Source organism: Sitophilus oryzae, unplaced genomic scaffold, assembly GCF_002938485.1.
Source record: "Sitophilus oryzae breed Bouriz unplaced genomic scaffold, Soryzae_2.0 scaffold_165_pilon_pilon, whole genome shotgun sequence".
In the NCBI taxonomy this organism is placed as follows: Eukaryota; Metazoa; Arthropoda; class Insecta; order Coleoptera; family Curculionidae; genus Sitophilus; species Sitophilus oryzae.
The window spans coordinates 2,681,169-2,825,347 of record NW_022146347.1 but is presented as its reverse complement, the minus strand read 5'-3'; the positions used below and the strand labels follow the sequence as shown (position 1 = coordinate 2,825,347).

The 144,179-nt window shown below is 32.3% G+C and overlaps 5 protein-coding genes across 9 annotated transcripts; 2 read left to right on the top strand and 3 right to left on the bottom strand.

Annotated features, from left to right (window-relative positions):
• Nucleotides 1–9,238: 9,238 nt before the first annotated feature.
• Nucleotides 9,239–9,715, bottom strand: LOC115880820 (transcription factor HES-2-like). The gene has a single exon (XM_030898114.1). It carries the CDS (start codon nt 9,713–9,715, stop codon nt 9,239–9,241), a length of 477 nt encoding a protein of 158 aa, XP_030753974.1.
• A 14,161-nt stretch (nt 9,716–23,876) lies between these two features.
• On the top strand, nt 23,877–59,760 carry LOC115880850. 4 transcript variants are annotated; one of them, XM_030898160.1, is made up of 23 exons: nt 23,877–24,121; nt 24,176–24,419; nt 27,177–27,270; nt 27,328–27,442; nt 27,844–28,039; nt 28,991–29,271; nt 34,768–34,992; nt 35,058–35,167; nt 39,450–39,635; nt 39,690–39,792; nt 42,722–42,807; nt 42,869–43,491; nt 46,654–46,919; nt 46,982–47,219; nt 47,275–47,403; nt 49,788–50,046; nt 50,353–50,587; nt 51,872–52,017; nt 52,076–52,358; nt 56,959–57,177; nt 57,609–57,732; nt 59,324–59,459; nt 59,625–59,760. In XM_030898160.1, exons 1-23 carry the CDS (start codon nt 23,939–23,941, stop codon nt 59,740–59,742), a joined length of 4,599 nt encoding a protein of 1,532 aa, XP_030754020.1. In that variant the 5' UTR covers nt 23,877–23,938; the 3' UTR covers nt 59,743–59,760. The 4 variants fall into 4 exon arrangements, with proteins under 4 accessions (XP_030754020.1, XP_030754021.1, XP_030754022.1 ...); XM_030898161.1 differs by lacking the exons at nt 57,609–57,732; nt 59,324–59,459; nt 59,625–59,760 and adding an exon at nt 57,241–57,276; XM_030898162.1 differs by lacking the exons at nt 23,877–24,121; nt 27,177–27,270 and having other exon boundaries at nt 24,326–24,419.
• Nucleotides 59,761–64,895: 5,135 nt separating this feature from the next.
• Nucleotides 64,896–68,031, bottom strand: LOC115880808 (putative methyltransferase NSUN6). Its single transcript, XM_030898102.1, has 6 exons — nt 67,820–68,031; nt 67,633–67,761; nt 67,366–67,558; nt 67,037–67,196; nt 65,295–65,805; nt 64,896–65,184 (listed from the first exon to the last, which is right to left on the bottom strand). The coding sequence occupies exons 1-6, from the start codon at nt 67,901–67,903 to the stop codon at nt 64,909–64,911; spliced, it is 1,353 nt and encodes a 450-aa protein (XP_030753962.1). The 5' UTR covers nt 67,904–68,031; the 3' UTR covers nt 64,896–64,908.
• Nucleotides 68,032–68,045: 14 nt separating this feature from the next.
• LOC115880809 (ADP-ribosylation factor 1) lies at nt 68,046–74,524 on the top strand. Of its 2 annotated transcripts, none has more exons than XM_030898103.1 (4): nt 68,046–68,185; nt 68,607–68,775; nt 69,072–69,181; nt 73,610–74,524. In XM_030898103.1, exons 2-4 carry the CDS (start codon nt 68,628–68,630, stop codon nt 73,898–73,900), a joined length of 549 nt encoding a protein of 182 aa, XP_030753963.1. In that variant the 5' UTR covers nt 68,046–68,185; nt 68,607–68,627; the 3' UTR covers nt 73,901–74,524. The 2 variants fall into 2 exon arrangements, with proteins under 2 accessions (XP_030753963.1, XP_030753964.1); XM_030898104.1 differs by having other exon boundaries at nt 68,057–68,185; nt 68,598–68,775.
• Nucleotides 74,525–80,434: 5,910 nt separating this feature from the next.
• On the bottom strand, nt 80,435–80,836 carry LOC115880819. Its single transcript, XM_030898113.1, has one exon. It carries the CDS (start codon nt 80,834–80,836, stop codon nt 80,435–80,437), a length of 402 nt encoding a protein of 133 aa, XP_030753973.1.
• Nucleotides 80,837–144,179: the final 63,343 nt, after the last annotated feature.

Sequence of the window (144,179 nt, the reverse complement as noted above, 5' to 3'; positions counted from 1 at the left end):
TTTTTAAATTCATTGTTGCCAACCATGGACGCATATTCGGCGCCGGGCTGACTAACTGGAATTTAAATTTCCCGCTGGAGATTCAGGTAGTAGCTCTGCTGTAAAAAATGTTAAGTTGCCACATTTATTTATTTATTTCTTGACATTATCATTCGTTTTAACACTTTAGTTTTGTATTGCAGGTTCTTGGTTTAAATGAATTGTGTTGTGATACTTTAAGCTTAAAATTTTTTACTAGCAGTCGGACATTATTCTTTTTAGCACCTTTTATAGTGCGAAATGTACAAAATAGCTTAATAACCGTTGCAAAAAAATCATCGCAACCTTATTAGAATATTTTGAATATAAAAGCGGTAGTAATGGCCCTTTATGTCCCTTAAGTGCTGTTGTAATGAGGTGAGTTTTGTTGATGTAGATATAAAACCTGTTTATATATTTATAATTAATTTATTTTTGTTTCCTAAAATATTTTGATTAAAAGAAAATAAGTAAAAGTGAGCAACGCTGTGCCGGTCAAGCTTAATCACGTGACTAATCATTTATTTAGTATGATCTATATTTCTATGTTGGAATGTTCAACTGCTGAAATGAATTAAACTTTAGTTAAAATATTTCAACGATTTACAATTAGTAATGATAAATTGAAAAAAAAACAAAAAAAAACAGATAAAATTGATCTTTTAGAGCTTTTTGAAAGATGGGCGCTACACTAAAAGAAAGAAGTGTTATAACAGTGAACACTGATGCATTGATGAATTTACTGAAATGTCTTGATTGTCTTGTTAGTTATCTGTATACAAAAGTAGTAAAAAATTCAAAAATTAGGATTGGTTGACGTATTCAATTCTTTTCCGTCGCTTCCTGTTTCACCGGAAATCACTACAACTTTTGATTTTTAAATGGCACTCTTGGTATTTTTTACTTTATTCGATAGAAAATGACACTCCCAATAGAATGATATATCATATGTTAACTTTTGACATATTCAATTAAACGAAATAGAATTTTAAATTTGAATTTAGAGTGCCATGGTCATAAAAGTAACGACAATTTGACTGGAAATATCAAATGTGTGGTACCAAATTATTCGTAAAAAAATGCTTTTATCCAAATATACAAATATGCTAATGAACCACCCTCTTTCCATCTGAAAAAAATTAGACATGAATTAAAATATGATTTGGGCATGTTTTAACCGGTTAGGACAAGACACGCAAGATATTAGACGATCAAATCTATTTTCCCAAGGCTCTTTGATTAAAAACTAGCGTTCTTAATACAGCTTCTCTAGATTGAAATTTAAAATACGATTTTTTTAAGCGAGTATGTCAAATGTTGACATAATATGATATGTCATTCAGAGTGTCATTTTCTATCGAATAAAGCTTTGAATAAAAAGACTAAGGAAGGAGCATAATGCTATCCATGTATTCATGCATGGTGGGCGGAAAAAGCACCATAAAAGCACTCTAGGGTGGGGATCCTTGACAGTTCTGTTTGACGATTCATTTGACACATTTGAATTTGATTTGAAATTTTGTGGATTTGTCAGTCTTTACCATGGCTGGGAAACTTAAATGGAAATGACGTTTCATTAAAAATAGTTTTTCCTCTAAGATGCAGAGGCGCAAAATATTAAAACTGTCAATATTAACAATGTAAATGTCAATATCTGACAATAATAAAATTTGATTTTTAACTGTCACTCAGAGACGCTTTTGTTGTGATTTTACGTTTGATTTTACGGTTTGATTTCGTTTTGATTTGTCGAATTATTGTAAAATTAAATTCCTTCAGAGTTTTTGCCAGTATTCTGTTTTAGACAATGTTTTTTAAAAATGGTGGGACAATTTGTGTTTTGTATAGACTCTTAATTATTTTTTATCATGGAGTTTAATTGTACACCTGGTTTCCGAAGGATACAATGGTAAGTAAATTAAATATATCTACTTACAGTTATAGATTTTTAAAATTAGTACTGCTAATAAATGCTAATTGCTGAGCAGTTATTTAATTGATTTACGGGTGCATGGGCGAATTAAGGATGCGCGTTGCGTTATATTAGCATGATCAGCAGATGATTAAATCTAATTTAATTTGTTTTTATTATTTCAGGTGTCAAACGGAAACAAACTGGGAATCTTGCCTACACCAAAATTATATAGCCGTTTCCAATTCACTTCAAAGGAAGGAAAATTATGTAAAACTGCCTGCTATTTGCTGAAAACCGCCAAAGATTAAATTATAACTGTAACAACTTAATATATACTATTTCTAGTCTTTTAATATATTTTTAATTAATATCCGACATATAAGAACATTTTGTATGCTTTTAATTAAGTTGATTTATCGTTTATAATATGTTCGGACTTAATTAAAAGCAGACAAAGTGTTCTTACATGTCTAAATTTCTATCGAATAAAGCTTTTTGAATAAAGAAGACTAAGGAAGGAGCATAATGCTATCCATGTATTCATGCATGGTGGGCGGAAAAAAAGCACCATAAAAGCACTCTAGGGTGGGGATCTGACAGTTCTGTTTGAAATGTATTATAAGTTGCCTATCTATTTAATAGTATAAGTTTTTTATCTATGGTCTTTACGGAGCTTATTTTATGTTATTTATTATTTATTCTACTACTGATAGTTGTATAAAGGTAGTAAATTTAGATGGAAATTGTGGCAGAACTTAAATTAACAGTGACACTATCGCGATTTATCGAAAAAGATTCTAAAATAGTTGCTTGTGTAGCGTGCGGTAGATCTCGGCAAAAATTGAGTGAAATAATGGAACAACTTTTCGCTAGTAAGTGACTATATAATATACATACGTGTAGTAAACCGATCATTTATGAAATTCACTTAAATTAACTAAATTATATATTTTTCTTGCATTTTAGCTTTTATTTATTACTTGTCAAAGATTAGATGTCAAAGAATTTAGATTATCGGATGTTTGTGTTAATAAATACTTATTATAACTTATCTATTTTTATTAGAATTATATATTTTTATAACAATTTTAATAACTACCAACATTTATTCACAACGTAAAATAAAACAACAAATTATTGAGTCTACCCCCATGTCTACCATACATCATAGTTTTACATTTTTTTGAATAAAATTAGAACGACACTGATAAACCGGAATTTAAGTCGGCCATATTTGAGGCCCATCGCGGTGTACCTAAGATTTTTGATATGCTCCTTCCTTAGTCTTCTTATTCAAAGGAATAAAGTAAAAAAATACCGAGGGTGTCGTTTAAAAATCATAAATTGTACGCATCCCCTGTGAAACAAGAAGTGACCGAATACGACAATCAATCCTAGTTTATGTCATATACTGACACACCAAATCTCGTTTTTTATCTGAAAATATACACTTTTGAGACGCACCCTGTATTCCCGAATTTCTATTCTATAAAGTCTAGTATTTTAATTTTTAACTCTATGGTCGAGTTTGTTGTTGATTTGCTGTCGACATCAATTATGACAAATAAGCCATAAGCATTATACAGGATGAGTCTTAAATAAGTGCAAATATTTTCAGGCAAATATTTTACAAGAAACATATTTTCTCTTTACCAAGATCTTACCTTCGATCCAAAATAACCCAGTTGTTTTACTTTAAAAACTAAAAACATATTTTTTGCTTAAATTCTCAGAACCACTGATTTTTTTCTAGGTTTTAGTTCTTCTAAATTTTATTGATAACCTATTCTGCCATATTATCAATTATCGAGATACCTATTATGTTTTTTAACTAAAAATTAAACACAATTCCAAAAGTGCTCTCAAAAAATTCAAATTTTTTTCGCAAAAAAATCATAGACGTGTTTCTGGGGTCGAAATATGAAATTTAATTTATTTAAAAAGTAATCTTCTGTACAATTTTTTTCTGCAAGTTGTTCCAATATTTTAATAATTATTCTGCTATTCGAGGGGGAAACAAATCGAACAAATCAGAGATCATTAAATTCGGTCCAGCCGTTCTTGATTTATAAATGGTGTAACTAACCCGACTTTGTTTTATTTATTTACATTTATTATTTTATTTATAGTACCTATATAACAAAGAGATACGTATAGTAGTACCTATATTAAACAGATACGTATTTTTATATTTTTTTTTCTGGTACATTAGCAATGAAAAGCGAACAATTCGGTATGCTACAAATTTTACAAAAGCCGTTAATCAAATTATCCGTTTAAAATCACTCAACAAAGATATGTTTTCGGTTTTTCGAACCAAAATATTGGCAACGGCACCGTTCAGTTTGGCACCAAACGGAGTAAATATTGAACCAAAAACCATTATTCTTTTAGTTTATTGCGGTTCCGCATTCCCAGAACTAAAAAAACTAGGAAAAAAAGCATCCAGTAGGGGTAACCGCCGATTAGCTTGAGAACCGTGTCGATCATAATGGAAACAGAGCACATTGAAACTTTCCAAGAAGGTGGCTTCCGAATTTGGCATGGTTGTTGTGGTAATGTTCTTACAGTTTAATTAGAAATATTGCTATACACATTTTTGACAGATATAGGTATAGTTACATGTACGTAAAAGAAAATATCTAATTTTTGATCGTTTTGATATTTAGTATTATGGAAGTATTAGAAATTTAGTATACAGGGTGGTCCGAACTAACTAAAAATATTCTAACTAAAAAAGTTTGTATAAACATATGTCTAAAAATTCATTTTTATTTCGATTTTTTGCAAATCATTTCTGAAGTAAATTAATAATTCCGTTAATATTTGGATGCAGATTGGTGTGTGGGAGTTTTTTTGACATATCATTGTGACTCCTATTTATAGGGGGCACCACCTAGATGTGTTTTAACTGTTTTTTTTTTATACAACCAAACCACTGAGTGAAAAAATATACATTTCCGTGATTTTTTACGTAAAAAATGTCTCTTGGTAAAAATCGCAACGAGCAATCGTTCTGAAGATATTTAGAATGGAAATAGTCAATAAATGTCATTATTAACATGTTTAATTTATGTCAATGATGACAGGTATCGATAATTTCGATTCCAAATATCTCGAGAACCATTACTCGTAGCGTTTTTTACCAAGAGTCATTTTTTACGTAAAAAGTATCGGAAATGAATATTTTTTCATTCAGTAGTTTTAGATATGCAGGTACGAACGAAAAGTTATTACTCTTCAAACCTGTTAAAAAATATGCCGGCCTCTACAATTAGGTGTCATATTAACATTGAAATGAAATTTCTCATGTCAAAAAACTCCCAGACACCATTTTCATTCAAATATTGACGTTACCTCATAAATAATTTTGAAAAAATCGAAATAAAAATGAAACTTCTACACCCCGTATCTCCAAAACAAAGCATTTTAGAACATACAATTATACGAACTTTTTTACTTATTTTTATCTGCAGAATATGCTGCCGAAGTTTCCGGAATAAAGTTCGGACGACCCTGTATAATACATGCACCATATGAATCCTAAAAATATAAACAGAAGAATTACAGAAGTCTACCAGCTTGTATAATCAAGAATAATTTTAAAAATTTAATTTTTGTAAAGGTTTATAATATTTGACATGTAATGGTTTCAATCATTTATACAGTATGTCCCCGGATTGTCTTTACAAGAGGAAAAACTTTTTTATTATTGGCATTATGAGAAAAATGAATTATTCATAAAAATTTTTGCTTGTTCTAAAATGGTTAATCCCGTTTATATTTTTTCAAATTTTCATACCGTTTTTGAGAAAATTATCGCGTAAAAATCAAAACGCGTTTCTGTGGTAATATAATTTCCTTTGATTGATTGTTATTGATAGAATTATATTAGTTTCTCTCTGAATTATAATTAACGTCATATTTTTGCCGTTTTATGCCCACTTGCACCGTTTGTATAAACTCTGTTTAAAGGCTAAACAGTAATTAACTCTAATATTTTATTTGCACTATTACATAAACGTTGTCCAGACTTATTTAATCAATGTTTAAATTAAACGGTCATATTTGGGCGTTTAAATTTTATGCTATGGAAAGGGTGATAACCGGTGATAATAGTTAAAGGAAAATATAATACTTTAACAACAACAAAACATATGACGTTAATCAAAATTAATTATAACCATCTATCAAATAATGAAATGGTGATTTTGATTTTTGGACTTCTAGAACTTCAGCCATCTTTTTATATTTTTTTTAATTTTCTCTAAAACGGTATGAAAATTTGAAAAAATATAACCGGGATTAACCATTTTAGAACAAGCAAATTTTTTATGAAGAATGCATTTTTGCCAAAATGTCAATAATAAATAAGTTTTTCCTCTTGCAAAGACAAATCCGGGAACATACTGGAGAATTATACGAATTTAGTTTTACGTGGAATTTGTTTTTTCTTAAAATTTCGTGGTATTTTGTTTAAAAATATATTAACCGGATATGTATATCATTTTACCTAGCACGAGCACAGGAGGTACTGATATACAGGAAATGGACGTTTTAAGCCATGAGAATACCAGTAAACTTGCAATTGTAGTACATGACCATTAAGTATGTTGAATGTAGTGTCCTGTGGTCAGTAAAAGAAATATCAAATTTCATTTTAACAATCCGGGATTTCTATAGAACTTTTTTTCTTTAAAAATGTTTAATTGGATATTTTAATATGCATTAAATGGTAATGGATGCAATCACTAATGTTTTAATTAATGTATCTGCTGAGCAGTCTGTTGCAGGTTATTTATATATTTAATGCATGGATTTTTATCGATTAAATTTAAAACTTGGGGTTCAAAACAGAGGGAGAATCTTAAATAAGTGCAAATATTTTCAGGGCTGGTAGATCTCCCTAAAAGAAACACATTTTCTATTTAACGTTTTTCAAATAAGCCAAAATGATTTTAATTTAATTATTTTACTTTGAAAATGAAAAAAAAAATTTTTGGCGTAAATTTTGAGAACCACTGGATCTTTTCTGGGTTTTCTTTCTTGTAAATTTAATCTACTACCTATGTTGCTATATTACCAAGATATTAGATTTATTAATTAACAATTAAAAAAATCCATTTTTTAAATGAATTCTCGCATAGAATCGCGAATGAGACTCATAGACGTGTTTCTGGGATTGAAATATACTACTCCTAAAATGTTTACACTTATTTAAGACTCACCCTATATAAACTACTCAAAACAATTATCGCATACTTTCTAAAGAAAAAATAATAACTTGAAAAACAAGACACTTTGAATTCCTTGACTTACAGCACAGAATATCTAGCTACGCGTAGCTGTAATGATTTGTTTTCACTTTTGATTGATTTGTTTTCACTTTTGCAACTAAATAGTCGGCCGACTAAAAATTACATGTCAGTGCGTACGCTAATTATCCTAAAAAACTCAGAAGAGAAAGGCAGAAAAATGCATGCTTTATTTAGAAATATGTAATAATTACTGTTATTCAAATATTTATGCGATAATTATTGTTTTGAGTAGTGTAGTTTATAAAATTTCCCCATTGAAAACAACTGAACATCACTTCCAGTTTAACAGAAAGTTATAAAATTCCTGGTAATAATTGAATGAATTTGCTTGTATGCATTGCAAATATTTTAAATTATTTATATTGTGGGGATAAAAATAAAATTTTATGGCCTATGTGTTATGTTAATTTGTCGAAATGAAATGAAATTGTGTAATATATGACATCGTTTATTCACTTGCGATGTGTAGTGTTAAAAAAGCGAAAAAAAAAGAAAAAAATAATAGAGGATACTACAGTTGATTAAAAAAAAAAGTTGAGGGTATTCATAATCAAGGGTGAAAATCACGGAAAGTTGAATTATTTTTTAAAGAACATAATATGAAAATTAGAAAACATATTAAATATTATAATTTTTAATTTTAATTATTATTTTATTTATAATATGAGAGCATTATTTGAACTTGTGACAACAAAAAATAAATAATACACCAAAACACATCAGCAGATGATAAATATAATCCATTCTTATTTTCTAAGCAATTATTATATTTAAATATAAGTAATATGAATATGTAGTTTTCAGGGGTGGGGGGGTTATTCTCCTCTCCCTAGGTTCTAGGGATGAAATCTGTTGACAGGAAAGAGCCACTAAGATTTGGATTCGCTTGGACTCTAACGCAGTGACGTTTAACAAAGTGCTTTTTTGATATTAGTTATTATTTCAGTGGCAAAAAAATCAGACATTTCCTAGATAACTTTGTGGTGAAACTAATTTTCTAATTTAAATTATTTTAACAACTTTTCAACAACAATTACTAACTGATTTTTTAAAAATGAGATGAAGAAAATAATTAAATGTTAAAAAAAACATATAAGTCGTAAATTTTAATTTATATTGTCGCCTTAATTTATATAGACACTAAATTACTCAGATATAATTAATCGTTTTATGAAATATAATACATTTTATTCTATTAATGTTTCAAAACAAAATTCATATCTATACGTGCTAAATAAACTAAATTCCAATCGAATATTAATCATTTTTTATATGATTTTTAGTTATACAGGGCGAGTCTTAAATATTATAACTACCAGCCCTAATATTTTTAGGGCTGGTAGATCTCGATAAAAGAAACATATTTTCTTTTTACTGTTTTTCAAATAAGTCCAAAATAACCGAGTTATTTTACTTTGAAAATTTCCAAAAATAAACGATTTTTTGCCTAAATTTTGAGAATCTTTTGTGGGTTTTCTTTTTTGTAAATTTAATCTACTACCTATGTTGTCTTATTATCAAGAAATTATTTTTTTTAAATTAAAACTAAAAACATTTCCAAATCTTTTTCAAAAAATTCCTAATTTTCAAATTTTTTTTTCGCGAAAAAACCTCATAATCGCGTTTCTAGGGTCGAAATATACCACCCCTTAAAATATTTGCACTTTTTTAAGACTCACCCAGTATAGACAATAAAAATGCAAATTTATATTTTCAATACAATATATTTATTAGAAACGTACCTAAATATCACAGAAATGTTAAAGCCAGTCTTACAATTATTATGACATTATTTACATATTTACATATATTCACATTTGTGTGAAGAAATGCTATTTATTATATTACTAAAAATACAAAACTACTTATTGTTTCTATCACCAAGGCCTCCACATAAATAAATTTGTCACTTTTGAAGTCGTTAACTTATACAACTGTTACAATAATGTATCAACAATATTTACAAAATAATACCAATAAACTACAATTACCAAGGCCTCCACACAGGTAAACTTTCCATGTTTTTATCGTTAATGTTTTTAATGGTTCGCGTTAAATTTGATGGAACCACAAAAAGTATCTCTCCATTACCCAAAGTTGTAGGAAATAAAGTTACTCCTACTTTAACACTGTCACTTGAACTGTCAGCTGGACGTATCTTGATCTGATCCCGTGATTGAGGAGGTGGTAAAATGTTTTCTTTCGTCCGCTCTAATTGGCGGAGCTTGTTATGGAGATTCTGCAAGTACTTGACGGTCATCTCCAAAATGTCCGCTTTTTCTAACTTAGCTGTCCGTTGTCCATTTTTTGGTTCCTTAATCGACGTTTTCGATTCTAGGAGAATCTGTTTCAAAGATTCCAAACTGTCGTTAATTCGCGCTCTTCTTTTTTTCTCCATCAAAGGTTTACGAATTTTTCTGCTTTCCGACACAAACTTGCTGGACTTCAGTGCTTCGGTCTTCATTTTTTAATATTAAGAAATACGGTACAATTTTTTTTCTGATATAGGCTAGTAGGTACTTTCTACTTTGAGAGTTCGGCAAAATATGTCAAGATCAAGGGATGGGGCTCTGTATTTGAAGAAGTGCGTCGACGACCGTCCCCACCCTTACAGTACCTGTTGAATGGTTTGCCCTTTAGTGAATGGATCTGTCGGGTGCCAAATCGGGCGTAAACGTAAAAGGGCCGGGGCTGTTTTTAAGACTATTTTTTAAACAGTGGCGTGTGCACTATTTCTGTTAAGTTTAATCAAGTATACATAAAGTTATATAGTACGTCAAAAGTATACACCTATGACCTGTAGCGATCCCCAGAAACTTTGCAACAATTAGTTTTTTTTATTATTATTACTAAATTATCGATAAACAGAGTATGTAAAATCTATTCAGAAATATTCATATAAACAATACCGTATGATTGAGTAAGGTTGCTGTCATTTTATATGTAAAATTATAATGGTGAATTTCATCGATCGTCATTTTCAAGTCAACTGGACGCCGTTTTTTTCGATCATATTATGGTATTTTACCTCATGTGTCAGTGCAATGGTGGCAATTACTTGGAATTACATAGTATTTGGTTTTCCTTGCTCTAAAATACACAAAAAAAATATATTTTTAATTTTTTAACTAATAGAAAAAATTTTAAATAATTCTTTTCTTCTTTTCTTTCAATTGAAGTGAAATTATATTTGAATTTTTATATCATAAAATTGTTATGGAAGTTATCGAACAAACTTAAAAACTATAAGATCTTATAAAATTATAATTTTTAAGTAATATTTTAAATATTGAGCTTTTATATTTATTTTAATTTGATTGTAAATAGGTCCAATTTGAATTTTCAATTATTTTTGTTAATAAAATAAATTATTACATTTGTAATTAATATTTAAATTACTAGAATAGAGATTAATATTCCAGATTTTCTTTAATCTGTGCTAATATGTTACTAAAAATTTGTAGGCATACCTACTATTTTATTCCGTTCTTCCAAACAAGAGGCACGCCACTGGAGTTTCGAAGCTCTAGTTCAAAAATTGTGGAACTGTATGACACATTACCTATTACCTTATACTTCTTACCTTATTATCTTATACTTATTTGAACTCAATCAGTGAATCGTTCTCCTACTAATATTGTACTAAATAGTTCTTTTTAGTAATTTTCTTCTATATGTCAAACATTAATAGTTTCACAAAATATTTTTTTGTTTTTTTATTGATAAATAATTGAAAGGTCGTATATATCTAGATTTTTGTAGTGAATGCATTTTCTGGAAATCTGGGTACTTAGAAATTCAACGGAAAATAGTAGAAAAATAATATAATCAAATCTAGAATGATATTGAAATATATATATAGAAAATAGCTGAATCAAAATGTAAAAAAATATAGAGAAAAAATGACAACAACCGTTAAATCGATTGGTCTCAATCATTCCAGATCAATCGGTCAATTAGTCATTCCTATAACAACATTGACAAAATTAAACTCTCACTTAGGTGGTACGACGAAGTTAGTTGGGTCAGCTAGTTATTTTCTAAAATGATATCAGGCTTAGAATTAAGCAGATACGCTTATTTCTTAAATTTACCTAGTAAAAACTACCATACGATAAAAAAAAACGGCGTCAAAGACGGCTGGCGTGAATGACAATTAATATCCAAAACCGACATATTTTGCCGATGTCAAGCGTTACTGCCAGTTGGCCTTAAGAAGGTTGTAATTTATTTTTATATTAACTAAAAATGATTTTTAAATAGTGTAGTTTAAAATTCGAGAAAACATTAATTTTTTATTTAATCATTCAAATCTATTTCCAAAAAAAATTTTTTCGAAATAGATTTATGAGTCGGGAAAAGTTCCATCCTTTTTTAATCTATATAATTAGTGTTCATTTTGACAAGTTTTGTGTTAATTTTTAGTAAACGACGCGACGCCTAAAGATTGGCCGCGCTAAAATTATCATCGATTGTCATTTCCCGGCCGTCTTTGATGCTGTTTTTTAGATCATACGGTATTTAAATATCGAAATTACGCTATAACGAGAATATTTTGCCTTTTTTCCTAATGATATATATTTTTTTGTTTATTTTTATTAATAAATTACAGATTAATGCCAGATATATTAAGGGAACACTTACAACACATACACCATTAAAAAGAGCATGTTCGTATTATAAATAACACAACATTACGCCAAATACTTTTTAAAGAGCCCTTCGAGACGAAACGAACCCATCTTCAAAATACACTCGAAACTGTTCTTTTCGAGAAAAAAAACGTCGACCGGCATCAAAGCATTCCCATTTTTCGATAAGGACTTTGAAGTATTCCAAACTAGTCAATAATAAGCCACTTCCTGTCTATACATCGAACAAATACGGCCATCGAAAAGTAGCTAACAAAGAGGTCCCATACTCTCTATTTAAAAGTGCGTTTCATTGAGAGAAGCTGTCCTGGGCCCACCTTCGCAAAAACGTGAATAGGTCATAAAGGGCTCGATTTACTACAATTCCTATACTACATGAGCTCTTCGGATAAAGTCAGTTATTGTGATGGTCAGGTGGTCTTGCACGCTACGCTTTTATCGATTTTTACGATGTTTTGTGTTTATGAAAAGGATATATATATAAAGTACAATTTGAATCAATTTGTATTTGTCCAAATTAATTATCTTGATCATCTTGTCTTCTCAATCTAATAGCAACTATGCTTGATATTATTAGAGAGACAATTTTATGTACAGGTGTTTATGAGGCACAAATATGCAATTTTAACAATGCTACTTTTTGATGAAGCTAAAGATGCTACACACCACATATTTGCCCTAGCCTTTTTAGTTCCTTAAATACAGGACGAATTTGAAATTGTTGCAGTTTTTGATTCCTCTCGTATCTCGGTTATCTTATAACTAATTAAAAAGGTAAAAACTGAGATTCATAGAGCTTTTCACGTATAGTCCACTGGCATAACTAGTTTTTTGTTGCGAATTGTCATTTTCCAAATATGACTCAAAATTATGTTGTTTTTTTTTAAATGGGACACTATTATTATGATTATATTTATTATTTTATTTGGCTTGCTATGATCTTTCTATAAATATAATATATAATAGATAATTTTGCTTTCCATCGTATTATCTTAATAAACTGCACTGAAAATGAACTTGCAGCTTTGAGCTAATACGCTCTGTCAATCAGAGTTATTGATATTTTTGATGCATTTGTGCAGGAATTTTACACACATAAACTAGCGTGGAAACCAAACCAAAATTTGATGTCGAATAAATTATTTGATCGTTTTGATTATCTAATTTAAACCGGCCGCCTATGAAAAAGAAATAAAATTATTTAATAAAAAGCTAAATAATGCATTTTTTACCTTGTCTATGAAAGTCAGTATCGAGTATATTATATTTTTAGAAAGCTCACAACAAGACAATAAAAGTTACAAAAAATAATATTCAGGGCATTACATTTAAAAAGTCATAAGTTTGGGCCATATCTCAAGAATGACAGCTCGCAACGAAAATCTAGTTACACTATTCTGGATTCTACGTGAAAAACTCTACGGAAACCAGTTTTCACATTTTCGATAAGTTATAGAATACGGAGATACGAGAGGTGTTGAAAAAATCAACAATTTCAAATTCGCCCTGTAATTCAGGAAATAAGAGGTTTAGGACAAATCTGTGAGTGACACCTTTAGTTTTAGAAAAAAATAGCGTAATAATATGAAAACCACATCATTTTACGAGAAACACCATAAAACACAAAAATAGACACTCTGTACATCTTTTTCCCAATAATGGTTCCTTTATTTGATAAAACGATTTTAAAAATAAAACATAAAGAGAATGCTTCGTTAGTTTTTTTATTGAAAACATATTCTCAAAAATATAAAAATATAGAGATTGATGATTCAAATATATTTTTATTTTAAAGTTGTAATTTAAAATTTCCTTCTCAAAATTACCTATTAGCGGTTTTACAAATTATTATAACCAGTTTTAAACAAAATTGTCTGTTCATTTAAAATGTTCTTCCAGAATTGTGCAATTACGAACTTTTTTAAGTAATTAGACTAAAATTCGTTATATTGTGCATGCTGTATACATGGCAATTCAAAACAAGACATTATATTTTTCTCTATCCATTACGTCAAACTACGATTTTTCCAATGGAGAATTTTTAACACCCTATATAGGTACGTATAGTACCGTATTATATCGAAAAAAAAACAGCGTCCAGATGGCTTGGAAATGATGATCGATGACATTTCCCATATAATTTTACATGTAAAATGACATCGATCTTCATTTCATAGCCATCGCTGACGCCGTTTTTTTTCATCATATCGTAGTTTCATCCAACTTACATTTTAATAAATAATTTTTACATAATACCTAGTTTTACTAATTTTCTCTTTTACAATTTTGATAACTGCATAATAATATCAGATCAGAATAATAATATAATTTAATTGATTCCTCAAGATAAAATGAATTAAAATGGCCTCAAGCAATGCCCACTTTTTGTTGGTGATATATTTAACATTAGATAAAATTGGATAAAATTTGTATTGATTTTTGATATAAATTGACAGGTTAAAATTTAATTTTAGCAGGTTTTTAGTGAAAGCGCTTGTGACATAAAAGAAAAAGCTATAGGTACCCTACCACCATCTGAACACAAGTGGCATCAAGTTTCAACCTACATTTTCGATAGATGTTCAATAGATGGCAAAAGTTCTTGATCTGATAACCCCATCAAAAACGAAATTGGGACCTGCATTTGTGCATCGGGTTACAATCGAAATCCTTTATGTAAAAGGAGGTTAAATACACCCTTTTTAAAACCTTTTCTTTTAGATTTATTTATGGCCGATTTCAGTTTTCAAGTTTCCTCTTACAAATAATTCTTTAAAACTTAAAAAAATGTGTATAACAAATCACTGCAGTTTTTTCGAATGTTGGATTATTTTGTATGGTAACAATGGATTTAATACATTGGACCTAGGCTGCGGACAAAAGTACCATACCATCGAAAAAAAAAACGGTGTCAAAGACGGCTGGGGAAAGACAATCCATGATAATTTTGGCGAGATCAAGCCCTAGACGTCATTACGTGGCCGTGTGCTGATATCAGCTAATATAAGTAGGAAGAATGTTTGAATAGTTGAAAACGGCATCAGAAAGAGCTGAGAAATGTAGATCACTCTCATTCTCTATGTAAAACTCTATGGGGAATATAATCGATCGTCAATTGAAAGCCAAATGCACGCCGTTTTTTTCGATTATACAGTACCATAAATGGATAACCGAAATACAGGGTCAGTCTTAAATGAGTGCAAACAGAAACACACGTTTATATGAGGTTTTTTTCGCCAAAAAAAATTTTTTGGATTTTTTTTTATTTTTAGTTAAAAACATAATATCTTCATAATATGGCGGTAATTCTATAAGTAGTAGATTACATTTATAAGAAGAAAAACTCAGAAAAGATCCAGAGGTTCTTAAAATTTAAGCAGAAAATCAATTTTTTTGAAATTTTCAAAGTAAAATCTCGGTTATTTTGGACATATTTGAAAGAAAATATGCTTCTTTTATCGAGATCTACCAGCTCTCAAAATATTTGCACGTATTTAAGACTCACCCTGTATTTACTCTTAAGAAAGTTCCTAATTTTTCAGAAAATTAATTCATATTCAAGAATCAGAAGTACCTAGTCATTAGTTATTATATATAGTTACATATCTCTTATTGTGATTGCAAAGAAATATGATCTCTTAAACAAATTTTTTGATGTAATTAACAGATAGATCAATCTAATCATAGAATCTAATCAATTTTATAAGTCATTCGTTCAATATTTTGCATTTTCTCCGCAAATTTTTTTAATTATATCTCTGCCTCGAAATTTCTTGACAGTTGTTGGAAATTACAAATTATTGAATTTGTTTATCTGATCCATATTGAAAATTTTAGGTTTCCTATTGTTATTAATTACAGTCGGGGTAAGAAACACACCCTGACTCGCTGAGGGCGATCTACGATTGACTTCTTCAATAAAACTACTAAACCAAAGATAGAATATTACGACTACTAGGCCCCAGGCCCTAGTATGGCTTAGGTCATGAAACTAAAATACTACTACCATAATTAATGACCATAGATACATTGGCGTAACTACAGTGGTGCCCGGGGGTGCCGGGCCACCCCAGGTATTGCTGGGCACCCCCCAGACAAATCTTGAATTATGACTCTTGGCTACGTATTAATTTTTATTTACTTGTAATGTAGTAAAAATAACGTTTTCTAGTTTTTTTTAGTTAAAATTATTTTGTTGTGTTCAAAAATTGTGTTAATTTTTAATTTTTTAGAAAATTTGTGGGTATTTAAGTAATCTACAGGAATACGGTTTGATGTGGTTATCTATGAAATTTATTGATAGAGAAATTCATGTTAAAGTTTTATTCAAAAAATGTGTTTTTTTATTATTCTTCATTTTTTAAAGTACAAAAGACCTAGGCCCCCCCTGAGCTCAACCCCAGGCCCCCCCAGGATGAATTGCTAGTTACGCTAATGCATAGATATATAACTTATAAGGTTGCTGTCATTTTATATGTAAAATTATAATGGTGAATTTCATCGATCGTCATTTTCAAGTCAACTGGACGCCGTTTTTTTCGATCATATTATGGTATTTTACCTCATGTGTCAGTGCAATGGTGGCAATTACTTGGAATTACATAGTATTTGGTTTTCCTTGCTCTAAAATACACAAAAAAAAAATATTTTTAATTTTTTAACTAATAAAAAAAATTCTAAATAATTTTCTTCTTCTTTTCTTTCAATTTAAGTAAAATTATATTTGAATTTTTATATCATAAAATTGTTATGGAAGTTATCGAACAAACTTAAAAACTATAAGATCTTATAAAATTATAATTTTTAAGTAATATTTTAAACATTGAGCTTTTATATCTATTTTAATTTGATTGTAAATAGGTCCAATTTGAATTTTCAATTATTTTTGTTAATAAAATAAATTATTACATTTGTAATTAATATTAAAATTACTAGAATAGAGATTAATATTCCAGATTTTCTTTAATGTGTGCTAATATGTTACTAAAAACTTGTAGGCATACCTACTATTTTATTCCGTTCTTCCAAACAAGAGGCACGCCACTGGAGTTTCGAAGCTCTAGTTCAAAAATTGTGGAACTGTATGACACATTACCTATTACCTTGTACTTCTTACCTTATTACCTTATACTTATTTGAACTCAATCAGTGAATCGTTTTGAACTTATTTTAAGATTAAATATTTCTATTTTTAATTTGAACAAGTTCCAGATGGACTATTTTATTAAATAGTTCTACTACTAATATTGTACTAAATAGTTCTTTTTAGTAATTTTTTTGTATATGTCAAGCATTAATAGTTTCACAAAATATTTTTTTTGTTTGGGTACTTAGAAATTCTCTGTCTGGGTACTTACTGGGTAATTCTAAGTCTGGGTACTTAGAAATTCAACGGAAAATAGTAGAAAAATAATATAATCAAATCTAGAATGATATTGAAATATGTATATAGAAAATAGCTGAATCAAAATGTAAAAAAATATAGAGAAAAAATGACAACAACCGTTAAATCGATTGGTCTCAATCATTCCAGATCAATCGGTCAAGTAGTCATTCCTATAACAACATTGACAAAATTAAACTCTCACTTAGGTGGTACGACGAAGTTGGGTCAGCTAGTTATTTTCTAAAATGATATATCAGGTTTAGAATTAAACAGATACGCTTATTTCTTAAATTTACCTAGTAAAAACTACCATACGATAAAAAAAAAACGGCGTCAAAGACGGCTGGCCTGAATGACAATTAATATCCAAAACCGACATATTTTGCCGATGTCAAGCGTTACTGCCAGTTGGCCTTAAGAAGGTTGTAATTTATTTTTATATTAACTAAAAATGATTTTTAAATGGTGTAGTTTAAAATTCGAGAAAACATTAATTTTTTATTTAATCATTCAAATCTATTTCCAAAAAAAATTTTTTCGAAATAGATTTATGAGTCGGGAAAAGTTCCATCCTTTTTTAATCTATATAATTAGTGTTCATTTTGACAAGTTTTGTGTTCATTTTTAGTAAACGACGCGACGCGAGGCCTAGAGATTGGCCTCGCTAAAATTATCATCGATTGTCATTTCCCGGCCATCTTTGACGCTGTTTTTTAGATCATACTGTATTTAATTATCGAAATTACGCTATAACGAGAATATTTTGCCTTTTTTCCTAATGATATATATTTTTTTGTTTATTTTTATTAATAAATTACAGATTAATGCCAGATATATTAAAGGAACACTTACAACACATACACCATTAAAAAGAGCATGTTCGTATTATAAATAACACAACATTACGCCAAATACTTTTTAAAGAGCCCTTCGAGACGAAACGAACCCATCTTCAAAATACACTCGAAACTGTTCATTTCGAGAAAAAAAAACGTCGACCGGCATCAAAGCATTCCCATTTTTCGATAAGGACTTTGAAGTATTCCAAACTAGTCAATAATAAGCCACTTCCTGTCTATACATCGAACAAATACGGCCATCGAAAAGTAGCTAACAAAGAGGTCCCATACTCTCTATTTAAAAGTGCGTTTCATTGAGAGAAGCTGTCCTGGGCCCACCTTCGCAAAAACGTGAATAGGTCACAAAGGGCTCGATTTACTACAATTCCTATACTACATGAGCTCTTCGGATAAAGTCAGTTATTGTGATGGTCAGGTGGTCTTGCACGCTATGCTTTTGTCGATTTTTACGATGTTATGTGTTTATGAAAAGTATATATAAAGTACAATTTGAATAAATTTGTATTTGTCCAAATTAATTATCTTGATCATCTTGTCTTCTCAATCTAATATCTCATCTTGTCTTCTCAATCTAATATAATATATGCTTGATATTATTAGAGAGACAATTTTATGTACAGGTGTTTATGAGGCACAAATATGCAATTTTAACAATGCTACTTTTTGATGAAGCTAAAGATGCTACAGACATATTTGCCCTAGCCTTTTTAATTCCTTAAATACAGGGCGAATTTGAAATTGTTGCAGTTTTTGATTCCTCTCGTATCTCGGTTATCTTATAACTTATTAAAAAGGTAAAAACTGAGATCCATAGAGCTTTTCACGTAGAGTCCACTGGCATAACTAGTTTTTTGTTGCGAATTGTCATTTTCCAAATATGACTCAAAATTATGTTGTTTTTTTTTAAAATGGGACACTATTATTATGATTATATTTATTAATTTGTTATTTTATTTGGCTTGTTATGATCTTTCTATAAATCTATACTAATATATAAAATCCTTAAGTGACTGACTCCCTGATTAATCACGATCGTCATCAAACCACTCAACGTAAGTAGCTCGATTTTGGCACACAGGTTGATTCTAGGGTGTAGAGGTTCGATAAGAAGGGATTTCTCGAAATTCCAGTTCCAAGGGGGTGAAACCACCCCTCAAATATTACGATATTTTTTATTTAAAAAACGGTCAAGTTTCCGAAAAAACGCTTAAACACGTATATTTTATTTTGTTTATTTACATATTTAAAGATTTTTTAAAAATGTATACAGGGTGTTTCGAAAAATCTGGTCATGGATTAATCACGATCCTGCTTAAAGCGCTTGACGTAAAAAGCTGATTTTTGGAAAACGGATTGACTTTAGGGTGTAGAGGTTCGATAAGAACGGATTTTTCGAAACTCGAATTGTAAGGGGGTGAAACCACCCATCAAATATTAGAATATTTTTTATTTAAAAACCGGTGAGTTTTTCGGAAAAACTCTTAAACACGTATATTTTATTTTGTTGTTTTACATATTTTAAGATTTTTAAAAAATTTATACAGGGTATTTCATAAAATATGACCATTGAGTAATCACGATTCTGCTTAAATTGCTTGACGTTTAAAGCTGATTTTTGGCAAACGGATTGACTTGTGGGATGTAGAGGTTCGATAAGGAGGGTTTTGGCGAATCTTAAATTCCAAGAGGGTGAAAACGCCCCTCAAATATTACAATATTTGTTATTTAAAAAACGGTTAGCCTTTCAGGAAAACGCTTAGACACGCATAATTTATTTTGTTTTTTTACGTATTTTGAAATTTTTAAAAAAATCATACAGGGTGTTCCAAAAAGTTGGATAATTGATTAACAACGATTCTGCTTAAACTGCTTGACGTAAAAAGCTTATTTTTGGCAAACGGATTTTTCGAAAGTCAAATTCCAACGAGATGAACCTACCCCTCAAATATTACCAAGTTATATAATAATATCGCCATATTGTTTTTTATCGTGCTGATATAAAGTGAGAAAATTTTATCGAGTTTGTATGTTAATGGAAATTCTTGCTTTGCTTTATCATCACCATTACAAATGATTAATTCGACGCGAACGAAGTCGCGGGTACATGCTAGTATAATATATAATAGATAATTTTGCATTTAAATCCATCGTATTATCTTAATAAACTGCACTGAAAATGAACTTGCAGCTTTGAACTAACACGCTCTGTCAATCAGAGTTATTGATATTTTTGATGCACTTGTTTAGTAATTTTACACACATAAACTAGCGTGGAATAGGCAATAACCAAAATTTGATGTCGAATAAATTATTTGTTCCTTTTGATTATCTAATTTAAACCGGCCGCCCATGAAAAAGAAATAAAATTTAATAAAAGCTTAATAATGCATTTTTTATCTTGTCTATGAAAGTAAGTATCGAGTATATAATATTTTTAGAAAGCTCACAACAAGACAATAAAAATTACAAAAAATAATATTCAGGGCATTACATTTAAAAACTTTGGGTCATATCTCAAAAATGACAGTTCGCAGCGAAAATCTAGTTACACTACTCTGGATTCTACATGAAAAACTCTACGGAAATCAGTTTTCACATTTTCGGTAAGTTATAGAATACGGAGATACGAGAGATGTCGAAAAAATCAACAATTTCAAATTCGCCCTGTATTTCAGGAAATTAGAGGTTTAGGACAAATCTGTGAGTGACACCTTTAGTTTTTAAAAAAAATAGCGTAATAATGTGAAAACCACATCATTGTACGAGAAACACCATAAAACACAAAAATAGACACTCTGTACATCTTTTTCCCAATAATGGTTCCTTTATTTGATAAAAATAAAGAGAATGCTTCGTTAGTTTTTTTATTGAAAACATATTCTCAAAAATATAAAAATATAGAGATTGATGATTCAAATATATTTTTATTTTAAAGTTGTAATTTAAAATTTCCTTCTCAAAATTACCTATTAGCGGTTTTACAAATTATTATAACCAGTTTGAAACAAAATTGTCTGTTCATTTAAAATGTTCTTCCAGAATTGTGCAATTACGAATTCTTTTAAGTAATTAGACTAAAATTCGTTATATTGTGCATGCTGTATACATGGCAATTCAAAACAAGACATTATATTTTTCTCTATCCATTACGTCAAACTACGATTTTTCCAATTGAGAATTTTTAACACCCTATATAGGTACGTATAGTACCGTATTATCGAAAAAAAACAGCGTCCAGATGGCTTGGAAATGATGATCGATGACATTTCCCATATAATTTTACATGTAAAATGACATCGATCTTCATTTCATAGCCATCGCTGACGCCGTTTTTTTTTCAATCATATCGTAGTTTCATCCAACTTACATTTTAATAAATAATTTTTACATTATACCTAGTTTTACTAATTTTCTCTTTTACAATTTTGATAACTGCATAATAATATCAGATCAGAATAATAATATAATTTAATTGATTCCTCAAGATAAAATGAATTAAAATGGCCTCAAGCAATGCCCACTTTTTGTTGGTGATATATTTAACATTAGATAAAATTGGATAAAATTTGTATTGATTTTTGATATAAATTGACAGGTTAAAATTTAATTTTAGCAGGTTTTTAGTGAAAGCGCTTGTGACATAAAAGAAAAAGCTATAGGTACCCTACCACCATCTGAACACAAGTGGCATCAAGTTTCAACCTACATTTTCGATAGATGTTCAATAGATGGCAAAAGTTCTTGATCTGATAACCCCATCAAAAACGAAATTGGGACCTGCATTTGTGCATCGGGTTACAATCGAAATCCTTTATGTAAAAGGAGGTTAAATACACCCTTTTTAAAACCTTTTCTTTTAGATTTATTTATGGTCGATTTCAGTTTTCAAGTTTCCTCTTACAAATAATTCTTTAAAACTTAAAAAAATGTATATAACAAATCACTGCAGTTTTTTCGAATGTTGGATTATTTTGTATGGTAACAATGGATTTAATACATCGGACTTGGGCTGCGGACAAAAGTACCATACGATCGAAAAAAAAAAACGGTGTCAAAGACGGCTGGGGAAAGACAATCGATGATAATTTTGGCGAGATCAAGCCCCAGACGTCATTACTTGGCCGTGTGCTGATATCAGCTAATATAAGTAGGAAGAATGGTAGAGCTATTGGAGTGAAATGTTTGCATAGTTGAAAACGGCATCAGAAAGAGCTGAGAAATGTAGATCACTCTCATTCCCTATGTAAAACTATATGGGGAATATCATCGATCGTCAGTTGAAAGCCAAATGCACGCCGTTTTTTTCGATAATACAGTACCATAAATGGATGACCGAAATACAGGGTCAGTCTTAAATGAGTGCAAACATTGTTAGAGCTAGTATATTTCGACCCCAGAAACACGTTTATAAGGTTTTTTTCGCCAAAAAAAATGTTTTGGATTTTTTTTTAGTTAAAAACATAATATATTTATAATATGGTGGTAATTCTATAGCTAGTAGGTTAAATATACAAGAAAGAAAACTCAGAAAAGATCCAGAGGTTCCTAAAATTTAAGCGGAAAATCAATTTTTTTGAAATTTTCAAAGTAAAATCTCGGTTATTTTGGACATATTTGAGAGAAAATATGCTTCTTTTATCGAGATCTACCAGCCCTGAAAATATTTGCACTTATTTAAGACTCACCCTGTATTTACTCGTAAGAAATTTCCCAATTTTTCAGAAAAGTAATTCATATTCAAGAATCAGAAGTACCTAGTCATTACTTATTAGATATTGTTACATATCTCTTATTGTGATTGCAAAGAAATATGATCTCTTAAACATATTTTTTGATGTAATTAACAGATAGATCAATCTAATCATAGAATCTAATCAATTTTATAAGTCATTCGTTTAATATTTTGCATATTTTCCGCAAATTTTTTTAATTATACCTCTGCCATGCATGTATATCTTAGTTTAAATATTACGTTGTCGAAATTTCTTGACAGTTGTCGTTGGAAATTATAAATTATTGAATTTGTTCATCTGATCCATATTGAAAATTTTAGGTTTCCTATTGTTATTAATTACAGTCGGGGTAAGAAACACACCCAGACTCGCTGAGGGCGATCTACGATTGACTTCTTCAATAAAACCACTAAACCAAATATAGAATATTACAACTACCAGGCCCCAGGCCCTAGTAGCTTGGGTCATGAAACTAAAATACTACTACCATAATTAATGACCATAGATACATTGGCGTAACTACAGTGGTGCCCGGGGGTGCCGGGACCCCCCAGGTACTGCTGGGCACCCCCCAGAGAAATCTTGAATTACGACTCTTGGCTACGTATTAAATTTTATTTGCTTGTGATGTAGTAAAAATAACGTTTTCTAGTTTTTTTTAGTTAAAATTATTTTATTGTGTTCAAAAATTGTGTTAATTTTAATTTTTTTAGAAAATTCGTAGGTATTTAAGTAATCTACAGGAACACGGTTTGAAAACCAAGTCTATGAAATTTATTAATAGAGAAATTCATGTAAAAGTTTTATTCAAAAAAATGTGTTTTTTAATATTATTCTTCCTTTTTTAAAGAACAAAAGTCCTAGGCCCCCCTGAGCTCAACCCCAGGCCCCCCCATGAATTGCTAGTTACGTTAATGCATAGATAAATGCAAAGGATAAATGACTTACAATAATGATTGCTACTGATTGCTACTTAAACAACGTCAACTCATTAGACGTTGACATTATTTTGTAATTAAAAATTTACAAAAAAAATATTAAGACGCTAGTTAAATCATGGACTCTATTCCGTTATTGTTGGAAAATGAAAATGGCGATAAAATATCCACATTCCTAAACAATGCTTTTCAAGAAGAATTACAGAAGGAGCAATTTCCTTTACATATAGCACCGAATATTAGAAAGTATAACGTTGATGACGATTTAAGTTACGAAGATCCTTCTAAAAATGCCATACAAGTTCTGGTTTAAAATAAATTAACATTATTTTATGTATTGATCTACATTTTTTAGATACATGAAGACTATTTGAACGAATCGGATATCCTTACTACAATAGAGAAGACTATTATAAAAGACCATGCTGAATTTTTAGTTGCTAAACACAATACGGAACAAGATGAATTTATAAAAGAAATGTGTAAACTAAAATCGTGTGACATATTTAATTTGGATCAATTAGACAGGACAGATGTTATGAGATATGGCCTAATAGATAAAAGCGACTTATATCCACATTTGACAAGACAATTTTTAGGTCAGTTAAGTAAGGGGGCGTTCATAATTACGTGAAGCCTTTTTGAATATTTTTTTGACTCCCCTTCCCCACTGCACAGTGGTTCCCAGATAGGTCATTACTTAGAAATATTAATTTCAAAATGTTTGCATGAAACTGTTGCTAATACTTTTCTTATATTCATCTATAAACGATACATAATAAATAACAAAATCAAGCAAGCCTAGTGTAGCGCTTTTGTTTATTAGAAATGTTCCATTTTTGCTACTGGTATCAAGCTGACATAAACAGTTTTCAGATAACGCCAATTAATTACTTATTTTATTAAAATTGATAAAAGCTGTGGCCTTTTCTGTAATGGACGTTCGAAAAGAAGGTTAAAACAACTGTTTTTTTATTTTTGCACTTAATTAAACCTAAGTAATATTAGTTTTTTTACATTTTTGCTTGTCACTCTTTAAGACTTTTAGCTACTTACCCTTTCAAATCCTCTTTAACGGCATGATAATACTTGTTGCTTAAAGAATATTGCTTATAAATTAATTGCCACTGGCTGCCGCGAATTGCCGCCGGATCTTATACCGGGTGGTTAAAGATTGACTTTTTGTCTTAAAATAAAAGTAACTTATTTTTTCCTCTTCGTGTCAACTTATTTCGTGGACAAACAAAATTGTATTTATAAAATGAAACAACTGTCTCTTTTATTTTTTCAATATTTAAAATAAATTTGACCTTTTCAATATGAAAAGACATGTACATATGTGCAAACATAATCTGTATACCTTTCCGAATAGTTAGAACTTAAAATGCAAATCACACGAACTGGGCCCAATTTTTTTAATACATATTACATTAAGTTTTTTATATACATTTATTTAGCATTTGTTATCAATTTCTATTAAAAAAGGTGCAGTCAAGCTATATCTAGATATCTAACAGTTATGACCGCGCAGCTAATTAAGGGGAACCACTGTGCACTGGCGAGATGTGGTGAAATTTGCCTTAACCCCCCCTCCCCTCCTACCTTTAATCTCACGTTAGATCTTTAAAAATTGGTATTTTCAGTATAAATGCGTTTTATATGCTTTATTATTTTTGTTAATACCTACTTGTAAATATTAGCATTTCAGATATTTTAGATCTTAATCTAAAATCACAGTGATAACTTTAAATATTTTGCAATACTTAAATGGCAACTACTGACCCACGTGGTAATTCGATCTGGACCCATCCTGTCTACATGGTCTCTTCAACAGCGACGCCTTGCTCTTACCCATCTGACAACGTCCTGTACTCCCAACTCTCTTTTTAGCGTGTTTGTGTTGCGTATTCTGTCGAGCAGTGTAGTCCGTTTTATTTCGTTTTATTGTTCGTAATATTTTCATCTCCGTTGTTCTCATTTTCCTTTTTGTTTTTGATGTTTCTGCTCTTGCTTCTGGAAATTATTTTCAAGTTTGTAAAACGGCCGCTAGAGGGCGCAACAGCTATGGAAAATAAGAAAATGGAATTTTTACAGAATTTTGCCTAGATAATGGGTACTATAAATAAAAGCTTTATAATCTTTAGTAAATTTTGGATTTTTTTGTTAGAACCATTTTTCTCTATCTGCTAAAATAAAGTGGTGGGGGAAGGTTATACTGTCTTTATTTAAATGTTAATAACTCCTGACTCTGGATGATCGGAATTCAGCAAACGAGGGCTCGTTTAAAAGAGCGTTTCTTACTCTATATTATACCATAAAAATAATAATAATAAGCTTTTGAACGCATACGCTAGGGGGCGCTGTCTTACAATTTAACAAACAATGCGCGTTTTTTCAAAAAAATTAAATACGATAGGATATGTAATTTTAGCTGATAGTAAAGAGTTATAAAAGCTTAAAAAGTCAGCGAAAACCGCTCCTTGATATCTTCTTTCAAACCGAAGATATTAGCAAAATTATAATAAATACCAAAAAATAAGCCCTTAATTGCATATTAGTTGGCTTGGAAATGACGCCATTCTAATAAAAAAATAAGATAGAAACAGTTAGTATATTTTAAAATCGACGATATACCAGAATACCATAATACCCAGTGGCGCATCCAGAGATTGAGTCTGGGAGGGGTAGTGGCAATATTTAAATAAAGTAATAGATTTAAATTATATTTTCGCACAAAGGTATTATGACTATATGGAAAAAATTAAGCTTAGATGGTTCTGGATTTCTATTTTAATTGACATTATTAATTTATTTTGTGACAATTTTGTTTTATGCCAGATTTTCTTATTTATAATTTTTTTCTGGGAGGGGTAATTACCCCCATTACCCCTCCCGTATATGCGCCCCTGATAATACCAGATGTATTAATATCTAATAATTAAGATATTAATAACAGTGAACAAGAAACGATGCCTCAGTGAAGTCATGGTAGGCTTTGGAGAAAAGTTGCTTTTGTCGTAATAGTATCAACATCAAATTGTGTGTTATTATACTTATTATATCAACATTTTCATTATTATATTTTATATATTTTCAATATATCAATACTACCAAATAACTACTAATACTAAATAAGTTTACATCTATTCATGGAGTTTAGTCTATAAATATGTTTTGCTTCTGATTTTCTCATTTTTTACACTGTTTTTGGCCCGAAAAAAAATTTGCTGACACCCCCTCTCTCCCCTACGTGAAGTTTAGATTTGACTCTCTCCCCCACTAGATTCCCTCACGTATTAATGGTCGCTCCCTAACTTATGTTTTGTTTTAATATAATTATTTAAATAAAATTTTAGATTTTCGATTTAATACGACATTACACAGATGTAAAAACTGCTTTTACAGACCAGTTCTAACAAAATCTAAAAAACCCAAATTCATACAGAAAAAGTGTGTATCTGGTAAGTAAACTTATAATTTATAAATTAAATATGGTTTTCTTTTCAGTGATTTACCTAACAACATAGAAAATACTTTGACAGAAATTGATAGGTCTAAACAGTTTAAAATAACACCTGAGGTTGTAGTATTCCACAATTATAAAGTCAATAAAACATATGAGGTAGCTATACAGAGCGTGTCTTTGGGACTGCCAGTTTGCTGATTTTTGAAATTAAATTAATTAATTAGTTTTGTAGTTTATCTGTCTTTAGTAGACCTTTAGAGATTCATCTCGTTAAAATTACTATCGATTGTCATTCCCCAGCCGTCCTTGACGCCGGTTTTTTTTAAATAAAATAAGTCGGCTATTTTAAACTTAAAATTATATTATAATAGAAATAACTGACATGAAAATAACATAATAACATTTATCTAATCAAGAACAGACATAAAAAAAAACAATAAAATCTGCAAACGACAAAAGATGACAGATAATAATCTACTTTTTAATTAAAAAATAACAATAAATTAATTTAATATTCGCTCGCTGCGCAGCTTATATTTATATTCTTTTCTTTTTAGCAATATTTCAAGATTACCAATACTAGTAATCATTTGCAATCGATCAGTGTTAAGACACTTCCAAAATTAAAAATATTTACTATTATGTGTGATAGTGCTAGAATTGCACCTGGAATGTCATTAAAAGCTATAATTAAATTCAGAACTGACGTATATCTACTCGAACGGGATGAAATTATTTTCAAAAACGACAAAGGTATATTTAAAACATTTTTTGTAATATTAATAGTTAAATCTTATATAGGGTGATCCAGTGCCTGAGAACTGAGAATGCTTTATATCAGGTTTTCTATTTAACAGTCTATTATAGCCGGAGAGCTGGCGACATAATTAGAGAACATATTTTAGGCAAGTTAGAATAACAAAAAAAATAAAGTTTAATAACTTGTGAACTCGAATCCTAAGTCTGGCTGGGGGGTTGGGGGTATTTCGCCACTGCGCCATTTCGCCGTTGGCAGCCGATGCGGCTGACGTAACAGTATTTTGGAGTGCTTCAAATTTTCATAAAAACAATTTTTTTTCGGTTTAATTTCAATTATTTCCAGGCTTTTAATTCAGAGATTATTTTGTTGGAATTAAGTTACCATGTACAAATATGTATTTATAAATTTAATATTGACGTGCATAGTGTAAATAGTTTAGAATAATTACTGCAAATAAATATTTTAGTAACTACTAATTTTGCTACTAACTACTAAATCACAATATATAAACATTTAAGTTGTGTTGCAAATAAAAAGAGGATAAAGAACATTTAAGTTGTGTAGTTTGTAAAAAAGTTACTAGTGACAAAGTTATTGTTTTTGATGAAGGCAGACTACAAAAATGCAAAGAATTTTTAAAAGTGCGCCAACAACATGGTTTAAAATTTAAAGAAGTGGTTTTACCAAAAAACGTAGTCCCAACAAAAGGGTACCATGTACAGTGCTTAAATATGTGTCACAAGAGTGACACATATTTAAGCAGCATAGAAGCTTTAATTATTAAGCAGGATAAAAGATTATTTAATCTTTCGAGGATTGTAACTTCTTCGGGTGGCATTTTAGGGCATATCTTCAAAGGAACTTTTTGTTTTATTTTTATCTCGAGAATCACTGACCAAAGTTAGATACACTATTTCTTTGACACCATGTATATTATTTTATAGGTCTAATCCTGAAGTTACCTTTAATATGCAAAATGGACCCTCCCAAATTATACTGCGTGATCAACAGATCCACCGATTATTCTATTGGGCTTCTTGAAAAGAACGCATTGCAAAATAAATCGTTTTCGGTGAAGAGAAAGAACGCACTCAATGAAACTATCGATTGTGGACCTTGCTTTGTTACTGATTATGTCTTAGTCAATATATTCCTGTACAACGGTGGATATAAGGCCAAGTTTTTCTTGATTACAGAAGAAAACTGGTTTTCTAGGAAAATCGATGTCAGTAACAAATCACTATAATATATCCCATTAGCGATTATAATACATCCCATTAGCTATTAAACAATGAATGCATTTAACATTATAATGAGTACTAATGATATACAAGGTGTCCCAGGCTGAGCGTGCATTAGAAGTTTCTAGAGAACCACAATATTTAGATCGGTGATTTTTTGCATATCATTGTTTTACAACGAGATCTATGGATTAAAAATACTTTCAATATGGCGGCACTTCCGGAAATACCGGAAGATGGCAACAACTTTCTTATTTTAAATGGGTACCCCCATTTTTGATTACATACTTAAATTATCTGTAAAATTCTATGAATGTTGATGTTAAACACTCTATACCTAAATATTAACCGTTTTTTAGAAAACAATATTTAAAATTTTTGGTTGAAAAAAACTACCTGTCAAAAAAATTTGTATAGCCTAAGAGTCAAATTTAGTGATTACCACAGCCACTGTGACATAAAGAGAAGACATGTGGCTATGTATTTTAAAAATTAAATTGTTCAAATGTCATATAATAACGGCGGTAGCTGTCATGGAATTGAGCGATTAAAAAATTATCATAAATCATTTTTTTAAACGGAAACCCACTTTTTTATTTCACTAATAAAAAGGTTTTTCAATTCGTTACTTTTTAACTAAACATGTTTCTATACCTAAAATAAATCGTTTTTAAGTTATTTAAGATTTAATTTGAACACATATATTTTTCTTGATTTTATCTAGCTTCCTTTGACATTAAGTGTCAAACGGTCAGACAATTTATTTCCATCTGTCAGAAAACGAATTATTTGAATTTCCTATATTCTAAATACTGCCTGCTTAAGAGTTTAAAAAGTATATTTATAAAAATATCTCACTCAAAAAAATGCATAATTTGTCACGGTATGATTGACCTTAATTCCTGCCCTAAATATTTTTAGAACAAAAACAAATAACATAAAAAATAACAAAATACATCATGACCTAAGCAGGAAACACGAGGAATATTCAACTAAATAAAAAATAACTCAACTGAACAAACCTAAACCATAATTAGCTTTCCAACACTTTTTTCCAAGTGACCCCTATAATATACTCTGTTTTTTTTCTCAGGTAAGATTTCGACAGACGATGACAGAAGAAAAGCAGATGACGTCCCATACCAATCTATTTATTTTACTAAAAAAAGTTTCTAATAATTTTTAAGTTATCTATGGATGGGTTTAAATATAAATCCGTCATGCGTCGTGTCTTGTTGTTTTTAACCAGTTTTATTGGTTTATTTAAAAAATGACAGATCGTATTTCAATTTTATTGGTTTGAGGGAACGATGAACGACAAACAGACGCCGATGCGTATGAACTCGCCTTTAGATTTTTGTCATTTTTGACGCTTGTCAAAGTCTTGCCAAATTATAGGTTAGAATTTTGTGTCAACTTTTGTTAAATACCCTGCGTTTTGGAAGACGATGCATTTTGATTCGTATTATTACGTGTGTTTTGTGTATTTTGAAGTCAAGTGCAGGAAAAATCGAGTGAAAATTAACTGTAGACCCAGAGCACAGTTTATGGTTTATACTCGCTGCCCAGGCAGAAAGTTTTATACACCAATGAAGTTGCCATCGATAAAGTTTGTATACCATTTCGTCGTAGATAAGTGCATCTCGTATATGGTAGAAGGATCAAACTAAACACATACTAAAAACTGGAGTAGCTGTAAAATATCGACATCACACGATAGGTAAATAATGGATTTTAGTACTGCAGAAAAATAATGTCAAAAGGTACTGGTTTAAAAAAATTAAGTTTAAAGTTAATTAATCAACCTTTAAGGTATAAAATTTGGTAGGTGTTATTATTAATAAAATAGTTTGTTTCATTTACCTATGTTGTTTTATTTATTCCTGTGGAATATTACAAATTTGTATTTGTACATAAGTTATATTGATAAATATAATCATAAATTCGGGTAGTTTCATAAAGCTTGAAAGTAAATAATAGTTCTTTTTCATATTTTTTGGTATGTAGTGTCTTGTTCTTGTTTGTTTTGTATTAACACATACCGTTTTTATTAAATAACATAACTCGATTACATTTTTTCAGTTTTATACAGTTTTTTTCACAATATTTTGAAGTAATCACTTGTCATCTTGTCAATCAAATTTTAAATATATCCTGCTATGCGTTCCAGTTGTACCAACTTATTTCTTTGTAAAATAAAATAAACTACTTTGAAATTAAAATGACAGACACATCTATCACTGTCAAGGATCTTCTCGTTGGACAGACTATAGATCTTATTTGACTGGCCTATACAGGGTGGCACACCTCATTCGCCTCGGTTGATTATACGAAAACGGAAATATGTAGAAACAAAATATTTTATGGGTATATGTGGGGAGTCAATGTACATAATTTAAAATTATTTTGAAATGTACAGGGTGTGTCAGAACTAAGATCTATATCAAAGTTATATTTTTTCTTATGGAACACCCGGTATTTTATTTCATTTTTGGATTCTCGGGTCCAAAAAAAGACATTTATTATAAGGGTTAAATATGTTTAAAATCATTGGTTTTTGAGATATTTAAAGATATTTAAATATGCATGCTACAAGAGAATTGATTATCATTACTCTGTACATTACTTTTCAGAATTAATTCTTGTACTAAGTTTAAAGGCAAAGAATAAACTTTACTGAAAAATGTTATGGCTTCTTTAAATTTATACAGAGGTGCCAAAAATTAGTGATCTATTTTAAGGATTTATTTTACATAAAAACCTTGTTATTTCAAATGCAACACCTTGTATTTTTGCAAATAAATCGAAGCAGATTCAAATGCTCTTTCAAACTATATTAGCGTTCCCTATACCTATCTAGCTCAGATTTTGAATAAAAAGCGATTTTTAAATAAAATGGTAATTAAGATTGCTGGTATTAAAGGTAATTAAGATGGCTGGTATCGCCATGGCATTTTCTAGTGACAGTTAGTAACTATTTTCAAAATCGACATTAGTTTATAGACTTTATTTAAATCTATACAAGTTTACTTTTATTTAATTGACGTACTGACGTTTAATAAATAATATTTATTATGTATTCCTTATTCTATCAAGGAAAAAGAAGAAGTAGTTCTTTGTTTTATTTTACGATAACTTGTAGATATATGATAGATATTTTTTATAAAAGAGCCAATTACGGCAAATTCAATTTCTTCACTTCCAGCGACAGGTTTCTGCCTAATAGGTTTTTATAAACGACACTACCAATTCTGCGAAATAGGAAATAGGACAAGTAGTTTTTTAAAGGAATGTTTGGATATCTTTGAGCATTAGGTCTTGAGGCCAAGAAATCATTTTGCCCACAAAATAAAATCACTAGTAACATATCCATTCGTTCCACCAGCAGATATGGCTTTATTTTTCTTCATAAAATAAACAATACTTACTTATTACATTATTGTGGGCAAATTTTAGTAAACCGTTTATATATAATAATGTCCATACACTAATATCCATTTTGAAAATTTATCATTAACTGTCACTAGAAAATTGCCATGGCGATACCAGCCATCTTGATTGCCATTTTATTTAAAAATCGCTTTTTATTCAAAATCTGAGATAGATAGGTACCTATAGGAAACCCTAATATAGTTTGAAAGAGCATTTGAATCTGCTTCGATTTATTTAAAAAAATACAGGGTATTGCATTTGAAAAAACAAAGTTTTTATGTAGAATAAGTCCTTAAAATAGATCACTAGTTTATGGTGCCCCTGTATAAATTTAAAAAAACAATAACATTTTTCAGTAAAGTTTATTTCTTTACCTTAAACTCAATACAACAATTAATTCTGAAAAGTAATCTACAGGGTGTTGATAATCAATTCTTTTGTAGCATGCATATTTAAATATCTTTAAATATCTCAAAAACCAATGATTTTAAACATATTTAACCTTTATAATAAATGCCTTCTTTTGGACTCAAGAATCCAAAAATGAAATAAAATACCGGGTGTTCCATAAGAAAAAATATAACTTTGGTATGGATTTTAGTTCTGAGACATCCTGTATATTTCAAAATAATTTTAAATTGTGCACATTGCCTCCCCACATATACCCACAAAATATTTTGTTTCTACAACTTTTCGTTTTCGTATAATCAACCGCGGCGAATGAGGTGCGCCACCCTGTATATGCACCCATAAAATAATTCAGTTGCTACGTGCTACAATATCTATATTAAGTTCTGTATTTGGTCCTTTAATTTGAACTCTTGTGAAAAAAATCGGAGTTTTAATAAATGGCTGATGATAATACATGGTTAGCGAAATGAACGTTCAGAACTTAAAATAAAATATTTCGATATTTCTTCATAATAAACTAAAATAAAGAAGGCATATACCTGAAACAGTTCTTCTAAGAGCCCATTTAAACAAAATCTGGCACCATATTTCAGGTAGCAATAACAAAACATAATTTTTTAAATAGGAGAATACCTAAAGGCTATATCAGGCTATAACAGTTTCTGAATATACAGGGTGTTTCAAAAAACATGTGCCATCTCTCATGGAGACATTCCTCACATAAAAATAAGTTTTATTTTTCATATGAACATGGGTGCGATTCTGCTTAGTTTCGTAGATACAGGAGGTTAAAGTCTTTATTTTTTTTTCGATGTTTTTTTATTACTAAATTTTATAACACTGACTAAATTTTATAACATGCTACCGACAGTAAATTCCCTAAAAAGGAATGGTATTTAAGATAATTACAAAAGGCCTATTTTTAAGTTTTAACATCCTGTAACTATAAAAATATGCATTTCCGCAGCCATCTTTATAGGAACTTCTTTTATATTTTTTGATAAGGAATCAATGCGTACTTATTTAAAATTTTGACAAGTTAGTGACATTAAATTTTTTAAAGGTTGCTATTAGAATTGGATTAAAGAAACTAATTAAATTGCGTTTATCTCATCAAGAAGACCGAAATCGACGAAATATTAAGAGAAAATGTTTAATCAGCATTTCTACACAATTTTGCTAATAAAACAAAAAAAAGGCAGTGGCGTACAAATTTTTTTAAAAAAATATTGCAATGATAACCCATATGCACGTCCCTGGTGAAAATTTCCACACATCTTTAGCATTAAAATATGTAGCACTCGTAGTAACTTTTACCCTCAAAATTTCATTCGAATCGCTAAAGGCACTTGGAAGAAAATTATAATAAAATGAAAAAAAATGAAACTTTAACCTTTAACGCCCTTTAATCGGACCTACATTAATATGGAAAATGAATCTTATTTTTATGAGGGGAATCTCCACACGAGAGATGGCACATGTATTTTGAAATACCCTGTAGAATTAGATACGACCGCGAACTTGCAAAGAAAAAAAAGTGTTGTAAGTTAATCTGTGATAGGACTCAGCGTATTGTTGGTTGCATAATCAGTGTCCTCTCATTAATCGCTTCTATTAATCCTATTTAAAAATTCTAGGAAGAATCTATATCAATAGATGGAAGTAACGGTATACTTTGGGTTTATCCAGCATATTTTGAAATTCTGAATGGCGAAACCACCGAAATGAATGTTATTTTTCAGCCTATGAAGTGTGGATTGTTCAGTGAAACACTCTACTTGCTGACTGATAAGAATACTTACCAACAATTGGAAATAATTGGTGATGGAATAGCTTTCAACAAAAAACTTATAAGTGTAGATGTACAGTGTTATATGGAATTAAAATATGCTAAATCAATTTTCAATCTAACGTGTAAAAGTTATAGGTACCAAATCATTCAAAAGATATAGAAAGTAAACCAGGACATCGTATATTTTTGGGATATATTGAAAATACTGATCCAATAACTATGACGTTACGTTTAAAAAACAATAGGTATTTAATTTTGATATTTATATTTCATCATTCAAGTAAACAAATTTTTGAAGGTATATATTATAATAATAATTACATAATATAATGTTCGCACAAAGAAAATTTTACTAGGCTATCATATTCTCTGATTTAATGCAAATCACATGTAAATAATCAACACACTGAGGTCGAGAGCATTTATGTCAGCTTTTATGACAGCTTCTAATTCTTAAGCTGGAAAATTTAGTAACAAAAAAGGAGACAGTAATATACTGGGCGACTCAGCTACCCTTCCTAAGGAAACAAAATATGTATACAAAGCAAGAAGTTTAAAATTTCAAGACAACATATAGACGGAGAGCTGGCTACATAAAAAACCTTATCATCGTTACATGGCTAATTTTTCTTGTGAAGTATCATTTTGTGTTGCCATTATGAAAGTTTAAAAATTAGCTTTTATTTATTATTAAGAATCGTGTAAAACTGTTGACAAACATTTTTCTCGTGGCTAAAATGCCGGCAGACAACGCGAAGTAGGCATGGAATTTGACAAAAAAAATCATCGCATACATGCATGTCGATTGGTGGAATATATATTTTTTTATTTAAAAAGTCGTATGAAAGAGACAGACAAAAAAATCGTGGCTCAATCAGCGGTAGACAGTTATATAAAAATATTATTCTATAGGGTGAATCTTGAATAAGTGTAAATATTTTCAGAGCTGATAGATCTCGATAAAAGAAGCATATTTTCTTTATATCGTTTTCCAAATAAGTCCAAAATAAGTTATTTAAGTTTGAAAATTTAAACAGAAATTGATTTATTTTTAAATAATCTTGTGGGCCATCTGTTTTTTTTTCTGTACTTGCATCCATTCTTTTAGTGTCGTAGCCATAGAGTAAAGCCGTAAGCATGGTAGGTTAAGAAATAATTATAAAAAATGAAAAATAATGCACGATTTTCTACATAATTTTTTGCGAAATAAAAACACATTGACATGTTCCTGGGGTTGAAATATATCACCCTTAAAAGTATTTTTACTTATTTAAGACTCCCCTGTATAAGCGTTTTCAGAAAACGCTGGCCGCGTTATCAATTGAAACATAATACCTGTAAGTCTACAAAAATTTTACGGTGCAGATATCGACTCAGAGGAAGACTCATTTGTGAGAGCGGGGATCTGCAGTACGATGAGTCAGATACAAATAGTGAGACAGAATAATAAATGTATGATATCTGTTTTGAAATAATAAAAAAAAATATATATAATATAATGGTATACATGATTTATCTATACTTAAATGGATGAGGCGGCGAGCGTTCCCTGAAAGCGCTAGAGAGTAATATCGCGCTTTTGATAACTGTCTGCAGCTGATTTAGCCACGATCTTTTTGTCTGCTCTTTTGCATACGGCTTTTAAAATAAATAAATATGTCATTCCACCAATCGGCATGCATGTATGCCATAATTTTTTTCATTCTTCAAATTTCATTTTTTAATCATTTTTAAATTTTCATGCCACTTTCGCGTTGTCTGTCGGCATTTTAGCGACTAGAAAAATGTCTGCCAACAATTTTCCACGTTTCTTAATAATAAATAAAAACTATTTTCGCAATTATAACTCGTGTACCTTATAATAATTTTAGTATCAAAATTTCACCCTTTCGATTGGCCGCCCCCGCTTTAAGCCCCGGGTTTGCGCTGGTAGACATGACTAGATAGACTGAGTAGATAGAACTATACACGACAGATACCTACAAGTAGAAACAAAAAAATACAATTTAGAAAGTTTTCTGCAAGAGTCGACACGATTCCTGTACAAACTAAGACTAGCCAATAAACTAGCATATATAAGAAGGGACAACGTAAACGCTGAAACGTTGTATGAACAAACAAAACAATGCATTCACGAAGCAGCTGAAGAAGCGTTAGGACAACAAGATAAGCAAACGATGGAAAAACCAGAATGGTGGTCTGAAAACTTAAAAAAACTTATAGAAGAAAAAAAAGCGATCCTACCAGAAATGGCTTAGTACCCACAGCGACCACGACAGAGAAGAATATGCAAGATTAAATAGAATGGTTAAACGCGAAGTATCTAAAAGCCAAAACAAAATGTGGGAAACCAAATGTGAGAGAGCGGAAAGATATGTTGGAGGTTCAAGAGTGTCAGAAGCGTGGAAGACAATAAGGAACCTTAGAAGAGACAAAAAGCAAAACAGTAAACTAGAACTTATAAGCATGGAAGAGTGGGAAGACCATTACAAACAGTTACTGACAGAAAACAGGACAGAATTCAAACTAGAAGTGCCAGATTTAAAAAACGCAAAAGATATAGATGTAAATGAAATAAGTGTAAACGAGATAAGGAAAGCATTGAAGAACTCAAAAAATGGAAAAGCTGCGGGGCCGGGAAACATTTTCATTGAGCTAATAAAGCAGGGACCCGATATATTATTGGAAATACTAGCTGATATTTTCAACAGATGCCTGATAAAAAACGAAAACATTCCTGAAGACTGGAACCTGGCGTACATCAGCTCTATCTTTAAGAAAGGAGACAAACAAAGATGTAGCAACTACAGAGGCATTAGTATGACAAGCTCAATGGGAAGGTTGTATGGCAGGATATTAAAAAAGAGAGTAGAAGAGAGCTTTGAAGAAATAGAAGAACAAGGTGGTTTCCGCGCTGGGCGTTCTTGTACAGACAACATATTTGTGTTACAACAAATAATTGAAAAAAGGAGAGCTCGAAATTTGGACACGCATCTGGTATTTATAGATTTAGAGATAGCCCATGACACGGTGCCTTTGAAGAAATTATTTGAAATCTTGGTTGAAGCAAATGTGAGTAAAACATATATCAATGCAATCTGGAATATGTACAAAAATCCAAAAAGTATGATTAGACAGGGGAAGTTCCTATCGGAATCCTTCCTGACATCTAAAGGACTTAGACAGGGGTGCAGTTTATCACCTACCTTATTTGAAATATATATCCAGGAGGCATTGAAAAACTGGAGAAGGAAGAATAGAGCTATGGGAATAGAGATTGACAACCACTGTCTATCGACCTTGTTCTTTGCAGACGACCAAGTTATTGTTGCAGGTTGTGAGGGGGATGTCGACTATATGTTCAGGAAACTTGAGGAAGAATACGACAGATGGGGCCTCAATATCAACCTCACAAAAACCGAATACCTGAAAGTAGGAGACACATACATGAAATTAAAAGGTGTAGCGAATATAAATATTTAGGAAGTATTATATCTGAAGAAGGGAACTCCAAGAAAGATATACATAGTAGAGTTCAACAAGGTAAGAAAGTAATCGGTCTTTTAAACCCTCTCCTGTGGTCAAATAAAACATCCATCCAAACAAAGATAAGGATTTACAAAGCAATCGTAGAGCCAATTTTAACATACGGTGCCGAATGCTGCCAATTTACAGCAAAAGAAAGAAGGATGGTCGAGTCATTGGAGATGGACTTTCTCAGAAGAGCATGTCGCATATCAAGGATGGCACACATTAGAAATGAGGAGATCAGGCAAAGAACAAGGCGAATATATACCAGCACCGACAACATCGAATCGAGACAGCTACTATGGTATGGGCACGTAAAAAGAATGGGAGGGGAAAGATGGCCAAAAAGGGCAATGGAGTATCGTCCCCAAAGCAGAAGGAAAAGAGGAAGACCTACAACTACGTGGTTAGATGGAGTAGACCAGTATATGAGAGACAGAGCTATTAACCAGGAAGAATGGCAAAATCGCATAATGGCAATATGGAGGTCGAAATGCGGGATGTGGCAGAAGCTGTAGGACCCCCGCTTTATATATATATAGACATGACTATTTCGTAATGGCTACACAAAAGGATACTTCACACAAAAAATTAGCCATGTAACGATGATAAGGCTTTTTATGTAGCCAGCTCTTAGACTATTACAGGATGTCCCAGGCTGGGCGTGCATTAGCAGTTTCTAGAGACATGCAATATTTAGATCGGAGATTTTTTGCACATCATTGTTTCACAACGAGATCTGTATGTTAAAAATATTTTCAATATGGCAGCACCAAACAACAACCTTCTTATTTTAAATTGGTACCCCCATTTTTCACTACATACTTAAATTCTCTGTAACATTTTATGAATTTTGATATAAAACACTCTATATCTAACATCAACCGTTATTGAGAAAAAAATGTTTAAAATTTTTGTGTGTATAGCCCAAACATAAAATTTAGTGACGCCGTTTTTTTTTCGATCATATGATAATATACATTATTAATTTATTTCTAGCGGGCTGCTTTTGAAATACAAATTTAAATGCGTGGAAAAAAATGACGACATCGCTTTTGACATGTCTAACTGGATACAAACAAATTATGAGAATCAGGTTTTGGCACCTTACGGCACTAGTGAAGTTATTTTTCAGATAACTCCTTTAAAATGTTGCACAGGCGATTATTGCAATACTTCATTGAGGTGATAAAAATATTCTAAACGATTATCTCTAATTTACAAATTTTAATGTGACAGGTTGTTTATTAAAGACGTACCCATTACTAGCTTAGAGGAAAATGAAGAATTTGTCATCGAAACTCAAAATAGGTCGCTGCGGGAATTAGTTGAACACGTATTGGTAAAGTAAATATAATTTGCATTTTTATTTGCTTTTTTTTATTATTTTCGTTATACTTATAATAGAGCTGGAATATTTTGAAGCCTATAACGAAAAAGTACGTTTGCGAAAGAAGACACGTTGTAGACGAAGACACGACTTGTAGATCGGTTGAAATGTACGACCAAGCCTATAACATACTCAAAAGAATAAGTTAGAGCTAAAGCAATAAGCTTAGCTGGAATTTCTTATCTAGTTACTTGTGTTCAAAGTGCTACCCTGTATACAATAAATTTAATGTTAAAAAAAATCCCCAGCTAATTGGAGCAGGTTGATCATCTTGATATATTTGGTCAGCTCTACCCCAAATATGACCCGCCGGGTATGCTGCCCTTAATGTGTGTTCATGTAGAGCAGCTCGAGTTGGTGGTATAGCCGTAAGTGGTCTATTTTCAGTTGCAAACAAGTGTTTCCTGGCCATAGTTATGTTATTAGTAGACTGAACATTATATAGGCGTACCACATATTTTTCAAGTTTTTGAAGCACATTATTTTCTAACTTTTCGCGGGGGAAATATATTGCATGGAATGTAGTTGTATCTTCTGTCAAAGTTTTCCAAGCCGACCGTTTGCCCTTTGATGACAGAAAAGACACAGTGTCACATCCAGAGAAGGCATGAAAGCCGCGTAGAGCTTCTGATTTTCTGTCACCTAGAACTTCCACAATACAGTGAACAGGAATGTATCGCAAATTTTTTGAAGAGCTATACAGCAACCAGAAGTTTTCTAGGCCTAGGCGTTAAATTAAGGAAAAAAAGATATAGCTAAAACCAAAATGTCAGTGTCAGCACAACAAATTAACACCGGTTTGGCTCCGTTAATGTTAAGTTGATCTTGTTGCTGGAGCAGAATTATTTTCCCCCCTTTGTTGCGAAATAGATGCCTAATAGAGATTGTTCTTGAGACTCACAGCAACACGCTGCCTCATTAGATTTAGATAATGAAGAGAGGAGTATGTCACATTTTGGTGAAACGTATTTTAAGTTGCTTGCTTTGTGCCACACTGCTTTTTTTTCGATTAATGTTTGCTCAATTTCTCCTTCCCCTTTAAGACAATTAATTTGGATTCCAGATGGAAGTACGTGATTGTAATTAGTTAAAAGTAGTAAATTAGAAGCTGAAGTACCATATCCTTTATTTTGAAGCGAAACAACTTTAGTATTTGCAGGACAAACAGTTTTTCCACCACCAATCTGACAGATACAACATTTTTTCCAATCTATTAAGCTATCTAGGAGATGCGGTACTGCCACCGTTATTTTATTTTTATATTTTTCCATTTTTTTCATGCTACAAAGAAGGAAATATATTAAAAAACAAAAAAATAAAACCGAAGCCATGCAATTAGTGTAGGTACCTATTGTAATAAAAAAATCTACTCACCAGCAAACGGTTTAATGATAAATATTTTGTTCGTTGCTCAACATAAATTATTATAATATATTAATTTATATTGCTTCTTTTGTTTATTCCACTATACACAGTCAGTGGCGTCATTTAAAGCAGGTTAAAACTTATTAAAAGTATAAAAATTGCGATATTGCGTTTATTTCTAGGGTAGGGATGCTAAATATATCAGTTTAACTTGGTTTATTGATAATAATAATATAAATCACAATAATTAATAATTGAGTTATTAGTTTTTAGGTAAATTTTATAAAAATATGTCACCCAATATTATAGGCATTCAATTTTTGAATATTTTTAACCCTTTTTTGTAAAAAAGGGATAAAACCATCATCATAAGGGTTGAAAGTTGGGGTGCTGCGGCTCAAATCATTTAAAATGATCTAAATATTAACTCTGGCGAGTTTCATGCTTTTAACTCAATTTGCTACGTTTTAACCCTCTTTCGGTTCGACGAAATAAACGTGCGGTTGTTAGCCGACTACTTCATTGGCCAGAATCTGGAAACCAGGTGAGGGGCGCTTTCGCCAGTACAGAAAATGAAAGTGTTTTTACGGTACATGGCAGATCCGGGTTTCCAGAGCGGTATAGGTGAGGAACTGGGATGTACACAGCCTACAGTCTCCAGGATTGTCGATACCACTCTCCGTCTCATTGTGGACAAGGCGGCTGCCTGGATCAAGTTCCCGTCGACCGAAAATGAAGTTATCGAAGCCAAAGTGAAATGGTCAGCGAAAAAAAATTTCCGACTGCAATAGGAGTTATCGACTGCAGGCATGTTAAAATTGAAAAGCCGCGTCTATTTGGGGATGAATATGGAAACCGGAAGAATTATGCTATTATTAATGTTCAAGGCATATAGGAATATGTGATAAAAATTACCTTTTCATGGATTCATTTCATTTCAAATTATGCGGTGGACGACTAATACGGTGTTGTTGGGAGACAGTGGCTATGGTATAATGTCCTATCTGATGAAACCCTTCCCCATTGTAGAAGACGCAGCGCAGGCTGCTTTCAATCGATTATTAAAGAAAGAAAGAGTTGTCAAAGAACATGCTTTTGGACAGTTGAAACGGAGCCGGCGCCGGCGCAGCGCGGCGGTGTCTTGTAACTCTACTTGGTAGTCTGACAGTTCCTCGTCACTTGCCATCTTAACACAGCTCAATCAAATATATAAATACCACTCAATACCACTACAAGCTCCAAGTACAACTTTGAAGTACCAGCAAACACACTATACCTAACAACAATTAATTTGCTCATTTACCTCTGTAACTGCAAGTTGCAACATGTTTGGTGGCAACATACTCGTAAATTGCGCTCGTCTACATTTTCCTTTTTTCTGCGAGGATTTGTTTGCAAAAAAAAGGAAAAGATTATTAATATGAAATTAAGCAAAACCTTTTCCTTCTACCTTTACCTTTGAAGCAAATACTTCATTTTTATAAATACGGCCTACTGATACTATTGCTGTTTTCAGAAAGTTGATGTTTTGTGTATGGATGTTGAAGTTGCATGCTTTATTAAAGAAGATAAACCGATTGAAGATCCAACCAAAGATAATCTGTATGTACAAAAACAATTACTTTGTCAGAATTTCTTACTTATTTTCCTTTGTTTAATTAAGGTGTGTACATTGTAATCTGACAGCCTCGATGTGTCCTTGTTGTACCGAAGTTGTCCCTGATTCCGACATTGTTTTCTCCGACCTTTTGCTGGACTTCAGTGTTTTACCTGTAGGAGTGGACGTTAAAAAAGATTTTTATATAATGAATTTGGGTGAAAAACAACTAAACTGGAGAATAATTGAGATACAATACAATATCGACAAACAACCGTATTTCAAAATAATTAAAAGAAATCATATTTCAGAATATAGTGGCATGTTGTTACCAAAAAAGAAAAAAGTTTTATCCTATAGCATAATTAAAAGACAACCTTTACGCTGGTTTTCGATACTAGTTCTTTTCTCCTTTGATGGTACTGATAATGCCGAAGAATTAAGAGACACAATGACAGCGGAGTGTATGTGTATCGTAACCTATGAGGTGGTCAAAATGAATATAACAGTAAACAGTCCTCAATCTCAAGAACCAATACTTTGTCCCCTACAAATGCTTTACACGGGTGTTCCAGTAGATGTCGATTTTGAATTGCAAAATAACAGCTTGGTCACGGGATGCTTTTACTTTTTGAAACCAATTGGCAGCGACTCGGAAAAAATTGTTGTGAAATATGAACCCCAACGAGGTAATATTTAATTAGGAATGTGGTAAGTTGTATGTACAGGGTGAATCAAACTGGGCATCTTGGTGTAGTACCTGGAAAATAGAAAGATGTGTATTTTATAGATGTTAGGAATGTATTGCTACCGTTTCTGTAATTATTTGTAAATTACATGCAGGGTCGGCAATAATATTAATATGCATTGGGAAACTGTACTGTCTAGAATAAAAACCTTAGGAATTTTGTTTAAGTGCAAACCTAAAGTATGTACTAGGTTATATTTCAGGAAAATATTTTAACTTCTACAGGATAGCTCAAAAAGTGTGAGTAGATCGGGATGATTTTTTTTAAATGAAACACCTTGTATATTATTGCATTTTTCGCTTCTTTTCAGATCACTTTACATAATTCTAAAATATGAGTAAATCTATTTCGATAGTTTCAAAGATATTAATAAGTAAATAAAAATATATATTTTTCAGCCTTTCTTAAAAAATTGTTACAAAGACAAAAACTGTCCTAAAATCAAAACTATATTAGGTGTTTTCTTTAGATGATCTATACTTACTTTGCTATAGATATTGCAATCTTAAATCATACAGGGTGTTCAGAATTCTACGCCAAACTTTCTAAAATATTAAATAATTTTTCTTCGTTTTTTTTAATAGTACATCTTGTATATTATTTTATTATTAGATGGAAAATTAAAAAATGAACATTTTTTGTATTTAGAGTATTTCAAAATTTTTAACGGTTTCGGTTTGATTTGGATAAAATTTACTGTGGAAAATGCCATATGAAATATAAAATAGCGAAATCTACAAAACCGTTAAAATTTTTGAAATACTGTAAATACAAAAAAAAATTAATCTCCATCTGTTAAAAATACATATAGTTCCATGTAAAAAAAAGAAGAATAAATACTATATTTTAGGAAGCTTTTCCGTAGAATTTTGGACATCCTGTATGATTTAAATTTACGATATTTACAGCAAAGTTAAGTACCAGACCATTTAAAGTAAATATCTAATATAGTTTTCATTATAAGACACTTTTATTTATTAACATCTCTTGAAACTATCAAAATACATTTACTCATATCTAAAGATTATGTAAAGCGATCTAAAAGGAAGTCAAAAATGCAATAATATATAGGGTATTCTTTTAAAAAAAATCATCCCGATCCACTCACACTTTTTGGAGCCGCCCTGTAGAAGTTAGAATATATTCCTGAACATACTTTAACATCCTAGTACATACTTTAGGTTTGCATTTAAACAAAATTTCAAAGTTTTTATTCTAGGATCTACAGATGCCCGACGCACTATTGCGGACCCTGTATAGAGTAAACGTACAAAGCGAACAAGTAAACGTAGTAAATAAATATTTCGTATACCGAGTGACAACGAAATCTTTGCACAAACTGCCATTGGGTTGATTTTTATCAAATAAGTTTAAATTTTTGACGGTTTATTTAAACGCTTGGTAGGCATTGACAAAGTATGACAAAATCTCAGCCAATCCAGAACAAAACCAATCGAGCTTAACAATAAATTACTAAGACTAGAACAATACAAACAGAGTGTTCAACAAAACATGTGTTTTGATAAAAGATTTTTTTTAAATACAAGATTCAAATGTAATTTGTAAAAAGTAATTTATTGTCAGTTCGTATAGAAACTTTTAAATTTTTAATTGTATCACTTCATTAAGAAACTGTCGCTAGGTTTAGTTGTTAATTTTAGGTTTATTTTATTCTATAATATATACATACATAAGGTAAAAGTACTTTAGTTTTTTTTGAAAAAAAAAATACAAAATGTGAATCAGGGATTCATCGGTTATGTTTTCATATTTTTAATATTTTGTCTTATATTACGGTATTGTAGATCATACCAAATAAAGTTTTAATCACGTGATTAAGCTAGACAGCGGTGCTTACTTTTATATATTTTCTTTTAATCAAACCAAATCAAAATATTTTAGGAAACAGAAATGAATTAATTATAAATATATAAACAGTTACTATTTACATCAACAAAACTCAATTAACAGCACTTAGGTTTGTTTTATTCTATGATATCAAGGTACCGTATGATCGAAAAAAAACGGCGTCCAGTTGGCTGGGAAATGACGATCGATGACATTTCCCATATAAATTTACATATAAAATGACAGCGATCTTCATTTCATAGCCATCGCTGACGCCGTTTTTTCTCGATCATACGGTATAATACATACCTATATAAGGTAAAAGTATATTACTTTTTTATTGAAGAAATAAAAAATGTGAATGATACATTTATCGGTTATGTTTTCATATTTCTAATATTTTGTCTTATATTACAGTACTATAGATCATACCCAATAAACTTTTAGTGATTAAGCTAGACCGGTACAGTGTTGCCTATTTTTACATATTTTCTTTTAATCAAAATATTTTAGGAAACAGAAATGAATTAATTATAAATATATAAACAGTTAATATTTACATTAACAAAACTCACCTCCCTAACAGCACTTATGGGACATATTTTATAGCTTTTTTGCCCTGAATATTTTGTCGAACCATTTTTGCGCTGATTAATATTCGATTCACTTTTGCCCAAAGTTGTGATGTATATGCTATTTTTGATCTTAGAGAAAATTTAAACCCACTTTTGCTTTGAACAAAATTTTATCCCACTCTTACTTTCGACCTCTCATGTAAACTTATATGGAGAATATATTCTATGTTCATTTCCAAGCCCACTGGACGCCGTTTTCTTTCGATTATACGGTGCCTTTAAATTTATATGTAAACAAATTATTATTCCTTAGGCCCCTATTACACTATTAAATTTTTGTCTGAGATTACACTATTAAATTTCTGTCAATGATCTTTTATAAAGTATATGTATATTTGATGAAAAATTTGACAGTGTATAATAACAATATTTTATAAAATTACACATATTTCACTATCAAATTCTTCGACAAAATAAAATCTTTGACAAAAAAATTTGATAGTATTAAAGTAGCCTTATATGGTTCTATCAAGGTTCTATCGAATAAAATCTTATTATACCGTATGATCTGGAAGATTTATTATCCAGCGGTCTTAGATATTAAAAAATGTAATTTCTCATGCGGCTTCTTATTTTGTCATTGTCTAAAGCATGATTGATGAAAATTAACTATTTACAGGTACTTTAAGACCTGGCAAGTCGAAAAAAATTACCATAAAATTAACTTGCACTGATATTGGCATTTTGGAAAATATATACCTCCCTTATTACATTGGACAAGGTCACGAACATATGTTTGTAAGACTACTATGTGTGGTCGATTGTATTCGTGTCTTTTTTTATTTACCTAATAAAGAAAATACAGAATTTAGAAAAATCTTGTGGTCGCCTAGAGTGTTGTACGAATATGACAGAACATGGAGTCAATACTGTATGTGCGAAAATGTTAGTAGAATATCGAAACCGTACGTTTTATAAACTTTATTTAGTTCAATATTATTTTATAGGTAACTTACGAGGATGCAATTAAAAGTGTGCAACTAAAAAATGAAGAGGAAAAAATTAAGAAGAGCAATGAAACATTACAGGATTTAAATGTTTCACGATTAGCGAGTCGAGAAAAAACGGACGGTGCAGAATCCTCTATGGATGTAAAAACTCCGCTAAAAACACTTGTCGAGGTTGACTCAGAAATATTTTTACAAGAATACACAATGGAAGTCGTAGAAGTACAAATAAAAACTCGTATATATTGTTTACATAAAGTACTTACATTAGTTAAGAACAATCAATATTTTAGCAACAAAAGTAACTTTCTATATCGAGAATGTAACTCCAGTAAAAGCAAAATACGTCGTACAATCTACTACTTATAATGTTCCAGTAACTGCTCTCCAGAATGTATTGAAAAATATTTATAAAACAACAGGTACAGATAAAAATGGACCGTTTGATACATAATATAGTTTTAACTTTAACTATGGTTTGGTTTGGTTTTAATTACTGCAACTTTTTCTATGATAATATGATAATTATTTATTACTAGTTGAAGCCTGGCGCATCCGCCATATCAGGAAAAAAATACTTTTTATTTTTTTTAATTAAATGAAAAACAAAAAATCCGGCGACGACAGTTTTTAGAAGAGCCAATTAGCTATCTTTTATTAAAAAAAGCAGCTTTCTAGAGCAAGTCGTTACTTCAGTAGAGACGACACAGATAAACATTAGCATTTTATAAACAGGGTGTCCCACTTAAGATGGATACAAGCCAATATCTTGTTTGTTTGTTGAGCGATCTTTTTCATTTTTGGCAGGAGGCTGTATGGCTATAAGACGTACATTCTGCCCAAGGTAAGAAATGCGATACCTCATAGACGTACGTTTTAATGGGGTTTGATATTTTTCGAATCAAGAGTAAACTACCCTTAGGACAGTATTTATTTCCCAATCTGATAAATTATATTGAATTCTCCTTACCCTAGATACCTAAGTTCCAATTTTGATAAATATTGATACAGGGTGTGTTATTAAAATAAGACATTTTTTTATTATTTTTTTTAAGTACTTACGACGCCACTGGATAAACAACTGGTTTAATATCAATAACCAATTATAACCAATTATCAATTAATAATCGATTTAAGTTTTCAGATAGCTTCCATAATAATTAAGAGACGATACAAAAAAACTAAATATTTTTAATTTATTTTGTTTACTTTAAAAAATTGTTTTTTAAGTTTGCTAATACAAATGAATAAAACGAGTTACAAAATAATTTAAAAACCCAGTTTTCAATGGGATCTGAAATATGATTTTTATTCGTTTTATTGAGGAATATTTTAAATAATCCAAAAAATAGTTATTTAAAACAATCACTATTAACTTTGAAAAATATGCTCTAAACAAAGATTTATAAAACTATAACGAACTAAAAGTCAACCATCTTCAACCAAACTTAAATCGATTATTAATTGATGATTGGATATAATTGGTTATTGATAATAAACCAGTTGTTTATCCCGTGGCGTCGTAAGTACTTAAAAAAATAATAATAAAAATAAAAATGTCTTATTTTAATGACACACCCTGTATCAATATTTATAAAAATTAGAACTTAAGTATCTTAGGTAAGGAGGATTCAATATAATTTATCAGATTTTAAATAAATACTGTCCTAAGGGTAGTTTACTCTTGACTCGAAAAATATCAAACCCCATCAAAACGTACGTGTATGAGGTATCGCATTTCTTACCCTGGGCAAAATGTACGTCTTATAGCCATACAGCCTGCCAAAAATGAAAAAGATCGCTCAACAAACAACCAAGATATTGGCTGGTATCCATCTTAAGTGGGACACCTTGTACAGGGTGGACCATTTTGGTTGTTTCTATAGGGTATCTAGGAAACGGTAAGAAATATTCAAATTTTGATAACGCAGTCTCGGGTTCTTTTTTTGAAAAAATCACAATGGCGCAAACCCGCACCCCGCCGCTCCGCACCCCGCCGGCGCCTCTAACAGCATTTCGAATGTGTATGTTGGTTACACTTTGCAAAGCCACAAAAAAACTATCTTGTAACTCTTCTAATGTTCTATCTGCATTTCGATAAATTTCGTTTTTCTGAAAGCCCCAGAGAAAAAAGTACAAGGGAGTGATATCAGGTGATCTAGACGGCTAGGATTAAACTATTTTTTAATCTTTTAAAAATGGCTGGGGTTGGTTGCTCGAGCTTAGGATAAATCAGCTGCCATTTGCTTATGTTTGTTAGACTCAATATAACATTCTAACATATTATATTTCTCAAAATTTTCAAATTTACTTATTTTTACTAATTTTAATACACACACTTAAATCTGTTGAAATGAAATGTCACGCATCCATCAAAGGTATCTTCCGATCACCATGACAACTGTTTACTTTGTTACTTGGCGCGGCCTACTACTAACTGGATATTTTAAGAAAAATATGAAATGTTGAGGTTAATAGTGAAAATAAATATAGAGTATTATATATTTTCGAAAAGCCCATGCCAAGCTGAATCAGGAAATTTAAAAATATACAGGGGGTTCTATTTAAAAAAACATAAGTATAGTTAAAATTTGAGACATAATTGAGACATAGTACAAAATTTGAGAATCCCCCTGTAGCTTCGAAACCGATCAAGATAGTCACGATCCGTTTGCGCCATTGTTATTTTTTCAAAGACTTGCAGTATCAAAATTTGTATATTTGTTACGGTTTCCTAGATACCCTATAGAAGCAACCAAAATGATCCACCCTGTACATATGCAGATTATATTTTTTTAATTTTCAGAAGAATTATGGACCCCATTGTTAGAAAAAAATTGTATAGTTGTACAACCGGCTGCTGAAAATGGAATTCTTGAAGCTCATGAATTGATTGCGATAGATATATGGATATATTCTAATACATGGGGAATATACACTGATGAAATTATCGTAGATATTTCAGATTTATCATTATTTAGTTTTTCCCTTGTAATTGAAGTTGTTGGTTGTCCACTACAAGTACCATTTGGCATTGGATCCATCAACAAGTATCCTATCGTAAGGTAATAGACTAATAAAGGTGATTTTTCTGAGACTAGATCTACTAGGTAGTGCAATTAATTTAAAAATATATGCAGTTTTTTTTAAATTAGTTAAAATCGGCTTGCCCAAAATTGTAGACCTTTAAAAAGCCTATTTAGAACTTCGCTGTAAAAATAGGGGGTGCATCATTTGAACACTAGAAAATTTGTATGGAATTTCCTATGTTTGAGCAGACATCATTTAATATAATTTTAGTTTTAGGAATATTTGCCCCGTAGATTTTATTGGTTACGACTTAACACTTTAAAGATGCGTTATTCTTTTAGATTTGGCTCAGTTGCAATGCATTCTGATGACATTATAAGAAACGTGACTATTTCAAACATTTCATCTGTGGATGTAGAGGTATCGTGGCACGTGTTTTTTTGGCCAAATAAGGATATTGATTCGGACCAGCCCGCATTTAATTTCCTTTGTGATGTTAACAAATCAAGTGAAAACATGTTTGATTTTGATTTCACTGAGGAATATTTTGGGATTGAAGGGTGCAAATTTATAGAGGTAAATTTTTTATATAAAAGAGAGTGTCCGCAATCTCCTGAGAGTGTCGCTATTAAAACAAAACCCCTAAAAGTAGACGCAAAATAAAAAAGACACAAAACTTAGTAAATCCATCCTTAGTTATTTCAATTTCTTAGTTAATCTATTCATTAGTTCTCCGCCCGCAGTCTTTTGCAAGATCTTCGGGTTGCTAAATATCATTAATCACAGGAGTTTCATTTCTTTCTCTTCTGCTCGGGAACAATGCTTACAGTCATTAGCGCAAGGTAAAATTCTTGCAATCGTTCGATCCATCTAGCTACCTGGCCTTCAGGATTCTTAAACTGCAACAGCCATTTCAAAGCAGCATGGTCTGTTCTTAACAAGAACTTTCTTCCGCAGAGGTACCTGTAGAAGTGTTCAACTGCTTTGACTACTGCTAGTAATTCTCGTCTGGTAACACAGTAGTTCCTTTCCGGTTTCTTACTAAAATATCCAATTACTTTTTTTTACCTTCCTGGATCTGAGACAGAACAGTGCCTGATCCAACATTACTAGCCTCGGCGTCGCTATCCAATATAAAGTTTCCATTGCCAAGAGGGTAGCTAAGTATAGGCGCATTAATCAGGGCCTTCTTTAAACTTTGGAATGCCTCGTTACAATCTGAATCCCAAGAGAAACGACTCTATCCTTCGGTAAGTCTGGTTAATGGTTTAGCGATGGTGGCGAAGCCCTGAATATATCGGCGATAGTATGTGTGTAGTCCCTAAAGTTATAAACGTAGGAAACCACGACGAAGCCCAACTGATGCTCAGCTAGTTAGAGATACCTTCAAAGACTATTTTTAACGAAGGAAGACTATGTCAAATTGACCAAGGGAAACTTGATTTTGCAAAAGCAAAACTTGCATCGTGTAAACGCCGCTTAAGTATCAATTACTCTATCCTGTAATTGCTTGCCTTATATAAAATTTATTTCTCTAGATTCTTTACCATTTCTTCCATTCAGTCCATTTTTTATTCATCATAGTTATTATTATCCAGTTACAGTTTCTTGCGGTCTAACTTGTCATGCATTGTGGCTATATTGCAACTCTTTAATTTTAAATTTCAACTTAATTGATCATTATAGTGGGAGCTGTTATTTGTCAGGTTCTGAATCAAGCGACACTTTAGGCAAAACGGATAGGTATATAGTTGTAGTGTTTTGTTTTAATGGTAACATTTCCAAAGGATTGAAGAGATAGACACTACGACACTACTGCATTTAATGGGGTGTCATACGAATTTTTTAAATTATAAATAGGTTCTTCCAACTAAAAGTCAGGTCTCTAAAAACAGCAAGGAAACAATAAATATTTTATTTTCGCCAAAAAATGTCGAAACTGAAGAGAAACAACTTATTATCAAAGGATATGTCTTTGGTCGAATATTTGTTAACAAAGGCGATAGGTAATTTTTTTCAGAATATCTAGTGAGAACATTTTTTTACATTTAGTTTTTATTTTAGGTTCAAGTCAAATTATTTTTTTAGACAACGTAACTTTATTATTGTGGAGATTTCAGTTAGGTTATATAGACCTTATTTAGACTTTTCCATAGAAAATGATCATACAAATTTGCATATTTTCGCAAACGATGTAATATTACAGAGGAAATCAGATTTCGAATTCAAATTTAAAGCAAGGAATCCTTTAAGTTGTACTGTAGAAGGGCGACTGGATGTTGGCAAGCCATTTTGTCCCAAAAAGGACGAAGTTGACTTCGCTTTAGCTCCTGGAGAATGCAAAAATGTAAGTCTAATTTTAGATAGTTTATTTTTAATAATAGTATCATATCTATAGTCATAAAGCAATATAAAAGGAAGCCGTGAGATTAAAATCGATTCGATGATTTAGATGAGACGCCCTATTCTACATCGATCTTTAAAAATCTATTGTAGTCTCTTTCTTGCTGTCTCCAGATTTTATTCTCCAGTTTTTCAAAAATTATAACAACATAAAGACTGAACCTGCCATATAGCTCTTTCCTAATGGCTTGTCATTGTCCAACACAAAGAAGTACACATTTGCCAAACTATCATACCGTACTCACATAGAATGTGTAGACTTGCTTCTTTTTTTGATTGATATAATCAGCTTATAGATTCGTCTGTCAGTCCCATCAGTTACTATTGAGTTTAACAATTTATTCTGCCTTTCCTTATTAGGTCGTAAATTTTGATGTATTAAAATACCCTGTGGAATATATTAAGACAGCAAGAAATTTAAAAATAATTTTGTCATCTAGGTAAATCTTTTCTAGAGTTTATTTTTTGGTTTATCTCAACAGCTTTACTTTTGTTGGAGATATTCGCTTTTGAACAAGATACTAGAATGTAGAATGGGAATGGAGTTAATCACCGTGACCTTAAAGATCTATTGTGACCCTCTTCCTTGAGTTGTAACTCATAATACAGTTTGCAACTCATCATTCATGAGGCTTTTCCTGTTGTAGAGGGGGACAGAGTATTTCCCATCCTCCTCTTTCAACATCTGACAACAGATGTTCTTCCTCCGAGGGTATACATCCTTCCACGGTTGGAGTTTGGCCCTCCGTGCTCTTTACAGTCGAGGAGCTTGTTTCCGGCTGATGGACCCGTGAGCTGTGACTGGAGGATCTGTCTGCATTTTCGACCACCTCTTTAACTTGGTCTCTCCTTAGACCTGATAGTGGTGTTGTCCCTAATCTAGCATTTTTTTTTAATTTTAATGCAATGGTCGGAGAAATAATATTTGTAATAAATTAAAACTATAATTTTGAACATATAAGTCATTTCTTATATCAAATTATTATAAACGTGAAAAAAATGCAAGACCGCAAGTGTTGCATGCTTGGCCTTGGTCTTGTGCAAGACCACGACCAGTCTCGCTCATCACTATTTCTGTTGACCAAAGAATACAGGGTGTCCCAGGCTGAGCGTGCATTGGAAGTTTCTAGAGAACTAAAATATCCAGATCGGAGATTTTTTGCACATTACTGTTTCAGAACGAGATCTATCGATTAAAAATATTTTCAATATGGTGGCGCTTCCGGAAATACCGGAAGTTGACAACAACTTTCTTATTTTCAATGAGTACCCCCAATTTTTATTACATAGTTAAACTCTCTGTAAAATTCTATGAATTTTGATATTAAACACTCTATACCTAATATTAACTGTTTTTAAGAAAAAAAAATATTTAAGATTTTTGGAGGAAAAAATAATTGCCTGTCAATTTTTTTACAGCCTAAACAACAAATTTAGTGATTATCACAGCCACTGTGGCATAAAGAGAAGACATGTGGCTATCTATTTCAAAAATTAAATTGTTCGAATGTCATATAATATTGGCCGTATAGCTGTCATGGAATTGAGCGATTAAAAAATTATAATAAATATTTTTTTTCAAATGGAAACCCACTTTTTTTATTTCACTAGTGAAAAGGTTTTTTAATTCGTCACTTTTTGTTTAACCTAACCAACTGTTCCTATATCTAAAATAACTCGATTTAGGTTATTGAAGATTTAGTTTAAAAGGGTATATTTTTTGTTATTTAACCAGTAGATGTAAACGTCACGCGATGTAAAACTATATCTGGCCATGTGATATTGCCATTAGCTATCAGTAAAATACGAGATATATTTTTATAAATACACTTTATAAAGTTTTATCAGGCAGTATTTATAATATACAAAATTCAAATAATTAATTTTTTGACAGAAGGAAATAAATTGTCTGATGGTTTGACACTTAATGTCAAAAGAAGCTAGATAAATCAAGAAAAAAATACGCTTTAAAACTAAATATTGAATAACTTAAAAATTATTTATTTTAGGTATAGGAACATGTCTAATCAAAAAGTGAAGAATTAAAAAACCTTCTTACTAATGAAATAAAAAAAGTGGGTTTCCAATTGAAAAAAATGATTTATGATAATTTTTTAATCGTTCAATTCCATAACAACTACGGCCAATATTATATGACATTCGAACAATTTAATTTTTGAAATAGATAGCCACATGTCTTCTCTTTATGCCACAGTGGCTGTGACAATCACTAAATTTGTTGGTTAGGTTGTAAAATAAAATTAACAGGCAGACATTTTCCTCCAAAAATTTTAAATATTTATTTTTCTCAAAAACAGTTATTATTAAGTATAGAGTATTTAATATCCAAATTCATAAAATTTTACAGATAATTTAACTATGTAATAAAAAAATGGGGGTATCCATTTAATATAAGAAAGTTGCTATCAACTCCCGGTATTTCCGGAAGTGCCGCCATATTGAAAATATTTTTAATCGATAGATCTCGTTCTGAAACAGTAATGTGCAAAAAATCTCCGATCTAGATATTTTAGTTCTCTAGAAACGTCTAATGCACGCTCAGCCTGGGACACCCTGTATGTTACAAAAACTCGCCCCGTGCATCAAAAAGGTTATAATAAAGTATTCCGGGCCTAGTTATTCTAAAGCCGCGTCCAAGCTACTCGAACAAAATGTTCGCGAACATATATAATTAAACAGATACTAAGTGAAAATTGTGAGATAGGTAGTTTTATAAATAATAAAGTCAACAAGTACAGCTAGCCTAGGCCTATCAAGGAACGCGGAGCGCCGAACGGCTAGCTTGTACGCCAGAGCCACAGCCAGAGCGTGCGTCTGCCTATGCTAGAACGCGCGCCACAGAATAGATATCAACCAGAAACCTAACTGGAGCTGAAATCCGTGACGTTTCACGAATTGGGCCGCCATTTAATAGCGGTAGAACACAGAGACGTATTTAATAAATTTCCGTTGAATGTATACAGAGTTGTATTTATTTTTTTGTTGTATATTGAAAAGTAGGGGACGCAGTTATTGACTGGGATCGTGAAAAACAAATATCTTTGTGAAAATTACATTTCCAACTAATTTGTTTACACAAAGAAATTTTTTTATAATTTTAATTTTATTGTGGGTTGAGTGTGAATAGCTATGCAGCTAGACTTGGTCCATATAATTTCATTTTTGTTAATAAAGACCTTTTTGATTATTTTTATTAAAAACCGGAATTATTATGGGATTCTGAAATTAAAAGTTACTACTTAATAGGAAGTTTGACACCGGAAATGAAATTTTACCATTACATTTTTAGAAATAAATATACCGGGTATTTCTGAAAAGTAGTTCACTTCTATAACTTTTTTAATTTTTTAGATAAAAAACGAGATTTGGTATGTTAGTATAGGAGATAAATCAGGATTGATCGACGTTTTCATTTATTTTCGGTCACTACTTATTTCATCGGAAATGACAACAACTTTTGATTTAAATGGTACCCTCAGTATTTTTTTACCGAAAATGATATTTTAAATAGAATGATATATTATATGTCAACTTTTGACATTTTCAATTTAAAAATGGCCATAAATAAACGTAACGACAATTTTACTCCAAATACCAAGTATGTGGTACCAAATTATTCGTAAAAAATGCTTTTTCCAAATATGCTGAGCCAGCCTCGTTCCATTTGAAAAATTTGAGTTATCATTAAAAATACGATTTGGGCATCTTTTAAGAGGTCATGAAAGGATACGAAAAAAAAATTACATGATCAAATATATGTTTCCAAAGTTCTTTGATTACAAATTAATAGTTTTAACTCAGTCTTGGCACTCTAGACTGAAATTTAAAATGCTATTTTTATTTAATTGGAATTGTCTAAAATTGACGTATGGTATGTCATTCTATTCAGAATGTCATTTTCTATCAAATAAAGTAAAAAAAAGTACTTAGGATATAATCTAAAAATACAAAGTTGTAGTCATTTCCGGTGAAACAGGAAGCGACCGAAGGTAATTGAATGTGTCAATCAATCCCGATTTATGTTATATACTAACAAACCAAATTTCGTTGTATTATCTGAAAAAATAAAAAAGTGTTTTGAGAAACACCTGGTAGAATCGGCTGAAAATGAATACAGGTCTTAAAAATACACTATAACGAATAATCTACCAAAAGACCCCTGTGACCCTCTGCCTGCTAAATATTGATTCTTCAACGACAAAAGTTCTTAAACTGTTTAGCGGTTAATTTATTTAACAAAATGCTTGCACTCGAAATCCGGGCACTCGAAAAAACAGCGACTACCTAAACGCATCCTAGATCTATAGAGTAAACTGGTTGTCGCATTTTTCCCCGCACCTCAGTCCTCGGGACCGATGCGATGGGCTGTGCCGTCGTTTACGACCTGCTGCTACGAGTATATAGTGTGAATTATATATGTTCGCGAACGTTTTGTTCGAGTAGCTTGGACGCGGCTTAAGAAGAAAGACACAGCCGTATAACATTTATGACAGATGTTTTTATCTACATAATAACATTTTTAGATTATTATTCTATGCAGTGTTACTTACGAGAATATTCACACCTGGGCCGAAAAATTGTACACTAAACCTGTTACACCAATTGACGCAATTCAAAACGTGGATGTCCATAATTTCAGACACGAAGTAATAGATGACGGACCATTTCATTTTGACGAAGACAATAAGTCTATTACCATAGCACAAAATTTAGTAATTCGTTATTCAGAAGAACTGAATGAAGTAATTAAAAATACATAGCTTCAACAATAATACTTTTTACATTTTTATTGTTTTTATATCTAGAGCCTATACAGGTGCCCGGTGGCGTAGAGGTACAGGCTCTCGTCTACCAATCTCAAGGTAGTGGGTTCGAATCCCACACCCGGCATTTCATCAGCCGACTATTTTTATTAAAATAAAAATAGTTTGAGTACCTAGGTCGACTCAGCCTTAAATAAATTACTTAAATGGGTACTTGGAATTCACAATCCTGAGGTAATAATAGGCGATTGAAGCGTAGTGCTAGCCACATTACTTTCCTTGTATACCGAACGGCTCTAGTATAGCAAGCTGTACCTTGCTACTCCAAAGGCGTTAAACGCTATATATGGGAGCTATTATTATTATTGTTTTTATACAATGTAACCTAATAAATTTAAATTCAATTTCAGGTAATTCCCTTACGTATCAACATTTATTATCCCAGTATTTCTGTCATTCCCGTTCATATCAAGTTCGGATATGTTTTAAATGGTTGTACTGAAAAAGCTGTTGTAACATTATTTAATAAATCAGGTATTATTCTAACTTTGCCTTCATAAAAAAATCTTAAAATTACTTTGATTGTCCATAGTTAATTTAATAATACATTTAGTTAATTATTAATAGTTATCATTAAGAATATTCATGTTCACTCTACAGAGTTTAAACGAATAACTGTTATAAATAATAACATATACAGGAATAAACAGGGTACAAAGTCAATATCTTGCATTATTAGGTCAATTGTAGTTGAAAATAATTTTTCTAAGCTGTTCACAGACTAGCATACATTTGATATTAGTACGAAGGAATGCTTCACGCCTTTAATTGTACAGGGTGAGTTTTCTACTACTGTTCTCTATGGGTAATATGGAAATCTATGGGTAGGTATCTCGGAAACTACTGAAACTAGAGAGTCGGTCAAATGCGGAAAGTATTGCAGTTTGGTGAGGACAAACATATGCACCTTTCGGATTTTTGAAGAAGATTGTGGCTTACTAGATATTTTGAAAAAAGTAAATTTCGGCTATTTTAAAAATGATGCCCCATTCCATTATAACCTATTTTAGACAAAAAGTTTTCGGATAAAAGTTGTATCACATCCTTAATGAGATTGTGTTCTTTCTTTTCTTCAAAAGTCTGTCATTTTTGACATATGACACAAATATATATTTTTTTAATGGAAACCGCAGTTGGCCATGACTTAAAAAAAGGCGCAATTTTTAAGCTTTCCCGCGATATACGTAATTCCTATCTTTTTTAAACAATTTAACTTAGTGAGCCATAGACACAAGTTCAATCGTCGTTGTTCCCAGAGATGTCAAACTGTCACATCCAAATAAAATATTTTATCGAGACGTAACTAAAGGAGGTTTAATAAAGTCGACCGGCCGTTCTGTGAGAAAAGCTCGTAATTCAGTTTTAAAAAGAAGCATTGTATGTAGTCAAAATAATGGCGGATATTTTGAACATTTGCTAAAATAACTTAAAGTGTATGTAGTGATATTAGTTTTTAAGGACCGTTTGATAACATATTCTATCTTTTTATAAATTATAAATCATAATAAAATAAGAATACTATGCCAACTAAGTGAAATTAGACAAAAAAAGATAAAAATTGGCTACAACTCGGTAATATTTAGAAAAAAAGATAGTATAGCTTATTTCGCGGGAAAACTTAAAAAACGGCGCTTTTTATGAAGTCATAGCCAACTACGGTATCTATTTAAAAAAACATAATATGTTTCTGTCAAATGTCAAAAATGACAGACTTTAGAAAGAAAAAACTGAAAACACAGTCTCATTAAGGATGTGATTATCTACAATTTTTATCTGAAATAGATGATAATGGAATTAAGGAGAATTTTTAAAATAACCAAAATATATATGTTTTTTTTCCAAATATCTAGTAAGCTATAAACGTTTTCAAAAATCCAAATAGCGCATATATTTGACCTCATAAAACTGCAATTTTTTCCCCATTTGACCGACCCTCTAGCTCCAGTAGTTTTCGAGATACATATAGAGAACATCGTAGAAAACTCACCCTGTACATAAACCTAATAGAGACCAAATACAATTTTCAAGTTTAGCAAAATTTTGTAACATTTTTTTGCAATTTTAGGTAGTAAGGTTCTTTTTGAAGTGTACAAAACAACAGCTACTCAAGAAATTGTAGTTAATCCACCTCATGGAGAAATAGGACCAAGTAGAGGAGCCAATTTGAACTTTGTAAACCTTGCTGTATATTTTACGCCTACGTAAGGAATCTGTATTACTTTTAATATTCAAAATTAACTATGAATCTGCAACACGAGTTAGGATGTACCATATTTCATCTATTAGGTCACCCTGGTCACCTACTACAAATACGATAAAATTAAGTCTCTCCTGAATTCTAAATAAATAGAGCTAACTTTTTTCAGACAATGTACGAATTATCAAGAGTGTATACGAATAGTAACAAACATTCCCCAGCATTATATAGATATTCCTATCAAAGGATCTGGATCATTAAATGAAAAATTTGTTACTAAACTGTAACTATTTATTATATAATCAATAAATGTTAAAATACATAAATAGTTTAACTTGCTTTATTATTTCCAAAAGTATAACTTTTTTTTAGTTTCCTGGAACTTTTAATAATTTAAATCAAATCAAATCAAATCAAATCTTTTTATTAGGCCCCAATATAAAAAATATATAAAATATAAACCATACTTTGGCTGACTAATAGCCTAATAGCCTAATAAGGAGTGCACCGCGATTACAAAACCGATTCACTGATTGCCAAAGGCATCAGTGTGGCACACTCCCTGTAAAAAATAACTAAACAGAATTTCATTTTCAATACAATAATATACCAACAACAAACAAACCCGTAAGAAAAACAGAGGACCACCGGCAAAGCAAAAAGAAACCCCGAGCGCACAGAACAAAGCGTCTGCAAGACAATTTAGCAATGTTAAAAAATATATAAATACAATTTCAACACATACACAAATATTTTCCAAAATTGTAAAGCTAGCAGTGAGCCAGTCAAAACCATATCAAATTAAAGGCCCGTTCACCACAGTTTGCCAAAATAACAAAAGATAAAAGATAAATTTAGAAATAAGTTCTATATTATATTCGATTGTAAAACCAGCAAATTATTCTTAACATATTTATTAAAATAATGTGATTTAAAGCATTTAACACTGATTGAAAGAGAATTCCATAATTGAGGCGCAAGAAAAGAAAACGATTTCTGAAAGCCAGCCGTCCTATGTTGAGGTATTCTGAAACGATGTAAGTTTCTTGTTACATGAGTGTGGTTAAAAGGAATAAACAATGATTTTAAATAAGGCGGTTGGCCAGTTTGTAAGATACGGTAGATAAATGTTAACATATGAAGTTTTCGCCTATTTACCATAGACAGAATATTAAATTGATTTAAATATGGCGTAATATGTGTATGAAATGAGATATTATACGAAAATCTCATGCAGGAATTTTGAAGTTTTTGAATGGATATGGCAACCATTTGAGTCAATGAAGAGCCGTATACCACATCTCCATAATCAAACAAGGACAAAATTAGCGAATTGCAAAGATCATATTTTGTATTCTGAGGAAGATGTTTCTTAAAATAAACCAAACCTTTTAGTCGCATATATGCAATTTTCAATTTATTTCTTACATGTATATCAAATTTTAAATTAGAGTCAAAATATATGCCGAGATTTCTAGCGTCCTTAACTATTGGTATTTTAGTATTATTAACACATATATCAAGATTGTCTGATAGATAATTGAGAATAGTCTGATTATTTCCAAACAGCATAATAAACGATTTGGATGCATTTAATTTTAGATTATGTTCCATTGAATATTTGTATATGTTATTAATATCTGTTTTAAAATTTTCTTCAGCTTGTTTTAAATTATCAGATGCAAAAGCACAGTAAATTTGTGAATCATCTGCATACTGTTGTAATGTAGAAAACTCAATTTCTTTATTCATATCGGCAACATATAATGAAAATAGCAATGGCCCTAATATGGATCCTTGAGGAATTCCACATGTCATAGAAACGTAATTTGACTTTAATTGATGATTCCCCTGTCTTACTTGAACGCAATGCAGACGATTAGAAAGATAATTTTTAAAAAACGTTATAGAGTTTTCTGATAATCCGAAGTAATGGAGTTTAGCTAGTAACATATCATAATTTATAGTATCAAATGCCTTGCTAAAATCAAGCAAAGCAAGACAGGTGATTTTTTTGTCTTCCATATTTACTCGAATGTCATTCACCAGTTTTACAAGACATGTGGTTGTACTAAATTTTTTTCTGAAACCGGATTGACACTCTGGCATTATTTTATTTTCGGTTAATGAAAATAACTGCTTATGAATATGTTTCTCAATAATCTAAATATGTATCATTCATGTATAGGACAGAAGCCATAACATGGTCATAACTATCCAGGATGTCTAAATAAAGAGTGAACGGTACCTCATCCAGTTGAATTTGTAGGACTTCTTTAACATTGATATATTATATACAGGGTGGTGCTATAAACATAAGGTGGACGATTGTACCTATGGTCTGCCTAGCGAGAGAATATTTTCTACTGAAAACATCCAAGAAATATTATAAAACAATCTACTTCTGAGGTAAAAGAACTTACTACTGGTCATATATAGGATCATATATGTATAGGCTGGACATATTACAAACAGTTACCTTTCTTGAAAAGAAAATCTTGAAATTGATGAATGATTAATATGAAAAAATATAATTATTAATTATTATACCAAGATGGCATCTTGCTCCATAGAGCAAGATATCATAAATAGGATAAACAAGGCCAGAATAACATTTGGAATGCTCAATAATATTTCGAGATCTAGGCAGTATTCTTAAGTAACTTAAAATTTGAATAACTTTAAATAAATAACTTTAAATGTCAAGTCAGCATTGCTGTATGGTGCAGAGACCTGGAAAATTATATCGCCATTAATTATCAAACTCCAAGTTTTCATAAACCTCTGTCTGCGAAAAATTGTAGGAATGTTCTGGCCAAATACTATCAGAAATAAGGATTTATGGAGTTTGACCAACCAGAGGAAAGAAAATTCCAAACTCCAAAGTTTCTGGGGTCGAAATATACTACCACTAAAATATTAGCACTTATTTAAGACTAATCCTGTATATTTTCAATAGTATTACCAAAGTTTACAGAATAATTGAAGAAATTACTTATACCGTATGATCGAATAAAAACAGCGTCAGCGATGGTTATGAATTGAAGATCGCTGTCATTTTATGTGTAAAATTATATGGGGAATGTCATCGATCGTCATTTCCAAACCAACTGGCCGCCGTTTTTTTTTCGATCATACGGTATAAACTTTGATATTATCCAGGATTATGGTATTATCAGCGGTGTAATAAACGTTCTTATAAAATACTTCCAGCATTGATACCTCCATTTTTGGAATTTGACTACATTTTTAAAAATGCAAAAATAGTCCTCTCATCATAAGAACACACAAAGAACTTTAAACAGGTTCACTCACCAAAAAAATCAATTTTAATCTGGAAACAATTTTATTGTAAACTGACCGGTATGTTCCATAAGTGTATTTCAAAAAATATTATTTAGCACACATTCCATATATTTTGTAAATTTATTGGAGTAATTTCAAACAGGAAACTGATATGAAGATTTCGGCACAGTAAGTGGGCGTATATAGTGAAGATAATTAGTTCTAAGTTCGAAGCCGATTAAATTTAATATATCATATTAGTTAAAAAGAGAGAAAAGTTAATATTAGTCAGTCAAAAAGTCATATTAGTTAAAAAGAGTTAGAAAAACTGATGGCAGACATCACAAGTAAAAAATGTCTATACCTATGTGGCGGATTCATCTTTCCAAAAAAATCCTTTATGGGGATTTTGCCACTGCACTGCAAGAAAATCTACAAAATAAAATAATTATTTTTTGTAAACACTTCTGCGTTAAACCTAAACGGACGCTGCTTGTCAGAAGTTATGTTTACAGTAATACAAATTTGCCTAACAAAGAAAAAAAATGCTTAACGTTTCGGAAAGTTATCTCTTTCCGTCGTCGGAAGCAAGAAAATACAAAGAATAAAGAAAAAAAAACTATTTAAAATATTTAAATTCAACTATTTGAGAACACTTTACTTTTTTAAAACAGATACGTCTACAAGGAGCATATCAAAAATCTTAGGTACACCGCGATGGGCCTCAAATATGGCCGACTTAAATTCCGGTTTATCAGTGTCGTTCTAATTTTATTTAAAAAATGTAAAACTAAGATGTAGGGTAGACGTGGGGTAGACTCAATAATTTGTTGTTTTATTTTACGTTGTGAATAAATGTTGGTAGTTATTAAAATTGTTATAAAAATATATAATTCTAATAAAAATAGATAAGTTATAATAAGTATTTATTACCACAAACATCCGATACGCTACTGAAGCAGGTAAGTCAAATTAACGTATCTAAATTCTTTGACATCTAATCTTCAACAAGTAATAAATAAAAGCTAAAATGCAAGAAAAATATATAATTTAGTTAATTTAAGTGAATTTCATAAATGATCGGTTTACTACACGTATGTATATTATATAGTCACTTACTAGCGAAAAGTTGTTCCATTATTTCACTCAATTTTTGCCGAGATCTACCGCACGCTACATAACCAACTATTTTAGAGTCTTTTTCGATAAATCGCGATAGTGTCACTGTTAATTTAAGTGCTGCCACAATTTCCATCTAGATTTACTACCTTTATACAACTATCAGTAGTAGAATAAATAATAAATAACATAAAATAAGCTCCGTAAAGACAAATCCATAAAATTTCAAATCAAATTCAAATGTGTCAAATGAATCGTCAAACAGAACTGTCAAGGATCCCCACCCTAGAGTGCTTTTATGGTGCTTTTTCCGCTCACCATACATGAATACATGGATAGCATTGTGCTCCTTCCTTAGTCTTCTTATTCAAATGTCTACAAGAAACCGTTGACGTTCTGTTAAAATGATATTTTTATAAAATAATATATTTTTTAATATCAAGTTAAAAATGTCATTTTAACAGAACGTCAACGGTTTCTTGTAGACGTATCTTTTTTAAAAAAGTAAAGTGTTCTCGAATAGTTGAATTTAAATATTTTAATAGTTTTTTTGCTTTATTCTTTGTATTTTTTTTGCTTCCGACGATGGAAAGAGATAACTTTCCGAAACGTTAAGCATTTTTTTTTTCTTTGTTAGGCAAATTTGTATTACTGTAAACATAACTTCTGACAAACAGCGTCCGTTTAGGTTTAACGCAGAAGTGTTTACAAAAAATAATTATTTTATTTTGTAGATTTTCTTGCAGTGCAGTGGCGAAATACCCATAGAGGATTTTTTTGGGAATCACAAGTAAAATACGTCTACTGGATATGTATCAATGAAAGGACTGCAAAAAACATCTAAATAAATAGCAATATATTTTATAAATCGCTACCTAAATAGAAGCGGTGCGGGAAAGGGTTCACGTGGACATGACGAGTATGTCACCGCAAAACGTTGACATACAAATCAAAAATGACCGAATAGCTGAAACCGGTCACAAATAAAGATTTTTGATAGTGGTCTGGTAGTACAGGAGAAATGGAAATCATTTCAATGTGTGGAGGTCTCAATTTAATTGTTCCAGTTGTTTTACAAAACATGCAATAAAAAAACCGACACTATCCAATTCTTGATTAGGTCCAAACCTCTGTAAAAGTAATCTCTCCTCCTCATTCAATGATGTGCCTTTCCATCCAGGGCCTCCTATGTTGATATGTGACTTCGCTAGCTTTAAACAATTAAAGGTCCTTAGGGCCCACGCAACAATACCTTCATTTTCTGCTAAAGTTATAGTACAAGTACTGTAGACAAGTGTACCGCCCGGTTTCAAAAGGGATACAGCCTATAAACAGAAAGAGTCAATCTACTAAAAGTAAAAAATGGTAAATTTTCTTATCATAGAAAAAAATGCTATTGTCTAAAATACAAACAAGTTTAATGTGGTTTACTTACTGTTTCAAAAAGTCTTCTCTGTAAAGGAACATATGATCTTATCACTTTTACTGAAGTCCTATTTGACAACTGAGGCCTTCTACCCAACGCACTACATGGTGCATCCAATAGTATTCTGTCAAAACTTTTTTCGAAAAACGGAGGTGCCATATCTAATCGATCTTGTACGGAATGATTTTGAGAATTATTTAAGATTTTTGTTGAATCAGCTTGATATACTTTAACATTGGCTCCAAATTCCTCGCACGTTTTAATTAGTTGTTGTACTTTATTTGGCGTCTTGTCTATCGCGATTATAGAGCCTGTATTTTCCATTAGCGCTGCAATATATGTTGTTTTATTTCCTGGTGCGGCACACATGTCTAAAATGATTTCGTGCTTTTGAGGATTTAAAACGTTCACGCAAACAATCGATGGAAAGTTTTGTAGAAGGCCCCATCCAGCTGGTAAAAAGTTATCTCCAATTGGTGGACATCCAGACAATGTTTCGGTTATTTCTACAGCAATTCCTCTAAAAAAGATTTTTTTAAATACAGGATTGTTCACCACATACGACACGGAGCATTGTGGCTAAACGATTAGATTTTGGTAAATTGTACATTTTGGGTACGTTGAAAGACTATTAGAGCTTAGCAATTTAAAAACATTTTTACGAGAAACAGACATTTTTATTTTACATTTTTACAACAAACAAATATAAAAAAATATCAGTTGTATTTTTTTAATGGAAGACCCTGTATATTATTACATTTTTAGTTCCTACGATAAAAATAAAGGTAAATTTCATTAAGGTTTACTGCATTTTAATCTTACCGTTTTTGAAATATTTAGGTTTTTGTCAAAATACAGTAATAATTTTAATGCTTCATTTTTCTAGGCTTATTTAAGTTTTTAAAACCAAATATTGTACTGAAGTATTTCTATTTATTAAATTTTGCGTTGCAATAATAAAAATGATATTACCTGAGTGTCTAAAAAAATTATTTTACATAATTACTAGCTTTAAATAGCAATAACTTGTTTAATTTAAATAGAACACGTTGTATATTTTATGATAATCAGATGCACAATTTAATTGTCTATCAAATTGTATTATACCATTTTTATCTCTCTTCAATTTTTCGTAGAACATGCATTTTTTTATAATTTAGACCTCATTTATCAATGTACCCATGAAATATTGACATTTTAGATTATTTTTAAAGATGAAACAAATTTTTAAAGAGTACAGATACTAATATTGTCGATATAGTTCGTTTATTTCATTAAAAAAATAAAAAACAGAGAATTTAGTAGAAAATTGGCAATATTTAAAAAACCACTAGGTATAGAATAAGACTTTATGGTAATTAGAATGGGAATCTAATAGCAATACACAGATCTAAAAAAATATAATATTCCATTTAAATATATAGACCTTCAGCTTGTATTCTTTTAAATTACCCTGTATATTGATAAACCTATTTTTAGAATATGCGCTACAATTTTCCGCTTATATAAACAGATTAGAAAGAAAATTTTAAACAAAAGATTTTTTAAACAAAAGCAATTTTGAAGCCTGGGATCACCCTGTATAAGTATAAATACTTCTTGTATTGGTAGTTGCCTGTTAAACAAATTTGCTAATTTAAAAAGCGTAGTTAATAAACTAGGTATCTCAGTTTGTTTATAAATTTCATATATATTATAGGTATTTTAACTGTTTGTAAAACGCAGTAAAAATGTAGTTTATCTATACCTACTTTGGCAACTTCTCTTTTCCAAACAGGTCATGTCGTGCCATTTTAATTATTCCATTTGCAATAAATATTTTTGTTCCATCTGTAAATACTTTCGAAAATCCTTTCTTGCATTTCTTATCCAAATCGACATAAATACTAACATTATCGTTCACACAAGAACCTAAAATCAGTGTATAAAGATATTCATAAATTACTATTTGAAGATTTAAACGAATACCAGCGCATTCGCCATTATCTCAAAAACATTAATCAGTTTCATTTTTCCTTTTTTCAAGAGTCAAATTAAAATATTATAATAAAATAAATTAATTTAATATAAAATGTATTACCAATCATCATTCCCAATATACCAGGAGCATATATATGAGCACCTCTGAGAACTGCAGCTCCACAGTCTGCATCAACTATAATTTCCTTTTCATATTTTTCAAATATCTTCCCTTCAATGTCTTGATGAAGTAACAAAATAACTTGTGGAAACGATTCTAAATACTGAAGAATTCCTGAATATTTTGAATTAATCTATAATTATTGAAATAACGAAGTAAGTTATTAAAATACAATTAGTGCTAAATATATTTAATTCAAACACGTACAGTTTTGAGATGGGCTTCAACTTTCTTATAAACGGCATCTCTTGATGTCTTTAACGTATTTATTCTTATTGTAGTTAAATTAGGGGCTAGACATATCCATTTTAATACTTTTTTCATATCATTTTGAATCTAAAATTTCGGCGCAATTTTGTTAGCAGGATTACAAACATAACTACATTTTTCTTACCAGTGTCATTTCATCATCGTTCTTCAAATGGAATAAAATGCCTTCATCAAAGTCTTCTGGAAATGGCGAATTAGGATATGGCATTCTCTAATTTTATTTTTAACTTAAAGAGATGTTTTAATTCAACTATATCATAAAATTATATCTTTTTCATTTCCAGCGTATAGGAATGATTATTGCTAAGATATTGGTACACATGAGTCACGTGTCGCTAATTGCCCAATCAGTTTAGTGTTACACCAAGACGTGGCACCTATACGTACGAAAGCGCTTCCACGTTCGCCATCTTGACATTCGTCAAATTTCAGGGTGGGTTGTGAATGTGTTAGCGTTTTTTAAAGGCAGACAGTGATTTTAATAAAAAAGGTATGTTTCTTAATGTTTTAGATTATTCCAATTTGCTTAGTATAACTATCTTAATCGTGGATATGCTTGAAATATACTGTTGTTGTATGATTTTCGGTTTCTTGGGAGTTGGTTGAGTTGACAACAAGTCATATCGGCATTTCCAATATTTTCTTCCATTACAATAAAAGGACAGCCGTACACATAAATGGCTATAGCAAATACGTTTTATTTTCTTAAAACCAACTTATTTTTATAACGTATTTTATACAAAATTGTTGAAATATTAATCAATATGTCAAATACTGCAAGTTTTAATAATAACCTTAATTTTACATTAACTGTCTTGTCCATCTTTGTTCTAAATTTAACAGCAATAAGTTGTATATAATTAACGCGTAATTCCCTATTTATATATGGTATTAATTTTTAGTTCTTTTAGGGTTAAGTGAAGACTGTCGCCATGGGGAATGTGTTTGCAAACTTATTTAAAGGCCTCTTTGGCAAAAAAGAAATGAGAATACTTATGGTAGGATTAGATGCTGCTGGTAAAACAACCATCTTATATAAACTTAAATTAGGTGAAATTGTAACTACAATTCCCACAATTGGTAAGTAACACAGCATCAAATAAAATTTGAACCTTATTGTGAAGTGTGAACGAAATCAATCCTCAAATACGGAACTTGACTGTATTAAGCCTAGTTATTTATTTAAGAAAATAATTATCTTCTTTGGCTTCTACTTCTTTTAAAAAATAAATTTATGAAAATCAGTAATTATAAAAAAACTATTGCAAATTTCAAGATTTTATTGTTTCAATAGTAATACATTTAATGAGTCATCATTTTCCAAATCTAACCTTGGTATGTGATCTACTTTAAGTGTGAAATATGATTTTTTTTAGGGTTTAATGTTGAGACTGTAGAATATAAAAACATAAGTTTTACTGTATGGGATGTAGGTGGTCAAGATAAAATTAGGCCGTTATGGAGACATTACTTCCAGAACACACAGGTAATTATACTATTTATAACTTTTCCACAGCTGTTAACTATGATCTGTATAAATCCATAAACATATTTATTGGAATTTTCTAATTAAATAACTTGATCTCATAGGAAAACTGCAAATGCTTCTCAAAAAAATTTCTATTCTTTTTAATTTATATTTTTTAATTTAATCTGCCTTAAAAAAAGAAGTAATTGTATTAAAATGTATAGGTAAAACTAGAGAGTACATATAGTTTATTTTATTGCTAAAACAGGACCTCTGTTTTTTAATAACGCAGCAAGTAATGAATGTCTGATAAGATAGTATATGATATTATGATATATGCTAACTATGTATAGCTTTTAATATAGACTTCTTGATTCCATTTTATAATAGAATAAAAGACAACCATATATTTCTTATAATTAAGTCATAATGTTTTCTATTGTTATAATTATGATAAAAAAAATATGATGAAGCATACTTTGTAAGCTGATTGATGAAAAATCTAGTATTTTACTATAATTAAACTCATAGGATTTTATTGTAAAGTTCAAAAAATGAAAATATATCTTTTAAGTAAAAAAAACACGTGTCTTGGTTAAGGAATAAACAACTCAAATTCCATATTTTTTACTAGTTTCAACAGGCATCTAAAAATTACAACAACAGAGGGGTCACTAAAGAATAATATTTAGAGCAAATATAATTGTCTGTTACCACAATTGGCTTTTGATGTTAAACTTACAGGTTTTTATTATTAAATTTACTAAAATAATCAATTAGGATTTATACGAATACAAATAAACCTTTATACAAATTAACTTGATTAGTGGAATAGTAGAATTTTATTTATGCTTAGTTCCCTTACTATCAGATATTCATCTTTAAAAAAATAATGAAATGTTAATTATAATTATTAATATCTTATTAAATACATGTGATGGCAGTACATAATTAGAAAAAATAGGATTTGTAACGCGTAGTATGTAACTTTAAAATATGGGTTTACAGCCATAACAATATTAAAGAAAAACATTTCTATACACCTAAAATGTAACTAGATCTAAAATCCATGGACTCAACTCTCATTTCCAAGCCAACTGGACTCCGTTTCTTTCGATCATATGGTATAATATCGCCAGTATCTGCAAAATCGTTATAAAAATTTTGAAATAAATACAAAAAATGTTAATTTTTTAATTAACTTCATTTTGGTGCTCTTTTACAAATAATTAATAATAGTAATAAACAGTGGCGGCTCGTGACCCGTGTGACTGGGTAGGCGACAAAATTTTAGTTGCGTCTATTTGCATCTATTTTATGAAATATCCGGAATATTCTCTTAACATCTAAACCTACCGAGCCTCCACGACTTCATGCGAAGGCGACCGGAGATTTCGCCTAAGCCCCGCCTTAATATGATACAACTTCGACTTACGTCGCGTCGCCACCGCCCGATGAGTTAGACAGAGACAGAAGACTGCCGTACGTCGTGCATCGACTCTGATAGTAGGCGATGTAGAAATCGCCGAACTAAGGCACTCCAACTGTCAAAATTATTTTGTTTTCTAACGCAGCGACACTCAGCGGTCACCGTACGCCAGCGGTAGTGTTAATATACAAGACCACAAATATTAAAATAATATTGATTATTAAACCACTTTCGTAAATTAACAGTATTTTTATGTATTGGCAACATTAATAGTAAATAAGTAATGTATAAGTAAGGTTATGTTCATATATTTTTTTGTCATTTTCGTGAAAATAGAGCTTAAATTCTGCCAAAATCTTAGGGTAGGCGGCGCCTACCTTGCCTACCCGGACGAGCCGCGACTGATAATAAAAGTTTATTGTTCCAGAGCATATACACATACATAATTTATAAACTATTCTAATAATAATTAGAAACAAAAGGCACAGTCAGCTTCCTTTAGAGTCGAAGATGCTGCTGAGGCCAAGATATAAGTAAAATAATTATAACAATATTAATACTAAAAAATGTTATTCAAATTTAAACAGTTTGCTTTTTTTAACAAATTAGCTGTCAATATAAACAATATTAGTATCTGTATTTTTGATATTTTGTCACTTCTTTAAAAAAAAATCACAAATGTTAAGATTCCATGGGCATATTGATAAATACAACGATAAAAAGAAAAAGAGATCTCTAAAAAAAGGGCAATACAACCTGATAGATAACTAAATTTTGGATCTGATGCCTGGAAAATACAGACTGTTTCATTTAAATTAAACAATTGAGGTTGAAGGCTAATAATTATTTAGAAGTAAATTTTAGATACCCTGTATAGATAAGCTATATAACTTTTGTATTTTTACAAAGTTATAAAAAATTTAAAAACAGTAAGATTTAAATGAGGTAAACCGTAAACTTTAATCAAATCCTTATTTTAATCGTAGAAACTAAAAATGTAATAATATACAGGGTGTTCTATTTAAAAATTCAACTTTAATATTTTTGATTAATTTAGGTCATTTTGTACTGTTTAAAAATAATTTTAAATTGTGGCTCTAGTTAGTTTCAAATAGAATGAATAACCCTGTATATACAAATACGGTAATGAATTTAACGTAAAATTTGAAAACAAAATAAATATAGAGGGTTACATTTAAAAAGTTGTTATGTCTACCATATATTATTATATATTAGGCCACAGAGGGGTGTCTCTGTACCCGAAAATAATTTTAAATTATGTAAATTAACATTGTTTATTTTTATATAATTTCAAAAACAAATGATCTTTGTACTATCGTTATCTCACTCTGTAGATTATATGTTCATATATTTTTTTTGTCATTTTCGTGAAAATAGAGTATTTCTTGTTTTCTTTCTTTTCTTGTTGGTAGCAAATTATTTAGTGCAATTATACAAATTAGCGTATTTGTTTAATGTTTTTAATTTTTAATGCTAAAGTTTATTACAAACAAAGTATATGTTTATGTGTAAAGTGTGAATTAAATATATTTTTGTATTTTCGGGTACTTAGCTTACAACGTTAAATGTCACCCGTTCCGTTTTTTACAAGTTTTGGTACATAGGCCGTCTCAGCCGCAGATTAACTTAAGATGTGGCACCTTTGAATAAGAAGACTAAGGAACGAGCATAATGCTATTCATGACAGTTCTATTTGACGATTCATTTGACGCATTTGAATTTGATTTGAAATTTTGTGGATTTGTCACTCTTTACGGAGCTTATTTTATGTTATTTATTATTTATGCTACTACTGATAGTTGTATAAAGGTAGTAAATCTAGATGGAAATTGTGGCAGAACTTAAATTAACAGTGACACTATCGCGATTTATCGAAGAAGACTCTAAAATAGGTGGTTGTGTAGCGTGCGGTAGATCTCGGCAAAAATGTGTGAAATAATGGAACAACTTTTCGCTAGTAAGTGACTATATAATATACATAAGTGTAGTAAACCGATCATTTATGAAATTCACTTAAATTAACTAATTATATATTTTTTCTTGCATTTTTGCTTTTATTTACTACTTGTCAAAGAATTTAGATACGTTAATTTGACTTACCTGCTTCAGTAGCGTATTGGATGTTTATGGTTATAAATAATTATTATAACTTAACTATTTTTATTAGAATTTTATATTTTTATAACAATTTTAATAACTACCAACATTTATTCATAACGTAAAATAAAAAAAATATATTGAGTCTTCCCCACGTCTACCCTACATCATAGTTTTACATTTTTCAAATAAAATTAGAACGGCACTGATAAACCGGAATTTAAGTCGGCCATATTTGCGGCCCATCGCGGTGGACCTAAGATTTTTGATATGCTCCTTCCTTAGTCTTCTTATTCAAAGTGCTTAAAGTTAGTCTTCTTATTCAAAGTGCACTTATTTCATCTTGCTGATAAGCGCCGCCGTGATCTCGAATCTTTAATAGGGTTATGGCGTTGTCAGACTTCGTTTCTTTTTCTCGAATGCATTGTTGAAATAGAAAATACAGGTCCGTATTTAAAAAAAATTATGTTGGCCTCTGTATCTCACTAATTATCAGATAATTTGAAAATCTAAAAATACTATCAGATAGCCCTAATAAAGTGGCTATGAGAATGTGCAATTAGTTTTTTGATTTTCTAAATAGCAATGAAAGAAAAAAAATAAAATTGATTTTCAAAAAAATCAGTTTTTTCCAAAAAACTCAGCAAACTTCAGCATTTTTAAAACTTTTTTGATGACATCTTGGTGAACATCCCAAAGCGCAACCTTGCCCCAATTTAACCATGTTCATATCTATTACGGTTACCGAGATACCAATGCTCGTACCTCGAATTTGTAACACCCTGTATACCGACGGCGTTTCTGTAGTACGCTGTACTTGGTTGCTTTATGCGTGTAAACGTTGTATATGGGAGACTGATATTGTATTACATTTTTAACTATCTACTTTTTATTTTCAGGGACTTATCTTTGTAGTAGACAGCAACGACAGGGAGCGTATTGGCGAAGCCAAAGACGAATTGATGCGTATGCTGGCTGAAGATGAATTAAGGGATGCTGTACTTTTAATTTTTGCCAACAAACAAGATTTACCTAATGCAATGAATGCAGCTGAGATCACCGACAAGTTGGGCTTGCACTCCTTGAGGAATCGTAACTGGTATATCCAAGCTACGTGCGCGACAAGTGGAGATGGTTTATATGAAGGTCTGGATTGGCTGTCTAATCAACTAAAGAATGCCAACCGTTAAGTGCAGTGTTCTCCACAGTCACTCTGTGATTGTTAAGTACTGGACTGAGTGTTTTTTAATACCATATGTTGCAAATATGACGAAAGTTTACTGTTTGCTGCGGTATTGCAATTAATTCACAATAATCATATTTATGGTGTACTTGTGTTGTATATGACAAACAGTAAACTTAGCGCTGGTTGCACTCGAGTTTTTTATATATGCGTTTTTAATTTATTCTGGTATGCTGATTAATTTTGTACAATATTGATTTTTTTGTACTAGCGGTCTGTACAGTAGTTATTTGTATTAATATAAACTAAAATAGTAAGTGTTATTTTTGTAACATATGGTAGGACCTGTTCGTCTTTAGAACATTTTAAATTGGTTGGGCCCCGCTCAAACATTTTTATTGTTTAAATTGAATTCTATTTTGTTTCTTCTATTTCCATATAAAGCTAAAAGAAAAAATATTGTTCGATGCGTTTAGTTTTTGACAACCGCGGGCATGTGATTTAAAAGTTATAGTTGAAGAAAAAGGCATCATGGTTATTCGTGGACATTCCCGTTTTGTCAAGCTGTATTATCAAAATAAATTTATACTATTAACTTATTGTCTATAATTTAAATACATAATAAATCTCATTGTTTTAATTTTTTCTTTAGCTAACCTGTTGTATGTACTTTTTACGCCGCATATTTCGGAGTTTAGGTTTCTCTTTCAGCTTTAATATATTTTTTTTTTAAAATGAGGTTATGCTACTGTACTTGATTATAAGGAGATTATAAACATGTAGATTTGCGTATAACTGTTGTATTTTTGAAAACCTTTTAGATCATTAATTTGTAGTATGTCCTTTTTTATCTATACATTTTTTAAAATGGTATATAATTTCCTTCATTAACTAAATCTTGAAGAGATACTGTATTTTGAATGTGGTAGACAATGATTCAGTATTAAAACTAAAAGAGTTTTAGACTTCCATCATTGTCTTTATTTATTTTGCTTACACAACGTTTTGGTCGGAAGTGTCACTGACCAGTTCATACTTGATAACAGTGATATTTCTGACCGAAACGTGTATGCAAAATAAATAAAGGCAATGGAAGTATGAAACTCTTTTAGTTTTAAATACAGTATGTTTAAGTTTTATCATTGACTTAAGCACTTAAGCATTGACTTCGCAGTTAAAAAAAATAATGTAATTTTCTATAAGAATATTCAATATCATGATAAAATCACATTATTATTTTTTTAATCACATTGTACTTTATGAGTCCTTAAATTTAGAATGGTATATTTATCGACATATATCTTTAATTATTTGGAGCAATTTATTATAGATTTGCATATAACTGTTTACATAATTGCATTTTTATATTTGAAAAACTCTTTAAATTTTAAGCATTAGCAGTCAACTTTCCAAACAACTTAAATAAATATATTAATACAAAATGACTAATAAGTCATTTTGTGATGATACACGAAATAATCAAAGGAATTTCTAATAAGTCATCTATAAAATTATGTACTCTTCCGATTTTCTTTATCCTAATTGCAGATTAGTCATATATTTAGTGATATCTGTCTATTTTGTTTTACAAGGTTTGATAAAAAAAATGAATATACAGGTAAAAATGTATATACCTATGTGGCGGATTCATCTCCAAAAAATCATTTTTGGGTATTTCGCCACTGCACTGTATGAAAATCTACAAAATAAAATAGTTATTTTTTGTAAACGCTTCTGCGTTAAACAGTTTATTGTTTTTGGTAGTGCAATGGCGAAATACCCATAAAGGATTTTTTTTTGGGAGAAATATACAGGTGTCAGAAACTACATTTTTATTTTGGCTTGGCTCAGTTTTAATTCGGACAGGGAAGCGTGTTTAAAGATCTTTTAATGTTTGTGTTTGTGTAAAAGTCTTGCTAAGTATTTGCCTTGCTGAAACATTACGCTATCTGTCACTATTTAATGATTTGTAGAGGCCTTCTTGTGTATTTTTGCTGTAGTAGAGTAACCCTTTTCCAGCATTTTCAGCGCCTATTATCATCTACCCCCTTTCTCAGGTATATCGTCCAATTCCCTTTTAGTTGCAGAACTTTGTTGCAGTTTTTGAACGTTGCAGAATTTCTATGCTAACATTACAAATATAACAAAAATTGTTGGAAGTGGTCACTTCACATAAGAGACGTGTCTGCGCATGGAATTACATACCTAATGTTTCAAATATTCCCGCCAAGGTATATTCAGAATAGTTTCACAAGAGGCAACTATTCACGATTCGGATAAACATATCTTAACTATTTCGGAAAATTACACTGAAATGAGGCAGGAGATGTTGAAGTTACTCATTCAAATATTCTTCAATGAAATGTAGCTGTGCAGTGTAAAATGTGCAAGGCGTACTGGTAGAAAGAGTAGAAATAGATCTATTGACTTTTGAATATATAAAGCAATTTAATTTTTTTAATTGAAAACGCTGCAATTGGCATGATAACGTACAATTTTCATTAATTTTTGAAATTTTTGATCAAATTTATATTTCCTTCCAGCAGATGCAGAAATCATTTTCACACAAACGTCACCGTATCAGCTTTTTAGCCATTTGACTAAAATAAAATTACTAATTATATTAAGCGAAAAATATGCGTCGGACGAAAGAATATGAAGAGATTGAAATTGTTTAGAAATGAAACATATATTTTTTTTTATTTTAAGAGAATAAGTCAAAGGCGTACTATTTTTTTCTTCAAAATTTATCAATTATAAACTCGTATACACTCCATTGGAAATAAAAAAATGTTTGTACATCAAAAGAAGCATTTTTATGCATAAAACACTTGTTTCAAATTTCTTAGCTATGTTCATAATCAAGGGCTATATCTAATATCAGAGTTATTATGAAAAATAGTTTTAAGGTAAGCGCGCATTTATTCGCATCGGACGGACGTATCGGACACACGGAACAGACGAAAATTATTATTTGCCTTATTTTAAATGAGACAACGCACATACATACGTATCGGACGCATCGTAGACACGGAAATCCGTTCAGAATTATTAGGAAAGAATTAAATCCGTATATACGATGCATGCGGATGACGTCGTTCGTAAATTCGATGAAATGCGCGATGTAAAAAGGAATCGACTTGCAGAATTTGATTTGTTTTTAACGTTATTTTGAGCAGGTGCCTAAAAGAGTGAAAATGGATGACGGACTATTAATTTCTTTAGTGCAACAATAAAATGAACTTTATAATTTGAAAAACAAAGAGTACAGTAATCAGCAAGGACGCCAAAATATATGGGAGGAAATTGGGCAGATAATCAAACAACCGGTTACGTAGACGGAATATAATAGAATAAATCTTTAACATATAGGTATATTTAAACAGCAGAAAAATCAGTTTAACATCTTTTTAAAAATACGGTTCATATTTATATTATGGACCTAAATTTGTTTTTTTTCTTGTTCCTTTGCTCTTCCTCTTGAAATGCACATGCAATTGCAAATAATAATTCTTCATCAGAAATACTACTCATTTTAAATTTGGGAAGCGAATGTGAAAAACAGAATTTTCGTATTAGCCCGCTTCGAGGATTGCACTAAAATGAAAATGCGGGAAGAAAATCCGAATATAATATGCGATGATAACAAGTATATTGCGATTCGTCCGATGCGTCCGTTGCGTCCGGTGCGAACAAATGCGCGCTTACCTTAAAACACATTATTTTTATCACTCTCTATCTCAAAATTGAAGATGCTTAGGACACGTTCATATGAAGTGTTTTTTCCTTAGAATAGGTTCAAGAATCTCCTCCCTAAATATTGTCATGCCATTAAGAGTCTATTACGCTGTACTTTCGGGTTGCTCTCAGGGGTCGGGTAAAGCCGGTGTGTAGCCGAAGGAAATATATTATATTATATTTCAGCAATCTGCCTAAGATTTAGTCTTATCCTGTCGTGTTAAGCCACACCCAAAATTCCAAACACACGTGCTTTTATTAAAGGTCTGTTAAAGGTAGATTAAGGTTTGCAGAGCTTCAGCATTTGCCATAAAGTAGCGAGCAATTTGTTAAAAAACCATATAAATTATATATCACTGTAATCACAAAACTTCAATCTATTTCAGTATATCGTAACGGAATTTTAATTTGTCTATATTTTCGGGAAAATTTAGTCCAAACATAAGGAATATTTTGTTGATGTTTGACCATAAAAATCTTGAAAATAAAGAAGTTGTATAAACTACTAGTGACTAGTGAAATGGACTGACTCTTAGGAGCACCCTGTATATTTATTCTTTTTGTTGGATGCTTGGATGTACGGTGGGTAGAGGGGTTTTGCTGTTTTGTAAACTAGTGGCGACCTCTAATAGTTATCTTCTTCATTGATATTGTATACAGGAAATTTGAATTACAGTTTTCTGTTTCATACAATACCAGTAGTACGTGGTGTCGGCGCAAGATAGAGCTACCTGTACGAGTTCTAAGAATTTTAGTAATTTCAAAATTTAAAAGATCTTAAAAGGAGTTGATAAAAAAATATTTAGAATTAAATACATAAATAAAAGACTTTATTGATAGAAATTCTTTTATAATATTATATCCACTCGTTAGAATTTGCAGCCCACGGACCATCGTAAAGAGCAGAGAACAGCAGGATTATTATCTTGATCTGGGCCAATACCCGCTCACACGTTCATACACTCGCACACATCGCGACCGTTACACTTCTGCACTTTAAAATCACAACCCATTAATAAACCTTTTTTGAAGCGGCCCGCGCCATTACTTCCCATTATCGTGTTAAAGATTTTTTGTTTTTTTTTCTTCGGACATCTGTCGCCGTTTGTAATACGTATACTGGCGCCTCAATGCTGGGACATTATTCTTGGATTCTGGAAAGTGTAAATCATTTGACCATGAGTAGGTAAGAAAGATGTATTCTAATAGAGTGACCAGATTTTGAGTAAACAATTAGCCCCTATACACCAGAAGATTCGGCCTGCCGACTTGGCCTGTCGCGTACTAAAACTCGTACCTATATTAGTCTGCTGACTTGTCCTGCCGATTAAATCTTTGTTCGATTAAATATTCTCGTTCAAAAAATCCGATGTTTTCTAACAGTTTTTGTGTAGATAATTGTCTATCAGAATAATAAAAAAAACTGTGTATGCACTATGTGCGCATATTTGAAGTAAAACTTCTTACTTCCGTCTGTCCGCCTCTCCGTTTGTCCGTCTGAGGTCTCCATTCGGGTACCTCTATCCACGTGCCGAGGTTGGTTCCAATCGACATATAATCAAGAAAAATCCTCATGATTTCGTTCATTTAGAGGCATTGTTTCGAAATCTCGAGGACATCCTGTAGCCCGTCCCCAATTATGCCGAAATCGACCCACATTTTTCTTCAATATCAAATCCTTAGTCCCACCCTGATGAAGATGTAAACGAAACCTAGCCAACTTTGTAGCTGGGACTGTGTGCACCGTAGCTCACATAGCCAAAAATCTCGCGACCATAGCCAAAAATCTCGCGACCAAATTTGGTATGTAAATTTTGTCGCGATCGCACATCAACTTTTGACGTTTCTTACGTCAAAACTAAATGTCACAGTGACAAGTAACAAGTGTCGTACACGGTCAAGTTGGCCTTGGTCCAATCTAACGACATACGAAATTTCATTTAAAATGGACGATTTTTTCGCCATTGATGATGGGGTTGCATATTTCATAGTGCACGAAACGCTGTCAAAATATCATGAAAAGATAGGGCTCGAAGAGCATTCTGACATTTCATACATTCGGAGTTTCAGCCTTCTAGCTCACATAGGGCCCGAGTTACGACGCTCCAAAGACCTATCTGAACTTCCTCATTGGTTTATCACCTTTTCGATCGTTGCCACTCTTTGTTACCGCTAGAGCCTATGTGACACGTGTCCTGTCGTGACGCTAGCTCGTGTATATGGCCTTGAATTTATACTCTCAGCGCTCGTAGAGAAGTTTCACTTCAAAAATTGCCGCTTGGAAAGGAGGAGCGTTTCAAGTCAGCCAACTTTATCATTCGGTCGTTTTTTTAGAGCAATGTAATATACAAACAAAAAGTTTTAACTATTCCTTTCTTATATGGGTTTTCTGTATACAGAAGTTTTAATAAATCCCTCATTTCAGTTAAAAAGGACATCTAGAAACGGCAGAGCTCAATCGTAAATTTGATGGGATCGTTTTGTGAGTTGAGATGATTGAGGAAGGAATCCAATTGTCTATCGTTTCCGTTTCAGATTATGAAAGTATCGTCAACATATCGAAGCCAGATTTTAGGTTTGACGACTGCAGAGCTAATGGCATGGGTCTCAAACTATTCCATATAGGTATATTACATAGCTTAATTAGCTATCACTGGAGAGAACGAGGAACCCATCGGCATAAACACCATCTTTTTGAGCATAAAACTTACATTTAACTTGAAAGTACGAATTGTGTAGACAGCACTTCAAGAGTTCCATCGCTTCCCTATGAGGCAGAAGTTGTATGTATGTATTTCCGGATTTACAGCGTTCTTCGTCGCCCTCCGGTCTCCATGCGCCACCTCCGTCTATTGTCCCAATCACCTGGTAGTAAGTTCCTTTCCGACATGGCGCTGTCGATTCCTTGATTCCAGGAAAGTTTAGGTCGGCCTCGTTTACGTCTGTCTGTAGGGGTCCACTGCAACACTTGCTTCGGTATTCTATCGTCAGCCATTCGTTGTACATGGCCGTACCACTGCAGTTGTTTTTCTTGTATATCTCGTACAATGTTACCCTCCACCTTCATTTTTTCACGTATTCTCTCGTTCCTAATTCTGTCTAAACGGGAGATTCGGGCTGATCTTCGCCAGAAGTCCATTTCGATCGACATCAACTTCTTTTTATGTTTTTCGCTTAACTGCCATACTTTAGAGCCATATAACATTACGCTTTCAGAATCGCGTTATAAATCAGTTTTTTCTGTGATCCGAGATATACCTGAACCAGAAAAGCACCGAGTTCAGCGCTCCTATCACCTTTCTGCCTTTACCAATCCGTTCTTCGATTTCCTTTTCGCATCTCCCTTTGCTTGCGATTTTTACCACTAAATACATATATTCTTCGCAACCTTCAATTTTTATATTGTTATTTAATACTAGGTCTTCCAAATCGCCACCAACACTTCTTCTTCTTGTTTAGCTCCAGTCCCTATTTCTCGTATTCCTCTATCAGTTTTCTGGTCATGTATTCTAGGTCTTCTTTGTCTTGGGCCATTACTATCTGGTCATCGGCGAAATGCAGAGTATACAGAGGTTGTCATTAATAGATATTCCCATCTGAGAGCACTTCTTGCGCCAGTGCTTAAGAGCTTCTGATAGGTAGATTTTACATAAAGTTGGAGACAGACAACAACCCTGTTTTAGACCTTTTGATATTGGGAATAATTCAGATTGTGTTGGGCCTATTAAAATTCTTGCGGAACAATTGCAGTAAAGTTGCTGTACCGCTTTTATTAGTGTTATATTTATTGGGCTTTTTCGAGAACTTCCCATAGTTTCTTAATTGGTACCGTATCATAAGCCTTACTAAGGTCCACAAACAGGAGATCAATTTGGTCGTTATTCGTTGCCGTCTTTTTCTCAATGATCTGAGTTATTGGAAAGATATTGTCAATGCATGAGCGGCCTGCTCTGAGGCAGAAGTTCTTTCAGAAAATGTTATGTGTGCCCTCAATCTAGCCTTGACAATGTCTAACAATTCCTCCAATGGGACGTTAGTATATAAATTTTCTACATCAAAACTAATAAGTTTGTCTGAAGGACCTAATTCTATGTTCATAAGTATTTCTACAAAATGTTTTGAATTTTTAACAAATGAAGTTGTTTTTCCTACTAATGGTTGGACAATTTGAAGGAGAAGTCTACTTAAATTGCTAGTTGCTGAATCTCTGGAACTAGTGATAGGTTTCAGTGGTAGACCATTTTGTGAATTTTGGTAACCCATATAGATGTGGTGGTTTACTATGACGTGGTGTGTCTGATGTTAAATTATCATGTATTTAATTCTTATATATATATTTGGACAATTTGAAGGAGAGTCTACTTAAATTGCAAGTTGCTGAATCCCCTGCAAAATTGAGCCCCTTGCTAAAAATTTGTCCTACAGAACTGTAGAGAACCCTAGAGAATAAGTTGACAAATGTTTTTACATCTCCATTGGCTCTGGTATCTGGAAGCAGCCAGTTTTCTCTGGATGTCTCCCTTTAATTCTATGGCACCCTCCTATTAACTTTCTCCATTATTGGTTCATGGCCTTCTCCCAAAGTGAATTTTTAATTTCTTCAAACCTTTGCTGGATGTCATTTAGCAGTTGTAATTTTTTTCCATCTGTGATGATAATTTATTTGGGAACGAATCAATGCTCGACTAGCGTTGTCTAATCTTGCTCGCTTGGAAGGGTGACTTGATGTAAAGCCAGTGGGAATGACGATTTTTATTCCGTGTTGTACATAAGAAGGAAATATGGGCTTACTCCTTAGTAGAAATTTCTCACTGATGCCGGGTCTGTACCGGGTTTCCAACGGTACTATTTTCAACATCTACAACGTTCAATAATGTTTTAATAGATGTCGACCGATGCACCTGAATGACACGTTTCTGGTGCGCGAACTGCCAGACGCGCAAAGTTCGAGTAGACGTTAAGATTTGTGAAATTTTTCAATTCTCTGCGCAAACTTCTAATTTTTCTTTCCGTTAGAACCTTCTATGAAGTATTAGAAACTTAAAGAAAATGAATACATTCGGTAAAGTCGTTCTCTAGCACAAAGTGGGCCAGAGGTCTACGACACTATGCAAAAGTTCCATGTTTAGATCGTTAGATCTAATATTCACATTTTTAGGCGAGTTTTGGGAATATGGTAGCATGGAGTAGGTATATGGAGAATTGAGGAATATGTAGCAGTAGAGAACCACCGAAACCAGTAAAGTTTTAAAAGTGGTCTACGAAAAACAAACTTTAGAACCTCTGCAGTCTAGAAGATACTGCGATTAACAAATATCATGTGGTATGTTAAGGCATCAATATTTGTAATCATAGAAAACGATGAAAAACATTATTTGCTAAATACACTTAACGTTGCTGTTGGTTTTTTGAGTTTGCGAATAGGTGTTTCGTGGCGAGGCGGCTGCGAGAAAGAGAGACGGTCGTGGGTGGACGAAAACCAGATTTCATTCAAGTTTTGCATCGCCGAGGCGTTCTACAGACACCCGAGAGATTTGCCACGCGATTTGTCTTTAGCCGAACTTGGTCGCATAATTTTGCATAATTATTGCAGTTAATAAGATAGCAGGAAAGTGTCAATGGTACGAGAAAACGGTCGTGGGTTTCTGCAATTTGACACAGTAAAGATTCGTATTTGTGATGCTAATTGGAATTTATTCCGAAACGGACAGCTCTCAGAATCGATATTTTGTAGTTCTCTTCATTCATTCGTCTGAAATGGTGTTAAATAATGCAGATCAAAATCGAATTGATTTTCTAAAATTATTGGACAACAAAACGATGGGTGGCCAACCGTCTCTAGAATGGTGGGAGAAATTCACCAGGGCAGAGACAGGCGAAAAAAGTTTATAGTAGAACATTCGCCAGAATTCATCAGCAGATGTGATAAACAAAAACAGAAAGCTGTAGTAGGTCTACTAACAGGGCACTGTAAACTGAATAGGCATCTAAAGCTAATGGAATTGACGGACGAAGCCATGTGCAGGTTCTGTCAATCTGAAGAAGAAACGATGGAACACATTTTTTGTCGGTGCGACAGCCTGGCAAATGTGCGGTTCTCTATACCCATATAACACACAATATCCGCAGGATATTCATAGAATGTCGGAATGTCCCATTATAAGATCATCTTATAAAGACATCTATAGGATATCCTCCAGACATCCTGAAATCCTGTAGATGTCTCAGAATAGAATATCCTATGGATATCTCTGTCGTATATCTAATGTACATCCAGCTGAGATATCCAAACATGCTCATGATAATAAAATATCCTAACAATATCGTCTAGATATTTAGGAAAAATAAATAATGTACTACTTTTTATATTACATAAAATGCAATAAACCATACAGATAGATATATATATATATATTACGTCAAGGCAACAAAATATCCTGTTGGTATCTTCTGGATAATCTGGATATTTATGAGGTTGGCCACTCCCAGTAATACAGAGAATTTAAAACGCCCGCGCAAAAAATTTCCCACAGTCCATCTCGACAGTTGTTTAGTTTTGATGGTTTTTGCATCGTGTATTATTCAGTTCTTTGATTTAGTGAAATTCGAGGTGAATTCGGTCGTTTGTCGATATTGGATGGGCTTAAAAATGACTGAAACTAACAAAACTGGTTGAGTTTGACTTAGTTTTTTTCTTATACTCATAGTTCTAGCCTTGTTCTAGCAGAAATTCTATCCTAACCTCAACTAATGTCGAAAAAACGACGAACAACTCAGGTTCTCACAATGAAGAATTTGTGACAAAATTATAGGTGAAAATTTGTTGAAAATCGCTTGTTCTTTATCTCTAAACCCATTTTCGTGTTTGATCTATTCAAACAGAAATCCTATTTTTGGGTTTAAATTGTGAGTTTCTGGAATGTGTGGTGTTAGAAATTATACCTGTATCCTGTGTGCTAACTTTGATGTAAACTGTTGCTGCTAGCTCTGCTGCTAGACATAAACTGCTAAACTCCATAAAGGGTAGTATAATCTGGTATAATACCATACGATCGAAAAAAACGGCGTCAGAGGTGGCTTGGAAATGAAGATTGCTGTTATTTTGTACGTAAAATTATAGGAGGAATGTCATCGATCGTAATTTTCAAGCCAATTGAACGCCGTTGATGGTACAGTATAAATTGAAAGCTCTTAACTCATACAAATAAACTTCTAAATTTTGACGCAAAATTCAGTGACATAATATGTAGGTATATTTTAGAGCTGTTAATAAAAATATCCAATGAATAAATGTCAAAATGTGGCTAAATAAAACTAAATCGCGAACGTTTTTACTATAAACTAAGGATGAAGTAAGTATTGTCAAATAACAGTCTTCATATAATGCCCTAAAAATATTCTATAATGCTCCCAACATCATCCTTGTATTATCCTAGAAATATCCCAAATAATCGTAAAAGGCTTGCCTAGGGATGTCTTGAAGATGACTTTTTTTGCCCCACTTGGATATCCCATAAATATCCTCCTCTGGTTTTTGGATATCCCTAAGATATGTACTATATCCTTGGTGGATATCCTCAAGATATCTATAGGATTGTGTTGTGTTATATGGGTAATAAGCAATTACAATAGGCCATTAACAGACAGCTACATGGAGGGTTCCGTATCCAAGCTTCTAGACTTTTTGAAAAGGATACAACTCGAAAATGTAACTTAAGGATCAGAAGAGGACCGCAATAGATCTGAAAAGGTCGCAGCGGATCAGGCCGATAGCCATCTTAATTTGTGCCACGGATATGGATATCACTATAGATACAATGATTCAGCGATATGTTTGACGTGAATAATACTGAATAGATATACAAAATATTAATAGTATATTATTCAATGCGCATATAATGGTGGCTGTTATGAATAACAGCCATTATATGCGAGGACTATCAAAAAAATTTAGATAATTTTAATATAAGTTTTTATTTTTAATGTCAAAAAAATATTGAATGAGTATAACGTGTAAGTAACATGGAAACAAAACATTGAAATTTTCTATATTTTGTGCGTACAATCGCATTCCAAGCCGGTTTGGATCGAGCACAGCTCTTGTTTGGAGTTTGGATTGAGATATCCGTGGAAGCGGTGAATAATAAAACCATTATTAACTAGTGAATAATGAATATTATTATTATTTTATAAACCCATGTAATAATAATCAAATTACAGATGTGGATAAAAATGATTAGTTACTGAATCCTAATTTTTAATTAGAGTTACTGCAGGTAGATAAAAATGAACCCAGGTACGGCTGGATAGAATTGCGTACAAGCAACTTCATCATCATTATTATTTTTAGCTTATTCAACATTTTTAGTTATAGGGTAGCCTCCCTCACATAGTAGTTGGGCCCATTTTGTTGTCTATTGTTGGCCATGCGTGCCCAAGTTATCTCTGCTAATTTCCTAATATCATGGTCCTATCTCAGGTTTGGTCTTCTTCTAGGTCTCTTAATTCCTCGTGGGAACCATGCTGTAATTTTTGTGGTTCATCTGTTGTCCGTCCTTCTTGCCAGGTATCCTGCCAATTGCCACTTGAGGGATTTGATTCTGTGGATGACATCTATATCTCTAGACTCCTGGGTTTTTTGTCGTATCCACTCTATTCTGTTTGCGGTCTTTCTTGGTCATTCCCCGCATAATTTCGTTCCATTGAGCGTTGTAAGACCTGCAGTTTCATTATTATGTCCGTTTTCCCATCATCCAGGATTCCCATGTGATATGAGTGCAGGTTTCCTATGCATAGGTCATGACTGATAGTCAAATGTTGTCTTCTTTGGATTTATCCAAAGTTTGGATAAAGTGGCATTCTAGATTTGAATATGATTGAGTTTCTTCAATAAGCAGCCATACAACCAGCTTACTAAGAACAAATGAAAAGACGACTTTTATATGGTGTATATTCAAAAATTTGCAGAAAAACGCCAAAATAAATAAAATAAATAAATAAATGCCTTTATTGTTAAAAAATTTTTCAATTTGTAGACAAAGGTAAATTAACAAACAAAGTAAAAAAACAAGGTACACAAACAAACAAACAAAAGATAATACAAAACATTATACAAATAATTATGAGGAAGCAAAAAAACATACTTAATGTCAACAGAAGTAAAAAGTTTCCAGACACAACTATACGTATTATCAAAACAAATTTGAACTGTAAATTATTATTATTATTACAAGATTACGTGTTAGAATATTTCTGAATTGATACTGCTTATTTTCGATCACAGGGAATCCTTTTTTTATTAATATATTTATGCATTTCACTTATCCAATATTAGCTCCTTGTCACAAAAACATGAATTTAAATTAATCAAATTCAAAATCAAGAATGAAGCAAGTATTATTTTATTTCAATTTAATCAGGAAATTAAATAAATGTTTTTTTAAACAAGGTAAATAATACCAGCGGTTTCATTTTATGAAGTTATAACAAAAATATTTTCTTTACATTCTTTGAAGTATCGTTATTTATGTGAAAATTATTCTTTAAAAAAAACATTTAGCAGAAGTTATGTTCCAGTAAAAATGCTAATGTATCATACTGAAATGGTAGAATTCCTCAGAGTGACAAAAATCGATTAGAACAAGAGATATAGTCCATTATAGCCGAAGCTTATCACCGGAATGGCTTTCGTCGACTTATCTGCCGCGTATGATACTGTCAATCATAGAAAACTTATTTACAGAATACCGGGTGCGTCTCAAAAGTGGCTCACCCTTATAACTTTTTTATTTGTTTAGATAAGAAAACGAGATTTGGTATGTTAGTATATGACATAAATTAGAATTGATTGACGTATTCAATTGATTTTGATCACTTCCTGTTTCACCGGAAATGACTACAACTTTTCATTTTTAAATAGCACCCCCGGTATATTTTTACTTTATTCAATAGAAAATGACATTCTGAATAGAATGACATATCATACGTAAACTTTTGACATTTTTGCTTTAAAAAAATAGGAGTGCCGTTGCCATGGATGTGTTAAAAACATTAATTTTTAATCAAGGAGCCTTGGAAAAATAGATTTGATCGTCTAATGATTTTCCTGTCTTGTCCTACCTTTAATTGAAAGTATGTATTTTTGTTACTCTGAAGGGGGCTCAATAAAGAAACAAAGTCGTAGTTGATTACTATGCTTTGTTTCATAAACAATATTGGTAATATCTGTAGATATTTTGATATTTATGTGCTATCGCTACTATTTGAAATGGGACGTGTATCATAAATTCCGCGTTATTAAAATAATTAAAAGTAAATTATTTATTTGCAATTCAGAAACAATAAAAATATCATATGGATTTGCATATTTATGATAATAAGCATTTGTCATTAGTAGAACGATTATATGGATATTAGACCTTAAATCATAATGAATAAGAAGAAAAATAGTATTGCGACTTTGCTGTTACCGTTTTATTGTTTTACTGCCCCGTTTTTAAAATTTGATCATAGTTTTAGAGAAAAATTTACATACAGGCATAGTAAACTGTTTTAACCAATTTATTTATGATGGGTGTAAATGTTATATATTTTTTTTCCATAGCAACTATTAAAATTGCCCTATATCTGTCAAAAATAGTAGATAAAATAGTACTGTAACCGCAAGGGTTAAAATGGCTAGTTTAAATTTCTTAGTTCATAGATTACTTAGTTTTCCACTTTCCAGCGAAAGATATGAAATAGAAAGAGATTACATTAGGAATGTAGCTGAGTGTAATGGATATTCTCCTTCACTAGTTGATAAAATAATTAGAAAACGTAGGTATAGGTTAATGATTTCTGAAAATTCGACTTTTCAAGTGGAGAAAGATACGTCAAAATATTTTCCATACCGTCTAAAAGGAATTTTTAAGAATGTCAATTATAAACTTGTGTATAGTGCTAATAATAAATTACAACAATTATTAGGTAATTCAAAGGATAAAACACCTCCACTGGAAAGGTCGGATATTTATGAAATTTCTTGTAAAGATTGTAATCAGAAATATGTTGGGCAAACTAGAAGATCAATATTAACTAGATTTAAAGAACATTTAGCTCAGATAAGCTTTGGTAGACCGGATAAATCTTGCGTTGCCGAACATATTGTTGATAAAGAACATTGTATATTGCTTAAAATTAATTTAAAATTAATTAAACAAGTCTCAAATTACAGGCAATTAGATGCATATGAAAGCATCAGAATTAATAAATGTAAAGATAGTATGAACAGAGACAACGGTCCAATTCCTTCAAGTTTTTTGTTCCTACTACTCTATTGGCGGAAATTTAACTGTTACGCTCGGTGGGCTCTGACTGCTCTGAAGAACTACAGATTAGAGATGAGCAAAAAATCGCAAACTGCGAACTGCGACTCAATAGCAGCGATTTTAAAATCGCAATCGCAACCTGCGATTGGCTCGTATAGGAAACTGCGTTTGCGATTTCTTCTATTTGTAATTTTCAATTTAGGCAACCAGTATTACTATAGCTGCGATTTTGCTGCGATTGTGATTTTGTAAACTGGGACCGTGATTTCTATCTGCGAGTTTGAATTTTTGGGAGTTGGCGATTTACGATATTGCTGCGAATGTAATTTTGTGGTCTATTTTTGTGGGATTGAATTTTCTCTCTGATATTATTTATTTATAGAGAAGGCATTATTTTTCTAGGGCCACGATCATAATATACCGGGTTTTTATCAAGAGTGGTTCACCCCCTATAACTTTTTAATTTTTTCTGATAAAAAAAAACGAGATTTGGTATGTACCTATGACATAAATTAGGATTCATTGACGTATTCAAAATTGTTTTTAGTCACTTCCTGTTTCACCAGAAATGATTTAACTTTTGATTTTTAAATGACACCCTCGGTATTTTTATTCGATAGAAAATGATACTCTCTCTCACAAAATGGCTGTGTTAAAAACACTAATTTTAATCAAGATGCCTTGGAAAGATAGATTTGATCTTCTATTGTTTTTTCGCGTCTTGATCTGGCCATTTAAAAGATGCCCAAGTCGTATTTTTAATCTCAATTTTTTCAAAGGGAACGAGGGCTCATTGGCATATTTAGAAAAAGCATTTTTTACGAATAATTTGGTTTGGTAAAATATTAAAATCGCAATCGCATTTTCAATTGCGATTGGGGAATCGCAGTTTTGCCCATCTCTATTACAGATGCCCGACGCACTATTACCGAACCCTGTATAATTAAGGATCGAAACAAACACACGTAATAGAAAAATATTAACAAGTAATTATTTAGAAAACTTTATATCCTTTATCAGAGATAACATAGTATAAAAAGTTAATGAAGTTAACTTTACTAAGATTACTTCCAGAAACTATACTAATGGGTAGAGATAACTTTGAACAAGTAAACAGGAGTAAAAATTACTAACATATGAAATTAATTTAGTACTTAAATTGGAATACTTAATTGATATTATTTATAACTGGCATGTGTGAGTATATCACGTCGATAACGTTTGTCTATTCCTTTATCGAGGATTTCTGGCGCTATTAAAGTACCTTACAAATTATATACATAATATTCTCATAATATTAAACACTTAATAGAACATCATTATTTCATTAGGGTAATTAGGCATTATAATAATTTTATTCCTGGACATATGAACGAGTCAACAGTTTGTAGTTTGGTGTCATCGACTTTTAAAAACCATCCAGTCTAGACAAAGTTGCTCCTTAATTATATAGGAAAACGAAAAAATAAAATAATGATTCGTATTAAATAGAAAATAGAATCAGATGCAAAAAACCCCACGGAATTTTTTTGTCACATTTAAAGTGATATATTTTTTTATTTTTAGCCTAAATTTCATGATTTTTTTGGGAAACTGTATATAAATATGTCAACTTTAATTCGTAAATCCAGTTTTGCATTAGCGTAACTAGCATTCATCCTGGGGTGGGGGGGAGCTGTTTTGTTTTTTAAAAAATGAAGAATAATATCATTAAAAATAAATACAATTTTTAAATAAAACATTTACATGAATTTCTCTATCAATAAATTTGATAGACTTGGTTATATCAACCCGTGTTCCCGTGGATTACTTAAATACTTACAAATTTTGTAAAAAAATAAAAATCAACACACATTTCTTGAACACAGAAAAATAATAATAAAATAATTATTCGTATGTATATTATTATATATTTTGTAAATTATGGTATTCCTCAGGGTACTGTTCTGGGTCATGTCCTCTTTTTAATATATTTAAATGATTTTTTGGAAATAAAGCTAAATAGTGGAAACATAATATCGTATGCGGACGATACTGTAATCCTATTTGAAGGGAGAACGTGGCAAGAAACGGTCATAATGGCAAATCAAGGACTGCACGAAGTTAAATGTTGGTTGGATGAGAATTACCTAACTTTGAATGCGAATAAAACCGTGGCAGTTCCATTTAATGTCCCTGAGAGTTTTTTTTTCTAACTTGCATAATATAAACATTGAGGGTGGCTATGTTCAATATCGGAATACTACAAAATATTTAGGTTTACATTTGGATGGCAATCTAAAATGGAATAATCATATTAACATTTTAACTTCTAATATCAGAAAGCTGTTTTATTTGTTCACTCAATTAAGATTATATATGAATTTTGAAACCTTAAAAAAGATATATTTTGCATTTGGCCAGAGTTTACTACAGCATGGCATTACAGCGTGGGGCTCTGCTTATAAAACATTACTAAAGAAAATCGAAACAGCACAAAAAATTCTTTTAAAAATAGCTCTATTTAAACCATATCACTTTTCCACTAAGGAAACCTTTGCAAGTTTTCAAGTAATGGATATACGTCAACTATACGTGAGAAGTGTAATAATATACATGCATAAATACAAAAACGACAAGTAATAATAATTGTGGAAATATATTTATTAGAGCCTATTCAAGACAAGATTCAAGCATACCGTTTATGAAATTTAAATTAACACAACATTGTTTACTTTATATTGGTCCAAAACTATATAACCTTTTACCTGTGGATATAAAAAATGCCACAATGATGCGGTTTAAATATTTAATAAAAAAATGGATAATATCAAACCATTCCTATCGCAATATTATCTAAATACCAATGTATCTATTCTGTTGGTGACTCTCTGGTATCCCTGCCTTGTAGTGCTGACAAGATCGGTGGTATATATTTGACTTGTAATATATAAGTAACTCTTTTTATTTCTTGTTTTTGATTATACATAGTGAACTTATATGTAACTGCTAGAGTTTAGTTTACGCCACAAATTTTCTTTTTTTATTAATTATCATTATTCCCACGCACAAGCTCTAAAGCTTATGTGGGATAATTTTGAAAACATGTTTGTAGTTTATTATAATAATTGCACATGTTTATAAATAAATAAATAAATAAATAAATAAATAAAAAAAATAAATAAATATTATTTAAATAAAAATGGAAAAATAATTTTTACTACAGCACAAGCAAATAAAGGCCAAAATTCAAGATTTCTCTGGCGGGTGCCCAGCAGTACCTGTGGGGAGAGGGGTGTCCGGTACCCTCGGTGCATCCCTGTAGTTACGCCAATGCAGTTTTGTATAAACAGTACTATTGGGCTTTATTATACAAAGTTTATACAATGGTTGTTTTTTATCTTAACTTAAAACACCCTGTGAAATAATTTTGTGAGTAAATATTCCAAAAACGTTATTTTTCTGTCAGAACCATATCTCCTGAACGTTTTGTTTTTGGTCTCATAATGTATTTGTTTCATGCCTTGAAGAGCGAAATGCACTTGCCACCAACAATTTGCATTTTTTTATGTTATTTTTCAATAGGGGAGCATCTTTTTTCCTTAACCATTAGTTTATATCCATATAGTTTTCTTTTTAAAAAATGTCTATACCTATGTGGCGGATTCATCTCTCCAAAAAAATCCTTTATGGGTATTTCGCCACTGCACTGCAAAAAAATCTACAAAATAAAATAGTTATTTTTTGTAAACATTTCTGCGTTAAACCTAAAAGGACGCTGCTTGTCAGAAGTTATGTTTACAGTAATACAAATTTGCCTAACAAAGAAAAAAATGCTTAACGTTTCGGAAAGTTATCTCTGTCTGTCGTCGGAAGCAAAAAATACAAAGAATAAAGAAAAAAGCTATTTAAAATATTTAAATTCAACTATTCGAGAACACTTTACTGTTTACTGTTTACTGTTTCTACAAGAAACCGTTGACGTTCTGTTAAAATGACATTATATCAAGTTAAACTTCAAAATTAACAATTACTACCTGATAACAATTACTTAATAAGGTAAAACCAAAAAGCCCCAAACTTTCTGTATGATTATTTTTAAATTTTACGTAAGTTATGTTTACTTATGTTATGTTCTTTAAAATCAAAGAAGCGATTGCCATACATTACTAACATCTACAGATGCATGAGTAATACGTTTATTTTTATTAGACTGAATTAAAAAAAGCCTCTTTTATTTTTCTTTTAGAGGCTATCGCTTCTTTCATTATAATTTTGGCGTTATTAAAATTTATTCTGTGCCCTGTGTCCATGAATGCTGACAAATCTTAGATTTGTGAAAATCCCCCTTTCTTAAATAATTTTTATGTTCTTTAATTCTAACATTTAAGGGTCTAGATGTTTCATCGATGTAAAATTTATCGCATTCACAGGGTATTTGGTATATTACATTTTTTGTTTGTTGTTCTGTATTCATTGGTTTAGTATGTGATAAAATGGATCTAAGTGTATTTTGTGTTTTGAAAGATGTTGGTATGTGATATGTTTTCCTATCCTTATTTTTTCCGAAACGCCTCGTATGCGACGTTTCGCTCCAACATAGTGGGGTTTTTCAGGCACTTTATCTTAAAACTATGAACCATGAAATATCACAATTATTACTTTTACAACAACAACAATAAATCCTCTTACAACAACGATAAAAATAAAGTTTGTCATACAGAATATAAAATTTGTTATGTAGTATAAATATAAAAATAAAAACATTAAAAATTAATATTAAAATACATTCAGACAACACAATATTAAAAAAATAGTCAGTTATATTAGAAAATGCTTATAATATAAACATTATTTTTAATATATTATATTAAAATAATCAATTCTCATGCAAATATACAGGGTTGTTCACCATATACGACACGGAGTATTGTAGCTAAACGATTAGATTTTTACAAATTGTAAGTTTTGGGTTTGTTGAAGAACTATTAGAGCTACAATTTAAAAATATTTTTACAAGATACAGAGTGTCCCAAATAAATAAAAAATATCAAAGTTGTATTTTTTTAAATGGAACACCCTGTATATTATTACATTTTTAGTTTCTACGATTAAAATAAAGGTAAATTTGATAAAGGTTTATTACACTTAAACCTTACCGGTTTTGAAATATTTTTTATTTTGTGAAATTGCAGTCAAAATTTTAAGGCTTCATTTCTCCAAGGGTATCAAAGTTTTTAATACTAAATATTTACTGAAGTTTATTTATTGATCAGTTATTGTGTTGCAATAATAAAAATTATACTACCTTATACACAGTGTCTAAAATTTTATTTTAAATAATTACTAGCTTTAAACGGCAATAACTTGTTTAATTTAAATAGAACACTCTGTATATTTTATGAAAATCAGATGCACAATTTAATTGTCTATCAAATTGTATTATACCATTTTTTACCTATAGCTTCAAGTTTCAGTAGAAAATGCATTTTCTTATAATTTTAATTCATTTATCAATATACCCATGGAATACTGACATTTTAGATTATTTTTAAAGTTGTACCAAATTTTTAAAGAGTACAGATACTAATATTGTCGATATAGTTTGTTTATTTCATTAAAAAATAGAAAAAAAAACTGTTTAAATATTTGTTAAAGAGGACCAATTAATATGATTCCAGTATTCAAACTACATTAATTGACTGTTTGCGTTTATTAATAATAATTGCTCAAAAAACTAAAAAACTAAATTTTTTATGTGTATTAGACAGTGTGGTAAAAAGTAACACCTTAAAAATAATATTTCATTTTTTGACAAATGCTTATTTGTAACAACAGAGAAATTCATTTTTATAACTTATTATTATATTGATTTCTGATTCAAATCCACATTTATTTAGAATAATTTATTCACGAACATAATTAAGTATGTAATTAATTAGTATTTGGGCGGAAATAATGGTGGTATATTTAATTAATAGTATACTCTTTTATGAAGATTTTGAATAGTTTTCTTTTTGCATACAAATGGGCTAGTAATATTATCATTTTGTTAAAAACGATAATATTACTAGTCTGTACTTTTTGTACATTTGTTGCTTTAAAAACAATCTAAAATGTCAATATTCCATGGGTATATTGATAAATGAGGTCTAAATTATAAGAAAATGCATTTTCTATGAAAGCTTGAAGGGGTAGGTAAAAAGTGGTATAATACAATTTGATAGACAATTGAATTATGCATCTTATTCTTCTAAAATATACAGGGCGTTCCATTTAAATTAAACAAGTTATTGCCGTTTAAAGCTAGTAATTATTTAAAATAAAATTTTAGTCACTCTGTATAAAGTAGTATAATTTTTATTATTGCAACACAATAACTGATCAATAAATAAACTTCAGTAAATATTTAGTATTAAAAACTTTGATACCATTGGAGAAATGAAGCCATAAAATTTTGACTGCAATTTCACAAAATTGAAAATATTTCAAAAACGGTAAGGTTTAAGTGTGATAAACCTTAATGAAATTTACCTTTATTTCAATCGTAGAATCTAAAAATAGAATAATATACAGGGTGTTCTATTTAAAAAAATACAACTATAGCATTTTTTACTTATTTGGGACACTCTGTATCTTGTAAAATTATTTCTAAATTGTAGCTCTAATAGTCCTTTAACGAACCCAAAAGTTAAAATTTGTAAACATCTAATCGTTTAGCTACAATACTCCGTGTCGTATGTGGTGAAAAACCCTGTATATGCATATACATATTTTCAAATAACTTATATATAATATAAGTCCAAAATAACGGAGTTATTTTAGTTTGAAAATTTCCAAAAAAATGATTTTTTGCTAAAATTTTGAGAACCACTGGATCTTTTTTGGATTTTCTTGTTCTTATAAATTTAATCTAATATCTATGTTGCCATATTATCAAGAAATTATGTTTTTTAACGAAAAACTAAAAAAAAATCCAAAAAATTTTTCAAAAAATTTCGAATTTTCAAAATAAAATTTCGCGAAAAAAAACCCATAGCATAGGCGTGTTTTTGGGGTTGAACTATACTACCAGTTAAAATACTTGCACTTATTTCTGGGACACCCTGTATAAAACCTCATACCCAAGAAAGAAAAAAAACTATATGGATGTGTATTTTTAATGCCACATCAATAAAAAAATAAAAATCAAAAATTTTGTCCACAAAATAAAAAAAAATTGGGGTGGACCACCCTTATCACTTAGGAGTATAAAAAATAGATAACAGCCTATTCTCAGACCTACTTAATGTTAATGGATATATAAAATTTCATCAAAATCGGTCAAGCCGTTTCGGAAGAGTATGGTAACTAAAACTGTGACACGAGAATTTTGACAGAACCAAAAGGTACTTCTTAGTTTAGTTTGGTGACATGCCAAAGTAATGATATTAAGACCATTACCATTTCAGTAAATTTTAAATTGGCTCTCCTGAAAATTGTGGTTTTTGAGATGTGACGCTCTTCTTCCACATTGACGATATTATATTGATTTGCAGCACTTCAAAAAACACACCCTGTAAAAAGAATCGAAATTTATATCTGAAAATGTAAGTTAATGAGTCAGTAAATTAAATTTTAGAGATGAAATAAACAATAGTAATGAAACTTCCTAAAATATTTCGTCTTTAATGTGAATTAACACCCCCGCAGAATGCTTGTTTGAGAATGTTTATTTTTTTCTAGACTGTAAGTGGTTTCATTTCCTCGACCAAATGAAGTGCGAACGTATAGATTCATTGTAAACAAAAATGTAGAGTAGTGAGTCAGACAAAGTATTTTAATTGAAATTTTTGAATAGTTCTTCGTGTATTCAAGAAATGCCATTACATTGCTACCCACTTCCTAAAAAAATATTTTCGTCTGTAAAAATAGTAACATTATTGATATATTAGAAAATAGTTCGTAAGCTGGAAATAGCAAAGCAGACATTTAAAGGTCACTAGATATATTAGTATCGACCGCTTACGTATCGGAATTACTGAATATTTCTCATAGAGGGTGTATCCAAATTAAGCTATACCTATAAATTTTAACTTTTATGAATTCATGATTATAATATAGACCTAAATATAAAAGTATGTATTTTTATATAATGTATTTAACCAAATTTAATAAAAATAAACGTTGTAATAAGAATATGAAGGGTCCAGGGGAAAAACATGATAAGCGCCATTTTACTAATTTAATATTTCGTTTGATCGAAAAAAAAACGGCGTCAGCGATGGATATGAAATGAAGATCGCTGTCATTTTGTATGTGTAATATAAGCTGTTTTGTATGCCAAATATAAGCTGTGTTGAAAAGGACAAATAAAAATTAATTTTTAATCAGTAAGAATTAAATCCTACTGGCTAAAACCACCTACCCTTCTTGACGACACATCACGCCGGTACCGCTTTCGCATTTCTTCGATTTGAGGACTGTCTATATGTTTCTCCTCTTTTATTAGTTAGGATTTCTTTTATGACTGCATAGGCCAGAGACCAGTTTTTTTCTCCTCCTTTCAGGCTATTCGTCATAGTTTCTGCTGTAAAAAAGAATGCTCATAGCTATATAATACTGATGTCATAACCCCGGTACCGCTTTTGATCTTGGACATCGTCGAACAAGGTATGTTGAGTATCATGTATCTCGTTGCAGTATATACAATTGTTTGTTGTGATTTCGCCCGATTGAATAGATAACTTTTGAAACACCCATGGCTTGACAGGGTCTGGGTGGTATAATAATCTTCTTAAAATTCATCATGTGGTCTTTCTACCCATTCTTTAATATTAGGAATTAAACTATCTACGTCCATCTTCTCTACTTACCGTTGATTCCTCCATTCTTCTTGCCATTTTATCCATAGTTTATTTCTGGCTTCAGTTTTCTAAGTTCCTTCGTAGGTTTCAACTCGTTCTTGAACCAAGGGATGCATTGGGGTATACCCGTTATAACAGACTATGCAGAAATGGTTCTGTAGGCACTGCTGACTCTTATAGCCGCTGTACACTGTATACTGTTTATTTTCTGATTATATTTACTATTTTCTATTATTTTGTACCATATAGGTGTATGTATGCATATACATAGGTGCAGCATACAGAAGTTGGGAGTGAATGACTCCGACTAGAACCCTTCTCTTAGAAGCTCTTGCTCCAGCGGCATTTGACAGTAGAGGCGACAATACAGCTAATGTTTTGCTAGCTTTGGTTCCAGTTTTATCAATGTGTTCGCCAAATTTCATCATTGGTATCAAGCCAGACTCCTAAGTATCTTATGGTTTTGCTGAGTTTAATTTCTATATCTTCAATGCTAAAATACCGAATGCGTCTCAAAAGTGGCTCACCGCCATAACTTTGTTATTTCAGATATCAAAACGAGATTTGGTATGTTAGTATATGACATAAATTAGGATTGATTGACGTATTCAATTGTTTTTGGTCACTTCTTGTTTCACCGGAAATTACTACAACTTTTGATTTTTAAATGATACTTTGGGTATTTCACTTCATTCGATAGAATATGACACTCTGAATAAAATAACATATTATCCAACTTTTGATATTTTCGCATATGGTTTATTTGAAATTGTAGCATGCGATTCATAACGACAATTTGATTCGAAATACCAAGTGTGTGGTACCAAATTATCTGTAAAAAATGCGTTTTCCATATATGCTAATGAGCCACCCTTGTTCCATTTGAAAAAATTGAGATATGATTGAAAATATGATTTGGTCAACTTTTAACCGGCCAGGACATGACACGAAAAACATTAGACGGTTAAATCTATTTTCCCAGGGCTCCTTGATTAAAAATTAGTATTTTTAACACAGCCATGGAACTCTAGATTGAAATTTAAAATACGATTTGTTTTCAAACGAAAATGTCAAAAGTTGACATATGATATGTCATTCTATTCAGAGTACCATTTTCTATTGACTAAAGTAAAAAATATACCGAGGGTGATATTTAAAAATCAAAAGTTGTAGTCATCTCCGGTGAAATAGGAAGTGTTAAAAAACAATCGAATACGTTAATCAATCCTAATTTATGTCATATACTAACATACCAAATTTCCTTTTTTATCCGAAAAAATAAAAAAGTTATGGGGTGAGCCACTTTTGAGACGCGGTATATTTCAGATATTTTCCTTTTGGTTGTCAACAAAATTGTCTCCGTGTTGTGTGGGGCTAATTGTAGTTTTTTTTTCATCCAATTTAAAACTCTAATCAAACTAGTGTTCATCAGTGCCTCTTCAGTTTTTGTAACTACCTGGTGCTTCTAGTATTCTACCTATGCTTCTAGTATCAACTTCCTGTCTGATGGACTAGATAGAATCTATTATCGATGCCTCTCTATCTCTTTTTTAATCTGAAAAGTAGAAAAATATTAATCATTTTGGTTGGAGAAGGATTTAGAATGTGATATAAGAAGATATAGTAAGATTAAGATCCCTCAGTAGTGAAGACAGATTTTCAAAAATTTGTGACCTTCCGACCTTCCTACAGTCCGTCTCACAAAAAAATATATGTGAGGCACTCAGCAATAGAAGAAGAGACGGAGATACTTGCAGAGATATGCAAAAAAAAGTTATTTCTTTGCTGTCTTCCCCTGGACGTGAGAACCGAATCTATCGTGTTCTGACTACAACGAGATACCTTCAACGAGTGCTTTGTGATATTCTCGTGTAGACTCTGTAATTAAATGGAACCCTACTACCTACTATCTGTCAATATTTAGTTTTTACCCGTTATAGTTTTTACCCGTAACTTCCACTGGTTGCCATGTGACCAGTGACTGAACTATTTCTATATGTGTAAGATTTTCGTTTTTTTATCTATGGTCGATTTATTTTCACTTTTAAGCTTTTGAAAATATTTAACAACCCGTTCCTTTTCTTCTTGAACACACTGTATATATTGGTTTAACCTTTAGATACAGTAGTCCAAGTAACACACATATTTATCAATGTTGTGAATCTCACAGTGAGAATACTGTTTAAAATTTCCATTTTCTCAAAGAATTTTTATCTTGTTAACTTTTAGTGCACTAATACGGTAATACAGACGTTAATAAATATACAACCATATAATTATGTCCAATGGTATCTATCGAATACAGACTATTACTATCCGCCAACTTTTACAGTAGCTATAAAAAGGATTACGCTAAAGAACGGCTATTTGCTGAACATTGTATCACTTTTTATGCCTTGCAAAGGATCGAAAATGATTAAATTAGTTTAACACTTAAGTCTCGTGTTTTTATAAAAAGTAGGGAAGTACAAAATCCATTTGTATTATTTCATCCTATTTCTACAGGTTCGTACTATAAAAGAAACATATTATTAAAATATATTAAACATGTGCATAGCATGACTTGCGTATTTTCAGTTATGATTTGTGATGCAAAATGCAAATATGGCAGAAGAACATATAATACCTAAAGTAACCTACCTTTAAGGTCCATGCACCGACCGCCAAATCATTATTGTTTTGAGACCCTCCATTCTGACGAACTCATTTCAAAATGATAACATAGCTTTTATTTTTGCTCTCGATCAAGTGCCTCGATCACTTAATGATCAATGGTATGATCGATATTTCGCGACTTTAAAAATTAACAACTACACTTGCGTGCATAGAAATCGGCCCAAGGCAAATTTTTGAAGTTAACTATATATTTTTTAGAATCTATTTGTCAGATTAAGAAAAAATATATGCTGTTTGAAAGACAATTTCATATTCTTTGAAAATACGTTGGAGATATTAATTTGTATTTTAGTTCCTTTGGATTAAAATTATTAAATTAAGGCATGAAAGAAATTATCGTTTTTTTATTACTAAGAGGTATGTTATTATTTATTAATTTATTTGGGCAGTTAAGTAAACTAAATTTTCAATAATAGGTATGACCCCCTCTTGCTCTAACAACATCTCTCATACGATTTGGCATAGATTCAATCAAGTTTGATATTGTTTCTTGCGGGATGTTAAGCCACTCTTTCTCTACTGCAACAATGAGCTCTGGGATAGAGGTCGAGTCTCTTCGTCTAGCACGAATTCTTCGTTTTAGCTCATCCCATAAATGTTCTATCGGGTTTAAGTCTGGACTGCATGCTGGCCATTCCATAACCCGAAAACCGACTTCTGAAATGTAATCTTGTACAATGCTTGCTGTGTGTGCCCTCGCATTGTCATGAATAAAAGTGATCTGGTTTCCAATGTAGTCCACGTAAGGTACCACATGAACTGCTAAAATCTCCTCAATATACCTAGGACCAGTTAAACCTCCTCTCCCGTGCCGACGGTCGCCCCAACGGATGAAAACTGGGTTGGTTCGCGCAGTCATAGAAATTGCACCCCAGATCATGCAAGAACCACCTCCATAAGCAATCCGCTCTTCAATGCAGCATTCTGCGAATCGCTCACCTGGCCTCCGCTACACTTTTCTTCTTCGGTCGCTACCATAGAGGCATATCCTGGGCTCATCTGAGAATAAAACAGATTCCCATTGTTCTAGTGTCCAATTCAGATGTTCCCGTGCAAAACGCAGGCGTGCTTGACGATGATCTGGGGTAAGTTTTGGGCCAGTTGCGGGTGTTTTAGGGGTAATGTTACTTTCCTTCAATCTTCTTCCTGTCCAAGTCAATCAAACTGTCCAACGACTAATAGTCACTCCTCGTGTTTCACGGAGCTGTTGTTGCACCTGAATAGCATTAAGACGCCGATTTCTTAATATTGTTGACACAATACAGCGGTCATCACGATCCGTTGCATATCTCTTTCTACTAGTTCCAGGTCGCCTACGAAAGGACCGAGTCTCCTCATATCGTTCACACACTCTTCGAACCTCTCTGCGTGTCATATGCAGTTGTCGAGCTACAGCTCTCTGTTTCAGTCCATTTTCGATTAAGGCGATTACTTGGGAGGATTTTTCCGGTGATGTATGTATTATATTGAAACACTAATCAAACAATGAAATACAACTAATCAAAGAATGAAAGAACAATGTGAAAATTTCGATTGCAACGGTAGTAATTGCAATATTTGACAAGTTTATTATTTTTATTGTCACCACAACACAAATGTATTTCATTTGTTTACCCGTTGCTACGCATATAAACGATAAGTACTCTGGATAAATTTATACTCATATCAAAGCATGTTAAATTGTCTTTGAAACAGCTCATAGTTTTTACTTGCTCTGATAAATAGATTCTAAAAGACACAGTTAAAGCCAAAAGTTCACAGTGGGCCGATTTCTATGCACGCAAGTTTAGTTGGTAAAAACCAAATTTACAAATATTTGTCTACAACTACAACTAAAGAACTACTGAGTAATTTTCTGATTCACACTGCTTTTTACAGAAAGCAGATATTTCAATTTTTAATTGTTTTATTTCGGGGTGACATTTCCACGGGATTGTAGTTATGCAAAGCTAAGTTAGTAAAGAAACATATATCCTTTTTATCAATTTTTTAAGATCCTTATTTATTTAACTGAAATAAGATGACTACATACATTTAACGTACCATAAGGTAAAACTTTCGATAAACGTACACCCACCGTGTCGCCATAAGCCTCAATTTAAATAGATTATTAACCGTGCGCGTACAGAAAGCAACAAGCGATTTGTTGGTAAACGAGATCTTTAACAACAATGTTGCGAATTTATGCTCTCGAAGAAAGTAGAATATAACGCTGGTAGCAGTGGCGTGTGGTGAAATTTTAATTATGGGAAGCAATTTAAAATTTTGAAAAACTTTTGTAATGTGTATTGATTATAGTTGATCACCTTTTGCACCTTCGTCAATGGTTATAAACATGTTGGGGTTAACGGGGTGAATTCGACCGTTTGTCGAACTCCATTTAGCAGAACTGCTGTTATGATACCGCACATTCCCAATCCCTAGGGGTTAAGTGTAGTTTATTACCATTCGATGGAATTAAGGATATTCAAGATCTACGAACCTGTAGTCTTTCAGGAAACGATTCCGGGTCCCATACAAAGCCGGATACAGCGGCATCAGAAGTGTAAAGGTGCGTACGGACATAACGAGACGAGCGCGAAACGAGAGCAAGAGAAGAGCCCAGACAAGAGCGAGATGAGCGCGAAGCAAATTCGATTTAATATTATCTAATTCAATATTAAGTAAGTGATGCTTGGTCACTGCCAGGGCCGGCGGAAGGCAAATATTGAGACCGGGCGAGTACCCTATCTGGTGCCCCCTTCCCCAATGTTATTATAATTCTCTTTTTCTCTTCTTTCAATACTATCCTTTAACAACAACTAAGTATATTTTATGCAGCTGTAACAATAAATTTTAACACTTAAAGATACTTCAAAATTCTTCTTTTTTTTCAATCTTAGTCTGCGGTTGTTGTTTTTTGTATACCGGGTGCGTCTCGAAATTGACTCACCCCTATAACTTTTTAATTTTTTTACATAAAAAACGAGATTTGGTATGTTAGTATATGACATAAATTAGGATTGATTGACTATTCAGTTGTTTTTGGCCACTTCCTGTTTCACCGGAAATGACTAAAGCTTTTGATTTTTAAATGGCACCTCGGTATATTTCTACTTTATTTGATAGAAAATGACACTCTGAGTAGAATGACATATCATATGTCAACTTTTGACATTTTCGTCCAAAAAACATTATATTTTAAATTTCAATCTAGAGTGCCATGGTTCAGGCAGAGGTAATGACATGGGTCTCAAACCATTTCATATACATATTAACTATCATGGTCTCAAAATTAATCTAGCAAAAACTAAAGTAACTCTTAGTAAACTAAATTAAATGCACAGCGAACTAGTAGACAGAAAATACATTCTAATAAATAACCTAACACTAAAATTAGTAGAAGAATATATATATATGTATATATTTGGGACAACTAACACATAGCACGGGATCTATATTTCCAGTACTTATGGAAGAAACACAATCATATTCAAATCTAGAATGCCCCTTTATCTAAAGTAGAAAACATTGGATCAATGTGTACTACCAGTCATGACCTATGCTTGCGAAACCTGGACAGTTAAAACAGGACATTAGAAAGAAAGTGCAGGTCGCACAACGCTCAATGGAACCAAATATGCTAAGAATAAAGTGGATACGAAAAACAAAAAAGCCAGGAAATAGATGTCATCCATAGATCCAAATCCCTCAAGTGGCAATGGAGAGGACAACTAGCAAGAAGGACAAACTATAGATGGACCACAAAAATTACGGAGGGTACCCACGAGGAATTAAGAGACCTAGAAGAAGACCAAACCTGAGATGGGGCCATGATATTATAAAATTAGTAGGAATGGCTTGGATCCGCATAGTCAACAATAGACAAAACGATGGGCCCAACTACAAAGAGAGTATCTAAATATGTGAGGGAGACTACACCATAATTGGAAATGGTTGAATAAGCTATAAATGATGACGATGATGATTAGCTACCACTTTTGAGTAAGTTTAAACAAAAACTAACGTTGCTGACGAAGTTCTTTCAGAAAATGTTATGTCCGCCTCCATCAAATATGCAAGTTAAAGTAAACAAAGAGAATGGAAGTGCGAAATTCGTTTAGTTTCATTTTAGGGAAAGTACCTATTTCCCTTGATTCCATGAACTGTACGCCTCTGGCTGGTGGAGTTATCGGCAGACGACGTGTGGGGGCGCAGCCGTGTCGTTTTTGAGCTTGTACTGGTCGAATTAATATTTGTTTTTAAAGCAGCAAAAGCGGTTTTTATCTTTTAAAATATTACGTCACCGACAGAAGAACAATTTAAGGAGATTAAGACGCTTTGCATTAAGTAAAACCAGTCGGAGCACTTTGCTGAATCATTGTAATATCGAATAGAGTTTTAATATTTCTGCCACGCACTTGACATAGTACAAATTATGTAGATAAATATGAAATTGATGCACCTAGTTCTTAGATTTTAGTTTCATTCCTCAACTTCAACATTGCTGAGCTTATATTAATCGCAAATGCACTACACCATTCTAAAATATGACTTTACTGTAAGCTTCAGGAGAAAATAATCGACCATAATCTTCAGAGATGACCAATAAATCTTAGAGGGTAATCTTAACTAAAACGCTACCAGGTGAAATCACTCGATAATGGATTTATCATGGAAATCACAACTGGGAGATTGGTGACACAATCATTTTCCTAATTCATCACAACTGGTTAATAGTAGTGAGTAGAGAAATGTAATACGGATATAAATTGCGATTCTAACACCGATAATAGCTTATGGATCTATTGTTTGATGTTCAAGATCCAACAGACAAGTTCAGCTCAAGCTCACTCAGGCTTATAGAGTGCCCGGTAAGCATTTTATTCCTTTAAGGGAAATATAGATGACGTCGTTGACGCTGATGACGTTGAATGATGATGTTGATGACATTGATGACGTTGGTGACGATGATAACGTTGAATATAGATGACGTTGTTACGTTTCTGTGACGTAACGGTTACGTTACGTTCTCAAAGACGTCCTGGTAACGTAACAACGACGTCACATTTCCCTTAAAGGTATAAAATGCTTACTGGGTGGCTGCTATATGTGTAAGCGGAATCAGGCTGAATTCATCAAAGAGTGATGGAGTTAACGAATTGTGATCCCAAATAACTATCTAGCCGAGGTTGTAGCAACAGCTATAGTTAGGATGACGATGACAATATCACTGTTTAAAATAACACTAATATAATAGAGTAGGTATAATTAATCAATATCTTTCGAAGTACTCGGGAGTTCATGGCCATGGCATGTTCATTTCTGTTGAGTTATTATTCCAGTCATGTATGAACAGTCTGAACCCATAATTGCCTTTCATAAGTTTGGTTTTGATTTGAAAAAAATGGTACATTTCGATACAAGTTTCTTATTTACAGTTTGTTCATTTGATAATAAAACTGTATACTGCCATTAAAATAGTAAAAATATATAATAAAGTAAACCATTTTGAGCATCTACATAGATTCATGGTTCTTCATTGTATTTTGCCCATTTTCCTTATCATAATGTTGGTGATAAGAACCTTTTATAAAAGCGCATTCGTTCGTTCATTATGGCGTTCCGCTATGTTGAAATTTTAAAAAAGATGTGCGAAAAGAGAAGAAAATCTTGCCACATAAATCTGGCATTATTATTAGATGGAAGACGGAGCGGGACTAACATTCTGGCCGTGATATAATTCATAGGCAGTGACATTCAAACTCGATATTAATATTTGAAGTATTTTCGTTCCTTTGGTACAGAGTGTGTTGAAAATTGTTACAGAACGTGTTGCCTTTGTAATTGCACTGGGCATATCGACTACATTGTTAGGGTGATATACAATATATTGTCGATATTGTTTGCGTAAAATACGGCTTTCATATTTTATGATGTATGGATTCTTTTATTGGATATGATTTGTTACTGTCCGTGGTGGTACGACATTAGTTTTCTATTATAAGTTATCGCACTTTTTTATCTAATGTGTAAAAAAGAAAGTATTTTTGCCAACAATAAAAAGACACCAAGTGTGAGACTATTGCCACAGAATATAGCTTCGTATATATTCTGTGCTATTGCCTTGTTATCTTCAAATTTTATTGAATACATATTTTTAAACATGGTTCTGTTGATACATACTCCACCCTACTATATCTTTTTTTTTCTAAATTTTTGTTGCACATTTTGCTAAATTTATAAAGATTTTATTTTTATAAGTTCAACAAATCAAACCTTTCAAAAATTTCAATATGGTCCATTTATTTTCTATGCTGGAATTTTTCTCATTAGAAATAGACACATAACATTTCCTTTACTTTAATGTCTTTCGTAATTAACTTATCTATAATTCGTTTATTTAATATACAACTGTTTTAATAACAATAAAAAAAGAAATACATTTTTCTTACCTAGATTTAGGCTTTTTAATGTACATTTTCTACGTAATAATGCTTCTGACCAAAGAATCCTTTGACCTCGTTTATTTCATCATACACTCTGACGGCTTTGACAAAAGCCAGTACCTGAAACCATCTTGCAGAGTTCTACTGGTCTTGCTGGTTGGCAGTGATTGTCGTCTCGGCGCACTCAGTGATGAGGTGTTCTGGTGTTTTTCTCAATTTCTCGACAGAATCTGCTATCGCCGCGCCGTTGCGTTGTTTCCTAGCTTGAATCTAATGAGGTGTTCATTGAGAAGACAGTGTCCTGTTAAAAAACTTGTATCAATCCGAAGATTGTTCTTACTTAAATCAAGAAAAATCAACGATTTATTGATTTTTTTCGGTCGTAAGTTCTAAGAAATTTCTTCGAGTGTCTTAGACCGTTGGAGGATTCCCATTTCAGATTACCGATGGAGTCTTCCATTCAGCTTCCACTTGGGAAGCTGACTTGTTCTGGTCCAGTTAGTGGACTTTCCCTCTTCTTATAGTTATCCTCTTCTTATACAATCATGACTTGAGCACAAAAACGAAATTTGCAGTGTATTGAGCAATAATAATACCCACCATGTTATATTATGAAAGCGAAACCTGGATCCAGTAACGCCGTCACATGAACGCATTAAACAAATCTATCATTTATTTAATATCATTATCATCATTATCATCATCATCAGCCACTAAAGTCAGTTACTGTGGATACGCCTTAAGTCGCCATGCCATCTGGTTGGAGGACGGCCTCTGCTCTGCTCCTGTTTTATTTAATATACAAGTGTATTAATAATAATAAAAAATAAATACATTTATATTACCTAGATTTAGGTTCTTCAATGTACATTTTCTACGTAATAGTGCTTCTGATCAAAGAATCCTTTGTACCCGTTTTTTCATCATACACTCTGAGGGCTTTGACAAAAGCCAGTACCTGAAACGGTTTTGCAGAGTCCTATTGGTCTTACTGGTTGTCGTCTCGGCGCACTCAATGATGAGGTGTTCTGGTGTTTCTCCATTTCTCCACAGAACTCTTAAAATCAGCACAGAATTAGCAGCGCCTCAAGAGCATTCTGGAAATTAAAGGACATTATTTTCTACAATCATGACTTGAGCACAAAAACGAAATTTGCAGTGTATTGAGCAATAATAATACCCACCATGTTATATTATGAAAGCGAAACCTGGATCCAGTAACGCCGTCACATGAACGCATTAAACAAGTTGCAACCTTAGACAACTGTTAAGAATCAAATGATACCACCATGCCTCAAACGTATCGGGCCTTGAAAAAGGTAGCTGCGAGAGCGCTGAAATCATGATTACTAAATTCTGCTTAAGATGGGCTGGTCATGTCTGCAGGATGAAAGAAAACTGCCTACAAAAATTTCTTCTTTACGGTAAGCTTGAAGAGGGTACCGAAGAGTAAGCTTGAAGAGGAAAGCTTGAAGAGGTAAGCTTGAAGAGGAAACCGGGTGTACAACTCAAAAGATACAAGGATGTTTTCCACAAAAACTTAAAGGGGATAAGGGCATTCAAAAACAGTGGGGGAAGCGGCACACAATTGAATGCAGTGGAGAAGAATTGTAAGCTCAGTTAACGGCGACAACCAAAAAGTAAAGAGGCAACAAATTAATGAGATTCTTGAATGTCTGATTTGCAGGTGTTCCGAGAGGTGTTCTGGTGTTACTCCATTTCTCCACCGAATCTGCTTTCGCCGTTGCGTTGTTTTTTAGCTTCAATCTACTGAGATGTTCATTGAAAGGACAGTGTTCTGTTAAAAAACCCGTGTCAATTTAAAGATTGTTCTTACTTAAATCAAGGAAAATCTTTCATTTCTGAGAAGTTCTGAGAAATTTCTTGGAGTGTCTTAGACCGTTGAAGGATTCCCATTCGAGGTTGCCGGTAGAGTCTTCCTGGTTCTTGAGATAAGTTCTGCTTTAAGTTGGTTTCGACTTGGAAAGCCGAATTATTCTGGTCTAGTTAGTGGTGTTTTCGCTCGCTTTCTAGCTTGATCTTTTGCTTTTTCATTATATTCTATCCCTTGGTCGGCTGGCATCTAGAATAGTACTAGAATCTAATTTGTTCAGTTTCTCTAGACATTCTTTGACCAATTTGGAATTGATGGTTAATTAGTTAATGGCTTTTAATGCTGCTTGACTATCTGATAAGATGGCTATTTCTTCTTTCCGATAGTTCCTATCTAAGATAAGTTGTACGCATCTCGCGATAGCATAGATTTTTGCCTGAAGGATGGTAGAGTATTTAGATTTCGGCCTAAATACTCCTATCCCTGTCTCTGCTTTGGTTTTGGAAGCATCAGTATATCACGTTGTGGTATTATCTTTTGCCTGCTGAGCAAACGTTTCTCTCTTCCAATTCTTTCTATTGTCCAATACTACAGTGAGGTGTTCTTTAAAGTTGTACATTCTTGGTATGTCATCGACTGGGAGTTGGAGGAGTGGAATTGAGCTCCTGAGCTGACAATTCTCCCAGTACCGGAGAATTTTCCCAGTTTTCGTCAATGGCCATTCTAATCATTGTCGCATTGGCATATCTACCAATAACAATGTGCAGTGGTATTAGGTCTAGAATGACCTCCATTGATGCTGTTGGGCTATGTTGAAGTAAAATGAATGTGGAAAAAAGAAGAAAATCCACCACATAAATCTGGCATTATTATTACATGTAAGATGAAGCGCAGCTAACACGTTTTGTTTGTGATATAATTCATAGACTGCGACATTCGAAGTAGATATGAATATTTGAAGAATTAATACACTTAATATCATCATCTATATCTTACCTAATCTTTAAACAGAGCAAGACTAGTAACTTTTGGTTTTCTAAATATAGGCAAGCGTGTTTGAAATTTATAAGTGGAAGATGGCATAAACAGCTGTTATTTAGTGAACCTGCAATAAATTAAAAATAATATGAATTATTAGATTTCATAAGCTATATCTTCCACAATAAATAATAATAATCTTAGCAATAACAAAAATGTGATGTTTAATCAATAACTACCTCTTTTTACTGGAGATGTGTATCGTCCATGCTTTAATTATTTAAATAAATAAATAATAAATAAATAAATGCCTTTATTGTCAAAAATTTTTCAATTTGTAGACAAAGGTAAACTAAACAAACAAAGTAAAAAAACAAGGTACACAAACAAACAAAAGATAATACAAAACATTATACAGATAATATTGTCAGTCTTATTGTTTAAAATAAACATTTATAAATGTTTACAATGTCAAAGAACAAAAAAAAAATAAAAATAATATTCAAAAATATTTAGTTAGTTTATAGTAAATATCAATGACCTCTAAATAAATTTATTTCGATGTCATTAGTAAATATAGCAATAGCAAACATTAGACCAGTGTTTACAAGCTCAAATTCGATTTTCAAAATATAATTCATTTACGGCGTAGAAAGCCTTGTCTAGTAAATAAGAGTCCAATGCTTTGCGAAATGAAAAAAATGATGTTATGGATTTGATTTCAAATGGCAGTTGATTGCGCATTTTTTTCGAGTTGTATAATATTGAACTTTTAACTAACTCTGAGCGTGGGGTAGGTGGATAAAGATCTTGCTACGCGTTCCTGAGTGGATAAGTGTGAGATGGCCTTTCTTGAGAAGCTGATACATGTTTACGTATTAGGCAAACGGATTCAAATATAAATAAGGAAGGAAGAGTCAATATTTTTAATTCTTTAAAAAAGTCCCGGCAATTAGTTCTGCTGTTCAGTCCCAGTGAATATCGAATAGCTCTCTTCTGGAGCTTGAAAATGCGGTTCGCACAACCACGTACCCCAACGACCGCACAAATTGAGTCGCACAACCACGTACCCCAGAGTGGAGGGGCATACCTCAGGTGCGACTCAAAAGTGCATAATAAACAGTTCTAGCCACTGACAAGTTAAGCTCCTTAGAAACAGACCTTAATGCAAAACAGACAGAGCTCAGTTTTTTCGACAAAGCTTCGATATGTTTAAAATTATGTTATTAAAAATATGCACTTGTATAACGCAGGAAGTGATTAACACTATACAGAATATAACCTAATGAGTAAATTTTAGCAAAAGAATGTACAGTGTTTCACCCTGTACATCAGTTAAGAGCAGAAGTAGGCGCCTTTCTTGAAATATTGCATTATTAAATTTTCCGTTTGCGGCGCTGCACTTCTGCATAATGTGAAAATACATTATAGAAGGCGTCTTGGAGCAGATAATAGTTTATTATTAATCGTGGCAATGTAAAATTTATGTGTGTCGAGTAGTGCACATAGAGCTTATTTATTTATCTATTTTTCGGCGAGAAATATTTGTTTGGGAATGATATAAGATATGTAAACTGCACTCTTTGTAAAAATATTATACTAGTAAAGTATTTTTTTCTTACGTACGCCTATGAATTTTTCTGGTAAACTCGGTTTGTAGATTTTTAATGCCTAATATTTTCCTTGGTGTCCTAAGTAGATATACTCATCTACTCTTTCGATAACTTTATTTACTACTTCTGTAGGTATTTTGTTTGTTTTTAAAATATTAGTTTTTGAGATAGATTTGCTAAGCCTATTTTTTCCAAGGTTATATATTTAGATCTGATATCATTTCTTGTAACTGTTCTAGAATATTTCCAATTGACACGATTTTATCCGCAAAGCAAGGTAGTGTCTTGAGTCATTTGCTCTATACATTGTATATTGTATATCTCTGGCTTTTTGAACTCTATAATACATTGCAATTATCATTTCTATGCTGACAATATATACCTAGCTCAATTTATCTTTTTTCTGAAACAGAAATAGCAGAGTCTGAACAGAAAATTAATTTGGATTTGGAAACTCTAATGAAAATGCCTCTTAGCATTTACTTACTTTAAATCCCAGTAAATCCTGTATTGTACTGTTTGGAAATCATGAGCAGGTAGTCGTAGTTAAGAACAGCTATAATATCAAGCTAAACGATACACCGTTATCTATTTTGACATCAGGAAAAAGCCTTGGCTTAATAATTGAATTTTATATAGTCATAGACATTATCTCATTATCTCAAAATATGCGAAGACTACTGTGTGAACTACTTTTCATGTATTGAATTTGAGGAGAGTTAGAGAAAATAAAAAAATGTATTTCAGGATAGATCTCTGATTTTCAGAGATATAAATATTTAAAAAAAAATGTAGTATAATTTTTAGTGATGATACCTAACTGGAGCGAAAATTTAGTTTCTAACATCGCTCGATTATAAACGAGCGATGCAAGTGACGAGTTACGAGCGACAAAAGCAAGCGATCCTAGAATAAAATAAATTGAAATCCGATTTTAATGTGACATACTCGATAAAAAGTCTAGCGAATTCTCTACATACATTGCAGGTAGCAAATTTATACGACGTTATCCGTTGCGTATCTGTGTGACAACATTTTACGATCTACATCGACAATGCTTTGAAATAAACTAAATCAAGCGAATTACTCTTCGCTTGCTACTTGTCATTCATCCCCGAAAGAATATGTGCTCTGCGCACGCAACTTACTGCTTGGCGTTACGAGTTGCAAGGACAACAAGCGACGGGCGATAAACCGTATTTTTAAATACGAGCGATATTTCCCTCGAGCGATCGCTTGAAACTCAAGTACTCGATTATTGAAATTATTTTCCCATCACTAAAATTAAATTGAAACTCGAGTACTCGATTATTGAAAAGGTTTTCCCTCAGTTTTTGCCATCAATAATAATTTTATATACAGTGTGAGTCTTAAATAAGTGCAAATATTTTTAGGGGTTGTATATTCTGACTCCAGAAACACGATTATGATTTTTTCCCTAAATGTGTTTTTTTTTAAATTTGGATTTTTTTAGCTTTTATTTAAAGAACATAATTTCTTGATAATATCGCAACATAGGTAGTTTACAAGAAAGAAAACCCAGAAAAGATCCAGAGGTTCTCAAATTTTGAGCAAAACAATTATTTTGGAAATTTGAAAAACGGCAAACTTAGTTAAAAAACGGTAAAGAGAAAATGTTTCTTTTATCGAGATCTACCAGCCCTGAAAATATGTGCAATATTATTTAAGACTCACCCGGTATAAAAGAACAAATACGTTAAAAAGTCTAATCTATTTCTTATGATTTCACAAAGTTCAAGTCAATTTCAAAGTCATTGATCATAATTTTAATACAAACATTTGTCTTCCAGATATTGGCTATTCGAACCAAAATTAATAGAATTCTAATACGCTTTTCATTATTGCATTCGGTGCGAAAAGACAGAATCACGATAACCCCTGGTATGCCCTGCCCGAAACAATTGCATTATCTTTACATTTAATTGGCGGCATAAAACTTGTTAAAATACGCGACGAAATAATGGAGACATTATCCGATAGGCGTTATAGTTAAATTGGACGTTTACATATAATGGTTTGGCGCTTCTTGCAAGCCAGCTTTAGTTTGGCATGTCCAGCTAAGCTGCAAATAGCACCAGTTACAATAGTCTATTGTCTGTACGATATACGATATTTTAGATTTATTTTCATAATTTTGATTCTCTCTTATTTTTATTGTTTTCTCGCTTGTTATGGTTATATCGTTAATCCAAATTTTCTTAAATGTTATAAGGTTTTAAAGTAGAGGGCGCCACCTACATATTTTTTAACTGGTTTGAAGACTAATAATTTTTCGTCCGCATCTGTATAAAACTACTGAGTAAAAAATACATTTCCGTGATTTTTTACGTAAAAAAGGTCTCTTGGTAAAAATCGCTATATATATTTAGTTACCATATGGTAACTAACTAAATATATATAGCGATTTTTACCAAGAGACCTTTTTTACGCAAAAAACTTCGTAAATGTATTTTTTTACTCAGCAGTTTTATACAGGTACGGACGAAAAGTTATTACTCTTCAAAACATTTTAAACAAATGTAGGTAGCGTCCTCTACAAATAGGAGTGATATTGACATCAAAATCAGATTTCTCTTGATATTACATATGGGGATTTCAACAGTAATTTTTATCAAATCCACCCAATGATTTTTGCCTGGTATTTTACCGTTCAAAGGGCCATATGTAATAAAACCGCGAATATTTGCAAAACCGCTAAAAATTTTGAAATACTTTAAATACAAAAAACGTGCACTTTTCAATTATCCATCTAACAAAGAAATTATATGCAGCGTGTTCCATTTAAAAAAAAAAACGAAGAAACACTATTTTATATTTTAAAAGTTTGGCATAGAATTTTGAATACCCTGTAACTTTTTTATTATAGGAGCTACAGATGCCCGACTCCCTATTGCCGAACCCTGTATACTGTGTGTTCCTTGTTTATATACAGGGTGATCCGAATTTTAACACTCTGGAGCAGCATATGCTGCAGATAAATAAAAAATTAAAATCCTAGTTTCGGAGATAGAGGGTGTAGAACTTTCATTTTTATTTCGATTTTTTCCAATTAATTTCTGAACTAATGTCAATATTTGGATGAAAAATGGTGTCTGAAAGTTTTTTTGAGAGTAATAGTTCAAGAGCAGTACATCCCAATACATAATTTTGCACGGTTTGCACTTTAACAAAATTCCTAACTTTCTTAGTATAAGAGCTACAGATGCCTGACGCACTATTGCCGGACCCTGTATACGATAAACTTAAATAACTCTTTTACTTAATCAGTGTCATGTCTCTTCAACGCATACATAGTATCGTAATATATGTTGCAGACCTAAATTACTAGTTAGTTAGTGGTTGTCAGTTTTCGATGTGCTCAAGCTCTAAGGGTCTAGTCTAGAATACAAATGATTAATCGTCATTACAAACTAGCAGTTCCTTCGATTTTCCGTAATTCTAGGCAAAAATCGTGGCGACCGGTCTCTCGTCTTTGCCTGCTGTCTGGTCTTGTTCCGGTCCGCCGTGTGCAGCGCCAGCCGATCGCCACAGATCAGGAAGATGGGCGAGTGCCGCCAGGCTCGGCTCGACGGACGCCGCTGCTTTCGTGCCGCGTCCAATAAATTTGTCTAATTGATAATTGGCCGCCGCTTACTTTATCGTTTCAGGATGTTTCTGGGGTGCGAAATTTACGTATCTTATGGCCATTTCGATGGAGGTGTTTTATTTGTAGAAGGTCTAATGAGAATTTTTACTTCCTTTTCCCGCCTCCTCCTCCTTCCTATACCATTGTATGAGAGTATAGTGACATTATGAAATCGCATTTTATAATGTCACTATACATCTATGTTTCTCTATGTTGTTCTATCTTGCACAGCAGTACTGGCTCCATGCAGACTATGATCTATTATTGTTTTTATTTGGTCCACCCAACGATTTGGAGACCTCACTCTAGGACGTTTCCCGTTTACTTTTCCCTTCACAATTAGTTTTTACTATATTTTATTATCTTCATCATCCTAGTATCCTCATCTTCAGCATATTCAACTATTTCCAATTATGATGTATGCTCGCTTGTATTTTTAGATAATATCTTTGTAATTGGGTCCTTGTTGCCTATTGTTCGCTATGCGGGCATCAGTAAAGTTATCCCGGCTAATTTCCTATATATCATGGTCCCATCTCAGGTTTGGTCTTCATCTAGGTGTCTTAGTTACTCGTGGGTCATGCTGTAATTTTTGTAGTCCATTTATTGTCCGTCCTTCTTGCAAGGTGTCTTGTCAATTTCTACTTGAAGGGTTTGATTCGGTGGATGATGTCCATTACCTGGGTCTTTTGTCGTATCCACTCTATTTCTTTACGGTTTTTCTTGGTTATTCCTGATATATATCGTTTCGTCGAGCGTTGCCCTATCTGCAGTTTCCTTATAATGTCCGTTTTAAGTGTCTGGTAGTACATATTGGTGTTGTGAATGCTTTCTTCTTTAGATAAAGTGGCAGTCTACATTTGAATATGATTGTGTTTCTTCCATATGTACTCCATGCTAACTTAATTCTTCTGTTGATTTCTGGTAGTAGAGATCCTGAGCTGTGTATTAGCTGTCCCAATGAGAGTCAAATGAAAATTTGATACCTAGTATTTATTAAATCCATAGAAATTGAGTGGTGCCAAGATTTTCCAAGAATTGAAAACAATAAAGAGGTTAAGAAAAGAGAAAAGAAACAGTAAATGTAGATTTAACGTAGTTAAATTCAATGGAGGGTTGAAAATTATTATGAGGCTTGTTAAGTATTATTCTTTTTACTAAGACCAGAGGACAATTTAGATGTAAAAGAAACTCTATGAAGAGTCTAGTATCTCGGAAATAACAATATCTGAAATAAAAGCAACTCTAAAGGCTATGACAAATGAAAAATCTGCAGGGCCTGGAAACATTCTCATCTATCTTATAAAGCATGGACTAGATACATTATTTGAGCATTTGTCAGATTTATTTAATAATGTACTCAATCAGAGGAGATAATATTTTAGATAATCGGAACATAGCTTACATTAGCTCTATCTCTAAAAAAAGAGACGGAAGAGAGTCTCGTAACTATAAAAGGATAAGTGTGACCAGTTTAGTGGGAAGGTTAAATGAACGTATACTCAAAGGGAGAATTGAATGAGAATTACAAGAAAGGGAAGAACCAAGTGGCTTTAGAACAGATAGATCATGTCTTGATAATGCATTTGCAATACAGTAAGTAAATGCAAAACTCAAAGTTGCAGGGCGATGGTCCACATACGTCGAGTGAGGTCGAACGAAGAGTGAGGAGGATCTACCGTGTAGTGCATCGGAATTTGAAGATACCAAATATCTTCTTCCAAAAGATATACTAAATAGAACTTCTGAATAAGTTATGTTGGCTAAGCAGCATTTTGCTGTTATCCCCGATTTGTTACGCATGTTCGCAGCTCAGTCCTTGAGTAAGTCAACAGTTTAAAGAATAAACCAGATGTTTGAAACTAAAGGCACGGTATTAAGCACATGGAAGTGTAAAGACAAAAATAATGAACAGGAAGAAAACAACAAGGACTTGAATATTCTTCTTCATGTTGAAGAAAAGAAAAATGTTGACTCTTGTCCATTGGGGATACAGTAGGAAAAGACAACAAGATCTTTCGCCGAACGACTTTTTCCTGTGAAGCACACTCAAAAACCGTTTTTATGAGCATACTAAATACAGAAATTTAAATGAACTGAAAACATCTCGGAGGAATGCTAAAGATACTCCCTTTAATAGCTTCGTATTATGAGGTGTGGATTTTACATTATCATTTGGGGTATTGGTTGGCTGTGAATGAGGGATTATGTGAATATTTTGTTAATTATTAACATAGTTCTTTAATAAAGTTCCTTTAGTTTCAAATATTTCGATTGGTGGATATTATTGTTGTGGATGACGAAGTTATTTGTTGATGTATGTGGTATGAGAGAGGCCGGGGAGTATCTGAAATAAACAGCAAAGAAGTCATACACCACAAATACAATTCTCAGTTCAACTACATAATTCTTTTGTGAATGATCATTCCATGGTTCAGAAAAAAAATAACCACCCTTTCAAAACCACACTAATTTTTGTAAACAAAATATTTGCAAATGCTTTAGTGTGTGTGTGACACTTTGTTTTGCTTTGTATAAGGGCAATTGTAAAAAAGAAATCTATTGATTGACTTCACAACAGACAATGTTTAAGCCGCTAGACGCTATGCATTAAATTACTTTCTACCTTTATATCCTTATGTCCGAAAGCTTTTTTTCGATCAGACTAGTCGTTACGCAGATACGCATATACGTTTTGTAAGTATTAATACTATATCTGCGCGGAACTTTTATTATTTATGGTTTATCTTGATCAAGAGTTTGGCGCCTCGTCTGGTTTTCAGTTCTTATAAGCCGCGCCGCGCCGTCGAAAGCCTACCTTCGTGTTCAATTGGCTGCGGTATGGAAATCCGAGAAATTCAGATAAAAAGCAAAGAAGGACGTCATTTGCATTTATAAGCGCCTTTCCTAGTTTCTAATTCGCGCTTTTTTACGAGGTGCTTGCGCAAAACTCAAAAATAGCCATAAATCCTTTTATTAATGATGATTTTATCTTCCTACTAATTGGGTATTAAGTAATTGGTGACACAGTAATGTTAGTTTATGGATACAATACAGTAAGGATTTTATAGTTTCGTAATATGAGCTCCTTAGTACATGTCAAGATAATGCCGTATTTATGATTAGTGCTTCTAGAATTATTTGTTTTTATTTTTTAGACATAAAATCTTGTATTGCAGAAATTTAATGTCATCAATAAGCAAGAAATTTTTTGCAATAATATTATTTTAATTAACATACTGGCTCGTTTTTTGTAAAAAATAATTACGAATGATTAAAAAATAAAACACCAAATACCAATACCAAATTTTTGATCATTTGAAAAGAATCTTAGAATTGTGTAGTATAACAACCACAACAAGTTCGTTCAACGAAGTTGAAGAGGTAATACTTTGGCTCCCGACAGAAGCAATATTTTGGGAAATTTGAGAAGAATAGGTCATGTAAATCAAACACTAAATTTGTAAATAGCCCTACTTATTTTATTAAATGAAATGAAAGGAGTGTCGTACTGTGCCTGGAATTTACAAGTAAAAGAGCACGGCAGAGAAAACTTTGATCACTATTCCAGAGAATCCAACTATGCTGTTCTGAAGTTTAATAAAAGAGAAATAATAATAATACAGAAACTGTCCTCATACCAAGATTTGTAGTATCATTCATGCATTCAAAACATGCCACATTGATATCATTCAAAACTGAAAAGTTTTTGTTAGTTAGCAGGTCGCCGCCCGCAGTTAGTAAGGGTCTGGTTTCGAGGCTCGAAGCTAAAATTGGATGTTTGGTCTAAATATCTTTAGATTATATTTATTGTTTTTAAAAGTTGCCCTTTTGCGAGCTAAGAAATTCTCCCATGCACGGTAGAAAAATATTACTACACTCAACAAGGCCCTTATTGTCACACTGAACCAAAAACATTGGCACGAATGGACAGTAAAGGATTGTACTTAGATTACTTTTGAACTGAAATTATTTACATATATAAACAAATAGCATAAATCGATTTCATTAAATATTAAATGCATATACATGTTATAAAAAATAGCAGGTTTAGTCGTGACTGACTAAGTTAAGAAAAAACTCAAAATTTAAGTGAGGATGCAGTCAGTAATCACCACACAGGCTAATAAAACTACTTTTTCAAATTTGTCGAGCTTTCGAGAATTTTATTCCCATCATCAGGACAGTTTGGCTGAGTCAATTAGCAAAAACAACATCCTCTGCACAAAAAGGTCTTAAAATTAGCATCATATGACATTAGAATACAAGGACATTTTTTTCCCTTTATAAAATATTAAAATACATATCCAATGACATTACTTTTTTTTTAAACAAAAAACAAATTTTTAAAATTTACTAAGACTAATTTCTACATTGTTGTTTCGAGCTCGATCAAACAGTGACTGTTTAATCAAGTACCATAATGAGTTCGGCAGAGAAGGTACTTCGCATATTTCAATTCTTCCTTCAATTCTAAGCAAAAATAGGGATACATAACATACAATGTACCTCAAACCAATCGTTTCCGAGTTATTGACTTTTGAAAATATCACTTAAAACAATAATTCGATTTAATTAAATTCGATCTGTTCAGTTTTATTTAGCAATGCCATTCTGCGGAACTGCGATACTTAATAATATTTGAATTAGTTTTCAAATTTTCATGCATTTATATACCGGGTGCGTCTCAAAAGTGGCTCATCCCTATAACTTTTTTATTTTTTTCATATATGACATAAATTAGGATTGATTGACGTATACAATTGCTTTTGGTCACTTCCTGTTTCACCGGAAATGACTACAACTTTTTTTTTAAATGGCACCCTTGGTATATATTGTAACATGCGGTTTATAACGACAATTTGACTCGAAATACCAAGTGTGTGGTACCAAATTATTCGTAAAAAATGCTTTTTCCTATGCTAATGAGCCACCCCTATTCCATTTGAAAAAAATTAGATATGATTAAAAAAACGATTTGTGTATCTTTTAAACGGCCAGGACGAGACACGAAAAACATTAGACGATCAAATCTATTTTTCCAAGGTTTCTAGATTAAGAATTAGTGTTTTTAATACAGCCAGCACTCTGGATTGAAATTTAAAACACGTTTTTTTTTGTAAGCGAAAATGTCAAAAGTTGACATATGATATGTCATTCTATTCAGAGTGTCATTTTCTCTCGAAAAAATCGAAATAAAAGTATACCGAGGGTGCTATTTAAAAATCAAAAGTTGTAGTCATTTCCGATGAAACAGGAAGTGGCCAAAAACAATTGAATACGTCAATCAATCCTAATGGAAATTATGCCGTAATGGAAATTACACAATTTTCATTTAACATTTCAAAATCAAGACTCGATATCTCGGAAACCGTTGGATTTAGGTACATTATGTGTATTACAATTTTTGCTTAAAATTGAAGGACGAATTGAAATACAAATATAAAATAATAATAAACAAAATATAAAATATATCAATATAAAATAATGAATACAAAATATACAGAAGGTTCCATGTAAAAAAATAATCTTTGATGTGCCACGACGTATGACCGATCCTGTATATTTAAATTTAATACAAGATGTTAGGCATTTAAAAACCCTATAACTTTTGTATTTAACTTTTTGCGGGACCTCGTATACTTTGCCCAATAATCGATCGTTTCCATTTTCCATACATATCAGCGGCCCTGTATATAGATCTGTTCCCAGAAGAATCCCTGACTAGTCAGCACGTTTCTCACTGGTTAAAATGCGTAGAAACCTGATTGTTAGTCAGGTTTCTACGCATTTCAACCAATAAGAAACGCGCTGACTAGCCAGAGATTCTTCTGGGAACAGACCTTATATATTTCTCTATTATTTCCAGTGTTATGTTATTTATTGAATGTTTTTTTTCTGTCCGCTGTTGTACATTATTACTTTATAGTTTTTGCTACATTCTTTTTGAGACCTACTTTATTGCCGGCTGTATTTAGTTCGTTAATGTGTGCTTGTAATTCTTCTAGATATTGTTTTTTTAAATTGATATTTAATTTTTGAAATATAATTACATATATCCCAGTATATTGAAACTACATTACACCCGAAATATAATTCTGGATTTCTTTTCATATCACAGAAATAAAAAAAAGTAATAAAAAACTTGTTATGTTATTTTCACTTATATTTTGACCTAACTTTTGATTTTAAATACATATTTATGTTCTATGGTTAAATACCTTGCATAAATATGTACTTGACTTAATCTTGTTACAATAAGCGATATTACTGCACGTATGCCGTGATTGGCCGTGATTACTGCTTCAGTCCGGTATTGAATAAGCAAATATCAATCTGTTATCGAATGACGGGACTTTTTAGTCATTTTTTAATGGACATTTTAACGGTTCAAAAAGAAGTTCTTATCGCCTTAATATATCAGTAATATTTTCGAATACATTTGTTTATCATAGTTTTATATGACATCGTAAAATACACTGCTAGAGAGTATACTATACATCAACTAAAATGTTTAACGGTATAGCAACAAGAGTAATTTGGAAATGCATATTAAACTGTTATAAAAACTTAGAATCATTAATCATAATTAAAAAAAATGTTAGTGCCTTCTCGGTATTAGTTTTTTATGATTATATTATTTGGAAATAAGCTTTCTAGAAAATGGATTTTTTCGGAATTCCTCAGCAGCTCTTATACACTAATTTGATTAACCAATATGAAAGAATTGATATTTCAGGGGGTATATCCAGGGTTGGCATGATTTAAATCAATTTATGTACTAGTGACAAAAAAACGCTTTTCGAATACATTTCATTCGTAACCTCTAGTGCAGAAAAAAGTTCTTAAGATGTTGGACTATATCTTCAAATCGTTGTCAGAAAATATGCTGTTTTATACGTTTCTTGAAACAGCTGTATATTGATGAAGATAACTTCTGCCTTCATCAATTTATCTTCTAGTTCTTTCCAAATTTCTACCGAAATTTCGACCTGCAGTAAGTATTTTACACTTTGACATTAGATAATACTAATTTAGTCAGATTATTTTTTAATACTCTTGTGACATTCCAAAAAAAATCCTTTTAATCTGAAGTGAGCCACTTTTTTTGCGGAATATATTGGTGACCGATGTGGGAAAATGACACGCGCCGTAGAATTGTTAATGTTATCAGTATCGGGCAGAGTTATGAAGATTTAGCCATTTAGGATAGGCCTTTAATTGGAATTAAGTCCTAATTATTTCGAAATCCGATTTAAATAATGTTTTCTATTAAAATCATAAAAATTCGATTTAAATAAAAAAAATCTGATTTAAATAAAAAAAATCTAATTTTTTTGATTTTTTAAAAAAAAATCATGATTTTTTCCAACCCTAGGCAAATCTCTATCCGTTTTTTGATCGGGAAGTAGCAGAAGAGAAAATATCAGAAATTACATTATCATTTTTAGTACTCAGTTAAAGAGTTTAAGTCAAAGCACTTTTGATCATAAATCTTGTTTTATATACTGTGTTTTAGTCGATCGATTTTGATGATCTTTTGAGCAATTTGTACTAATTATTTTACTTTTTAGTATCTCTTTTATTTTCATCTAAGTGCATCTTTTCTCGATATTTTTAAAAATCATATTATTATTTTCTGTTGGTTGTTGGGCAGTTATTTTAGCAGAGATGGTTTTAACTCCAGAAGTTACATCAGCTGTAGTTGCTTTAATTGAAGATGATAGAGATCAAAATTCTGTTCTAACATATTTAGATGTGCACGAAATACAGCGCAGTCGTTTCGAGATAGGTTCATATGCTAGACGTCCAGAAACCTTCGTATGAGTATTTCGAATCGAAATGATCAATTTATTGTAAGTTTATCGCTAAGAAATCGTTTGCCAGTTTTTTAGATATATAATGAATTGCACCTAAGGAATGTACATATGAGTGAACTGTAAGAAGAAGATTAAACAAAGAAAATCTTATGTCACAAAAGCCTGCTTCGGGACAACAACCGAGAGGTAAAGCGCGACCCAAAATTGTGTACACTACATTGGACATTGGCTCTTAATTGGCACATTGGTCTTTCAGATTTTTCCCTATTTCCCCATTGCACATTCTCCTCCCCCGCTCATATCTATGGACAATTCGTGCAGTCTAGCACATTCTCTCCCCATCTCATATCTTTGGGTAAATGTCAATTACTATTAGGTATTATAGATAAATACGAGAGTCCTGATATTTTCATTTCTGTCCTGTATCTTCTAACATAATTGCACTACAAGCTAGAGGTAGAACACTTATTGGCAAACCCTTTGCATAAGCAGGCATAAGTCACTTATTATTTTATACCGTAGGAACTTAATAATACCTACAAGAGTTCTTACCGTATTACTATGTAGCTTAATAATGCTAATGCACGTCTTACACATCATAACATACTATTTTGTACCGAGAGAAAAGCAAAACCAAAACAAAACGGATAGAAGAAAACAGAAGTGTCTAGCCCTAGTAGTCAACTATTAAGCTTGACCAATCAGGTTGGTTAGCGTGGTTATTTGAAGGGTGTTAATTCATTTGTGTTTGTCAAAAACTCTAACGTGATTGGTCGGGCTTAATAATTGCCTGCTAGGGCTAGACACAAGTGAAGAAAACAGTGAAAATACGTGCTGCGTCGTACGAATTATATTCGTTTACAATACGCCGGTGCTCTCGACGTGAATTGCCAAAGCATCAAATTTTTTAAGCTATTTTACAGGAGCGAAAATTATGGCAAAAAGTATTCCAAAATTAATTTGAATATTTTATTAATAAAATATGATTTTTTTGAGGTAGGCACTTTGCTGCGCTTTCAAAATATTCTCCAGAATTTTTGTAATTAAAATATAATACGCAACTAAGACTCAGTAAAACAACCTCAAAATATTTTATTGACCAGATTTTTGAAATAATTACCTAATGATTTTCGCCATAATTTTTGCTCGTGTCAAACGGACCTTACCTAAACGGAGTCAAGGTTCATTGACAACTTGAGTCATAATTTTACATTAGCCTTTAATTGGTTCATAATTTGTCCCTAATTTCCCCTTAATTGGCTTCATTGGCTTTGCAAAATTTGTCAATTTCCCTTTAATTGGTTCCATTGGCTCTGCAAAATTGGCCAATTTCCCCCATTTGTTAGCATTGTCACTTAATCAGCACCATTGGTCCACAAAATTGGTCCGTATTGGTTTTGGGTTGTACACCTCATTGGTCTCGCGGTTTACCCCTCGACCACAACTTACACATTATTATATATTCCACAACTTATATATTCCACAGGGTGTTTCAAACTTTTACCAATATATCAACATTTTTACCTCGTGTAATTGACAGATGGGAACTTTCAATTTTAATTTCGAAATAGGTATTAAAAAGTCAAATAATTTAGCTACATATTGCTTAAAAAAATCATTAAAATCGGTCTACTAGAACAAAATATATTAAACTTTAAAATACATAAAAAATTTTAAGGTGCCCGTTTTTCGTGCCGGTGAGTGTACTAAAGTCTAAAAAAAATTAGCCAAACTTCATCCTAAATACGACAGATATTGCAGTTTACTTACCTATGAATTAGAATGACAGACCCCACTGTCACAAACCTTTAATGCGACATTAATTAGAGGTTTTTATTTGTCCAATAACTTTTCTATGATCTATGTACGATGTAATTATCTTAATCATTGCACCACAGAACCAAAAAGCTCCACACCGTTGATTGAAGAAATAAGAAGATGTGCAACCGTCTGGGCGATTTCGTGGTACAAAACTTCTCCGAGATGTAGCTGGCGTTACCGTCAGCCTGTCCGAGATTTAGTTTAGCTCTGCGCCACGCGCCCCTGCGCGCTGATGATTGTTTACAGCGCAGCGAACAAAGAATACTGTACCGTAGTCTTACTTTCAGTTGACAGAGTGAGTGGTTGGCGGAGACAGTATTGCCAAAATTATTGATTAATCCGCAGATTTACGGATTTTGGGTACAGTACGTTAATAATACGGGTTTTCTATCATTAACCAATTTAATATAATATAAAATGATTAAACAAAGAACGGTGGAGTTTCAGAGTTGGCTTGAAAATAAAGATCGCTGTTTTTTTATATGTAAAATATTATAGTAAAAGTCAATAATCGTCATTTCCAAGCAAACTAATCAATTTTTTCGATCATACATCATATTCAGTGCCTATAAAAGAATTTTTATTTTTTTTGTTTATTCTATGTTTAACACAAATAAGTTTTCAATATATAAACGCGGATTATTCATCCAAAGATATTTTTGTCAAACGTATTACAGATATTACACATTTTAATATGGCAACACTGTCGCTTTCAGTTCCACACCGTCTTCGATATGCCTTCGCTGGCCGAGTTAGATACAATAAGTGTTTTATGCGTCGGCCGCAGAACGATTGGTATCTGCACCGTAAACCTCTTGAAACGTAAGAGGAAATCAAATCGGCATTGTCACGAATTCGCCCATTAGGTTGCGATATCTTCCCAATATTTTCAATCAACGCCCATACGCACTTTTTTTGGTTTGTCCATGAGGTTTGTCAATGCGTTGATTTTATGTGCCAATGCGTCGATGCAATGGATTGTGCGGCGCCGGCGGTTCGATGAAATATAGGTTTTTTAGGCGAACCATCAAAAGAAATATCACAAACAAAATAATTTATATATTTTTTGCTTGTCAGTATATCATCTTATGAACAAAACTGATTCTTAACTGAAATATACATGATCAAAAATTTAGAGGCAAGAACTTTTCGCTAAGGGAATTACTTTTCCATATGTAACAAAACATGTAGCTAACATTTAAAATGACATATAGAGGTTTTTTATAGAATTTTAACGTTTTTGTATGATTACTTTGGTAATTACTCGGTAATTGCGATATAAAAATATCAAAAAATTGCACATAAAAATCATCAGCGTCAAATTATATTTAGAAATGTTGTAATTTCAAGTAAATTGGCATTAATTATGTCAATTTATCGAACTGAGTCACATTAGCAACACGAGACTGGGCATTTTCCGCTTATTTTAGGTAATTGAAAGAGATCAATTATTTCCCGGACCGATTTCTGGGAAGCATTACTATGCGTTTATCTAGTTTAACATAAATAGAGTAGATTCTAACATTACAAATGTCGTACACATGGCATTATGAATGATGGGTCATTTAAATATTTCGTTTATATTTGAGGATGTCAAAGTAAACGAATTGTACGTCATTACAATTCAATTGGGGAATTTAACGCGACCTTCCTTATAACGTATAACTACAGTATGATTGAATAAATGGCGTCAAAGACGGCTGGAGAAGGACAGTCGATGATAATTTTGGCGACGTGAATCTCTAGACGTCATTTATACTAAAAATTGTCATAAAACTTGTCAAAAATTAACACTAACTAGAGAAAGATTAAAAAGGATAGAACGTTTCGAGATACACAAATCTATTTGTACAAACTTATTTTTTCTCGAATTTTAAACTACACCATTTAAAAATAATTTTTACTCAATATAAAGATATATTACAACCTTCTTAAGGCCAGCAGAATATGTTTAATTTTAGGCTGTACTTAAACTGCCGTTAAACGGTAGCTTACTAAAATGCCGTTAATAGGTATGACCTTGTTGATGTGACGCACTTGACGGCTTTATGAAATATAGGAATTTTATAAGGACTAACTAACGCTATCCACCCCACCAAATAGCCAACTTAACCAACGCAACTAACCTCGACACTGATAAAAAAATATAAAAACAAATATAAATTGGTAAAACCAACCAACCCCACAAAATAAACAAGTAACCAATGAATTAACACCACTCCAAATAATTACGCTAACCAACCCGCCAAATAACTAAACCAATCCAACCAAAAAGAGTGAAACCGATGCAATAAGATCACGCTATAAGCAAAAAAAATATAAAAAAGTCTTGGTCGGCGTGAGATTTGAACCACGGACCATTCGCTCACGAAGCGAAAGCCTCAGCCACGGAGCCACAGGTGCTCTTGCAAAATGCTTATAGGTAGGCATTACTTTCCGCCGACATGAACGACGTCACAATATCTATTAACGGCATTTTAGTAGGCTACCGTTTAACGGCTGTTTAAGTACATCGTCAATTTTATCTGTTATTGCTGTAATAAGCAGCAAGCTGGAGGTGATTGGTCCAGTGTAATATTTAAACCGGCTGTCAATGTGCTTTACAATAATGCTTTTTTTAATCTGTAGGTATCAACATTATTTTTTGTGTGAAACTGTAAACAGCACATGTAAACTTTAGAATAGCAACCCTTCAGCTTTTTTAAGTACCATTATACGCTTCTTAATCAAAAATTGATTTATTTATGTTTTAAAATATCTGTAAAATGATAATTTTGAAATAAATATTTAATTGTTATAACTAATAATGAGTAAATTTAAAACAACTTCCTAGACACTGATGCATAATCGTGGCACCAAAAATGATATAAAAAATAAGAATGTCAGAATTATTTTTGCTACAACTGTATAAATACTTTAGAAACATTAATGACTGTAGAACTAGGAGTGCTTTTCCATTTCTAGTAAAACAATAAACAAATTATTATTTTCATGACATTGATTTATTGAGTAATTTTATGAAATTAATTAATTTTCAGTTTCCGGGAATTTTTATTTAGAGTTGTTGACGTAGCTGAAATGACTAAAACTTCTCCGAAGATTTAATGTTTTTTTTATTTTCAGTAATTGCTTGTTGTATTGATTTTCTAGTAGAATCTTATTTTCGTTAATAATCCGTTACCTTCTATTCAATTAGGCGAAATATAACGTTACATTTACATTTGTTTAATTGTTTTGTTATATACCAATGTTGGTGTACTCAATATTACATGTGTAATATTTAGAAAAATTGATCACCATAGATACGCTAAGAAGAGAAACCATCAGCTCAGAATACGAACATCCACGAACCAAAGTCTTTATAGACTTCGAGAAGGCTTTCGTCTCGACATATCATAAGGCGATAATAAAAGCCCTAACAAAACAATGTAATACAGACCTAATACAAAGAAGCCAAAGCAATAGTAATGAAGTATAAACAACCCCAGAATTCCCAACTGGCAAAGAAGTATGACAGGGAGACGCGATATCCCCGAGGCTGGGTCATACAGCAACACTGATCATACAGCAATACTGGATGAAATCTTCCGTCAACTACACTAGACCAAAAGAGGATTAAAATAGATGGAGAATATCTTTTTGCAAAACCAGCAAAAATAGAAAGATTCTTGGAAACAGGCGAGATGAAAATCCTCGGCAAAATCACAAGTAAAACGCTGCTAGATAGAGAAAGAAGCGACAACATAAGACAATCATACAAGGTGGATAGCATTAATGAATGGGTATTGAGCAGAAGACGCGAATGGAATGAACATATAAGCCGAATGGACGAGGGAAGAATAGTGAAGTCAGCTCGAGACAAATCACCACTGGGAAGAAGAAGTACGGGAAGGCCAAGAAAATGATGGTGTGATAACCTTACCATCGATTGAAATTGTAGGCATGATGTGAAGAATAAACAGGCAATCTGCCTAATATAGAGTAGATACAAAAAGAAGAAGAATATGTTAACCATTTAAGATTCCATATATTTTAAACCAAAAGAGGATTAAAATAGATGGAGAATATCTTAACCATTTAAGATTCGCTGATGACATAGTTGTGGCCGGTTGTAGCGCAAGCAGTTGTGTGTCGATCTGCGGTGCGAGAGATGGGATGATCCTGGGTTCGATCCTCAGCCCGTACGGTCGCTTTATTTATTTAAATAAAAATATTGATTTATCGATGATAAATAGAGCGACCAGCGAGCCGCTACACAGTGGGGTATTTGACACCGATAGTTGATCGAAATTTTTTTATGTAGACCATATATAAATTATTGCTATTTTCAATTAAAGAGGAAATAATATGAACAAAATAAAGGATAATTCGTCGATTCTAAAAAAAAGAACGAAAAATCACTGTTCCAGTGTTTCCACGGTCAATGCCACTAATGCCAGTAGTAATGTCGCTACTAATACTACTAATGCTACGACTGATCCGCGACCAATTCCCATACCACTAAAGCCGCTACTAATGCCAAATTGTGCTATACTGCTAATGACACTAATGCGATCGCTTTGTACACAACAATACCATCGCGGTTTACACCTCGCATAAGTATATCACTGATTTGCAAATTAGAGGAAACCAAGAATGTTTTTCTCATTTTATCAGCAAAGTCGCAAAAAGTCGCAGTATTTTATTTTACTGTATGAAAGCCCAATGTTTACTAAGTAAAACGTATATAGACAATATGCTGAATTCTTCGAAATGCGCAACTAAATCTCTAAGTATAATAAAAATGTCACAAATTTAATCAAATTTTCCGAACGCCTTACTTTAGTTGCAAAAAATATCGTTAGTATAGAGAATGCACTCGACTGCAGGTCATATAACGCTCAATGGAACGAATTATGCTGGGAATAACCAAGAAAGACCGTAAATGAATAGAGTGGATACGACAAAAGATCCAGGTAATAGACGTCATCCACAGAATGAAATCACTCAAGTGGCAATGGGCAGGATATCTGGCAATAAGGACGGATAACAAATGGACTACAAAATTAAATGGATTACAGCATTGTACCCAGGAGGAGACCTAGAAGAAAACCAAACTTGAGATGGGACCATGAGAAAATTAGCAAGTGTAATTTGGGTCCACATAGCCAAACAATAGACAACAATGGTCCAATTACAAAGAGACTATGTAAATATGCGAGGGAAGCTACACCATATTTGGAAATGGCCGAATAAGCTGAGATAATGATGATAATGAGAAACTATTAGAAACGCTATTAGTATTTCTTGAAGTCTTTTGAGAATAGATATTGGGCAAAACAATGGGCCAATTCGTCAAGACTAACTCGTTAAGTAATAAATCGATAACTTTAGTCTACTTGTTTTATTTAGTTATCCATGTCAATTAATAAATTGAGTTTTAAAAAAGTCGGTACGTTAGAATCTTCAAAAACTGTAATAAATGGTTATTAAAAATCATTCGTAGCTTATTCCCCCATTATCTGGACAACAATTCAATCCTATATTTTTATTTATTTAGTAATAATCAATACTTAAACACCGCTGCAGTCTACATCACCACTTATCATTATCTTTAAATCTATCTATTAATACTAGAGAAGTTTAATTTCTAGCCTAGCATTTGTTATTATCGAAGGCGTATAAATAGATATTAATCCGAACGCACTCGGAATAACGTCTTCTATGTATTGTTTATTTGTACGGCGAAAGATACAATCTGTAATTTATAGTTTTACCCGCCTCTGGCCCGCAGGCATCCGATATCTTCCCGTCCTTGGACGGGCGGCTACATTCCTCTCTGACCTACAACAAGAGAACTATTATCCCCTGTTTTATTAATGACAAATATAAGCGTGCATAATCGCGCGAGAAGACGACTGTTAGTTAGATCGAAACTTCTTCGAATGGTACAATGCGGCGGCGAAGCTGTGGGCACCCCGGTCCGCGTATCCAGGGACGTATCTACGGGAGGGTCCCTGGGGGGGATCTAGATATACTTCGATTCAGAATAATATTGATAGCTTAAAAGTCATAAGTATAAATCAAACACGTGAATCAGGGAGAAAAGATACAATCTAAAATTGTCGTTTGCTGGTTACGTTCAAGAAGGTAAAAAGAAAAATGTCAGAACTTGAACACCTTCCAACCATAAAGACAAAGGCGAAGACTAATTCTGGTTTAAAGGCATAGAACTTGTCATAGTTCTGAATTGAAACATCAACTTGAAGAGGGATATATCAAAAGATGGAAGTAAATGTTGAAATGCTCCTATCCCTGTCCCTGCTTCCAAAACCAAAGCAGGGACAGGGATAGGAGTCTTTGGGCCGAAAACCAAATACTCCGAACCAATGGGCACCTACCCCAGTATCCTTCAGGCCGAAAATTTACGCTATCGAAAGATGCGTACAATTTATCTTAGATAAGAACCATCGAAAACAGAAAATTGCCATCCTATCCGATAGTCAAGCAGCACTAAACGCGATCAACTCATTAACCATCAATTCGAAGTTGGTCAAAGAATGCCTAGAGAAGCTCAACAAATTAGGCAAAGAAAATAAAGTCCCCCTACTCTGGGTGCCTGCTCACCAAGGGATAAAAGGCAATGAACAAGCAAATGATCTAGCTAGGAAAGGAGCGAACACTCCACTAACTGGACGAGAACCGTTCTGTTTTCCAAACGGGAACCAACTGAAAGCGGAACTGAAGAATCTGGAAGACTCCATCCGTAACTTGGAATGGGTATCCTCCAACGGTCGAAGACACTCGAAAAAGTTCCTCAGAACTTACGACCGAGAAAAATCAAAGGTTTGATTTTAGTAATTGTAAAAAAGGCTTGATTTAAGTAAAAACAATCTTCTCGGATTGTCACGGGGTTTCTAACAGGACACTGTCTCCTCAACGAACACCTTAGTAGGCTGAAGCTGAGAAACAACGGCGAATGCAGATTCTGTGGGGAAAATGGAGAAACACCAGAACACCTTATCACTGAGTGCGCCGAGACGACAACCATTCGTGCCATGAACTTTGGTACGGCTGATGTCGAGGATGGAGAGCTGGCCTCTGTAGAGCTGTCTCAGATACTGGCTTTTGTTAAAGCCTTGAGACTGTATGATAAGTTATAATTCGTTATAACTCAAGAAAGAGACACACAATAGATCTGTAAGGTCGCGGTGATTAACTCCCCTCCGAAAAATTCTACATTCTACTTCTACAGTAGATAGTAGACAGTATATTCTTTATATTTAATTTGTAAGGGTATGTTTTAGATTGAAACGAAACTTCTACTGTCCATCATTTGTGAGGTCAGGGTCATTAAAAGTGTGATGATAGACAATCCCTTTCAAATGGATAATGGGAGTGTATTTCTTTTCAGGAATATAAAAACAGTTCCAGAGGAAGCCGGGTCATTAGAATCTTGACAAGAACATCCAAATTGAGAATCAGAAAACTCCTAACGGTTCGGTTGGCAGAAATGGCGTGTGTATTCTACATGCATCATAAAACCCCTGCAGATATTCTGGTCATTTTAAATTGTATTTGTATTATCAGCAAAAAGTTAAATACATTTTGGGGACTCCTGCTGCTGCTGTAATTCCTCTCAGTGACTATCGAGGGACTAGGTAGGCCTTTTAGAGAGTGACGACCTGATGTAGTATCGGAGATGAGAAGTAGACGATTGCGAGTCTATAAGTGAACGTGGATGGCAAAACTACTATAAATTGAAACCTTACTTTCAATGGGGTGCTCCATAGAGTAGGTAGTCGGTATTCGGTCTCATCTTCTGAAGATATTACCTCAGCTTTGTCATAATTTGCTTCTCCTCGTTTTTCCCCCTATGTTGCTTTACAATATGATCTGATGTGTTGTCTGTGTCTACATATGGCCGACAACGAGATCTCTTCTTTACGGTGAGTTTGTAGAGGGTATAAGAGGTAACCGGGTGTACAACTCAAAAAATACAAGGATATTTTCCATGAAAACTTAAAGGGGATAAACATGCAGAATCAGTGGGAAGAAGCAGCGCACAATAGAACGCAATGGAGAAGAATTGTAAACTCAGTCAACAATGACAACCAAAAAGTAAAGAGGCAACAAAGTAATGAGATTTTTGAATGTCCGGAGTGCGGAAGAGTGGTAATATCACGTATCGGGCATTTCAGTCACAGAAAAGCTTATGAACGAAATCGCCTTGCGTAATCATCTTCTGATGTCAAATATTCGTCAGCGAGTAAATTAATAGTAGAAATTAACAGAAACACGTCTGTGAGAATTTTTAGATGTTTTAACAAAGATTGAAAAAATACAGTGGCCACCAAAAAGTTTGGAAAAAATTGTAAAGTTTTATCAATGGGCATCAAAAAAAGGATGTGGAATCAATTTAGCAAACTCAGTACAGACTGTCATGGCGGCAAATTTAAAAAAAATATTGTAGAAATCTAAAAGTGCAGTTAGATTACAAAATATCAAAAATTATGTGCGAAAAAAGTTGTTTTAAGTTTCTGTTTTTTCTTCTTCCTATATTACAGTTGAGCGTTGGAACCTTTGGTGTTACACAGCATGATTAAAACGGAGTGAGTAAAAGTAAAAGTGTTTTGGTGTATTGTGTATATTTGGTGTATTCGGTATAAATTATTATTATCAGTTTTACAACTTATGACCATGTCTATAATAATAAAAAATTATGAATTAACAGTTTTTCGAAGACTGATGACTTGTACTTTTTACTCAATAACGTTAATAAAAAATCCAACTTTCTAGTAAACATGTATTGGTCCAAAAATTGTATAGATCCGCCCCTGCGAGTACCATCGCTGGTACCATCGCATCGTCGTCGACGACCGCTCGCGCCAGATAAATCATGGCACGTCTCAACGGACCAACTTTATGGCTACGTTACTGCTTTAGAGTTCAATTTACGTTTTCGCAATAACGTAAGTTTCTTGGTAGTAGAAGAGATCATCATGTTTAGAGGTGATTCGTTAGTTTTTGTACAATCTACAGACGCAGGTATAAAGAATGAAAAAGAAAAGTCATCGTTTCTCGTCGGTCATTTTGACTTAATCTTTAAATACCGATGCTCAACTAGATAGAAATGATATGACCGATTTATATACAGAATGATGTAGAACGATTGACTAACATTGCACTTGGGTTGGCTTGTCGGCTAACCGGTGTTACTTTACCTTTCAAATTATGAGAGAGCTTACATTATCCCAATGTAACTATATGCCACTACAGGCCCAACATTTCTTAGTAAGAACCAGCAGGGTCAATTCTGTTTCTTCTGAAACCGTTTCTGTAATTCTGGTATTGATAAGGGCTCTTTACACCGATCAAGAATTCGCCGTCGATAGTATTTGTACACCAGTTGGAGAGACCTCATTCTCAGGTCATTCAGACGCCCGATTTTTTGGATTGACTTGGACTGATTTCACTGTTTTTTGTTCAATTGGTAGGAGAGAGAGAACTTTGGTAGGAGACCATCTGCTTCCGCCGTGAAGATTCCTTCTTCTGTCGCGGTCATGTTAGTAATGTGTACCACGTAATAATTACACGTTAGTAATGTCTCCTTACCACGTTTAATGTGTAATCATCCGGAGCATTTGATTGGATTGGATTTTTCGGATTTGGTATGGATTTCTATACTTATATGCTTATCGGCTGGTAAACTATGTAGCACTACGGCTTTTGTAGAATTTCTTCTGTCATAATAGTCAAGTTTTGCCTGTCGTTTCTCTATGTGATCAATTTTCTTAGTTGTTCAAAGTCTCAAGACTTATTATTTGTGTTTATTTCTATTTTTTAGATAGAATTTGGCGTCCACAAATATGTTCTCTTATGGATTAACACAGCCAGCAATATTAAAATCTTATAATAGCAACTTAAATGTCTAAATAACTTTTGGAATAATTTGGATAATTGAAGGAAAGATTGGGGGAAAGAGGAGTGGACAGGAGGAGGATGTAATGGCTTAAGAACTAATCCATACACATTGCAGAATAAGGAACAGTGGACAAATCTGATCGCAAACACCCATTAGTTGATTTACAGTAGAAGAAGAGAAGAATACCTACAATCATTGTATGAAGTGCAAGGCTTGTAATAAAACTAGAAATTTTGAAGTTCATAACATTTAATAATTGTACTCAACTTCTTCTTCTTACATACCCAGGTCTCTATGACGTTGGCAATCACGATGGCGATCCCTGTTTTCAGCCACTCTAAACAATTGTTCGGCGCTATGGATGCATGCCCATTCCCGGATGTTCCTCAACCAGGAGATTTGTTTTCTCCTTACGCCCCTGCTGCTTTCTATTTTGCATGACAGCTTCCGGAGATACTCTGGACAGGACGTTTACATTTAAAGAACACTTGACAAGAAAGTAACACTTGACGGGAAAGTAAAGAACACGTAACAACATATTTCATAAATTATGTGGCACAACCTGCTGCTTTCTATATCCCCTTCATTATTAGTTGTAGGATCCGGTAACGATTTCCTCTAAGAACATGGCAGAGTGGCAGCTTTCGGCATTTAACTGTTATCAAAAGTCCACGAAAAGCATTTGCCCTGTTTAAGACTGCTTCATTTCTTTGCATAGCCACCTATGGTATTCTTAGCATTTGTCTATGTAACCACAAATTCAATTCAAATGCTTCCAGACGGTTGATTGTGATGGCAGCTTTGAGTGTCCAGATTTTAGCTCCGTATAACAGCGCAAACCAGATGTGACATTTAATCATTCTTTGTCTCAGCTTTAAGTTCAGACTATCGTTACAAAACAGTGATCTCATCTTCTGGAATATTGTATGAGCCGATTCAATCCTGCATCTAATTTCCTTATCCAGGTCAAGGTATTTAAAATTGGATACTCTCTCAACGTTTTGTTCATTTATCTGTAGTGATGCGTTGAGGTATGGCTGGCGGCTAAAGACCATGAACTTTGTCTTTATATTGCCTTGTCATTTATATTCAGTCCTATTTCCTGTCCCATTGCATTAACAGAATCTATGAGATTTTGGAGACCCAGGAGATCATCGCACACTCAACTATTAATCGTTATTATCGTTATTAATAATAACTTTCTACATCAAACGTTTGTAAACTGTTTATGAAGACACTGTCTAACTTATTTATTAAGTCGGTTTGACCATTCTTTAGCAGGAATCAAAGCTTTAAATAGGCTAATAATCGAACGCAGTCGAAGACACCCACACCCATCTCTGCGAACAGAATTTTTGCCTTTTCACCGTCGTCCTATGATATTCGCAACTGTAATTAATGTACGAATCCGACAGAGTTCTCACACCGTTATGAATTAAACGATCGTAAATTCTAATTACAATTCTGTTCGGTCCGTATCAATTGACTGATATTTACGCCATTATTGAGTTGTTACGAATAAATGGGCGTAGCAGGAGATGGTCGCAATGTTTCGTTAGCTAGATGTTTCCATAGATATGAACATATTCCGCAATAACATATTTTATATTTATGAGTTAAACCTTTACGGGCTGTTCCAGTATTATTTATTGTAATAGCAGTATAATTTACATTTGTTTTATTTTTTATATTTTTATTAATTACTCCTATTTACTTGAATATTTATTTAAATAAATAACCACAACTAACCATCAGGAAGCAGGGACAGGGATAGGAGTATTTGGGCCAAAAACTAAATATTCCGAAACATTGGACACCTACCCCAGCATTCTTTAGGCAGAAGTCTACGCTACCAAAAGATGCGTACAATTTATCGTAGATAGGAACTATCGGAAACAGGAAATAGCCATCTTATACGATAGTCAAGCAGCACTAAAAGCTATCAACTTAGGAACCATCAATTCGAAGTTGGTCAAAGAATGCCTCGAGAAGCTGAACAAACTAAATAAAGAAAATAAAGTCCTCCTACTCTGGGTGTCCGCTCACCAAGGAATAGAAATCAATGAAAAAGCAAACGATCTAGCTATAAAAAAGGAGCGAACATTCCACTAACAGAACCAGAACCGTTTTGCTTTCCAAGCGGAAGCTAGTTTAAAGCGGAACTGAAGAATCTGGAGGACTCCATTACTCCATTCGTAACCTGGAATGGGAATCATCCAACGGTCTAAGACACTCGAAGAAGTTCCTCAGAACTTACGACAGAGAAAACTCAAAGATTTTCCTTGATTAAGTAAGAACAATCTTTGGATTGTCACGGGGTTTCTAACCAGGACACTGTCTCCTCAACGAATACCTCAGTAAATTGAAGCTGAGAAACAATGGCGAATGCAGATTCTGTGGGGAAAATGGTGAAACACCTTATCACTGAGTGCGCCAAGACGACAACCGTTCGTGCTATAAACTTTGGTACCGCTGATGTCGAAGATGGAGAGCTGGCTTCTGTGTAGCCGTTTTAAAAAATGGAGACTCCAACCAATCTTTATAATAAGATGGCAAAGAGAGAATTACGAGTGTACATGGACAACAAACTACTCACTCACAATAAACATCCAAAATATCTCGGAGATACTCTGGACAGGACGTAACAACATACTTCAAAAATTATGTGGCACACCAGCATCCACCCTTAGATCCTCTGCGCTGGACTTGGTGTATCATGAAGCAGAATACTGTGCTCCAGTGTGTAGCAATAGCAAACACACCCAATGGTCGATACTCAATTAAACCAAACTATGCGCACTATATCAGGGACAATTCGACCAATACCTACAATATGGCTGGCCACTCTTAGCAACATAGCTCTTCCCAATTTGCGCCGAGAACATGCCTTGATCAGAGAGTTTATTAAAATAATGAATAGCCCTCAGCTGCAAGTCCACGATGACGTTCCACACATCCAGGAAAATCGACTACGATCAAGACACCCGCCGTTGAAAACTGCACATGAGTTGCACCAAAATAATTTTGATATAAATGAGCGATGGAGAAAGAAATGGGGAAATGTAGCAGCTCCAATGTACCGTGGTCTACCGTACGTTATTAAAAAAACTGCAGGATTCGACCGTCTCCGTCAAACATGGACAACTCTTAACCGCACCAGTCCCTTCAGCCGCATGCGATTGTGGAGCTGACGTGCAGACCGTCAAACATATAGTGCAAGACCTGTCCAATAAGAGCATATATATGGGAAACTCCTTATGGTTGGAGCATATATATGGGATTTCCTTATGGCGACTCAGGAGGCAATTGATTATATTACGACTGAATATCTGTTCATGAGACGAAATAGCCTATTTTTTTGTTGAAATGGCATTCTGATCTGATAAGGACTGCAGCGGTTAGAACCCATTCTGCAAACTCAGTAACCATAACTCAGTCAACCATAAGCAGATTGTGTCAATCAGAAGAAGAAAGGGCAGAATATTCTTTGCCAGTGCGGTAGCCTTCAAAAGGTATTATTCTTTTTACTAAGTTATGGTAAGTAATTGACAAAGAGCTATATAGAAGGTTAGGTCTCCAAGTTATTAGACTTTGTGAAAAGGACAGGATTGACAAATGTAAATTCGAGGTCATAAAATTTCAAAGTTGTAGACAATGTATAAGAAGATATTTTAAATTTTTTTTATGTGTTTTTTTTGCACATAGGAATCTAGAAAGAATCGGCGAATAAATACGTGATTAATATAAGAAATTTCAGACGTTTCTATCAAATTTATTAGTTGTTATTTATATATCTGTTCCGTGAATCCATGTGACCATTAACAGGGCGTCTGCGTGATTTTTTTTAACGCCAACATGAATACAGCTAATTAGGCAGGTCTGACCGAGGGGGTCTGACCGCAACACGGTCATTTTCCATGTCTTCGACGGACCTTTTTTGATTAATTGATACTCCGACGCCACGGAGGTGGCCAATTTTTATTTGATATCTGACCGAGTGATAATTTTATTATTTTATTAAGTCATGACTTGCTCATGTTTAAAGCAGGCTTATTTAGTTTTTTTAAACAGAAAAAGTTTTAAGTTTAAAAATATCCTTTTTTCCATAGCAACTGTTAAAATTGCCTTATATCTATCAAAAATAGTAGATAAAATAGTACTCATAAGTACTTTAACAGCAAGGGTAGATTAAATGACACTTTAACAGCGAGGATAGGTTAAAAACTTTATTTCTTCTCGCACGTTTTTTAACTTACTTCCATTTTTAAAAATGTTTGTATTCCTTTTCATAAGTTATTCGGGATTTAAATGGAAGTAGTTTGGATATGGATTTTGTCGCCTCAGCCTGAATATCTGTTGGTAATTTTCTTATTTCGTTTTGAGCCATTTCCGGCTCCAATTCAATCAGCAATCGACACGAAAGAGAATTAAAAATTATTGACTCAAAACTGACAACTAAAGAGACAGCTTTATCTATTTGTCAAATTACATAGAAACCAACGCCAACCCAGCACAATATTTTTTCTACTCGTAATAAATTCAAATTCCTTGAAATAATAATTTCTGAATATTTTTTAAATGTAACTCGCTATGGAAAAAAATATTGTTTTATACACGACAATAAAATTGCATTTTGCATTGTCGTCTCCTGAAATTAATTCACTCGCGATTTCATCGCTCGTGAATTAATCTTTTCGGTCCACGATAAAATACCATATTATCGTCTTGTATAAAAAAATAACTATTAATATCCTTAGTTTAATGTATATTTATTTCCAATCAGTTACAAAATTATTTTGTTTGTGCTCTTTGGCAGACTCCAATATAGCCTGTGAAATTTATATATATATATATATTACATATTGTACTCTATTAATTCTTGCGGGCATATCATCGTACGTAATTATCTTGATATTTTCACGACGTACAAGTAGTACGTGATATGTTTCTCGTTGCATGTCCTGTTAAATCGTGCCCGTCTCAACGTATTATTTTTAATAATTTACTCTTGCATTATATTTTACTTGCCATTGTTGTTGAGAAAATACGTCTGGAAAGGTGTCACGTACGTTTTCTATTGCATCTAAAGAGATAAGACGTTTTAAGTTATCTATTATTGCTAAAAATATTGTTTTTGGGGAATTTTAGTTGATACAAAAAGAAATATTTTAGAGAATAATTTTGTTAGATCAGGACAAAAATGTTGTTTCGAAAGTCTTTAATCTCAATCTGAATATCGGTCAGGTTTTTGAGGGTATACTAGTTTTCTAAACAAACTTTTTCAGATGGCTCAAAGGTAAAGTTCGAAAGCAGTCTACTGATCTTCGATGATTTGTGTTGAAAAAGATGTATGAACTGAACTGGAATATCATCGACTACATTTTCATTTACGAATAATTGATAATTATTGATTATTGAAGATTGAATTTATGTATATATTTGATATATCAGATATCAGATAAAAGATACTTTTGGAAAAAGAATTTGAAATGCTATTTTCTAAATATTTTTATTAAAATAAAATTCTTTCTTAATATTAATGTAATAAGCCTAATAAATATAACGTTAATAAATGTTTTCTTACAAGATTCGTCTTATGATAATTATTATGAACAAGAATCGTTTAAATCTTCTTCTTCTTAAGGTGCACTTCATAGCCCGCGTTGGCGTTCATTTTTTTCTTCCTCATCAGATGGTTCTATTAATTGCAGCGACTTGGAGTGCTTGGAAGTCCTGTATGCCTGTCCAATGACAAATATTTCTCGGCCAGGGTAGCTTCGTTTCAGCCTATTCCCTTTTTGCCCCTTCGATTTTACCCTGGAGAATTAGACGTTGAAAGTGATAGCGTTCTCCGCGTAATATGTGTCCCAAATAGGCTATTTCCTCGTATTGATGATTTCGAACAGTTCACGTTCTTCTAGACCAACTCTTCTGAGAATATCTTCATTCCTCACACGGTCGACCCAGGACACTCTTAACATTCGTCGTAGGGTCCACATTTCGAAGGCTTCAATTCTGCTTATTGTTGCTACCTTCAGTGTCCATGCTTCCACGCCATATAACAGAAGGGACCAGACATAGTACTTCACCATTCTGTATCTAAGGCCGAAGTTCAAGTTCCTATCTGTGAGAAACTTTCGAAAATCGCTTTAGAAAAGTTCCTTAAAAAGAAAAGTGTCACTCCACTTAGGAGGAACTCGGCAAACAGGTGTTATATTTTAAAAAGATTTTTTTAATTTTAGGATACAAAGCTATACTAATACTAAGCTGATGTCTTTATTACTAAATATTGCAGTGTTTCTGCGGTGTCAGCGGTGCTGCCAATAGACTACTTGCAACAGAGGAACACTTGCACTGGGAACACAGTGCAAGAACTACTTGCACTCGCTACTTGCAACAGAGGAACAGGGTTCGCTAAAAACATATAACAAGATTCGTTTTTTGGTTTTCTTCTTACGTATTTTCCATTGTTGTTTAAAGTATCGAATTTTTGTTTTTCCTAACGATTAATTTTACGTGTTTCAGCCAGGACATCGAGGACAGATCTTTAAATGATTTTGGCTCCCATTTCATTTAAAGAATGGATGTGATGCGGAAACTAATATTGCATCATTAGCTGTGGGCCGTAATTGCAAAAACTTTATAAAACCCTGTTTATGTTTTCTTCAATGGCACCTAGCAAAGTGTCGCAATATTTTAAGTTTTCCATTTTAAAATTTTTAGTGATATATTGGATTCTTTTTAGTTCGGGTAATAAACAGTCATAAATACGAGTATGTGTCTTTATCGCCTTGCAGATTTTGTATGGCTTTTGCTATTGGCTTTGAACAAGCTACATATTCACTTTAAAAGTGAATTTGATTTCATTTAAAAGGGGGTAGTTTCGACGTTTTCTTTGTTGCATTGAACTTGCAAAACTTTCAGATCTTGCAAAAGTTGCTTAGATATTTCGTCACACCTAATACGCATACATGTGATACCAAAAGCAAAAAATAGTATTTGTAAAATACTAAGACACTATAAAAATGTATCTATATTGGGTGCGTCTCAAAAGTGGCTCACCCCTATAATTTTTTTATTTTCTCTGATATAAAAACGAGATTTGGTATGTTAGTATATGACATAAATTAGGATTGGTTGTCGTATTAACATACATTTTTTTTGTAATTTGTAGAGTGATGAACCCCAAAAAATACCAAGGAGTGAAGAAGCAGAAATAACTACCTACTATCGAGGAAAATAATATCATTTTACTTACTACAGACTAGGAAAACCTAAATTTATCAGAAAATAATATACCTCGTAATATGCCTGTATATGATGTATAGACTTTTCTTAGATCAAAATAAATTTTAGTTGGGTCAATAGTATTCGCTATTGGTTTAAGAAAAGTGTCTCTTTAATCAAGAAATGTCCCTTTTCCATCAAGAATTTTTGCATGAATCAAAGAAACTATTGTTCTTGTAGCAAGAACTTCTTTGCATATTAATTTTAGGTGAAGAGTGAAATACTTTGGACAGATAGATTCTTCTATTCTCTAAAGTAATTTTTAAAGCTTATGAAAAGATAGTTAATGCTTTGGGCAAAGAAACGTCGTTCTTGGCCCTATTGAAAAGCGCCAATCTTTTGGGTCAAAGTCATATTCATTTCGCTGAGAGATCCTTTTTCAGTGATAGTTATCATACAATGCACGCTTGATCATAAAGCTTTTTTGATCATATTGTACATGTAGTCATATTTTGCCACCTCTTGAAAAAATGCTAGCTACGCCTTTGCATGATCGGGCCATTTAATAAACTAACAAATAAATCGAGGTCGTAAATGTCACAGGAGAAAACGACAGAGTGCACGTCCTTCGAAGGCATTTTTCCGTCTACTATCTCGTGCCGGTCGATATCAATATTCAATATGGTCGGTACGACGTCGTTAATAAAATATATTGTATTCAAATTCCCGGTCTCGGTTTAGTATAAATTAATGCGCGATTTAATTGGCCAGAAGGCGCCAATACGAATCGCAGAAACGTTTCTTTCACGCCATTTATTACCTTAACGATTTGCCATAAATTTTGTTTGACGTTTTGTTTGTTGTCTGTTCCGGGAATCTGGCATCAGAGGGGTGTCGTTTTCAATAACAAAAATGTGTGTTTGTTTTTCTGAATGTAACTTTATTCGATTTACGTCTAGGTATCTCTATTATATACAATTCAAACTTTGTATTGGCCTTAATGTTGGTAAATATATCGATAATCGTTTGACCAAATGTGACCTGTTCGGAGAGTTATCTGAAGGTCGTCGAAAGCAGGGAAATTAACTAAAGCGATATAAGGACATCTTGCATGAACATTTTAAATTGGTTTAAAACCGTTGGGAAAAAATGGCTGAAGATCAAAAGGAGTGCAGAAATATTGTCTCAACGTTTTCTGCACAACATAGGGCTGTCGGTGCACGTCGAAGAGATTGCTGGGATTGGTGTCCAATGGGAAGCCCAGGAATGTCCAGATTGTGGTGGAGTTATCACATCTACAGAGAGGTTTCGGCAATGTGCGTCGGGCATCTGTAGCACCTATAATAAAAAACTTAGGAATTTTGTTTAAATGCAGACCTAAAATATGTATTGGGGTTGTATTTCAGGAAAATATTTTAACTTCTACAGGGTGGCTTAAAAAAGTATGAGTGGATCATGATGTTTTTTTTAAATCGAACAGCCTGTATATTATTGCATTTTTGGCTTCCTTTCTGATCACTTTACATAATCCCAAAAAATTATTAAATATGTTTTGATACTTTCAGAGATATTTTTAAGTAAATAAAAAAATAATTTTTTAATAATTTTTTTAATAAAAAAAGTAATAAAAATACGTGAAATGTCCTGAAATAAAAACTATACTAGGTATTTACTATAGTTGGTCTGTACTTACTTTCCTTATAATATGTTAGGATTATGTCAAGCGATCAGAAAGGAAGCCAAAAATGCAATAATAGGTATACAGGCTGTTCCATTAAAAAAACATCACGATTCACTCCCACTTTTTTAAGTCACCCTGTAGAAGTTAAAATATTGTAATATATACTTTAGGTTTCTACTTATACAATCCCTAAGTTTCTTATTATAGGAGCTACAGCTGCCAGACCCTGTAGAATAGGAATGTATAGCCACAGAAAGGCACATAGATGACATTCCTATAAGCCTAATTTATTCTGATGATAGGTATAAATTTTGTTTCTCTCTTCGTATATATTCAGAAACTATTAAAGTGCTAAACATAACATTTAGATTAGATTAAATTCTCCTAAAGAACTAACTAAACATTTAGTTTCCAGTCCCATCCTCATCAAAAAATCTAGTTTACTAATCTAGTGTTCCGGGACTATGAATGGCATTGATGAGCCCTGTTTGGCCATTTCCCCCCCTGCCTTTTTACAGGCTTTTACCCAGCCTAACGTAACATTAATTGCTACGCTCACTCACTGTATTTAGAGTACACACACACACACACAATCCTACACTAGTCTAGAATTAATCTTCTAAAGAGTGCCACCAATTGCTATGAACATGGCCACCAAACGATGTGTTCTTTGCTGCCTTATTATTTCTTTTACACAATAATAGTGGATTGCAGTTATTTCCGCCCGGAAAATTGTCACATTATAGGCTTACGTGGAAAGATATTCCTATTTCTGCTCCTACTCCT

Bases quoted from the DNA above. Each gene is read 5' to 3' on its own strand.
- LOC115880819 (XM_030898113.1), bottom strand. From the start codon at position 80,836: ATGTTATATGGCTCTAAAGTATGGCAGTTAAGCGAAAAACATAAAAAG.
- LOC115880850 (XM_030898160.1), top strand. From the start codon at position 23,939: ATGGACTCTATTCCGTTATTGTTGGAAAATGAAAATGGCGATAAAATA. The intron at 52,018-52,075 runs GTAATTTTTTTC...TTTTTATTTTAG, and splicing joins TTTGTTAACAAAGGCGATAG to GTTCAAGTCAAATTATTTTT. The intron at 57,733-59,323 runs GTATTATTCTAA...TTGCAATTTTAG, and splicing joins AACATTATTTAATAAATCAG to GTAGTAAGGTTCTTTTTGAA.
- LOC115880808 (XM_030898102.1), bottom strand. From the start codon at position 67,903: ATGCCATATCCTAATTCGCCATTTCCAGAAGACTTTGATGAAGGCATT. The intron at 67,559-67,632 runs GTACGTGTTTGA...CAATAATTATAG, and splicing joins TTGAAGCCCATCTCAAAACT to ATTAATTCAAAATATTCAGG. The intron at 67,197-67,365 runs GTAATACATTTT...CACTGATTTTAG, and splicing joins TATATTGGGAATGATGATTG to GTTCTTGTGTGAACGATAAT.
- LOC115880809 (XM_030898103.1), top strand. From the start codon at position 68,628: ATGGGGAATGTGTTTGCAAACTTATTTAAAGGCCTCTTTGGCAAAAAA. The intron at 68,776-69,071 runs GTAAGTAACACA...GATTTTTTTTAG, and splicing joins AACTACAATTCCCACAATTG to GGTTTAATGTTGAGACTGTA. The intron at 69,182-73,609 runs GTAATTATACTA...TTTTATTTTCAG, and splicing joins ATTACTTCCAGAACACACAG to GGACTTATCTTTGTAGTAGA.
- LOC115880820 (XM_030898114.1), bottom strand. From the start codon at position 9,715: ATGAAGACCGAAGCACTGAAGTCCAGCAAGTTTGTGTCGGAAAGCAGA.